Raw genomic sequence first — 144,179 nt, forward strand, 5'->3', positions numbered from 1 at the left:
CCCGGTGGAATGACAGGAAGCACCCATGTTCACCACCCTCTGTGGCCTCAGTGAGCATGGCCTGCAGACATTCTCCGTCCCTCAAAGAAAGCAGGTCTCTAAGATGCTCAGCGGCTGCTGGGTTGCACCCGGGATGTGGCTGTGCTCCCTCAGGGGTTATGTGAGTGCAGTGAGGGACGGCCACGCAGAGCGGGACCTGGCAGGCTAGTTGCCTGACAGCTTTGGCCGCCCCAGGTTCGTTGGCACTTCCAGTCCCGTGTGCAGAGTGACCTGGAAAAGAAGATGTGGTGATCAGGGGCAGAGCGGCCCCGCGAGCCCTCAACGCACACAGCTCAGCAGCTGTGCCCTGCCCTCTGCTCCAGGATCCCCACGGGCAGCGGCCTGGCTTCTCTGTGTTGTGGAATCTGCTATTTATCATGCTTGGCATCACTACCATCAGGCCCAGGAGCTTGCTCCGAGGAGCTCTTCACAGCTCTTTCCTCACAGTGAGAACCGCGTACTGCCTGGTTCCTACGCTGCTCCAGCCTCCATGAGCCTCGAGCCTCGGCAAGCCTGAGGTTCTTTGTTGCAGGAGGAATTTGGCTCAGGATTTATATTTGTTTCTGATTTATTTCCATGGCCGTCTTTCCTTTCCTACATTTATTTTCTTAACCCTGTGTAAGAACAGCTCATACTTTAGGTTGCCTCAGAGCTCTTTTGCAAATGAATGGAGGTACAAATCAATCAAGAGCTTCCCAGGTGGCACTAGTGGTAAAGAACCCATCTGCCAATGCAGGAGACAGAAGAGATGTGGGTTTGATCCCTGGATTGGGAAGATCCCCTGGAGAAGGGCATGGTAAGCCACTCCACTATTCTTGCCTGGAGAATCCCCATGGACAGAGGAGCCTGGCAGACTATATCCCATAGAGTCTCAAAGAGTCAGACAGCTCAGAGACTGAGCACACACATGCACTGATTGATTTGTGCGTGAGTGGATGCTAAGTTCCTTCTGTCGTGTCTAACTCCTTGCAACGCCATGGACTATAGCCAGCCAGGCTCCTCCTCTGACCATGGGGATTCTCCAGGCAAGAATACTGGAGCGGGCTGCTCACTTCTTCTCCAAGGGATCTTCCTGACCCAGGGATTGAACCTACATCTCCTGCATTGGCAGGTGGATTCTCTACCACTGCGCCACCCCACAAATCAATCAATAAAGGATAATACTCAGAGTCAGTGGACACCTTGAAACAGAGCTTTGCCCCAAACCCCATACTTCCCAGGGGAGGAGCCGTGTGTGGGAAACAAAGGCTGGCACACTACCCATGCTTTCCACGCTCCTCTCTGTCCTTCACACCCTCATGGGGCTCCTGAGCAGGTGTCCCCCCAGGACTAGACTCGGCCCTGGGAGGATGCTGGCTTTCTGAGGGAACGAGAGGGGCAGGGATGGGATGGGGGTAAATCCTTAGGCGTGGTCTCTCCCCAGCTATCCCTCCTCTTGGAGGAAAGCCACATGAGGCCCAGCACACACCTGGGCACCAGGGCCCTGCAGGACAGGAGGCACAGACTTTCTGGTCTGGCAGCTTTCCCAGAACATGTTGTCAGGACTTGCCCACCTCCTGCACCCTCGCTGCCCCTCCGTCCCCCTGCTTGTGCACAAACAGCCACGTTAGAGCCTCTGCTGCTTTCAAGGGGCCAAGTAAGGATTCATCACGCCGGAGGAGACTGTCTCCAGGCGAGGCCCGGGTGGGCAGTAGGTAAGCTCCTGGCTGGGCAGCCATCAGCTTCTTTAGAGCCCTCTTTGTCCAGCACACTGTGGAGGCCCGCGGGCAGTGGGGGTTGGGGCCAGCAAGGGGCCCTGGCCCGAAAGGTGTGCGGTACCTGAACGTTCCGGTTGAGGCTGAGGGCTGGCATGAAGACCCGTCCACGTGGCTGAAGGCCGTGGGGCCCTGCTGCTGCCCGTTGATGAAGAAGGTCAGAGTGTGCTTATTCAGGTCCAGCAGCACGCCCACGGTGGCCCCCTTGCACACGCCGCCTTCCGTCCTGGGGAGAGAAGCCGGGGTGGAGGTGAGGACAGGAGGATCAGCTGAAGGCTGCTGGGGACCCGACCCCCTCGCCTGGAAACACAGTGGAGCAGGGAGCCGGTCATCCCCCAGAACCCGCCGTAGAGCAAAGGACTACAATCGGGACCCTCGTGGTGAATGTTGTGACACTGCATCTCATGGTGGTTTGGATTCGCATCCACTGGGTGGGGCGAGTCTCTGGGTGGGCGTCACCCTCACCTGTCTCCTTCCCGGGGGTGGGCGGGCCGAGTCCGTTAGACTCTCTCCTCCCTTAGCTGACGTGGAGGTCCGCCTTGACACAGGCGGCTCTGCTCTGATCAGAAAACCGCTATTGTCCTTTCCTGATGGGGAACGAGCTGGTCAGCTGGAGAGCTGATCAGCGGATGGTGGGCTGAGAGCACGGGAAACGGCGAGGAGTGCTGGGTGGGTGTCGTCAGAGGGCAGAGCAGGACCCGGGGCCGGACACTGCTGGTGGGAGTGGGACTTGCGAGTGGGCCTGTGGTGCTGTTCAGACACCTACCAACAGGTGGCGGTAAGGACCTGCCTGAGGCACAGGAAGGAGGCCCACCCAGCGCCTCCCCCGGGTCTCCTGGCCCAGCCCAGCCCCCTCTCCACCCTTCCCCTAGAACTGGAGCCTGGGTCCTGAGTTAAACCCTGACACCATGCCTAATTAGCCCCAAGACTTGGACATTAACCTTGAGCCCTGATCTCATAATCTGCCAAATGGTGATAACAATCAAACTTTGCTGAGGCCCAAACGAAATCCCATGAGCCAGGTGCTTCCCACAGCACAAAGTAGGCTGTTGATAGATGCTCCTTGTCAGTCTCACCCCAGGGTATCTAGGCCCCCGCTTGGCCTGAGCAAGCAGAGAGGGCGCTGCTGGGCCTGGACCCAGTCCCCAGGTGGCATGGGAGTAGACCGCCGGGCAGGCACAGGGCCAGGCCGCCCAGCCCCCGGGGAGGAGCTGCCTGCTGTCACCCCAGGCCTGTGGAGAGGGGGTCACAGCTGCTGAAAAGGCTGACAGTAGGAGTCCCATCTGCCTTCAGCCCCCGGGGACCCTCCGGCAAGTCCCTGTCCCAGGCCAGGACTCCTGGGGCCATCAGCAGGAGCACTGAGGTGGGCCGGGAGCTCTGAGAGCCCCTGGAGTTGACCCAGCCCAGCACTGCAGTCCAGGGGAGTTGGTTCCTCGGCGCCTCTCGCCTCTCCCAGCAGGGGTGACGGCCCTCAGCAGACTGGGAAGGAGACCCCACAGTGAGGAGGTGGCTAGGAGGGCCACAACCCTCCGGTACTGGGGCCAGGTTCTCCCCCGGGATTCGAGTTTCCCGTGTCTGGCTTGGTGACCCCACTCTCCCAGGCCAGCCTCAGGGCAAGGCAGTGCTGGGGCTGCCCGGGTCAGAGCCGGCCACAGTGAATGCCCCGGGGGCGCTGCACCCCCTCCCTGCCTGTTTCAAGCCCCTGCGGTTGTGTGTGGGGAGCTCCGTGGTGACTCAGGCTGGGCTGAGGGGTGTGGAGGAGAGTGGAGCAGAGCCTGGAGGAGACTGGAGCCCAGGGCTGGTGAGCTTGGCCTCGGGGCTCGCTGAGCGGCCTGCACACCCACCAGCTCCACACTCCATCATATGCTCCCATTTGGGCTGCAGGCCAGCGGTCACGTCTCCCTGGGAACTGGACACCAAAGTGGTCAAGGACACTGCCCCCCACCACGTCCTGATGAATTTGGAAAGGGCAGGAGGACCCGGACCCCAAGCCTCACGTTGGGGGAGAGCAGGGGGCACGCACCTGTTGGTGTGAGAGTTGCAGTGCATGAACCAGCTGCGGTTGTTGTCCACGTACATGGCCCAGGCCTTGTCATCCTTGCCCAGCATCATGTCCTTGACCACGCTGGCCCTGGCCACCCCAAAGGCGGGGTCCGGGTGGTTGTCATACCGGTCCACGTGCAGCTCCCAGTAGTGCGCGCCCTTGGAGAAGGCCGCCGTGCCCAGCACCACCCGGTCGTCGTAGCTGCTGCAGGTGGCCGTCTGATTGTCGTTGGACAAAATGATGTCCCGGTGCCCAGAGTTGGGGTCAAATGTGAACCAGGCCACTGGAAAGGAAGGGGCGGGCGAGAGGGTCAGGGTTGGGGTGAGCTTGCCAGCAGCCTCTGACCTGGGCTCGCAGACGGACTCACTGACATCTCTCAGGAAGCGGGCACACGGCGTTGAGTGTTCTTCCCTGCTCAAGTCACACACGCACGCATGCACATACACATTCATGCTCTCTCCTCTCATCCAAGTGCCCAATCCCATGACCCCAGCTGGGCCAAGTACACAGACACCCAGGCCCCCACCTACATGCTCTCATGGAATCTTGGTTTCTACAGCACTCACGCACATTTTGGGTGCTAATAAGAGTGAGGATATGCATCCAGCCCCATGTCATGGAAGAGAGACTCGAGAGGCAGAGAGGTGAAGTGGGGTCACCAAAGCTCCCTGCGCTCTGTCATCCACCTACAGCCTGCTGGCAGGTGAGGGCTTCTAGGGGCACACAGCTGGGGAGCCCACTCCTGGGACAGCACCATCTGCTCATCCCTGGGGGGCGGTTCAGGCTGTCCTGTGTTCCTCAGGGCAGCCAGAGGATGGGCTGGGATAAGTGAAAGTGCTAGTTGCTCAGTCACATCCAATTCTTCGTGACAGTATGGACTGTAGCCCACCAGCCTCCTCTGTCCATGGGCTTCTCCAGGCAAGACTACTGCAGTGGGCATGCCCTCCCTCCAGGCAATCTTCCTGACCCAGGGATCGAAACTGCATCTCTTGTGTCTCTTGCATTGCAGGTGGATTCTTTACCTGCTGAGCCATCAGGGAAGCCCTGGGACAAACGTTGACAGTAACACAGGGCTGGTACCCTCCAGGGACCCCTGAGGCCTGATAGGTACGTGTTCGATGTAGCAGATCAGACCCTACATCACCCCTCGACGCTTAGGATTCACATGATCAAAATCCAGCAGAGTGTGGATGTGCTCTGATTGCCTGCATCCTGAAAGGACACAGCGAGGTCTGCAGCACTCAGATCTGAGCTCTGGTACGGGGTGCTCGAGGGGCAAGTTCCTCCTGGCAGCCTCCTGCCTTCTTGTCTCTGGGACATCCCACCCACTCTTGGCCCCTTGGAAGTGAGACTACACAGGGAGTGTAATCTCCCTGTGCCTCTCAGCCTCCAGTCTCACTTTCCAGATCCAGCAAGTGGGGTGAAGGAATGTCTCCTTCCTTTGTGATGGGCGGGCGGGGAGCAAGGTGAGCAGATCAGGGGCAGGGCTGGAGGAGATGGATTAACCCAGCTGCCACCTCTTTCCTTTACCCCTGATGCCTCCCTCACCAGCAACTCAGATATTCCCTGCCCATCTGTCACGTGGGCTGGGCCTGAATCTGTTTCCCCTGAGACACCCAGTACTCACCGTCGGATGTCTGCAGGACCACAGTCTTACTGTAGGGCCCAACGCCAGAGGAGTTGAAAGCCTTAACCCTGGCATTGTATGTGCTGTTGAAGTGAAGGCCGTCGATGGTGCACAGGGTCTCCTTGCCAACATACACCTCCTGGAAGAGACACAGACCACTCATCAGGTGCCCCTGTTATGCAGAAAATTTCGCTTAGCCACATGTTGCATCGAAAGTGCTATCATCCCAAGAGTGCTATTTTTAAAATTAATTAATTTTAATTGGAGATAATTACTTTACACTATTGTGGTGGTTTTTGCCATACACTGACATGAATCAGCCACGGGTATACATGTGTCTCCCTGTCCTGAACCCCGCTTCCGCCTCCCTCCCCATCCCATCCTTCTGGGGTGTCCCAGTGCACCAGCACTGAGTGTCTGGTTTCATGCATCAAACTTGGACTGGACATATATTTCACATGTGGTAATATGCATGCTTCAATGCTCTTCTCTCAAATCATCCCACCCTGTCTTCCACAGATTGCAAAAGTCTGTTCTTTATATCTATTTCTCTTTTGCTGTCTTGCATACAGGATTATCATTACTATCTTTCTAAACCCTATATATATGCACTCAGTTCAGTTCAGTCACTCAGTCATGTCTGACTCTTTGAAACCCCATTAACTGCGGCACGCCAGGCCTCCCTGTCCATCACCAACTCCCAGAGTTTACTCAAACTCATGTCCATTAAGTCGCTGATGCCATCCAGCCATCTCATCCTCTGTCGTCCCCTTCTCTTCCCACCTTCAATCTTTCCCAGCATCAGGATCTTTCCAAATGAGTCAGTTCTTCCAATCAGGTGGCCAAAGTATTGGAGTTTCAGCGGCAGCATCAGTCCTTCCAATGAATATTCAGGAGTGATCTTCTTTAGGATGGACTGGTTGGATCTCCTTGCAGTCCAAGGGACTCTCAAGAGTCTTCTCCAACACCACAGTTCAAAACCATCAATTCTTCAGCACTCAGCTTTCTTTATAGTCCAATTCTCACATCCACACATGACTACTAGAAAAACCATAGCCTTGACTAGATGAACCTTTGTTGGCAAAGTAATGCTTCTGTTTTTTAATAAGCTGTCTAGGTTGGTCATAACTTTTCTTCCAAGGAGTAAGCGTCTTTTAATTTCATGGCTGCAGTCACCATCTACATTGATTTTGGAGCCCCCCAAAATAAAGTCTGTCACTGTTTCCACTTTTTCCTCATCTATTTGCTGTGAAGTGATGGGACCAGATGCCATGATCTTAGTTTTCTGAATGTTGAATTTTAAGCCAACTTTTTCACTCTCCTCTCTCACTTTGATCAAGAGGCTCTTTAGTTCTTCACTTTCTGCCATAAGGGTGTATGGTATTCTCTTTCTAACTCATTTCATGCTATATAATAAGCACCGACCAGTAATGTTGAAGAAGCTGGAGCTGAACAGTTCTTTGAAGACCTACAAGACCTTCTAGAACTAACACCCAAAAAAGATGTCCTTTTCATTATAGGGGACTGGAATGCAAATGTAGAAAGTCAAGAAATACCTGGAGTAAAAGGCGAATTTGGCCTTGAAGTACGGAATGAAGCAGGGCAAAGGCTAATAGAGTTTTGCCAAGAGAACACACTGGTCATAGCAAACACCCTCTTCCAACAACAAAAGAGATGACTCTACACATGGACATCACCAGATGGTCAACAGCAAAATCAGATTGATTATATTATTTGCAGCCAAAGATGGAGAAGCTCTATACAGTCAGCAAAAACAAGACTGGGAGCTGACTGTGGCTCAGATCATGAACTTCTTATTGCCAAATTCAGACTGAAATTGAAGAAAGTGGGGAAAACCACTAGACCATTCAAGTATGAACTAAATCAAATTCCTTACAATTATACAGTAGAAGTGACAAATAGATTCAAGGGATTAGGTCTGATAGACAGAGTGCCTGAAGAACTACGGATGGAGGTTCATGACATTATACAGGAGACAGGGATCAAGACCATCCCCATGGAAAATAAATGTAAAAAGACAAAATGGTTGTCTGAGGAGGCCTTACAAATAGCTGTGAAAAGGAGAGAAGTGAAACGCAAAGGAGAAAAGGAAAGATATACCCATTTGAATACAAGTAGAGATAAGAAAGCCTTCCTCAGTGATCAATGCAAAGAAATAGAGGAAAACAATAGAATGGGACTAGAGATATCTCTAAGAAAATTAGAGATACCAAGGGAACATTTCATGCAAAGATGGGCTCAATAAAAGACAGAAATGGTATGAACCTAACAGAAGCAGAAGATATTAAGAAGAGGTAGCAAGAGCACACAGAAGAACTATACTAAAAAGATCTTCATGACACAGATAACCACGATGGTGTGATCACTCACCTAGAACCAGATATCCTGGAATGTGAAGTCAAGTGGGCTTTTAGGAAGCATCACTATGAACAAAGCTAGTGGAGGTGATGGAATTCCAGTTGAGCTATTTCAAATCCTAAAAGATGATACTGTGAGAGTGCTGCACTCACTATGCCAGCAAATTTGGAAAACAGCAGTGGCCATAACACTGGAAAAGATCAGTTTTCATTCCAGTCCTAAAGAAGGGCAATGCCAAAGAATGTTCAAACTACTGTACAATTGCATTCATCTCACACGCTAGCAAAGTAATGCTCAAAATTCTTCAAGCCAGGCTTCAACAGTACATGAACTTCCAGATGTTCAAGCTGGATTTAGAAAAGGCAGAGGAACCAGAGATCAAATTGCCAAATCTGCTGGATCATCTAAAAGGCAAGAGAGTTCCAGGAAAACATCTATTTCTGCTTTATTGACTATGCCAAAGCCTTTGACTGTGTGGATCACAATAAACTGGAAAATTCTTCAAGAGATAGGAATACCAGACCGTCTGATCTGCCTCCTGAGAAATCTGTATGCAGGTCAAGAAGCAACAGTTAGAACTGGACATGGAACAACAGACTGGTTCCAAACTGGGAAAGAGTACATCAAGGCTGTATACTATCACCCTGCTTATTTAACTTATATGCAGACTACATCATGAGAAATGCTGGACTGGCTGAAGCACAAGCTGGAATCAAGATTCCTGGGAGAAATATCAATAACCTCAGATATGCAGATGACACCACCCTTATGACAGAAAGTGAAGAAGAACCAAAGAGTCTCTTGATCAAAGTGAAAGAGGAGAGTGAATAAGTTGGCTTAAAACTCAACATTCAGAAAACTAAGATCATGGCATCTGGTCTCATCACTTCATGGAAAATAAATGGGGAAACAATGGAAACAGTGACAGACTTTATTTTGGGGGGCTCCAAAATCACTGCAGATGGTGACTACAGCCATGAAAATAAAAGACGCTCGCTCCTTGGAAGAAAAGTTATGATCATCCTAGACAGCATGTTAAAAAGCAGAGACATTACTTTGCTGACAAAACTCCGCTAGTCAAAGCAATGGTTTTTCCAGTGGTCATTTATGGATGTGAGAGTTGGACTATAAAGAAAGCTGAGCACCAAATAATTGATGGTTTTGAACTGTGGTGTTGGAGAAGACTCTTGAGAGTCCCTTGGACTGCAAGGAGATCCAACCAGTCCATCCTAAAGGAAATCAGTCCTGAATATTCATTGGAAGGACTGATGCTGAAGCTGAAACTCCAATACTTTGGCCACTTGATGCAAAGAACTGACTCATTTGAAAAGACCCTGATTGAAGATTGAAGGTGGGAGGAGAAGGGGATGACAGAGGATGAGATGGTTGGATGGCATCACTTACTCAGTGGACATGAGTTTGAGTAAGCTCCAGGAGTTGGTGATGGACAGGGAAGCCTGCCATCCTGCAGTCCATGGGCTCACAAAGAGTTGGACGTGACTGAGCAGCTGAACTGAACGGAATAGGCTCCAGTTTCATCCACCTCATTAGAACTGACTCAAATGAGTTCTTTTTAATAGCTGAGTAATATTCCAATATGCTACTGGAGATCAGTGGAGAAATAACTCCAGAAAGAATGAAGGGATGGAGCCAAAGCAAAAAAAATACCCAGCTATGAATGTGACTGGTGAAAGAAGCAAGGGCCGATGCTGTAAAGAGCAATATTGCATAGGAACCTGGAATGTCAGGTCCATGAATCAAGGCAAACTGGAAGTGTTCAAACAAGAGATGGCAAGAGTGAATGTCAACATTCTAGGAATCAGCGAACTGAAATGGACTGGAATGGGTGAATTTAACTCAGATGACCATTATATCTACTACTGCAGGCAGGAATCCCTCAGAAGAAATGGAGTGGCCATCATGGTCAACAAAAGAGTCTGAAATTCAGTACTTGGATGCAATGTCAAAAACAACAGAATGATCTCTGTTCGTTTCCAAGGCAAACCATTCAGTATCACAGTAATCCAAGTCTATGCCCCAACCAGTAACGCTGAAGAAGCTGAAGTTGAACGGTTCTATGAAGACCTACAAGACCTTTTAGAACTAACACCCCAAAAAGATGTCCTTTTCATTATAGGGGACTGGAATGCAACAGTAGGAAGTCAAGAAACACCTGGAGTAACAGGTAAATTTGGCCTTGGAATACAGAATGAAGCAGAGCAAAGACTAATAGAGTTTTGCCAAGAAAATGCACTGGTCATAACAAACACCCTCTTCCAACAACACAAGAGAAGACTCTATACATGGACATCACCAGATGGTCAACACCAAAATCAGACTGATTATATTATTTGCAGCCAAAGATGGAGAAGCTCTATACAGTCAGCAAAAACAAGACCAGGAGCTGACTGTGGCTCAGACAATGAACTCCTTATTGCCAAATTCAGACTTAAATTGAAGAAAGTAGGGAAAACCACTAGACCATTCAGGTATGACCTAAATCAAATCCCTTATGATTATACAGTGGAAGTGAGAAACAGATTTAAGGGCCTAGATCTGATAGATAGAGTGCCTGATGAACTATGGAATGAGGTTCGTGACATTGGACAGGAGACAGGGATCAAGACCATCCCCATGGAAAAGAAATGCAAAAAAGCAAAATGGCTGTCTGGGGAGGCCTTACAAATAGCTGTGAAAAGAAGAGAAGCAAAAAGCAAAGGAGAAAAGGAAAGATATAAACATCTGAATGCAGAGTTCCAAAGAAGAGCAAGAAGAGATAAGAAAGCCTTCTTCAGCGATCAGTGCAAAGAAATAGAGGAAAACAACAGAATGGGTAAGACTAGAGATCTCTTCAAGAAAATCAGAGATACCAAAGGAACATTTCATGCAAAGATGGGCTCAATAAAGGACAGAAATGGTATGGACCTAACAGAAGCAGAAGATATTAAGAAGAGGTGGCAAGAATACATAGAAGAACTGAAAAAAAAAGATCTTCACGACCCAGATAATCACGATGGTGTGATCACTCACCTAGAGCCAGACATCCTGGAATGTGAAGTCAAGTGGGCCTTAGAAAGCATCACTACGAACAAAGCTAGCTCAGGTGATGGAATTCCAGTTGAGCTATTTCAAATCCTGAAAGATGATGCTGTGAAAGTGCTGCACTCAATATGCCAGCAAATTTGGAAAACTCAGCAGTGGCCACAGGACTGGAAAAGGGCAGTTTTCATTCCAATCCCAAAGAAAGGCAATGCCAAAGAATGCTCAAACTACCACACAATTGCACTCATCTCACACGCTAGTAAAGTAATGCTCAAAATTCTCCAAGCCAGGCTTAAGCAATATGTGAACCGTGAACTTCCAGATGTTCAAGCTGGTTTTAGAAAAGGCAGAGGAACCAGAGATCAAATTGCCAACATCTGCTGGATCATCAAAAAAGCAAGAGAGTTCCAGAAAAGCATCTATTTCTGCTTTATTGACTATGCCAAAGCCTTTGACTGTGTGGATCACAATAAACTGGAAAATTCTGAAAGAGATGGGAATACCAGACCACCTGATCTGCCCCTTGAGAAATTTGTATGCAGGTCAGGAAGCAACAGTTAGAACTGGGCATGGAACAACAGACTGGTTCCAAATAGGAAAAGGAGTTCGTCAAGGCTGTATATTGTCACCCTGCTTATTTAACTTATATGCAGAGTACATCATGAGAAATGCTGGACTGGAAGAAACACAAGCTAGAATCAAGATTGCTGGGAGAAATATCAATAACCTCAGATATGCAGATGACACCACCCTTATGGCAGAAAGTGAAGAGGAACTAAAAAGCCTCTTGATGAAAGTGAAAGTGGAGAGTGAAAAAGTTGGCTTAAAGCTCAACATTCAGAAAACGAAGATCATGGCATCCGGTCCAATCACTTCATGGGAATAGTTGGGGAAACAGTGGAAATAGTGTCAGATTTTATTTTTTTGGGCTCCAAAATCACTGCAGATGGTGACTGCAGCCATGAAATGAAAAGACGCTTACTCCTTGGAAGGAAAGTTATGACCAACCTAGATAGCGTATTCAAAAGCAGAGACATTACTTTGCCAACAAAGGTTCGTCTAGTCAAGGCTATGGTTTTTCCAGTGGTCATATATGGATGTGAGAGTTGGACTATGAAGAAGGCTGAGCACCGAAGAATTGATGCTTTTGAACTGTGGTGTTGGAGAAGACTCTTGGGAGTCCCTTGGACTGCAAGGAGATCCAACCAGTCCATTCTGAAGGACATCAGCCCTGGGTTTCTTTGGAAGGAATGATGCTAAAGCTGAAACTCCAGTACTTTGGCCACCTCATGTGAAGAGTTGACTCATTGGAAAAGACTCTGATGCTGGGAGGGATTGGGGGCAAGAGGACAAGGGGATGACAGAGGATGAGATGGCTAGATGGCATCACTGACTCGATGGACGTGAGTCTGAGTGAACTCCGGGAGTTGGTGATGGACAGGGAGGCCTGGCATGCTTCGAATCATGGGGTGGCAAAGAGTCGGACATGACTGAGCGACTGATCTGATCTGATCTGATCTGAATATTCCATTGTGTATATGTACCACAGCTTTCTTATCCATTCATCTGCCAGTGGACATCTAGGTTGCTTCCATATCCTATCTATTGTAAGCAGTTCTGCGATGAACACTGGAGTACACAAGTCTCTTTCAATTCTGGTTTCCTCGGTGTGTATGCCCAGCAGTGGGATTGCTGGGTCGTTTGGCAGTTCTATTTCCAGTTTTTTAAGGAATCTCCACACTGTTCTCCATAGTGGTTGTACTAGTTTGCATTCCCACCAACAGTGTAAGAGACTTCCCTTTTTTCCACACCCTCTCCAGGATTTATTGTTTGTAGGCTTTTGGATAGCAGCCATTCTGACTGGCGTGAGATGGTACCTCATTGTGGTTTTGATTTGCATTTCTCTGATCATGAGTGATGTTGAGCATCTTTTCATGTGTTTGTTAGCCATCTGTATATCTTCTTTGGAGAAATGTCTGTTTAGTTCTTTGACCCATTTTTTGATTGGGTCATTTATTTTTCTGGTATTGAGCTGCATGAGCTGCTTGTATATTTTTGAGATTAATTAATTCTTTGCCAGTTGTTTCATTTGCAATGATTTTCTCCCATTCTGAAGGCTGTCTTTTCACCTTACTTATAGTTTCCTTTGTTGTGCCAAAGCTTTGAACTTCAATTAGGTCCCATTTGTTTATTTTTGCTTTTTATTTCCATTACCCAAGAGTGATATTAATAAGTAGATTTGGGGTGAGTGGTGGCTGGATTTCAGGGCACGTCCAAGTTGAACACAAACCCTTAGTGGTAGCTGATGGGCCCCTCTGCTGTGAAGGTATGGGGTGCAGTAGCTGTGATGCTGCCTGAGAATGTCCTGCCTCTTCAGAGGGTGGTTCTCATGGGTAGGACTCTGGAGCCCAAAGATGGGGGTGCACAAAACGGTTGGAGCAAGAGGAGATCATCAGTTTTCAATGGGAATTTAAGCTGGAAAACATGAACTAAGCATCGAAGTAGACAAAATAAACAATATTTGAAAAGGAAGCATCATCACACATGATGGAAAAAGCAGACGGAGGAAGGGCGTGCTCAAGCACAGGTGGTTCAAGTTGATTTGGCCACTTCTGGAGTGAGAGGGCCACTCCACCTCCTCCCACCTCTCCCACTGCTGAGGCTGGCATCTTCCAACTCCTTGGGCCTCCTGGAGCTGCTTTTCTCCTGGTTTCCCAGAGGGTGGGGCATTTCTGCATCGGACCCCAAAGGTCCTTTTCTAGAGCATTTACTTCAAACTTAATTTGTCCCGTTAACTGCCCCCAAATACATAGTCTTACACCTCACTTTTGTCATTACATAAAATGTCATTCCTGGGCTTCCCTTAGGCTCAGGGATGAAGAATCTGCCTGCCAATGTAGGAAACACGAGTCCGACCACTGGTCTGGGAAGATCCCACACGCCGTGGAACAGCTAAACCCATGTGCTGCAATTACTGAGCCTGTGCTCTCTAGAGCCTATGTGTTGCAACTCCTGAGCCACGTGCCTCAGAGCCTGTGCTCTGCAACAACAGAAGCCACTGCAGTGAGAGCTGGTGTACCACAACTAGAGAGAAGCCTCTGCTCACCACAACTAGAGAATGCCCGTGCCGAAAGGAAGACCCAGCACAGCCTGATTAAATAAAGTTGTAAAACACTATTCCTGCTTGTTTACTTGGGGGTGTTAGTCTTCGTTTGTTTTTTTGAGTTATTGATAATAATAGCTGTGTGCCAGCTATCATTGTATAAGGCATCTTAATCCTTACACAACCCTGGGACATTGCTATTATTTTTTATGTTTTACTCACAAGGACACTCAGAGAGGGCAGGAAACTTGCCCAAGATCACAGTCAATCCATTTAGAAGCCAGGGTTTAAATCCAGGTCTGTCTGCGTTAAGTCCACGATTTTCCCACCATGACACACTGTCCCTCCGAAACTCGAGCCCTTGGCTCCAGCTTCTATTAATGGTCACGTCTCAAAGGGGAGAAGCCACTGAGCTCTGCGGCTTCTTCTTTTTTGGGGGTAAATATTTATTTACTTATTTGGTTTCACTGGGTGTCAATTGTGGCACATGGGATCTTCAGCTGTGGCTCACGGGCTTAGCTACTCCTCAGCACGTGGGATCTAGTTTCCCATGTCCCCTGCAGATTCCTAACCACTGACTACCAGGGAAGTACTGGTGGCTTCTTTTCCTTCATCCCATTTCAAAACCATAAACTGTCTTCCTGGTTTCTGGTTAGTCAAGGAACTCTGTTAGTTCCTCGCTCATTTGCATGACCAGACAGTGTATGACCTGCTCTTCCTGACCAATGTGACATCAGCTTCTCTCTTCCCTAAAGAGCCCATATTCCCAGGGACTCAATTTTCCCTCATGGAGTACTACAACTCTGGCATTCACAAAACAAAAAAATGAAAAGACACAGGCGTAAATCCTGTTGAGGAAAACAAAAGGAACACTGACTCTGGTAAGATTCCTTGAATGGGTACCAGTTCCAGGAGAAGAAGTATGAGAATTGTTATGATTGCTCTGGTTTGATAGAATGAGTCTTTATTTAGTCTCTTGGGGACAGAAAGGTGAAGCTCTAAGAAGAGCCAGAGTTTGTGCTTCCTGGAGTTCATTGTCAACAAAATTACTGGACAGGGGTCTGAACTCCACTGTGATGTCTCGGTAGAGCTCTGTTGGGGGGATGGGGTGGGGAGCTGTCAGGGTTCCCACCACAGGGTGAGACTGGAAGATACATTTCTGACTCACTAAGGGTCTGTACTCTCCCCATGTATTTCATCACTGGGGACCTGAACGTAGATCATCACCCAAACCCTACAACCGTTTTTGATGTGTCTTCCCGTGCAGATCACCTTGCCAGATGAGCTAATTAGTGAACGGGGCAGGGCAGTTGTGTGGGAACACTGAGGGAGTAGGAGGCTGCTTGGGGGGGATGTGTGGGAGGGCATTGACGAGATACTGCTGGGTCAGCTGGGAAACAGGTCTGTGTGGGGGACACCTTTTCTGAGCTCTGCCTTGGCCTCCGACCTGCGTCAGTCTTCACAGAAAAGCCATCCTGAACTTTCTCTGCCTGCCCAGACCTAGCTCTCGGTAGAGAGACCCCCTGCGTGTCCCATGAGCCCAGGCCCACCAGTCCTGCGTTCTTGGGACTGATAACTCTGTTATCAGAGTTAGGGGCAGCCACACGGAGTGGCCCAGAGGCTGGGACAGTGCGAGCCTCGCCCCCCGCCCCCCGCAGCAGGCCTCACCCGGAACTGCCCCCCGTCGCCGTCGTCTAGCTCCAGGATGTAGCCGTCCACGGGGCTGTGGGTGAAGGGCGGTGTCCTCCAGGCCAGCGTGACGCTGTTGTTCCGGGTGCAGCACTTCTCCAGCTGCAACAGGGGCACGGGCGGCACTGTGACGGGACAGGCGGGCTTCAGTGTGCACACCCTGCAGGGCACCCCAGAGGGAAGGCGACCACCTGCGCCACTCCCTGCTGCTTGTATGCACACTCTGTGGGCCTCCTAGCCTGGGAGGGGGGTCCTGGGATTTGAGGCCAGGAGAGACTCAGAGACGTGGCAGTTGCTGCTACCCCTCTGAGTCTGGAGCCCTGAGGACAAGGTGTCCTCTCCCCACTGGCCCACTGAGTATCACTGGTTTTGATTCTGACCCACGAGCGGCTCCCTAGGACTTGCAGCAGAGCCTGACCGCCTGTGCCTCCCAGCACGGCAAGGCCTCTGCATACCCTCTGCATGGAGTCACGTGCAGCTCACACCTGGGGCCCGTGAAGTTGTGGTTGGGGGTGGGCAACAGGCAAAACACAGAGACACATTGAAACCTTTGTCTGGGAGTGTTTTAAAGGCCTAGGGAACTAGATCCTGGAAGGTGAGGCAATCTTAGAGTATGGGACAATCTACCCATGGAATTAGGGATTCAAGTCAAGTGTATCATCAGTTCTATCAAGGTGAGCTCGGGAGTATCTTTTTATTCTCTAGTTGTCTTCAGGCTCAAGAGATTTTAGAAATATAGTCTATGCTGGGGCTTCCCAGGTGACGTTAGTGATAAAGAACTTGCCTGCCAATGCAGGAGACATAAGAGACTTGGGTTCCATCCCTGGGTTGGGAAGTTCCCCTGGAAGGGGGCACGGCAACCCACTTTAGTATTCTTGCCTGGAGAATCCTATGGACAGAGGAGCCTGGTGGGCTATGGTCCATAGGGTTGCAAAGAGGTGGACATAACTGAAGCGATTTAGCATGCATGCATGCATAGTCCCTGCTGACATTTTTCAAAGGGAACACTGCAACATGAGTTTTTGTAAAAACTACAGATTTCCATTTGGGTCCAGATGTTAGGGCACCATCTTCCACATTTTGGTGGACAGTTTAGTGGGGTGTGAGCACTGTCTGTTATGGATGTCATCTCAGGGCTGGCTCCATGCAGACTGGCCCCAGGACCCTGGGTTATCAGTGTGGAAGGAGTCCTCTCTGCATCCCTGGGCACTGCTTCTCGCTTTTCCACTTCCTCTGTGAATTCCACCACCCCACCCTGTCAGGAGCAGCTCCAAGCGGCCTCTTTCAGCAACCCCACCTTCCAGAGCCCCAACTCCTGCCAGGCTTATTCTGTTCCCAGAACCACGCCTCATTCACACCTGGGGCAGATGACATTTCCAAACCTTACCTCAGGTGCAAACTGAGTGTGGGAGTGAGCACAGAGATTGGGTGTCTTCGGTTTAAAAATGGCCACATACTTTGCAAGTGAGCATTTTCCTGAGTTCACAGCTTCTGAACTGTGGTGCTCAGCTCTTTGATATATTGGTTAAAAAAAACAAACCCCCAAAGAGTTTTATTCCCTCCACTGCTGCTGCTTCTGCTAAGTCGCTTCAGTCGTGTCCGACTCTGTGTGACCCCATAGATGGCAGCCCACCAGGCTCCCCCGTCCCAGGGATTCTCCAGGCAAGAACACTGGAGTGGGTTGCCATTTCCTTCAATGCATGAAAGTGAAAAGTGAAAGTGAAGTCACTCAGTCGTGTCCGACCCTCAGCGACCCCATGGACTGCAGCCCACCAGGCTCCTCCATCCATGGGATTTTCCAGGCAAGAGTACTGGAGTGGGGTGCCATCGCCTTCTCCTGAATGTACCCTTAATGTCTCTGGAGAGGCAGGGTGACCTCACATGCTAATTTTGTAACCTGGGGAAAGTTATGCAAACTTTTCTTAACTCATAGCCTGTGTCCCCCCGGCTCTCTGAACTCACCTCTACCACCCATCACCTTCTCACACTGCTGTCACCTCCAGCCTTGCTCTGCTTGGAACACAGCAAACTTATACCTGCCCTCTGCCGCCTGGAACCTTCTTCCTTTATACTGCATCTCTTTCCTTCTCACCTCGAAACACTACCCCCATACTAATGCCTTCTTCTCAAAAAATGGCTTCCCTCGTGGCTCAGATGGTTAAGAATCAGCTTGTAATCCAGGAGACTCAGGTTTGATCCCTAATTGGAAAGATCTCCTGGAGAAGGGAATGGTTACGCACTCCAGTATGCTTGTCTGGAGAATTCCATGGACAGAAGAGCCTGGCAGGCTACAGTCCATGGGGTCAGAAAGGGTCAGACATGACTGAGCAACTAACACTTTCACTTCTCAAAAAGCACCTTGTCGGTCACACCCGCCACCATCAGGGTATATCTGTTGTATCACTGCCTATTTCCTTCTCTAGATGCCAGCTCAGTCTTGTGAGGGAGTCTGTGGACTTGTTCATGGCTGTGTCCCGAACACTGAGGATGGTGATAAACACTCAATAGGTGTCTCTGGACGAACAAACGATCCTCTTTCATACATGCGAAAACTGTGGCTCAGGCTGGGGGCTACCCGCAGAGGTCACCAGCTCGAGAACACTGAACTGGAACCTGAACCCAGGTCTGTGCTGCAGAAGTCCCTCCCTCCCAATCTGGGCCAGGGTCACAAGTCTTCCGATGCATGAGCTGCCCTGCAGAGTGGATGCCTCTTCCAGAAGAAGCAACAACTGAACTGGGCCAACCACGGCTCACCCCTACATTTCATCTGAATGAAGTCCAGCTGGTGGATGGCTTGCAGCAGCGGCTCGCTGTCCAAGGTCAGCTCAAACTCCGCGGACACTTTGGGCTCCAGGGCGCCTTTGACCCACTGCTCTTGAGACACCTGGACACGCTTGATCAGGGCATCTGAGATCTTAAAGGAAGCACAGAGTTTAGGGTGTCCATGTGCAAAGGAAAAATAACACAGCAGGTGGTGAGGAAAGGATAGGGGCTTCATCTCCATGGGCTCAGGGGGTGGCTGTGTTAAGAATGCCCTCTCAAGCCCTGGCAGAGATGTCAGGACCCATGCTGGTATGGGGGTAAATAAAAATGCATTGTATTGTTTAAATCATCTGCATAGGTCAGGCATATTCCTTGTAAAGAAGCACTTGCTGTTTTAGGCTAAACCCTTTTGTAAAGCAAATGATACTTTTTATTTATTTTTTCAAACTTCTTATTTTGTACTGGGGGATGGCCTATTAACAATGTTGTGATAGTTTCAAGTTAACAGCCAAGGAACTTGGCCATATATACACATGTATCCATTCTTCATAAATCCCCCCTCCCATCCAGGCTGCCACATAACACTGAGCAGAGTTCCCTGTGCTCTATAGTAGGTCCTTGTTGGTTATCCATTTTGTATGTAACAGTGTGTCCATGAACTTGCCAAATTCCCTACCTATCCATTCCCCTCAGCAACCACTGGTTCATTTTCTAAGTCTGTGAGTCTCTTTCTGTTTTGTAACTAAGTTTGTTTGGAAGCAAACGGTACTTATAAAATATACAGAAACACTCTGCATATTCTTCTTTTGCTAGATCCCGCACTTTGCAAAGTGAAACTCACTAGTGGTTTGTCCTAGCATGTGAAAGCATCTCCTTCAGCCCAGGACTGGACCACTTCCTCCCTCCCACTGTCTTTCCCCCATGTTGTTCTGCAGCTTCTGCTCCAAACTCTCACTGTATCAAACCCACAGCTCTGTTCTCTGCTGGAGAAAGTCTTGCTCATTCAGAACATTTGCACGTGTCCCTGTAGAGCTATGATGCCCATGCACCCTTCCTGCGGACCAATCAAGGAGATTCATCATTTTCCCCACAGACGGAGGACTGGGCTTTCGTTTGAGTCACAGAAGTGTTCCCGAGAGATGCTCGTGACCCGGATTAGCCTAGCTGCTGGGGGTTGCCCAGCAAGGCAGCCCGGGCTTTCTGGGCTGCAGTATTCTGTCCAGACCTGTGGGACTCTGCCCACTGGGGGTCATGTGGATTCTACTAACTCACTTCTTCCAGTGCAATCTTTCCAGCTTTACTGGCAGACTGTCTTCTTTCATCTGTGGGGAAAATGTTGCACTGGTGTTCTAGGAAGTCGAGCCACGAGAGTGTGGCACTGCAGGCCTAGAGACTGTGATGTTTGATCTCCTCATTTAATGATGACCCAGAGCGAGGTCAGAGCTTGTGAGAACAGCCAAGATGAGATTTCAGGTATTCTGGACTCACTGAGCACAGGAGAATCTGCTCAACTCCAAGCCATGGGGAGGGACTTTCCTAGAACCTTGGCTGGTGTGGGACGTGGCCATGGAGTTGGAAGAAGGACCGCCAGCCCGCTCACCTGCAGGAACCCGGCGGGGTCGTTCTCTTTGATCACCTCCAGGCAGTACTCCATCAGCCCAGTGGACTGGCGCAGCTTCAGTGTGCAGTGATTGATCTGGTCCCAAACCATCTGCCATGAAAAGGACCCCTGGTAACCGTCTCGTGGATGAACAGCTCGGCTGCAGCAGGAGGCAACACTGTTCTCGACTCCCTTGTACCCTCTCCTGCCACTGCTCTGATCCTGAGCTCCACGTGCCCTCGTTACAGGGGAGTAATTGGACACATTGCCCCATGAGAAGGCCTGCCACACCCAACAGAGCACACTTCCTGAACTCTGGATAAAAAGCAGAGAACGTACACAATCTGAACCCTCCCAAGTGACCAGTCCATGCCCCCCACTCTCACTTGCTGGGTGATCATTTGAGGGGCTCAACTGCTTTGCATGTAAACCATGGACCACCCCCAACACGCATTCCTTCTCGCCCTTCAGTAATATTTCTGGTTCAGTTGAGAAATGTCTATGAAATAGATCGAGCCCAGACCCTGAAGTGAGTAGTTTTCATCAAGGCAGGATGTTCACGGGGCAGCTGCCTGGACCGGGGGCCCGGTGCGAGTGAGGGAAGTCTTGCCTTTCCACGGTGGTCACTGGCCACCATGCTGACCACGCGAGCACCAAACACCAGAGAACCTGACGGACGGGCCGAGCCGGGGCCCTGAGCACAGCCCTCGTCATCCAAGGAGGCCATCTCCGCTCTGCAAGATGGGAGCAGGGAGTGTGTCTTCCACAGAAAGCAAGGGCCCAGCAGATGGGAGAGGGGGGCTTCTGACTGAAAGCAGCAGGATTCAGGGGTTTCATCCCCGCTTTGGAGGGAGAGTAGGCATGGCGATTACTACAGGCAAAGCGGCAAGTAGGTCCCAGGGAACCTGCTCAGTGCTTCCTCCCCTCACTCGTTCATTCATTCATACCCTCAGCTAACACTGACCCTGTGTCTACACCGCGTGTTCCCAACCCTGGCCAGGGAGGGGGATGGGACTGGGTGCACTGGCTGCCCGGGCACCCACCTTCAGCTTGTGCTCCCTCTCTTTGGTGACCTTGGTGAGCAGCTTGGCTTTCTGCCGGGTCAGAGCATCGACCAGCGCATCACACTGAGCCACCAGGCAGGCCTCGTAGTCCAGGCCATTCTCCTGTGGGACGCAGAGAGCTTTAGGGAGGAGACACACAGAGACATGGCCGGTGCTAGAGACACAGCCACGTCAGCAAGTGGGCCCCAGAGAGAGTGGTCCTGCTTCCAGATTGGAGACCGTGCACGTGAGTCTCAGCACATCGGAGGACGGAACGAATATTCAACGTCACCTGAGCCGTGCGGGTTTGTGAGGGTTCTCAGTGTCATGGGAAACACTCATGAGAGACTTAACAAGAAAAAAAAGCAGCTACAAGTGTGCAGCATAATTGCACACTGCGTGTGTGTGTGTGTGTGTGTGTGTGTGTGAACGAATGGAAGAGAGTGTCAAAATAGTGGGGTGGCCACTTAAAGGGGTGAGATATTGGTGAACTTCTGGTACTTTTGTCTGCTATTTTCTACTTTTCACAGTTTCTAGAACATATTTTTACTTTTCATAATCAGATAACAGTAAAACGAACAAAACCCAGTGGTCTGGCTGTAGGATCTGTCTTTCTCAGTTGTGAAAAAGAATCCTTCAACACCTCTCAGACCAGCCTGGATTCAGACCTCGTGTCATGGGCTAATGTGTTTTCTCCCACCCCTGTCCCAAGCTCCTATGATGAAGTCCGAACCCGCATGACCTCAGAACAAGACTGTGTTTGGAGAAACGGCCTTGAAAGAAGTAACTTAAATGAGGTCCTTAGGCTGGGCTCTGATTCAACATGACTGTGTCCTTAGAAGAGGTGGTCAGGACACAGACAGGCACAGAGGGAGGGCCCCCTGAGGACGCAGTGGGGTGGTGGCTGTCTGCCAGCCCAGGAGAGAGCCCTCAGGAGGAACCACCCCTGCCCACGCTTCGATCTTGAACTTCTAGCCTCCATAACTGTGAGAAAATAGGTTACTGGGGTTGAAGCCACTCAGTCTGTGGTGCTTTGTTATAGCAACCCCACCAAATAGCTGGTGTTCTGAAACATTAGAAACAGGAAAGGAAATGCCTGGTGGCTGAACTCGTTGCTTTAGCTTATTGGGAAGGGTGGTTTCTATAGGCGGGTTTAGAGTTCAATGCCCTCAGTCCCCCTTTTCCACCCAGACACCAGGAAGTTCGTGATCTGTGTGAAAGTTCCTCCCTGCGTGCATTTATACACTCTCTCCCTGACAGACAGAGCTCCTGGGGGCACAGACTGCACCTTATCGATCAGTGTCGGGCTTGTACATGACACAGCGTGGGTGCTCAGTAAATACATTTATTTAGTAACTGATGCTTTTCTATTATGATGCATTTGGTATGAAAGCACTGTATACAGACACTGGTAGCACTGTATGGCCCTGCATTATTTCTATCTGGCTCTCTTTCTATGATTCTTTCTGAGTTCAAGCGAAATCCCTTTCCTACCGGATGGCTCATGGGTGCCAGTGGGTTGGGTGCAACACCCGAGGCTGTGCAGCGGAGCAGTTGGGCCTCCTGTGTTCAACACTGAGAAGTGCTGTCAGGGGCCTTCCCTTGCCTCATCCGTGTCTCACATCCCTTCTGCAGAGGGGTGGGGTCTGGGCTTACCTGGATCTGCTGCAGAATGTTCTTCAGCTGAACCAGAAACTCCTTTGCTTCTTTTGCCTTATCGGAAACTCCATTTAAGGCCTGAGACAGCTGGGCCTAAAAGATATTACAGGTTGAAAAGGAAAATTAGGTGTTAAAGGCATTTGGTCTGCCCTTCACTCTGAAAGCTGTGTTTATAACAGGGTATAACCAAGAGCTTTCCTCTATGGAGGGAGCCCGGTCATTGCAGCATGGGCTTGTCTTTCCAGCAATGGCTGATAAAGTGTTGGCTGACTTGCTCTCTTCTGTCTGCACTCCAAAGCTGGATAGAAGTAAGGAGCATTCAGCTAATTGGTTGGGGCTGACAGGACCCAGGACAAGAAGCAAGTATAGACTTGACCGGGTCTGGCCCCCGCCCCTCCCACAGCAGCTCTACCCCCATCAGTAGGACTCTCAGACGCCAATGTGTGGACACCCCAGGTGCCAGGCCACACTCTGCCCACCTCATTTGTACACAGTTGCATTTTGGCCTAAGTGGGATGGGTGGGAAAGAGACCTGGAAATGAGCTTGAGCCATGTGGATGGAGGGTCCCAAGTCACCATGTAGAAGGGATGGTGGTGGCCTCCTTGGCAATCGACACCCTAACTCTGCTCGGTTGCTGGGACCCAAAGGCAGAGCTGCAAGCTGGTCTCAAATCTATGGCCTTTAGCCTCAGGCTTCTTTTCAATGAAACATATGCCCACACAATCGAATCTGTCTTCAAAACTTCACTATTGAATAGACTGATGCCCTTTGTTTTTAAATTTTATTTATCTATATTTTGATCATGCCCTGCAGCCTGTGGGATCTTAGTTTCCCAACCAAGGATTGAACCCATATCCCCTACAGTGGAAGTGTGGAGTCTTAGCCACTGGACCGCCAGGGAAATCTCCTGATGCCCTTGATTTTTAACGGTACTCTCATGTTTCAAATTAAAAAGCTGAGGGCAGAGGAAAAAAATGGGGCCAGAAAAGCTGGGTCATACCTGCTCTCCACTGTCTTTAGGTCTCTCTGCTCAAATATGATCTGTCTGAGAGGCCTCTTCCCTTGCCCTGCTTTATGCTTCTTCACAATGTTCATTACCACCCAACACAGGTTTGTTTGCTGTGCGTCTCTCCTCCCAAGAATGTAAGTTCTCTGGTTGCTCACATCCAGAAAGAGCACCAGGCACAAGGCAGCATTAAACAGTGTCGATATTTGTGGAATGAACGGGTCAATTGATGTGGTTCTTTGGACCATATCCACGGTGTTCCAAGTGTGGTTCCTGGACGCTCAACATCAGCATCACCTAGGAATTTGCTAGAAATCCAAATTCTATGGCCTCACCCCAGTCTTACTGCTCAGAACCTAGGGGTGAAGCCCAGGAATCTTTCTTTTAACAAGCTATCCAGGGATGTCTGATGCACTTTGAGATCCATTGGATGGTACAAACATAGCCACGGAGTGGATGAGAAGACGTGGGAACATGAAGGTGACCAGGTCACCAATGTTCAAGGTGAGGTCTGAGCTGTGTCCTGCTCTGGGAGATGGCTGGGAGCCTCGGGTGTGGCTCAGCTGAGAGGTGGCTCCTGGAGAAGCTCTTCCTGCCTCCAATGGCTTCCCAATTCCACTCCCCATCCCACACACACTTCAGCTGGTGTAAGCCCTTCCCTCCATGCTTACCCACTATGGACAATTCTGTTGCAATTATCTATGCAGGAAGACTAGCCAATAGAAATCGCAAGAATAGCAGAGTGTTCTGCATCTGCTCTGTCTCATACAGCTGCCAGCAGTATGGGTGGCTCTGAGCCCTTGAAATTTTACTTCATTTTCAGCCACCATGGGTGGCCAGTGGCTGCTGTCCTGGGCAGCACAGATCTTTGTACTCATCCTTAGCAGCTCAGCCTGTGTTTGATAACTTCACTCAGGAGGAGCTGGAGAGGTCAGCATCACTCAGACTCATCATCTGTGTCCAGAAAAGGGGTGCCTCCCTCCCTACCACACTCAATGCAAGAAGAGGACCCTCGGAGGCTGCACCCCTTTTCTCTTCAAGGGGAGGCCCCTTCCTGGGAACCTATGCACTCCTTCATGGTGGGGACTTTGTCTTTGTCTTTCTAGCCAGGCACAAAATAGGGGCTCAAAAACCGCTCACTGGCTGAATAGAAAGCAAAGCAATTGCTCCACTAGAAGCGGATGCTAACCAAGACAGATCCCTGTAGATCCACAGGCAGCACACTTGTCCACAAGAAGCCACATTAGTGAGTGTCCCCCTCCTTCCACCTGGGAAACTGGAGCCAGCATGGCTCTGCCCCCACCAGCCCCGGCCTCCCCACAGCCCAGCCCTGCTCTCGACCTACATCCCACTTGGCAAATAGATCCTGGAGCTCGGCAATGAGCCCAGAACAAGTGATTTTTGAAAGGTTCCAGTGGCCTTAGGCAGACACCCAGCTGAAAGGGGAATGGACTCACAGCTCACTAGACACTGCTCCAGGCTCATCAGACTTGCCTGTGACCCCGGCCCAGCAGGGTGCAGCAAAGGCCTGACGGAAGAGCCCGGGCTCCCATGTGAGAGCTGGTCTCCCTTGAAGGATGTCCTGACCCAACAAGCACACACTTATATTAATACTTTTCTTGACCCCAGTTCCTTCCCATTGGGTGGGGCCACAAGTCAGCTCTCCTTGCCCAGGTGACAGCACTGTGGAAACTGGTCCTTGTTGTTCTACTGGCAAAGGAGCCAGGGATTGGGTGGCAAAGGTGGAAACCATTTCTCAAGGGACAAATTACTTATTGGCAACATGTTACAGGTTCACAGCATATTGTATTTGGCTGCAGTTTTCTGAGACATGCTCTTCCTCTTTTCCACAAGGACTGTCTAGGGGGGCCAGCAGGGGACACGGAAAACTGTGTTCTTCTGGTCCTAGAGAAGGGCTTCCCTGGTGGCTCAGATGGTGAAGAATCTGTCTGCAATGCAGGAGACCCAGATTTGATCCCTGGGTCAGGAAGATTCCCTGGAGAACAGAAGGGCAATCCGCTCCAGTATCCTGAACTCCATGGTCAGAGGAAGGCCCTGCCCTCTGTGAAATGAGAATGGGTTGTTCAGTCTCTGTGACCATACTATACTCTTGGAAAGAAAGGAAATATCCAGACAGAAGATAAATATTTTTAAATGACTGAACAGATTTTTAACTTGAATCAAACATTGTATTTTATGCCTTCCTATTTCTTAAAGGTTAGAATTACTTTGCTATAGAGTCTCTGAGTTTAGACAGCTTAAAAATGTCAGTATTTCCAACAGGGCCAAACCACCTGCTTCCTGGCCTAGCATCATGTCTTTGCCTGCAGCCTGAAGGAGTAGCTTCTAGATACACGGTGTAGTTTTCTGCCTCCACCCCCGCCTCCTTCTAGATGGTGTTATAGGGCCTCATAATGCATTAAGCTGGTTTCCCTGGTGGCTGGGATGGTAAAGAATCTGCCCAGGAGACCTAGGAGACCTAGGTTCAATCCCTGGGTTGGAAAGATCCCCTGGAGAAGGAAATGTCTACCCACTCCAAGATTCTTGCCTGGAGAATTCCATGATCAGAAAAGCCTGGAGCGCTACAGTCCGTAAGGTCACAAAGAGTCAGACACGACTGAGCGACTACTGCAATGCATTAAGCAAGAGGACTCTGGGGCATATAGCCAAATCTTGGCTCTGTCATCTGTTAGCTGTGAGTCTCAGAAAGATTCTTCATCTCTTTGTTATACAGGGTCCTCTCCTCATATGAGTTTGCACTATTATACTTGGAAATATAACTTGAGCTTTCCCCAAATCCTCTTTTGCTACTTTTTAAATCTGATCACACCAAAACAGGACATTTTAAATGTTCTTCTTTAGTGAATGTTTGGGAGATAATAATGCAATGATACTTATCTAACAGGATGCTTTCAGTTTGATTTCTGGGTTGTGAGAAGTGCTGAACCAATTTAAACAGTCTAATTTTTTGTGCAAATTTTTCTAGTTTTTTAAACTTACATCCGTTCTTTTAAAATAATAACAACTGTTTGTATTGCTTTGAAAGTGCAAATTGTAAAATAATTTAACTATTGTTTTCATGGTAACTTTATTAATAATATCACTGTTTAAAATATTTAACCATCCTAATTAATAACGATAACTATCCTTTTAGATTACTCATGCTATTACTTTCTTAAGCAAAAGAAACCTGTAAATTAGAAAGAATTTATTTATCTATCTATTTTTGGCCGTGCTGGGTCTTCATTGCTGCACAGGCTTTTCTCTAGTTGCGGAAGTGGGGGCTGCTCTCTGGTTGTGGAGCATGGACTCTAGGTGCTCAGGCTTCAGTAGATGGAACACGGTGGGTTCAGTAGTGGTGGCACATGGGTTGAGTTGTTCCACAGCATGTGGGATCTTCCCGGACCAGGGATTGAACCCATGTCCCCTGCATTGGCACATGGATTCTTAACCGCTGGATCACCAAGGAAGTCCCCCAAAGTCCTCTTCATTGTTTGATCCGGGTCTATAATATATGGGTGGTTATGGACTGAATGTTTATGTCTTCCAAAAATCCATATATGGAGGCCTTAACCTCTGGTATGGAGGTATTAGGAGATAGGAACTTTGGAATGTGATTAGGAATTGAGGGTGGAGCCCTCATGATGGGATTAGTGTCCTTAAAAGACAAGATCTTACTCTCTCCTCCCACATGCACTGAGGAAAGGCCATGTAAAGACTCAATAAGGTCCAGGCTTCAGAACTGTGAGAGATAAATCTCTGTTGTTTAAGCCACCTAGTCTGTGGTATGGTTCAGTTCAGTTCAGTTGCTCAGTCGTGTCTGACTGTTTGCAACCCCATGGACTGCAGCACGCCAGGCCTCCCTGTCCATCACCAACTCCTGGAATTTACTCAAACTCATGCCCATTGAGTTGGTGATGCATCCCACCATCTCATCCTCTATCGTCCCCTTCTCCTCCTGTCTTCAATCTTTCCCAGCATCAGGGTCTTTTCAAATGAGTCAGCGCTTTGCATCAGGTGGCCAAACTATTAGAGTTTTAGCTTCAACATCAGTCCTTCCAGTGAACACCCAGGACTGATCTCCTTTAGGATGGACTGGTTGGATCTCCTTGCAGTCCAAGGGACTCTCAAGAGTCTTCCCCAACACCATAGTTCAAAAGCATCAATTCTTTGGCGCTCAGCTTTCTTTATAGTTCAACTCTCACATCCATACATGACCACTGGAAAAACCATAGCCTTGACTAGATGGACCTTTGTTCACAAAGTAATGTCTCTGCTTTTCAATATGCTGTCTAGGTTGGTCATAACTTTCCTTTCAAGGAGTAAGCGTCTTTTAATTTCATGGCTGCAGTCACCATCTGCAGTGATTTTGGACCTCAGAAAAATAAAGTCTGCCATTCTTTCCACTGTTTCCCCATCTATTTCCCATGAAGTGGTGGGACCAGATGCCATGGTTTCAGTTTTCTGAATGTTGAGTTTTAAGCCAACTTTTTCACTCTTCTTTTTCACTTTCATCTAGAGGCTCTTTAGTTCCTCACTTTCTGCTGTAAAGGTGGTGTCATCTGCATATCTGAGGTTATTGATATTTCTCCCGGCAATCTTGGTTCCAGCTTGTGCTTCATCCAGCCCAGGGTTTCTCGTGATGTACTCTGCATATAAGTTAAATAAGCAGGGTGACAATATACAGCCTTGATGGACTCCTTTTCCTATTTGGAACCAGTCTGTTGTTCCATGTCCAGTTCTAACTGTTGTTTCCTGACCTGCATACAGGTTTCTCAAGAGGCAGGTCAGGTGGTCTGGTATTCCCATCTCTTTCAGAATTTTCCACAGTTTATTGTGATCCACACAGTCAAAGGCTTTGGCATAGTCACTAAAGCAGAAATAGATGTTTTTCTGGACTCTTTTGCTTTTTTGATATCCAACAGATGTTGGCAATTTGGTCTCTGGTTCCTCTGCCTTTTCTAAAATCAGCTTGAACATCTGGAAGTTCACGGTTCACGTACTGTTGAAGCCTGGTTTGGAGAATTTTGAGCATTACTTTACTAGCATGTGAGATGAGTGCAATTGTGTGGTAGTTTGAGCATTCTTTGGCATTGCCTTTCTTTGGGATTGAAATGAAAACTGCCCTTTTCCAGTCCTGTGGCCACTGCTGAGTTTTCCAAATTCACTGGCATGTTGAGAACAGTACTTTCACAGCATCATCTTTTAGGATTTGAAATAGCTCAACTGGAATTCCATCACTTCCACTAACTTTGTTCGTAGTGATGCTTTCTAAGGCCCACTTGACTTCACATTCCAGGATGTCTGGCTCTGGGTGAGTGATCACACCATCGTGATTATCTGGATCATGAAGATCTTTTTTGTACAGTTCTTTTGTGTATTCTTGCCACCTCTTCTTAATAGCTTCTGCTTCTGTTAGGTTCATACCATTTCTGTCCTTAATCAAGCCCATCTTTGCATGAAATGTTCCCTTGGTATCTCTGATTTTCTTGAAGAGATCCCTAGTCTTTCCCATTCTGTTGTTTTCCTCTATTTCTTTGCATTGATCACTGAGGAAGGCTTCCTTATCTCTCCTTGCTATTCTTTGGAACTCTGCATTCAAATGGGCATATCTTTCCTTTTCTCCTTTGCTTTTGGCTCTCTTCTTTTCACAGCTATTTGTAAGGCCTCCCCAGACAGCCATTTTGCTTTTTTGCATTTCTTTTTCTTGGGGATGGTCTTGATCCCTGTCTCCTGTACAATGTCACGAACCTCCATCCATAGTTCATCAGGCACTCTGTCTATCAGATCTAGTCCCTTAAATCTATTTCTCACTTCCACTGTATTATCATAAGGGATTTGATTTAGGTCATACCTGAATGGTCTAATGGTTTTCCCTACTTTCTTCAATTTCAGCCTGAATTTGGCAATAAGAAATTCATGATCTGAGCCACAGTCAGCTCCTGGTCTTGCTTTTGCTGACTTCTCCATCTTTGGCTGCAAAGAATGTAATCAATCTGATTTCAGTGTTGACCATCTGGTGATGTCCATGTGTAGAGGCTTCTCTTGCATTGTTGGAAAGAGGGTGTTTGCTATGACCTGTGCATTCTCTTAGCAAAACTCTATTAGCCTTTGCCCTGCTTCATTCTGTACTCCAAGGCCAAATTTGCCTGTTACTCCAGGTGTTCTTGATTTTTACTTTTGCATTCCAGTCCCCTATAATATAATAATCACTTTTTTTGGGGTGTTAGTTCTGGAAGGTCTTATAAGTCTTCATAGAACCATTTAGCTTCAGCTTCTTCAGCATTATTGGTCGGGGCATAGACTTGGATTACTGTGGTATTGAATGGTTTGCCTTGGAAATGAACAGAGATCATTCTGTTGTTTTTGAGATTGCATCCAAGTACTGCATTTCATTGACTGTGATGGCTACCCCATTTCTTTTAAGGGATTCCTGCCCACAGTAGTAGATATAATGGTCATCTGAGTTAAATTCACCCATTTCAGTCCATTTTACTTTGCTGATTCCTAAAACGTCGACATTCACTCTTGCCATCTACTGTTTGACCACTTCCAGTTTGCCTTGATTATATGGTATGGTTATAGAAGCCCAAACAGACTAAGACATGAATTATCTAAATTACCCTGCTAGGACCTATTTACACTTTTAGTTCACACAGCCTCAGGGATAATTCTCATGTTTGCCACAGTCTCTGTGGAGAAGCCCCTAAGTTGCCACCTTTTAAACTAGGTGTTTTTTGTCTGATATCAGGATTACCTGGTAGAAGTGCAGGAAGTTAGACACCAAGGATCCAGACACGGCTCCTAAACGCCCCCTATAGATCATTTGCTTCCCTCCCCAAATGGAATGTGTCCTTGGAACTACTTCCGGGGTGCATCTCACTCTCTGTGAGATGGGAAACCCTTGGGAAATGCATCGGCTCCCCGTGGCATCCCCGGGCCCAGCTCCTGCTGCCCCGCAGGCCTGTCCTTTGCTACTCTGTGTGGGCGGCACAGGGCCACCCACGTAGAAAGTGCTCCACAGAGACCAGTCAGTGAGGAGATTCTGTCCTGGATTCCGTCTGACAAGCTGCCCCCAGCTACTCCTTGTGTCTCAGCCCTCTCCAACTGGGCTTAATTAAAGCAGCCATGTGGCCACTCTGAACTCGCTGTTTCTAGGGCACAAAGCCCCATCTGGTCCTGGGCACTGGCAGTCAAACCCTGCCCTCTTTTTGTGACTTTTCACGTCACCCCTTCCCCACTTCACCCTCAGACTTTCCTTTCTTTTCCTCCCTAAGTGCCTCCATAATGGGTGGGTGGGATGCAGGTGGTCCCGGGAATGGAAGGCTCCTTCTTCACAGGAGTTTCAGATTATGAATATGTGAATCCTGACAATGGGGGAGATGGGTCAGGATAGGATGTAGTGCAACTACACTATGGCTGGTTTGACATTGTCCCCACCCCAACCCGGAGCCAGCCACTGAGGCCTTGGCGGACCAGAGGCAGTGATGGAGGCTCTGCTCCCCAGAAGCTCAGCTCACAGCTCAGCCCTGCACTAACCAGGCTTGAGAGTGGCCTAAGCTCCTGGATCTGCCAGCCATGTAGCTGGAAGCCCTGCTGTATCCACCCAGGGACCCCAGAACTGGACTTTGGGGTCAGGGTCTGAACTCAAACCCTCATTTTATGTGACCAGGTTTCTTTGTGAGCCTTTGGGTCCTCACTTTGGAATGGGGGTAATGATACACTCTCCAAGAGCTAGCTCAAGATTTAAGAGAGAGCCTACATGGACAGCCCTGGGTTCACGGGCTGGCACTCTAGTGACGGTGGTTCTGTGCATAATGGGACTGTTGCAGGCACTGCTGCTTCCTGCCATTGGCCGTCTGCTATCCTTCCTAACGGCAGTTTTATTTTGCTTTGAGAACTTGCCTCTTTCCCTACCAGGTCCCACCCGGTAGGACTGGAATCCTGACCCCAGCACTACTGTCATCACCCGACAAGGGGCAGGCACATGCCCTGTTCTAGTTGGGAATGTGCCAGCTCCTTGGAGTTCAAAATTGAGCAAAAGGCCCAAGAAATGTAGAAATAGAGGAATTTGCTCTGTAGCAGGGGTCCCAACTTCCGGGATCGAATGCCTGATGATCTGAGGTGGCATCACTGACTTGATGAGTTTGAGCAAGCTCCAGGAGTTGGTGATGGACAGGGAAGCCTGGCGTGCTGCAGTCCATGGGGTCACAAAGAGTGGGACACATCTGAGCGACTGAACCAAACTGACTGATCTGAGGTGGAGCTGATGTAATAATAATAGAAATAAAGTGCGCAGGCCCCTGCCTGGATAACAGCCTTGTTGTGGCACAGGGGCTTCTGTAACTCAGTGAAGCTATGAGCCATGCTGTGTAAGCCCCCCCAAGATGGACAAGCCATAGTGAAGAGTTCTGACAAAACACAGTCCACTGGAGGAGGAAATGGCAACCCACTTCAGTATTCTTCCCTCGAGAACCCCATGAATAGTGTGAAAAAGCAAAAAGATATGCCACCAGAAAATGAGCTCCCTCACCAAGTCAGAAGGTGTCCATTATGCTACTGGGGAAGAACAGAGGGCAATTACTAATAACTCTAGAAAGAATGAAGTGGAAAAGCCAAAGAGGAAACTGTGCTCAGTTGTGGATGTGTCTGGTGGTGAATGTAAAGTCCAGTGCTGTAAAGAACAGTATTGCACAGGACCTGGAATGTTAGGTTCGTGAGATTGGAAGTGGTCAAACAGGAGATGGCAAGAGTAAACATTGACATCTTAGGAATCAGTGAAGTAAAATGGACTGGAATGGGTGAATTTAATTCAGATGAATATTATCTACTACTGTGGACAAGAATCTCATAGAAGAAATGGAGTAGGCTTTATAGTCAACTAAAGAGTCTGAAATCCAGTACTTAGGTGCAATCTCAAAAATGACAGAATGATCACAGTTCATTTCCAAGGCAAACCATTCAACTCCACAGTAATCCAAGTCTATGCCCCAACTGAAGTTAACTGGTTTTATGAAGACCTACAAGACCCTCTAGAACTAATACACAAAAAAGGATATCCTTTCATCTCAGGGGATTGGGATACAAAAGTAGGAAGTCAAGAAATACCTGGAACAACAGGTAAATTTGGCCTTGGAGTAAAAAATGAAGCAGGGCAAAGACTAGCTGAGTTTTGTCAAGAGAACACACTGGTCATAGCAAACACCCTCTTCCAACAACACAAGAGACGACTCTACACATGGACATCACCAGATGGTCAATACTGAAATCAGATTGATAATATTCTTTGCACCCAAAGATGGAAAGGCTCTATACAGTCAGCAAAAACAAGACCTGGAGCTGACTGTGGCTCACTCAGATCATGAACTCCTTATCACAAAATTTAGACTTAAATTGAAGAAAGTAGGAAAAACCAGTAGGCCAGTCAGATATGATCCAAATCAAATCCCTTATGATTATACAGCAGAGGTGATGAATAGATTCAAGGGATTAGACCTGGTAGACAGAGTGCCTGAAGAACTATACACAAAGGTTCAAAGACTTATACAAGAGGCAGTGACCAAAACCATCCCCAAGAAAAAGCAATGCAAGAAGGCAAAGTGGTTGTCTGAGGAGGCTTTACAAATACCTGAAGAAAGAAGAGAAGTGAAAGGCAAGGGATAAAGGAAAAGATATACCCAACTGAATGCAGAGCTCCAGAGAATAGCAAGGAGAGATAAGAAAGCCTTCTTAAATGAACAATGCAAAAACAACAACAATGACAACAACAACAACAAAACAAAAACAATATGAATGGGAAAGACTACAGGTCTCTTCAAGAAAATTGGAGATACCAAGGGAACATTTCATGGAAGGAAGAGCACAGTAAAGGATAGGAATGGTATGGACCTAATAGAAGCAGAAGATATTCAGAAGAGGTGACAAGAATACACAGATGAGCTATACAAGAAAAGGTCTTAATGACCCGAATAACCACAATGGTGTGTTCACTCACCTAGAGAGGGACATCTTAGAATGTGAAGTCAAATGGGTCTTAGGACCCATTTGTTCATTACTATGAACAAAGCTAGTGGAGGTGATGGAATTTCTGCTGAGCTATTTAAAACCCTAGATGATGATGATGTTAAAGTGTTGCACTCAGTATGTCGGTAAATTTGGAAAACTCAGCAGTGGCCACAGGACTGGAAAAGGTGTTTTCATTCTAATCCCAAAGAAGGGTGATGCCAAAGAATATTCAAACTACCACACAATTGCACTCATTTCACATTCAGGTCATTAAGATCTTTTCTTGTATAGTTCATCTGTGTATTCTTGTCACCTCTCCTTGATATCTTCTGCTTCTGTTAGGTCCATACCATTTCTATCCTTTATTGTGCCCATCCTCCCATGAAATATGTTCCCTTGATATCTCCAATTTTCTTGAAGAGATCTGTAGTCTTTCCCATTCCTATTGCTTTTCTGTTTTGTTTTTTTTTTTCCCATTGTTCATTTAAGAAGGCTTTCTTATCTCTCCTTGCTATTCTCTGGAACTCTACATTCAGTTGGGTATATCTTTTCCTTTATCCCTTGCCTTTCACTTCTCTTCTTTCTTCAGGTATTTGTAAAGCCTCCTCAGACAACCACTTTGCCTTCTTGCTTTTCTTTTTCTTGGGGATGGTTTTGGTCACTGCCTCCTGAACAAGTTTATGAACCTTTGTGCATAGTTCTTTACGCACTCTGTCTACCAGGTCTAAGCCCTTGAATCTATTCATTACCTCCACTGTATAATCATCTAACAATCAAGCTAACCTTGAGCTAGCAAGGTTACGCTCAAAATCCTTCAAGCTAGGCTTCAGCAGTATGTGAACTATGAACTTCCAGAGGTACAAGCTGTTTTTAGAAAAGTCAGAGGAACCAGAGATCAAATTGCCAGCATTTGTTGGATCATAGAAAAAGCAAGGGAATTCCAGGAAAATGTCTACTTCTGCCTCATTAGGTACACTAAAGCCTTTGGCTGTGTATATCACTACAAACTGTAGAAAATTTCTAAGGAGATGAGAATACCAGACCATCTTGCCTGCCTCCTGAGAAACCTGTATGAGGGTCAAGAAGCAACAATTATAACTTATATAACAATTATAATAGTTGTACATGGACAACTGACTGGTTCAAAATTGGGAAAGGAGTACATCAAGACTGTATATTGTCACCCTGCTTATTTAACTTATATGCAGAGTACATCATGCAAAATGCTGGGCTGGATGAATCACAAGCTGGAATCAAGATTGTCAGGAGAAATATTAACAGCCTCAAATATGCAGATGATACCAGATGGCAGAAAGTGAAGAGACACTAAAGAGCCTCTTGATGAAAGTGATAGAGGAGAGTGAAAAAGCTGGTTTGAAACTCAAGATTAAAAATACTACAATCATGGTATCTGGTCCCAACATGTCATGGTAAATAGAATGGGTAAAAGTGGAAACAGTGACAGATTTTCTTTACTTGAGCTCCAAAATCACTGCAGCTGGTGACTGAAGCCACGGAATTAAAAGATGTTTGCTCCTTGGAAGAAAATCTATGACAAACCTATTAAAAAGCAGAGATACCACTTTGCCACCAAAGGTCCCTATAGTCAGAGGTATGGTTTTTCCAGTAATGTATGGATGTTTTCTTTGCAGCCAAAGATGGAGAAGCTCTATACAGTCAACAAAAACAAGACCAGGAGCTGACTATCACTCAGATCATGAACTCCTTATTGCCAAATTCAGACTGAAATTGAAGAAAGTAGGGAAAACCACTAGACCATTCAGGTATGACCTAAATCAAATCCCTTACAATTATACAGTGGAAGGGAGAAATAGATTTAAGGGACTAGATCTGATAGATAGAGTGCCTGATGAACTATGGACTGAGGTTCGTGACATTGTACAGGAGACAGGGATCAAGACCATCCCCAAGAAAAAGAAATGCAAAAAAGCAAAATGGTTGTCTGGGGAGGTGTTACAAATAGCTGTGAAAAGAAGAGAAGCCAAAAGCAAAGGAGAAAAGGAAAGATATACCCATTTGAATGCAGAGTTCCAAAGAATAGCAAGAAAAAATAAGAAAGCCTTCTTCAGTGATCAATGCAAAGAAATAGAGGAAAATAACAGAATGGGAAAGACTAGAGATCTCTTCAAGAAAATTAGAGATACCAAGAGAACATTTCATGCAAAGATGGGCTCGATAAAGGACAGAAATGGTATGGACCTAACAGAAGCAGAAGATATTAAGAAGAGGTGACAAGAATACACAGAAGAATTGTACAAAAAAGATCTTCATGACCCAGATAATCACGATGGTGTGATCACTGACCTAGAGCCAGATATCCTGGAATGTGAAGTCAAGTGGGCCTTAGAAAGTATCACTACGAACAAAGCTAGTGGAGGTGATGGAATTCCAGTTGAGCTATTTCAAACCCTGAAAGATGATGCTGTGAAAGTGCTGCACTCAATATGCCAGCAAATTTGGAAAACTCAGCAGTGGCCCCAGGACTGGAAAAGGTCAGTTTTCATTTCAATCCCAAAGAAAGGCAATGCCAAAGAATGCTCAAACTACCGCACAATTGCACTCATCTCACACGCTAGCAAAGTAATGCTCAAAATTCTCCAAGCCAGGCTTTAGCAATACGTGAACTGTGAACTTCCAGATGTTCAAGCTGGTTTTAGAAAAGGCAGAGGAACCAGAGACCAAATTGCAAACATCCACTGGATCATGGAAAAAGCAAAAGAGTTCCATAGAAATATCTATTTCTGCTTTAGTGATATGCCAAAGCCTTTGACTGGGTGGATCACAATAAACTGTGGAAAATTCTGAAAGAGATGGGAATACCAGACCACCTGACCTGCCTCTTGAGAAATTTGTATGCAGGTCAGGAAGCAACAGTTAGAACTGGGCATGGAACAACAGACTGGTTCCAAATAGGAAAAGGAGTATGTCAAGGCTGTATATTGTCACCCTGCTTATTTAACTTATGTGCAGAGTACATCATGAGAAACGCTGGGCTGAAAGAAGCACAAGCTGGAATCAAGATTGCCGGGAGAAATATCAATAACCTCAGATATGCAGATGACACCACCCTTATGGCAGAAAGTGAAGAGGAACTAAAAAGCCTCTTGATGGAGGTGAAAGAGGAGAGTGAAAAAGTTGGCTTAAAACTCAACATTCAGAAAACGAAGATCATGGCATCTGGTCCCATCACTTCATGGGAAATAGATGGGGAAACAGTGGAAACAGTGTCAGATTTTATTTTTTTGGGCTCCAAAATCACTGCAGATGGTAACTGCAGCCATGAAATGAAAAGACGCTTACTCCTTGGAAGGAAAGTTATGACCAACCTAGACAGCATATTGAAAAGCAGAGACATTACTTTGCCAACAAAGGTCCATCTAGTCAAGGCTATGGTTTTTCTAGTGGTCATGTATGGATGTGAGAGTTGGACTGTGAAGAAAGCTGAGTGCCGAAGAGTTGATGCTTTTGAATTGTGGTGTTGGAGAAGACTCTTGAGAGTCCCTTGGACTGCAAGGAGATCCAACTAGTCCATTTTGAAGGAGATCAGCCCTGGGATTTCTTTGGAAGGAATGATGGTAAAGCTGAAACTCCAGTACTTTGGCCACCTCATGGGAAGAGTTGACTCATTGGAAAAGACTCATGCTGGGAGGGATTGGGGGCAGGAGGAGAAGGGGACGACAGAGGATGAGATGGCTGGATGGCATCACTGACTCGATGGATGTGAGTGTGAGTAAACTCTGGGAGTTGGTGATGGACAAGGAGGACTGGCATGCTGCAATTCATGGGGTCGCAAAGAGTCGGACACAACTGAGCGACTGAACTGAACTGATGGATGTGAGAGTTAGCCCATAAAGAAGGCTGAGCACAAAAGAATTGGAGCTTTTGAATTGTGGTGCTAGAGAAGACTCGAGAATCCCTTAGACAGCAAGGAGATCAAACCAGTTAATCCTAAAGGAAATCAAGATGCTGCAGCTCCAATACTTTGGCTACCTGATGCAAAGAGCTGACTCATTGAAAAAGATCCTGATGCTGGACAAGACTGAAGGCAAAAGGAGAAGGAGGCAGCAGAGGATGAGATAGTTAGACAGCATCACCAATTCAATGGCCATGAGTTTGTGCAAACTCTGGGAGACAGTGAAGGACAGAGAAGCCTGGCATGCTGCAGTCCATGGGGCCACAAGAAGTTGGGCACAACTTAGAAACTGAACAACAATGAAGTGCATGAAAAAATGTAATGTGCTTGAATCATCCAGAAATTATCCCTCCTGACCCCGATTCATGGGGAAAGTGTCTTCCTCAAAACCAGTCCCCAGTGCTAAAAAGATTGGGAATTGCGTTTCTATTTGCAGAAGTCCCCTGACCAGACTCCTGCAAGTAGACCATTCTTGTAGCTCCTGTGTCTTAGGTTTTGAGGAAGACTTTGGAATCAAAATGCCAGGTATGGATTCCAACTCACAACCTCTGTGTCCTTGGGTGAATTGTTTAATCTCTTCCTGCCCCTGTTTTCCTCCACGGTATAAAGGGGGATAGTGGCAGGAGGAAACTTGTGATGCTGTTGTGGGCTTAAGTGAGTTGCTGCTTGTCAGTGTTGCGAGCACAGGCTGGCACACATGCAGTGCTGTGTGTAGTCCCTGTCATGACTTTGAACCTGGCTCTCAAAGCTCCCTTGGATTGTGAGTGCTTAGGAAAAAGTGTAATTTTTCCAATAAATCTTCAGTTCAACTGAGCCATAGTTGGTTTCTTTTGCTCACAACAAGTAGGTCTAACTGGCTGGGAGGTCAAACAAACACAAAGATATCTATGCTGTAATCAGCGATTCATGCTGTACTTGGGTAAGTTGAGTCCCTCTGGAGATGGGGATGGTGGGAACTATTTCTCCTTCCCAACCACAGCTCAGCTTCAGAGTCCAACTCCCCAAAATGCTGACAGCTTAGGAGTTCTTGATGAGCTCCTGCCCCAGTCGTGCAGGGGGAGCAGTTCAACTTGTCAACAGGTATCTTCAAGCTGCCGACATTGATTTGTCAGAGACACCGGCCAAACTTCCTTGGCTAGGCCTTAATGCTGGTGAGGTCAAAAATAAGAAGAAGCAGGCCTGAGGGGAACTCGCTACATCACTACATGTACCCCTGGGCACACATGGTCACTTCCTATTCTGATAAAAGGGTCAGTTAGTGCCAAGTGACCCTCAAGAGCTCACTTGTGCAGAAACCAGACCCAGATTAATTGGAAATTCTATGTCCCCCTAGGGACATAGGCTTGTCAGTTCATGTAGGAGTTAACAGGCAAGACCAGCAGCCAGACACAGAGAACCTCAGCACACCTGCCAGGCTGCTCCGTCTCGCTCCATCATGCATCCCTGTATGCCTGCCTGATATGGTCTCCCCCTTGTTTTGCCAGTGCCCACCCTCATCATCCAAAACTCAGCTCAGGGCTTCCCTGGTGGTTCAGTGGTTAAGAATCCCCCTGCCAAGACAGGGGTGTGGGTTCGATCCCTGGTCTGGGAAGATCCCACGTGCCTCAGGGCCACTAAACCATTGTGCCACAACTACTGAGCCCATGCACTGCAAGCACTGAAGTTCGAGTGCGTGATCTCCTTTCCTGGCAAGTGTAGAGTTCTAAGATAGTTGTCTCTAAAACAAACTTTCAGGGCTTCCCTGGTGGTCCAGCGGTTAAGAACCCACCTACCAATGCAGGGGACACAGGTTCAATCCCTGATCCGAGAAGATCCCATGTGCTTCAGGGCAATTAAGCCCATGTGCCACAACTTCTGAGCCTGAGCTCTAGAGCCTGTGAGCTGCAGCTACTGAAGCCCTCACTCCCTAGAGCCTGAGCTCCACAATAAAAGAAGCCACTGCAGTGAGGAAGCCTGGCACAGCAATGAAGACCCAGCACAGCCAAGAAATAAATAAAAAATAATAAAAATAAATAAATCTTAAAAAAAAAAAGCTCAGCTCAAACGTCCCTCCCTCATACTGTCTCCTCTCTCCACCACCCCTTCATGGCTGTTGGAAAGGCTACTTTTCTGGGCTCCTGTACGGGCCCACATCTCATTATACTGTAGCCAGCATGCATTTACCTTTTCTTCTGCTCAACTGTGTGGTCTTAGAGGATGGAAACTCTGTCTGCTTCATCTCTGTATGACTTACCAGTGTATAGTCAATAAGTATTTGCTGAACAGATGAATTGAATAGTTTTTTTTTTTTTTTTTTGGACAATATGGCAGAGAAGTTTATAAAATGAACCAAAGATCAGAAGCAAGGACCAGGACTTCCCTGGTGGTCCAGCGGTTAAGAACCTGCCTGTCAATGCAGGGGACATGGGTTCGATCCCTGGTCTGGGAAGATCCCACCTGCTGTGGAGCAACTAAGCCCGGCACCACAACTACTGACCCTGTGTGCCACAGCCCAGGAGCCACAGCTACTGAAGCCCGCAAGCCCTGCAGCCCATGCTCTGCAACAAGAGAAGCCACAGCAAGGAGAAGCTTGCACAGCACAGGACGAGTAGCTCCCACTTGCCACAACTAGAGAAAACCCTAGCCCAGCAATGAAGGCCCAGCACAACCAAAAATAAATAAATACAATTTCAAAATAGTAAAAATTCATACGCAACCTTAAATATCCAGGAGTAATGGTTAAATCAATGTGGCATACATATGTATGTTATTATGTATGTGGTCACTATTAAGGTAATTATATGTGTGTGTGTAACACATATGTAAGAATGTTAAGAGTACACATGAATTTTCACATTTTTCTTTGCATCTTGTCTGTATTGCCTAAATATTTAAAAATGAGTATCATCTTATGCAATTGAAAAAACAGTAGGGTTATTTTCACTAAAAAATTCATGTTAGTAAGGTCTCATTTGAAATTTCTACCCTGAGCAGTTAAGCAATTTTACAACTGAAAACAGTCACGTGCTCTTTCCCTAGATGTCCTCTGATTCAGGACATTTAGACTTCAGAACAGTGTCTTGATGCAACATACCATTGCTTATGATAAACCTGGATGGCTAATATTTTCAATATAATCAATTTGGGCGATCACCACAAGGGCTCAGAGGAAAGCTGAAGGATGACACGGCTCCCCTTGAAAGCCCTTCTCTCCTGCACCCCACTCCTGCCCAGAGTCTACAGGGTCCTCGCTGCCACCCAACACCCACAGCCCCTCTCCCATCTCAAAGCCTTCATTCTCCCTGACCCACCACAAGGATCTGAACTCCCACTTGCCTTAATGTGCCTAGTCTCTGCTAGAAAACCGTTCAAATCCATCCTGGCCAAATATTTTTATAGGGTATGAGGAGACAACTTCCCTGATGGCTCAGATTGTAAAGAATTTGCCTGCAATGCAAAGTTTGATCCCTGGGTCAGGAAGATCCCCTGGAGAAGGGGAAATCTACCCACTCCAGTATTCTCGCCTGGAGAATTCCATGGACAGAGGAGCCTGGTGGGGCTACAGTCCATGGAGTTGCAAAGAGTCGGACACGACTTAGTGGCTAACACTTCTACTTTTTTTCATGAGGAGACAACTGGCTCTCTCTGCCTGGTTAGTAACTTAAAATAGTTTTTCACTGTCCTGATCCTCAGTGCCACCAAATGTGATATAGAGGGTCACTGCAGGTGTACTCAGTTAAGATGAGGTTGTAGAGGGGTAGAGTGGCCCCTTATCCCATAGGACTGAAGTCTTTAGAAAAAGGAAGATTTTCCCTGGTGGTCCAGTGGTTAACAATATGGCTGCCAATGCAGAAGACACAGGTTCAGGCCCTGGTATGGGAAGATTTCACATGTTCCAGGCCACTAAGCCCATGTGCCACAACTACTGATCCCTCGCTCTAGAGCCCATGCTCCCAACAAGAGAAGCACTGCAGTGAGACGGCCGAGCACTGCAACCAAGAGCAGGCCCCTCCACAACTAGAGAAAGCCACGCACAGCAACAAGACCCAGTGCAGTCAAAGTTAACCAATTAATTAAAAAAAGAAAAAGAGGAATCTGGAGACAGACACACACAGCAGGAAGATTGGAGTTACGCAGCCACAAGCCAAGGAGCTGCCTGAAGTCAGGAGAGAGGCCTGAATCAACCTGTCCCAGAGCCTTCAGAGGGAGCCTGGTCCTGTGACACCCTGATCTCTGACTTCCAGTCTTCTGAGCTGTGAGACAAGAAATTTTGCTTGTGTTAAGCCACCCGGTTTGTGATAATTTGTTGTGGTAGCCTTAGCAAACTAGTATACTTTCCCCTATTCTAACATGCGTGCTAAGTAGCTTCAGTCATGTCTGACCTTTTGCAACTCTATGACTATTGGTAGCCCGCCAGGCTCCTCTGTCAGTGGGATCCTCCAGGCAAGAATACTGGAGTGGGCTGCCATTTCTTCCTCAAGGGGATATAAAAAATGTTTTTTCATATATATTCATTGAAAGTGAAAGTGTTAATCGCTCAGCTGTGTCTGACTCTTTGCAACCTCATGGACTGTAGCCCACCAGGCTCCTCTGTCCATGGGATTCTCCAGGCAAGAATACTGGAGTGAGTTGCTATTCCCTTCTCCAGGGGATCTTCCTGACCCAGGGATCAAACTTGGTTCTCCTGAATTGCAGGTGGATTCTTTACCGTCTGAGTCACCAGGGAAGCCCACATAATCGCTGAATGGAATCATACTACACATACTCTTTCTCTAGACCATAACATGGGCTTTAATTTCTTTAGAGAAGAGGGGACATAGCCAAGTTGCTTGTACCTTCAGGAAAGAAGCAGGGGCTACAATGGACTGAGCACCCTGCAGTTACCATTGGTACCTTTCTTTACTTCATCTCACTTCATCCTCACACCTTTCAAGTGTGAAAACTGAGGCTGAGGGGCATTAAGAAACTTATCTCAACACACAGCTCTAAACTGAACCCAGAGCTCTTGATTTCAACCCAAATCCTCCCCATTATATCAGTGAGGACCAGAAGGTTGGTCCAGGTAGTACTAGGATAGATCATCTCTCCAGCACATATTCATGTAGGGTTGTGAAAAGGCCCCACCAAGGAGACAACTGCATCATTAGGGTGATGGCTGCTTCTCAGGCCTCCTGCAATATCTCGGACCCTGAAACAGTTCCCCCTTCTTTCCCACTGTGTTTGGCCTTGACACTCACAATGATCATGATCATGGTGGTGACACTGGCTCTTCTTTTCCTAGCACTTACTGTGAGGTGTGCACTGCTTAAAATGCACGATCTCATTCCCTGAAAAGTGGTAGAGTTTTAGGATAGTTATCGCTAAAACAAAACTTCAGGGCTGCCCTGGTGGTCTAGAGATTAAGAATCTGCCTGCCAACGCAGGGGACTTGTGTTCAATCCCTGCTCTGGGAAGAAACCACATACTTTGGGGCAACTAAGCCCGTGGGCTACAACTACTGAGCCTGAGCTCTAGAGCCTGTGAGCTGCAACTGCTGAAGCCCTCATGCTCTAGAGCGCATGCTCCACAACAAGAAAAGCCACTGCAATGAGAGGCACGTGCACTGCAGCTAGAGAGCCGTCCCCACTCCCTGCAACCAGAGAAAGCCTGCGTGCAGCAGTGAAGACCCAGTGCAGCCAAAAACAAATAAACAAACAAAATTTTAAAAAAATATTAAAAAAACACAACGAACTTTATTTATTCTGTTTCTGCTACTTCTGGAGCACTAAAGAGTTCAGGAATCAGAGTCTAGTAAACAGACTCAGTCTGTTCTCTGGACAAGAGGTAAGAGCTAACATTTGGGAGCTAACATTTGGGAAAAGTCTCAACCACTTTTCTAGTTAGCTTCTGTCATCCCACGAGATCAATGGATTGTTTCCAAAACCACTAGCGAATATAATGGGGGAGGGGTGTGCCATGCTAATGAATGCAAATGCTTCTCTCCATCAGGGGCCAAGAAAAACCGCATAATTCTTCCTGCCCTCATTTCCGCACTGTTCCCTGGACTGCCCCTCCTGCATGAATCACACTGTTCCAAGAGTCACCATGAAGCTAGAAGGGACCCCACTGAAACAGTCATTTACTGTGTTGATATTAGAACGCATTTTGGTGTTGAGTCACCATTCACATATTAAATAGATGTTTCTCTGGCCTCCTGGGTGCCAACTTCTCTCCTGGGCACTGGGGGTACCCTTGCTGCCAAGATGTCCCAAATACAGCATTGTTTATGCATGTGATGTATTGTTGTTGTTTAAAGCAGAGACATTACTTTGCCAACAAAGGTCCATCTAGTCAAGGCTGTGTTTTTTCCAGTAGTCATGTATGGATGTGAGAGTTGCATTATAAAGAAAGCTGAGCGCCAAAGAATTGATGCTTTTGAACTGTGGTGTTGGAGAAGACTCTTGAGAGTCCCTTGGACTGCAAGGAAATCCAACCAGGAAATTTCCTAAAGGAAATCAGTTCTGAATATTCATTGGAAGGACTGATGCTGAAGCTGAAACTCGAATACCTTGGCCACTTGATGCAAAGAACTGACTCATATGAAAAGACGCTGATGCTGGAAAAGACTGAGGGCAGGAGAAGGGGACGACAGAGGATGAGATGCTTGGATGGCATCACCGACTCAATGGACATGAGTTTGAATAAACTTCAGGAGTTGGTGATGGACAGGGAGGCCTGGTGTGCTGCAGTCCATGGGGTCGAAAGAGTGGGACACGACTGAGCGACTGAACTGAACTGAGTCACTAAGTTGTTTCCGACTCTTTGTGACCCCATGGACTGTAGCCCTCCAGGCTCATTGGAATACTGGAATGTGTTGTCATTTCCTTCTCCAGGGGATCTTCCTGACCCAGCAATCAAACCCGCGTCTTCTGCGTCTCCCGCACTGTGGGTGGATTCTTTACCACTGAGCCACCTGGGAAACCCATGCATGTGATGTACAAAGTTGATTAAATAAAGAGAACTGGTAAGTCTCTGTCACCCACAAAACAGCACTGACAGGTGTAAATAAGAAAAGTCTGGTTAGGTGGGATTTTTACATTTAAAGCTGTTTAGCACATGAGACACCCCACTCCAGTACTCTTGCCTGGAAAATCCCATGGATGGAGGAGCCTGGTGGGCTACAGTCCATGGGGTTGCTAAGAGTCGGACACAACTGAACAACTTCCCTTTCACTTTTCACTTTTATGCATTGGAGAAGGAAATGGCAACCCACTCCAGTGTTCTTGCCTGGAGAATCCCAGGGACGGGGGAGCCTGGTGGGCTGCCGTCTATGGGGTCACACAGAGTTGGACATGACTGAAGCAACTTAGCAGCAGCAGCAGCAGCACATGAGAATGAGTGTCATGGAGACTCTGAGAAAACCCAGTTGGTAGAAAAGTAGACCAGGGCACAGCAAGATTCTGCTTGCCTGAAGAAAGGCCAGAGACTAAAGAGATCATGTTCCAGTGGTAGCATATCAGCCTGGGACAGGATGGTGGGTGCACAAACCCCTGGGTCAGAATTCCGACTTTGTCTTTGTACAAAGGCCATTGCACAGCAAAGCCAGGTGATTTTTTTTTTTTTTAATCACCTATGGCCCAAACTACCTCTTTATTGGGATCAGGCCAGCCCCAGTCACTGGCAACCATAACAGAATGGTTTTGGGGACAATCATGTCTGATGAGGACTTATCTTAGAGTTTTCTATTCATGGTTGGGCTTCTGTGGTGGCTCAGACAGTAAAGAATCTGCCTACAAGCAGAAGACCCAGGTTTGATCCCTAGGTTGGGAAGATCCCCTGGAGCAGGGAATAGCAACCCACTCCAGTATTTTTGCCTGGAAAATCCCACAGACAAAGGAGCCTGGCTGGCTACAGTCCATAGGGTCACAAAGAGTTGGACATGACTGAGAGACTTTCATTATCCATGGTCAAATTAAAAAAAAAAAAAGAGAGCACTTTCTTTTCATTTGGATATCTCCTTCCTTTCAGCTCTCCAAATCCTCCCAACACTTTGAAACCCAACTCAGCTCCAATCCCCTCTGTGCAGCCTCCCCTGCCATCTGCTGTTGACCTGACTCTGCTCTGCACCCATTCACACTTAGGGTTTAGTGCCAATTATCTGCACTCTGGGTTCCCAGGTGGCACTAGTGGTAAAGAACCCACCTGCCGGTGCAGGAGACACAAGAAACTCAGGTTTGATCCCTGGGTTGGGAAGATCCCCTGTAGTAGGAAACGGAAACATGCTCTTGTACTCTTGCCTGGAGAATCCCATGGGCAGAGGAGCCTGGTGGGCCACAGTCCACGGGGTCGCAAAGAGTCTGACATGACTAAGTGACTGAGCACAATGACACATCTGTGCTCTGGTGCTGTTCTTTATTTCTTGTGCACAAGTGGAGAGACGGGCCCTTCTGTCCATCTAAAAGACTAATGACCAGTGCAAAATCGACTCCTTTATCAACCTTTTCCCAAGTTCCTTTCGCTGCCGCCTTGCTCCTGCAAGTCTTTTGTCTCATAGTTTCCTCACTTCTTTTTTTGCCCCCTCTCTCCTCTTAACTCAGCAAAGCTAATTGAGATGTTCAAAAGGGTTTTGCTGCCAAGTTTTACTAGCAAACTGGATAAATATAACAACCCAGGGAAAATAATGAAAATTTACAAGAACCTTCAAAAGGATTGTAGCCAGGCTATTTCTACTCTTCACTGAAATTTAAATGAAGCCAACAGCTAATCTTTCTTAGGCTCCCAAAGTAGCTGTCCCCTTAAATGCTACTTCTGGAATCCATGTATCCCATCATTCTCTCACCACTGTCTCGAGATCCAGAATGTTTTCTGAGTCTCAGATGCTGTGTGGGTAATTTAAGTTCCCTGACTTTTATCAGAAGCAGTGTCATAGGTCTCTGTGCCCCTCGTATGTGAATATATGTTCATCCCTGGTGTTTGAAAGTAGAAACTTGACTTTCAATATCTTTGTTAACACCTCACACAATGTTGTATATTCAAGTCTCTCCTTTCGATCCCTGGGTAGGGAAGATCCCCTGGAGGAGGGCATGGTGACCCACTCCAGTATTCTTGCCTGGAGAATTCCAGGGACTGAGGAGCCTGGAGGGCTATAGTCCATGGGGATGCAAAGAATCGGACATGACTAACACTTTCACTATTTCTTTCCCTGCTGAAAAAACTCCTGCTCATCATTCATGACTGCAGCTCAAACACCATTTTCTCTTCAATCTCCTACTTGCTACCCTTCCCCTTCCCAATCTCCAGGCAAAATTAACTGCCTTTCCCCCATCTCTTCTCTCATCAGTTTATTCACTTGACAAATATGGCACTTATTCTACTTTTTAATATCAGTTGTACAAATATTACAGGGGAGTAAAATTATCCTCTGCTCCAGTTGACTGTGAGCTCCCTGTAGCCTGTTTCAAGTGTATCCACAACCCTCAGCACAGCCTGTGGGTTACGTAGGTGCCCAGTGAATGCCTATCCAATGGAATGTTTCAGTTGCAAAATGCGAAGCTGTGAGATGGTGTTTGTCCTTCCCATGCTGGAGGAGACACAAATGCACCCAGGAATGAGTCACCCTAACTACTCATACGTCCTGTGGACCGCACCACAGGCATTCCGCCACCATCACCACCACCATCACTATCACAGCACCCAGAAAACCCTGAAGCCTGTGTACCCCAAGTGAAACAAGATGTTCTGAGAACCAGAGGAGCTTGGAGAAGTTACCCATAATGCACACAAGCAGAAATCACTTGAGGAACTACCTGAATTTTGATTTAATCTTCCTGTTGGAAGGTAATTTTGCTCTCTTGTGTCTCTCTGAGTGTTGTCAGTGAGGCAGTGGTTGCTCTTTGTCCTGGGCGGTCCTTCCAAGGATGTTTGCATAGACAACAACCTCGGAAGCTAGACTTACTGTCTCCCTCTGGAGCAAAGAGCCCTGTGCTTAATTAATGCCTTTTACCAAAGATTCAGCTTCCCTAAGCTCATGTTTCTCTTCTATAAGGCAATTGACTGTGTGTGCCAATGTCATCTGGCTATCTTCACATCACCTTGGGGGAACTGGGCTCACAGAAATGGCACAAACATGCGAATACTATGACTGTGAGTATACCATGCTATATTACTGCTGTGAGTAATAAACTGTCTTCAGTTCTCACCCAGGAGTGTCGCGTCTCCTGTGCACATCTATGAACTGTGGCAAATGCATGTGTAAGCTTGTACACAGGCTAAAATCTCAAATCTCTCATGGTTCCTGACAGCCTCTCAGCGAGGCCTTCTGGCCCTAATGGGCCCTGATTTCCCCTCTGAGCATCTTCCCCTCCAAACAAGCTACAGAAGTGGAACCCTGCTGAGCTATGTGGAAGACAAATATTCATCAGGAAGAAGCTGCAAATACTTGTACAGGAAGCCAACTTGAGAGGTGATACTCACACCCTCTAAACAAGCTGAGATATGTGGTGATATTCACAGGAAAGTTGTAAAACAGGACAAATGATCCTGCAGTCAAGACCAGGCATAGTCATTCTGGAGTTTCTTTATTGTAAGGGACTAAAAGGGAGAAGGGGAAGGCAATGGCAACCCACTCCAGTACTCTTGCCTGGAAAATCCCATGGACGGAGGAGCCTGGTAGGCTGCAGTCCATGGGGTCGCTAGGAGTCAGACACGACTGAGAGACTTCACTTTCACTTTTCACTTTCATGCGCTGGAGAAGGAAATGGCAACCCACTCCAGTATTCTTGCCTGGAGAATCCCAGGGACGGGGGAGCCTGGTGGGCTTCCGTCTATGGGGTCGCACAGAGTCGGACACGACTGAAGCAACTTAGCAGCAAAAGGGAGAAGGGAGCAGTCATGCATCCCAGTGACTGGGAGGGTCCCTATTTCTTGTTCTGAACATTTTCAAACAATATTTTGCTTTTGTAACAGTGACTGGGCACCGTTCAAAAGTAGAGGACTTTCTTAACAAGATTTTCCAGAAGTTTCTGTTTCTTTTTTGCTTTATTCAAGCAAGCCACTTGCTTGATTATTCACTAATCTATTTAGTTCAAAGGGGATTTAAGACAGTTTCAAGGGTTTATAGAATTCAAGATGGCATTACTTAAAGAAAAACAAAGGATGCAGCATAAAATGAAGCTGGAAATGAGGTTCCAAATTTATAACATAAATTTCACACCAAATTGTATCCATTGTGTACACACCAAATATTTGGCTCTAAGCATTTTGGCAACCAAGGAGAAAAGTGAAATCTGACTATTTGCATAATCTAAAGGATCTATTAGATTTTAAAGAGAGACATCTGCACCTCAGAGCTGGCTTGAAGGAGAGATATGACAGTCACCACAGGAAAATACAAAGCCCTACCAGGACCCTTGTTATCTCCCTCCAAATAAAAACCTTAAGCCAGTGGGAACAAAGAGCAAAACCTGTCCCTTTCCCCTACCACCCCAAGCAAAATGAAGACCCCACAGGGCTGGAGACAGGGAAAAGAAAAATACCAATCCTCCTGGAGAAGATGCAGGAGACAGCCATGGGTCCAGATCATTCAAGGCTTCCTACTGCTGGGGAAAGGCAGGACAACTGAGAAGATGCAGAGGAAAGATAAAAAGGGACTAGTCTGTTGACTTGACACAGCCTAGGAAAGAATCAGTGAACTTAAAGACAGATCAATAGAAACTAAGAAACTGTAACACAGAGACAAAAAGAATGATTAAAGGGAAAAGAACAGAGCATTCAAGAACTGTGGAACAATATCAAACAGTGTAACATACATGTAATTGGAATACCAGCAGTAAAAGAGAGAGACAGAGAGCAGAGCAAAAGAATAATCTGAAGATAATAGATGAAAATTTTCCAAAAATAATAAGACATCAAACCATGAATCAAAGAAGCTCAGAGGATACTAAGCAGCATTCAGTTCAGTCGCTCAGTCGTGTCCGACTCTTTGCAACCCCATGGACTGCAGCACGCCAGGTTTCCCTGTCCTTCACCATCTCCCAGAGCTTGCTCAAACTCATGTCCATTGAGTCGACGATGCCATCCAACCATCTCATCCTCTGCCATCCCCTTCTCTTCCTGCCTTCAATCTTTCCCAGCAACAGGGTCTTTTCCAATGAGCTAAGTGGCATATGAATGTATAAACTTCTCTCCATTTCTGGACTTTCCTGGTGGTCCAGTGGTTAAGAATCCACCTGCCAATGCAGGGGACGTGGGTTCGATCCCTGGTCAGGGAAGAGTCCACATGCTGTGGGGCAACTAAGCCCATGCACCACAACTGTAAACCCATTGCACTGCAACTACTGAAGCCCATGTGCCTAGAGCCCGTGCTCCTAGAGCCTGTGCTCCACAACGAGAGAAGCCACCACAACGAGAAGCCTGCACGCCACCACTAGAGAGTAACCCCCACTCGCCACAACTAGAGAAAGCCCATGCACAGCAATGAATATCAAGTACAAACAACAACAGAAAATAACTTCTCCCCATTTCTGCTGCCTTCCTCCTAGTTCAAGTCCATATTTATAGTCCAAGTGACTCCCATGGCCTCTAAGTGGTCTTCCTTCCTCTACTCTTATCCCCTTACCACACATTTTCCAACTGCAGTAAAAAGAATCTTTAAAAAAATAAACATCACTCCTCAGCTTAAAGTCCCCCAGTCATCTCCCTTTGCATTTAACATAAAATCGCATGTGTTCCCTGCACCCTCTGGATCCTGTCTGTGTCTGCTCCAGCCACTTATCCACTTTCTTCATGTACTCTAAAGGTTCTTGGGTCTTGCTTTCCCTGTGAAGTGAACTGTCTTCAGAACTGTGCTGGGCTGGTTACTTCTCAGCCAATCTTCAAATCTTGCTTTTTCCAACTTTCCCCATGAACAGGTCTGCCTAACTGCTTTTTATCACATTTTTTACTTCCATTGTAGTACTTATTATTATCAAAAATTATCCAGTGTATTTACTTGTTTATGCACATGTTGATTTTCTCTCTCCTGTGACTAGATCTCTGCTCTTGGGAGGAAAAAACATGCCCTTCCATAGCCTTGGTGCTTACAATGGTCCCTGGCATGATACTGGCATTGAAGATTTCAGGGTTGATTGAATAAGCAATTAGGTCATTTGAAGAATAAATAGGCATTAGTGGCTTAGGTTCAGAGGAAGGAATTACAGGTCAAGAGGTATCATCAACTTTTAAGTTATCCTCAGTGAGTGCTAGAGATGAATTTTAGTCATGTGGGTACACAGCTCAGCTAAGAGGTAGCCAGACATTTGATAACACATGATTATGGCAGAAAGTGAAGAGGAACTAAAAAGCCTCTTGATGAAAGTGAAAGAGGAGAGTGAAAAATTGACTTAAAGCTCAACATTCAGAAAATGAAGATCATGGCATCTAGTCCCATCACTTCATGGGAAATAGATGGGGAAACAGTGGAAACAGTGTCAGACTTTATTTTTGGGGGCTCCAAAATCACTGCAGATGGTGACTGCAGCCACGAAATGAAAAGACGCTTACTCCTTAGAAGGAAAGTTATGACCAACCTGGATAGCATATTAAAAAGCAGAGACATTACTTTGCCAACAAAGGTCCAGCTAGTCAAGGCTATGGTTTTTCCAGTAGTCATGTATGGATGTGAGAGTTGGACTGTGAAGAAAGCTGAGCGCCAAGGATTGATGTTTTTGAACTGTGGTGTTGGAGAAGACTCTTGGGAGTCCCTTGGACTGCAAGGAGATCCAACCAGTCCATTCTGAAGGAGATCAGCCCTGGGATTTCTTTGGAAGGAATGATGCTAAAGCTGAAACTCCAGTACTTTGGCCACCTCATGGGAAGAGTTGACTCATTGGAAAAGACTCTGATGCTGGGAGGGATTTGGGGGAGGAGGAGAAGGGTATGATAGAGGATGAGATGACTGGATGGCATCACCGACTCGATGGACGTGAGTCTGCGTGAACTCCGGGAGTTGGTGATGGACAGGGAGGCCTGGTGTGCTGCGATTCATGGGGTCGCAAAGAGTCGGACACGACTGAGCGACTGAACTGAACTGATTTATGGAGTGATGTTAGCCACAATTCTCTGCCTCAAAAAGGACTGTCATTTCTGATTATTCATATTTTATTGGTTTTCTGGTTTTATAGATATCACCCAGAATATATAGATAAATTATAAGGAAGAATTTGGAGACTGGACAAGTACAAATACTTGCCTAAATTTCCTAACACAACCTTGACCTATTTTTTAAAACGATGCACTGTCTGGACACGTTTTTCAGATGCCATGTGACTAAGGCCCAAATCCTCCTGCTGGATGAGTGCTGGAGGGGTCGATTCCAGTTTCTTACACCTGTCATTTAGACTCCCGCACCTCACTGGTTCCTGTCTCTTGTGGATCCTCCCCTATTCTCTATTTTCTGCAAACCTCTTCTTCCTTCCGTAGCCACATGAGAAATGAGGAGACAGAGCTATTTGATCTTCTAGATTTCCTCCAGCCCTCAAATTCTTTTATCCTATTTGTTCTAAAGAGGACGCACTGTCTCCTTCTCACCCTTTCATCTCCCTTTTCTGTAGCCCATTGCAGTCAAATGAGGGAGGGATTGTGCCCCACATGCTGCTCCACTTTCTAGACTAGGTGTCCGCCAATCCTTTATTTTTTCCCATTCCTAATGACTCTTTGGGGGTGCCGTATGCCACCTGTTTTCGTTCAGATACACAGAGTATTCTGTTACATTTTTGTAGTCAATAGAAAGGTACAAAGGAGGAAACTTGATCATCATTTTACAAATTGCTGTGCAACTGTGACAATCCCCGCAACCTCACTGTTCCTCATCTGCAAAGGAGGAGGCTGGAGTTATGATCTCTGCTAGGAAACAGCCTACCCTAGAAAATGGAAATTCTAAGCAGGGAGGCGTGAATTCATGAGAGCCCCACAATATGTGCCTGGATTTTCTCCTGCTCCTTTGGGTTTCATGATTCTGAGAGTTCCAACCACCCTCATTCTCTGGGCAGGCCCTTCAAAACTGCCTAAAGAGTGGATAAAGCACCCTCTTTGCTTCTTTATAGAAGGACTAAGACACAAACCCAAAGGAAACCCAGATACACAAACAGCAGTGAACATGTTTCTGTTCAGACCAGGGAAGCAGCGAAGAGCATCTGTCTGAAGTTCCCTTTGCAGGAGACACCTATGCTCTGGCCCAGGAGGGCTCAGACAGCACCAACGCCCCTCTGAGCTTCCTGCCTATCTCTGGGTCAGGGGGTTTTTGAGCACCATACTGCCTCCCTCCTAGCACCCAGAATCTGGTGAGCTTGAAGATTCCCAGAGTAATTAAGACTCTGGTTCAAACCTCTCAGCTTCCCCTAGAGTCCCCTTCACACTGCTTCTCAGATGATGTGCCAGAGTGTTGGGCCCAGTGCCCTTGAGCCCCCAAAGTATTCCCATCAGGGCTTCTCAAACGTTAACATCTGTCTGGACCAACTAGGGATGTTGCTGAATTCAAATCATGAGTCAGTGGCTGTGGCGGGTCTCAAGATTCCATGTTTTCAAAAAGCTCCCAGTGCTGCTGCTGCTCTGCAGACCACTCTTCGAGTCACGAGATACTAGTCTAGAAGTTGGCACATTTTCCCCCCATAAAGAGCCAGACAGTATATATTTTTGGCTTTGCAGGCTATAGATCTCTGGTCACAACTACCTAAATCTACCAAAAACAACCATCACCCAAAGAAGCCATGGGCAGAATGTAGGCAAATGAGGATGGCTGTGTCCCAGGAAAACTTTATTTACAGAAACAGACAGTATGCCAGCATGTCAGCCCCTCTAATCCATCTCAGAGATTAGGAGATCTCTCCTTTCTAAAACAATCTATCTCACTGGCATCTACAAGCAAGGTCCCATCTCCACCAGTGTAGACCCAGATACAGGACATCCCACTGCAGGCTAAAAATAGAACACCTTAGCCATGGAGTGACCACCAGTACTATACTAGGAAACACATTCTTCTGCAGTAATCTGGGGTTTTCCTTTCACAGTCTCTAAGGTCCTTCTCAATTCTCCTGAACCCCTATCCTCCGTAAATAGTCTTCAAAGAGAAGAGAAAGCAATTCAAGTTTATGGATTCTTGCTTTCTCTCAAACACACTTTTTGTTTTTCAGATGTATGGAATGATGAGGAAAGAAGGTACTTCAAAGCTTGTAACACAGGGGTTCTTTCTAATAGTTGTTCCTGAATTACTGACCTGCCTGGAATTAAATCCAAGCATGAGGCAGGCTACAGCCCTGATGGCTTTAAAGACAGTGGTGATGTTAACACAGAGGGCGGTTTCAGAAGACGGTGCAGCTTCTGCTTATCAGAGTTAGCTCGTGTTCCCAGGTGTCTAAGCAGTTTTGCCACTGGTTCTTAGCCAGTCTGGGACCGATGGAACAGAAGCCAGCCTATGCAATTCACTTCCCAGAGCTCCAGAGTTGGTGAAAGATTCAACATTTCAAACAATCCATGTTTCCACTCAGATTGTGTATATTTCCATGCTACATGTTCTGACAGCTCTGAGAGATTTCTGTTAAGTAACTCTCAGCTTGCAGTAATTAGCCAGAAAGCTGGAAACTTCAGACCTCCCAGAAGATTTTTGCCAAACACTTCTCTTTACCTAAATCTCTTTTCCCCTTTCAATCCTACTCAAAAATGCCTTAGATGGGCCCTGAAACGTTGGTCTTTTCATGGGCCTTAATTCAAGAGGGGATAGGTGGTGCTATTGGTAAAGAACCCGCCTGCTGATGCAGGAGACCTAAGAGGCTTGGGTTCGATCCCTAGGTTGGGAAGATCCCCTGGAGGAAGGCATGGCAATCCACTCCAGTATTCTTGCCTGGAAAACTCCATGGACAGAGGAGCCTGGTGGGCTATGGTCCATAGGGTTACAAAGAGTTGGACACTACTGAAGTGACTTAGCATACACGCACATATTTAAGCAATAGTTATACATATTAAACCAGTTTTTGAGGCCAGACAGATCACAGGCAGGTAGTTATAAAAATCTAGATACTGTGATCCTCTTTAAACATAGTTCTAATAATAATGTAATGAAAATAGCAAGCAATGGTTACTAGAAATAAGACAATCCATCTATTTGTTTTCCTCCATGGTCCTTGTCAACTTGGACTCTGTGGGAGAGGGAGAGGGTGGGATGATTTGGGAGAATGGCATTGAAACATATAAAATATCATATATGAAATGAGTCTCCAGTCCAGGTTCGATGCACGATACTGGATGCTTGGGGCTAGTGCACTGGGATGACCCAGAGGGATGGTACAGGGAGGGAGGAGGGAGGAGGGTTCAGGATGGGGAACACATGTATACCTGTGGCGGATGCATGTTGATATATGGCAAAACCAATACAATATTGTAAACTTAAAAATTAAATTAAATTAAATTTAAAAAATAAAAATTTTAATATAGTTTTGCTATAGGGAGAATAGATAGGTATGAACTTTATGGAAAGCAATTTGGCAACATTAATCAGATGTCTGAAAGCCAGATCTCCTTTGATATAGCAACTCCATATTTAGAAATTTAACTTAAGGTGATTATTAAGGATATAGGCATAAATTTAACTTGAAAAATGTTCCTATTGGCAAAAGACTGAAAACACCTAGATAAAGTCCAGCATCAAGATGTGGATAAATCCTTACAATGGAATAACATGCAGCCATCCAAAATGATGTACATTAACTGACAGGAAAGATATTCATATTGTACTGTTAAAGAAAAAAAAAGACAATTATAAAATAAATATATAATAGAATTCTAGAAGGAAAAAACTCCAAAATGTTAGAATTTGTTTTTCTCAGCAAATTGAAATTTGAGGATGATATTTAATTTCTACATCTCTACACCTGTAATTCTAATGCTTAACAAAGAGCATTTATTCCCTGTGTTATAATGTACCACAAATATTCTAATAAATATATTTATGATCATATACAATTATGATTACATGTTCTGCTTTTGTCATTTATGTGTTATCTTTTAATGGAGAAAGTCTTTCCTCTGAGACTTTAAAGATTAAATCCCATTCTTCATCTCTTCTGTAAAAATAAGGTAGGACCAGGCTGCTGAGAAGCCTGACAGATCCTTGGGACATGGCAGTAACCTGAAGTCCCGTCTTTCCTGTGATTTTTAGACCTTACTGTCTCCTTTGCTCTTGTGAAATGCTGACTCATTGGGAACAGTATTCCTGGGGTACAATGAGATTTTGTTTTGATTCTCTTCTATTGTTCATGGTTCTCAAAAGATTTCTGAAGAAGGGCTTATCCAGCAGTCCCTACCTCAGTTCAAGAATCAACTTCTAACCATTTTAATTCAGAGTCCTGCACTCAGAGGAATTTCAGTGGTTGCTGACGTTCTGCGACATCACATACTAGGAAGAGGTCCATCCCACAGTGACCCTCTCCTTCTAGTTTCAGGAAAGTTAGAATTCCACCCAATAGCAAAAAGACAGAAGCTCTCATGGAAAGCCTCCCTTCTTTGTCCTATCTTTTGGACTGTATTGCTTCTTCACATCAAATTCTTTGAAATGATTAAGGCTCTTCCAGGAGAATCATTCAAAAATGTGTTTGGCCAAGACCTGAAGTGTTTTCACTGTTTTTGAGAGGTGATAATCAACCTTGTTTCAAAATAGATTTCAGTGTCACTTACATGTCTCTTTGCCTAAGAATCACTAATTAGATGGCAAGCTCCAGTCGCACTAGAGAGGAATTAAAGCTTTGATTAAGGCTTCTCCAGTCATGGGGATATGAGAGAAATATTTCTGCCCTGATTCTAGTTCTGGTAGTATATCAAGATTGTCATGGCACCTGGGATTTTCAGACTATGACAGTGATGATGATGACAACAAAATCCAGAGACTTTAGTAAGTTTTACAAAAGAACTCAAACAGCCACGGTGGGAGTGTGAAATTGAGTTTATCTTTCAAAAGTAGTCATCTAGGGACTTCCCTGGCAGTCCAGTGGTTAAGACTTTACCTTCCAGAGCATGGGGTTCTATCCCTGGTCAGGGATCCCACATGCCTCAGGGCCAAAAAACCAAAACATAAACAGAAGCAATATCATAACAAATAATAACTTTAAAAATGCTCCATATAAGAAAATAATCTTAAAAACAAACAAACAAAAGTAGCCACCTTCACAGCTCAAAATGGTGGTCTAGATGCCTGCTCACAAAGCAAGATCAAACTTTCTATCAGGGCTCCCTCTGTTATCTTTTCTTTAGATTTCCAACCCCTAGTTGAGATGATAAGGAGCGCTTAATGATTTCCTGTTCTGTAGAAAAACAGCAGCTGGTGAAAGAGAATAGCAGAACTTCTTCTCATTCTTGAAAAGAACTTTTCACAAAAGTATCTCATAGAATTCCTTCTTTACTTAGGAGTATGTCTTAGTTCCCTGAAGACATGATATTAAATTGAGACACTTAGGTTCTGCATAGCTATGTTTTCTTCAGATAACTGTCCCACTCTATTGAGCAAATATTATGTATTCTTTTCATATTTCCTCAGATAGAAATGTTGTAAAACTGCTGTTGACACCAAATCAAGATGACCAGTGTTTTCCCTGCATGATCTTGGTTATTGAAACCATTGATCATTATCCAACTCACTTTTCCAGGTAAGAGACTTAATCTTTTAAAATTGCAGATTCACCTCAACTCATTTTGGTTTCTACTCTACACTAAGCCTAAAAATTTGGGTGGCAATGTCTGAAATTAGTTCTAGCTATCTAAGCTGTGAAAATTTACCAGTTTGTAAATCTGAATGTGAACCTTGTCTTGATAATTGATCACAACTTCTTTGCAGAAGATTTCTTTATTTGTAAAATAATGTCTCTTCACTTGAAAGATAAAATAAACAAGGCAGCTACAGAAAGTGATATGCAACAAAATGTCATATGAACGACAGCTCACTGGAGCGGATATTCTCATTTAGCTTAAAGCTATTTTAGGACTCAACATGCTACCAGTTCATGTTTTCTCTAGATTACCAAGTGACTGCGGTCAAATAAGAACTCTTTGCTGTTGCCCTATAGCTTTCTGCAAGTTTAGTGCTTTTAAGGATTAAGATTATAATTCGCTCAGCCGTGTCTGACTCTTTGCAACCCTATGGATTGTAGCCTGCCAGACTCCTCCATGGAATTCTCCAGACAAGAATACTGGAGTGGGTAGCCTTTCCCTTCTCCAGGGGATCTTCACAAGCCAGGGTTCAAACCTGGATCTCCTGCATTGCAACCAGATTCTTTACCATGTGAGCCACCAGGGAAGGCAATAATAATAATAAATATATATTGGTTACTGTGAGTCAGATACTGTGCTAGAGGGTAAACATACACTATTATACTTACCCTAACAACAACTATCTGAGTTAGACATTATTCAGTGGGTTTAAAACTGTGCCTAAATGTTTATAGAAAGTGAATTACAAACCCTGAGAGTTGGATCTAGGTCTGTGTAACTTACAACATGGTTTCTCTCAAAGACATGAGAAATAGAATATTTCAGCATACAAAGATGTCACGGTCACCAGCAACTGCAGCCACCATAGATGGTGAGCTGGTCAACTCCGAGGGAACTCAGGAAGGAAAGAATACCAGCCATCTAGTAGCCATCACTGCCGCCACTCCCTATGGTGAGCCCTGAGGAAACTAAGGATGTGAAGAAAACACAGGATATTGGCCCCAATAGCTGAGGTGCATATCAAAGAAATGATTTCAGTGAGCCCAGACTCTTGAATCTTCCCATATACAGAAAAGCCCTAAATTCCTCAACTTGGGTTATCTGTCCTTTAATTAATGATAATCTTCTGATGTTCAGACTTGCCCTTATTTGCAAAATTTCTGTATAACCTTGTTCCTCCCGTCACCTCCTCGGAGCAGTTCTCTCAAGATTTCTTGAGCTGCTGCCTCCCGGGCATGAAGTTCTAAAAATTTCCACTAAATAAAACAAAACTCTCAACTTTTAGGTTGTGAATATTTTCAAGTCCGCAGACAGTGTTGATATTTTGGGGGTTATTGTTTTGATGGAGGTTGTCTGTGCACTATAGGCTATTTCACAGCTTCTTGGCCTCTAACCCAGATGCCAGGGGCAACTTCCTAAGTGTGACAACCAAAACTGTCTCCAGACATTAGCAGTGTCCTATAAGGAGAGTGAAATTGTTCCCAAATGAGAATCACTGCTCTAGAATTAGAGATTTGACTCCAGATTTCTCTTTTCTGGCCTATGATGCAGATTTCTCTCTCCAAGGTGGATTTCTGAAGTGTTCGTAATTTTTTTTTCTTTGAAAATGTTGAGTTACAGAAATAACTGGCACACTGTAGCAGAAATTGTATAGCAACTGCATGTAATAAATCTATAGTATAAATGATTGGCCCCTTCTTCTCTCCCCCCTGTGCTCTCCTTTTTGTCCATTTCCCGTTGGATGATATGAAGAGAGAAGCATGGCAAGTTGCCTTATTTTCCTGTGTCTTTCCTCCTCAATCAGAATACATACTTCCTGTTGGGCACTTTGGAGACCTCCTGCTTCTCTGTGGGGCAAGAGTTTACTGGAAAGAGGACGTTGAATGATAAACATACAAATTTGCAGTTGGACTCTTTGAACAAGGAACCTGGATCACTGACCTTAGCAGTGAGTCCAGTTGCTCAGCCTGGCCTTTGATTAGGAAATTAAGGTGAATGTTTGTTAGAAAAACTGACCTCACTCATGCCTTGGGGTCTGATCAAGGGCCTCACCTGATTTTGCAGGCTTTTCTCCTTCTGTGTCAGATATGAAGATACACTGGCAGCCACAAGTGTATGCAAGTTACCTATTAGAGGCTGTTCCTTCCCACTAGGGAGGTGGCATCCCCAGGCAAGTCCCTGGGAAGATGGCTTAAAGCAGCCTGAAGATGAGTGTGGCTTTCTGTCTTCCTAAGAGCTTACTCTGCAACCCTGCCACACTTTCATCACCCAGAGTCCCAGTAAGAGAAAGTCTCTCTATAAATCCAGGTGCCATAAATCCAGAGGGGTCATCAATGTAACTTATTAGTCAACTTTGGGAGTGAAAGAGTCCTGCGACCTGCTTCTGCATTCTGGATGACTTTTGGGTAGAATCAAAACAGCCTCAAGGGGGAGGGGACCTAGTATGTCAACTTTCCATTCCCTTCCCATTTCCAACACCAACTCAGAGTACTTGTTCATTTAACCAACGGGGGCGGGGAGGCGCCCTTTTCTTTGCACCCGTGTCCCCGTGCCCCGCCAAGCGGGCGCTCACCTTGTGCTGTTTCCACATGGCCCCCAGCGGCTTCACCTCGTGCTTGCCGTGCCGGCCTTCCTCCAGGCACAGATAGCACACCGGGGTTCGGCAGCTTAAGCAGTACATGCTGTAGTTCTCCATTTCGTGTTCGGGGCACGTAGGGTACTTGCGGGCGGTGTTGCCCCCCGCCGCTCCGGCCCCGGTGGCTCCCGGGCTCTTGCAGCCGCCACTTCCGCTGGGGGCACCCTGGACAGCGCCCGGGGACCCGGAGGCGACCTCGGAGGGCGCGGGCGGCGGCGGCGGCTGCACCAGGCGATGCTTAGCGAAGGGTCCCCGGGATGGATGGCACTTGAGCTGGCAGGCAGCGCAGTAGAGCACGTCACACTGCTCGCAGAGCGTAGCGGCCGGCTCCGGCGGGGTGCGGTCGCACAACTGGCAGATGGCCACCGCAGTCGCTGCGGACGTCCCCGGCGCCGCCCCGCGGCCCTGCTGATACCGCTGCACGATGGCCTCAAGCAGTCGGTTGCGCTGGAAGCCGCGCAGGCCGCGGTGGTCCAGGGAAGCGCTGCGGTGGCACTGCGGGCACGTGATGGAGCTTGAGGACGAGGACAGCGAGGAGCAGGCGGCGCCCCGGGCAGCAGCGGCGGAGGAGCCGGGAGGCGCGGGCACCATGGGCAGCACTCGAACCCCGTTTGGGGACTTGAGGCTCGGGGTGTAAGAGCCATAACCGCTGTCTGTTTCACTGTACAAGCTCAGCTTGTCCGCGTGGTCGCTGCCGCCTCCCGCACCGCCGCCCAGGCCGCCAGCTGCGCTTCCGCCCGCGCCGCTGCAAGCCGGGCCAGCCGCCGCCTCCTGGTCTAGAGGGGGCGCGGCGGCGGCGCCTGAGGACAGCGCTGAGCCTCGAGAGTGCAGAAGCGGCGGGGGCAGGTGTTGCTCACCGTCCGGGGTCTGCACCGCGATGGTACGAGCACAAGGCAGGCAGACATTGTGGGAACACGGCAAGATGATGGGCTCCCGAAACAGGGAGCCGCACACTGGGCACTTCAGCTCCTCCTCCATCGCTGAGCCGGTGGAGAACTGCTCAGGGTGGAAGGTGGAATGGCCCAAGCTCCGCAGACGGGCAGAGAAGAATAAGTGAGGTTAGCACCAGTGAGATGGGAGGAGGGAGCATCACACGGGCATGACTACTTTGCAACCCATGGGCACGCCCCTCTCTCTGTCCTGGGGCCACCGCCCATAGACGATTAGGTGAGGGGGAAGAGGTAAAAGAGGGTCCTCACCTCCTGCCCGCGAGGCTCCTGCACCAGAGGCTTCAACCTGCGGCCAGAGTCCGGGGCCGGTCGGCTGCCCCCGCGGTGGCCTGCGAGATGCTTTAGGTGATGAATCAGCACTAGCGCCGCCGCCGGCAGTAGCGGGCGTCTCCTCTCCACATCAGGACCAGCTGCTGGGTTGCGGATCGCTAGCTCTCCCGTTTCAGCCCTTCGGTTCCAGATTCCAGTGGGCAGCTGTCCGGGGGCCCCCTTTGCCCTCGCCCCGCCCCTAGTCCGGGTGATCTTTGAGAAGGAGGGCGAGCAGGCCGCTTGGCCTTGGGGTTGGGTTCAGCACCACGAGGCGACGGACAGCGCCCGGGAACCGAAGGTGCAGCTCGAGCTTCTCTCGCGCGGATCCGAGGGCCGCCACCTGCCGGGTCTCCGCGCCAGCGACTACCTCCGGCGGCCGTGCCGGCCCGGAGACCTTCTCTCACCTCTCTCTCCGGCCGCTGCTGTCGCGGGCCGAGCGCGCCCTGGGGCTTTCTCCCCGAGGGCAGGATTGACCCTCCGCTTCGGTTCGCAGCCTCTTCTGCGGCGCCTCTGACCTTGGCCGCGCGACGCTGCAGCCAGCGGGCGGAGGGCGAGCGCCCGGCTGGCTCGGGAATCCCCTCTTGTCTCCCTCCCCGCGCAGCCTCCTCCCGACGCCGCGCGCCCAGGAGTTGTAATTTCCAGAGCCGGGAGTAGTGATGGGGAGGAGGGGAGGAGGGGAGGAGGAGGGAGGCGGAGTCTGCTCGGCGAATGAGAGCTCGCCTCTTGCTGCTAGGGGAGGCAAGGGGCAATTTTAAGGGTTCGCAGAGAGGATCATTGTTAATAACAATCTATTATTTGGATGGAAATTGCATCCTGAATTAGTACGACGACCCGTCCCGTCCCTGCCATCATCTCCCCTGCCCATTCCCCCTTACTCCCACCCGCCACCATAAAAGGGTAAAAACAGGATCCTAGAAAGCCAGTTGTTTACAAATGCAGCGATAGCACGGTTGACAGTCGCTTCCTAAATCTGATAGACCGAAAAATGCAGCAGCAAGATGTCGGACAACCTGGAGTCAAAGGGTGAGGTTTTATTTATGGATCAAAACCACAAGCCATCTTGTCTCTTCAATCGAGAGGGCTCCTGCACGATCGATGTCAGTCGTCTAATAGAGAGAGGACCCCGCACGGGATTTATGAAATGGGACTTCCTGGAGAAACGCGAAGACGAGCCACCTATGCCCGTTGGCCCTCGTAACCCATTCCCTGGACCCAGGCCTACCCTGCCGCCGAGCGGGCGGCGAGGGGCAGGCGGGAACGCAGCGACCATGGCTGCTAGTTTTATGAATGAAAAAATCTCCACATTGTGCCTCGCCAGCAGCGAGGAGAGCCTCCCACCCGCGGCCAGGCTGCTTTTCTGCGTAGCTGTTGTCTCTCCGCCGCCGGGAAGGATGGGTGGGGAGGCCCCCCGGGAACGCGGGGGCTGGGGGCTGGCAGGAGCAAGTGCTCGCGGCGCAGCCGGCTCTGCCTACCGACGCTTCACGCTGGCCTGAAACAGACACAGATTAGGAGATCGTTTGTTTAAAAACGACAAGAATATTGAAGTCAGGCCTCCTCCTGTTCTCTGGTTCTCCCGCGCTCCAAACAAAGGCATGAGAGGCGCCGCAGCGCCGGGCGGGGAGCCTCGGTGTCTGCCAGTCACCGGGCGAGGAGCGCGCCCACCGGGGCTGGGGCGGCCGCGGGAGAAAGCCGCCACCCTGGGGAGACCGGTGTCTGGAGTTAGGGGTTGGGGGCGGCGCAGGTAGACCCCCGACGGAGAGGCGTGCTGAGGTTTTCCTGACCGAACTCTGCGAGTCAGGATCCTAGGTGGGAATCTCGACTCCTTCGCTGATCAGTCGCTTCCACCCTGAGCGGTCTACTCATGCTTTCCTAGTCTCTGAGCCTGCATAGAATGGCAATAATACTTGTGTGTGAGAACTAAACGAAGTTGTCCTAAATACAGATTGCATATCTTACTTCCTGCTCTAAAATCTTGTGACTTTTCAGTTCGGCTTTGGCTACTGTTGAACAGCCAGCTTCCAGTTTGTCTTAAAGTTGAAGAGCAGGCCCACAGCGTGGAGTACACAGAGCAGCACAGAGTTAAAAGGCCTGACCGGAATTCTCAGCAGCAGGGAGCTTAGAAGGAGGATTCAACCAGGCCCAGTATTCCCAGATGGGGCCCGGTGACCACCCTGTTTTAATCTCCCTTCTATAATAAAGTCACCATGTGCTGCATCTTGCCTGCAATGCTTTGATAAGCCTTCAAGAAAGTTTCTATAGTGTTACTACTGATGTGGGGTGGGGTGGGGTGAGGGGATTCGGGTGCGGGTGTACAGGTGTAGGTACGTCATGTGATCGAATCATTCAAAGATGCATTTGCTGTGATGCTAGCAGTATCATCACTCACCCCAGCCCATTCCAGCCACCTGGTGACTGCAGAGGAAATAATAATCTCTTATGATTCTACTGTGAACAGGCCTGCTTGCCAACCGCCCCCCTCCATCCTCAACCAGTGCATATGTCTGAAAGACACACTCTACTTCGTCATTTTCAGACCAAGGTAAACTGCTGGGAGGGCAGGCTGAGCATTGGGAGCTCTTGAGGGGGAATGGAAATATGCCTGATCAGGACTAAATTCCAATGATTCTGTCACTCAAACTGAGCATGATTTTGTTTTCCATGGGAAGGAAGCTCAGAATTTTCCACCTGTGCCTTTCCCACCAGCCCCCTTCCATTCCCTCAATCCCATGATCTAAATCAGCTTAACCTTGTACAGCTGTTGCCAAGGCATTGCTCACTGTGGGGATTGGCATCCTTCAGCTGCTATGTAGGAGCTGGGGTTACACAGTGGTTCCAATAGCTTACTGTACATAACCATAATCACTAATAGTTGTCAACATTACTCTAAAAAGCCTTCTTTCTGTTCCGAGTCATGTACCATACATATATAGGAAAATAATCCTACTTCTCTGATCCTCAGTTTTTTTCTATTATAAAATTTCAGGATAGAATTCATTGGTTCTAAAAGTGTCTGTATATTATTGATAATTGTTAAGAATGGAATCCCAGAGTCAGACACAACTTAGCCACCAAACAACAACAACAAGAATGATAGAGCTTACCTGGTGGTTCAGTGGTTAAGAATCTGCCTGCCAAAGCAGGGGCCATGGGATCAATCCCTGGTCCAGGAAGGGCCCACATGCCTCGGGGCAAGAGACCACATGTGCCACACCTACTGAGCCAGCAAGCGCCACTACTGCAGCCCACTCGCCTAGAGCCTGTGCTCTGCAATGTGAAAAGCCACCACAGTGAGAAGCCTGCATAGCTCCCACTCACCTCAACTAGAGAATGCCCATGCTTAGCACTGAAAGCTCAGTGTAGCCAGAATACACTGAGTGGTGCTCAGTCATGTCCGACTCTTTGCCACCCTGTGGGATTTCTTTCAGGAAGAATACTGGAGTGGGTTGCCATTTCCTCCTCCAGGGGTCTTCTTGACCCAGGGGTTGAACCTGTGTCTCCTGCACTGGCAGATGGATTCTTTACTACTAGCGTCACCTGAGAAGCCCCAGTAAGTAAATAAGTAAATAAAAATTAAAAAAAAGAATGATATATCTTCCTTAATAAAAATGACTCTCATGAAGACATTTGATCCCAAGATTGAATGGCATATCCATTTTTTCAAGTCAAAATCTGGGCCTTATTTAGATAGTGAGGAAAATAATAATTTTCCATTGTAGCACTTGACAGTGTGTCCTTGACTATTAAGTCTTCTATAAAAAAAAAGTCATAGACTGAGTGGTTTAAACAACTAAATTTACCGCTCACAGTTCCAGAGGCTGAGAAGTCAATGATCAAAGCACTGGCAGATCTGATGTCTGGTGAAGATATCCCACCTCGATGCCAGACCTGCCTTCTTTATGGATCTTTACATAGAGAAAGGGAGAGCCCAGCAAGCTCTCATATCTCTTCTTTGCTGCTGCTGCTGCTAAGTCGCTTCAGTTGTGTCCGACTCTGTGTGACCCCATGGACGGCAGCCTACCAGCCTCCCCCGTCCCTGGGATTCTCCAGGCAAGAACACTGGAGTGGGTTGCCATTTCCTTTTCCATTGCTTTAGAGTGAAAAGTGAAAATGAAGTCGATCAGTTGTGTCCGACTCTTAGGGACCCCATGGACTGCAGCCTACCAGGTTCCTCCGTCCATGGGATTTTCCAGGCAAGAATGCTGGAGTGGGGTGCCATCACCTTCTTACAAACATACTATTTCCACTCACAAGGGAGCCACCGTCATGACCTAATTACCTCCGAAAGGCCCCTCTTCCAAATATATTATGATGATAGTTAGGATTTCAACATATGAATTTTGAGTGATGTACACATTTAGTTCACAGTACAGTGTGAAATTATATAATTAAATTTTTTAATTTTGTTTTTTAATTTATTTTTGGCTGTGCTGGGTGGATCGCAGCTTTGCCTAACTCAATGAAACTATAAATCATGCCATGTAGGGCCACTGAAGATGGACGGGTCATGGTGAGAGTTCTGACAGAATGTGCTCCACTGGAGGACCGAATGGCAAACTGCTTCTGCAGTCTTGCCTTGAGAACCCCATGAACAGTATGAAAAGGCTAAAAAATATGACACTGAAAGTTGAACTCCCCAGGTTGGTAGGTGCTCAATATGCTACTGGAGAAGAGCGGAGGAAAAGCTCCAGAAGGAATGAAGAGGCTGAGCCAAAGCGGGAACAGCTCTCAGTTGTGGATGCATCAGGCAGTGAAAGTAAAGTCCGATGCTGTAAAGAACAATATTGCATAGGAACCTGGAATGTTAGGTCCATGAATCGAGGCAGATTGGAAGTGGTCAAACAGGAGATGGCAAGAGTGAACATCGACATTTTAGGAATCAGTGAACTAAAATGGACTAGAATGGGAGAATTTAATTCAGATGACCATAATATCTCCTACTGTGGGCAAAAATTCCTTAGAAGAAATGGAGTAGCCCTCACAGTCAACAGGAGTCTGAAATGCTGTACTTGGGTGCAATCTAAAAAATGGCAGAATGATCTCGGTTTGCTTCCAAGGCAAACCATTCAATATCACAGTAATCCAAGTCTGTCCCAACCACTGGGCTTCCCAGGTGGCACTGGTGGTAAAGAACCTGCCTGTCAATGCAGAAGATATAAGAGATGTGGGTTTCATCCCTGGGTCAGAAAGATCCCCTGGAGGAGGGCAGGGCACGCTAATATTCTTGCCTGGAGAATCCCATGGATAGGGGAACCTGGCAGGTCCATGGGGTCTCAGAGTCGGATAGGACTGAAGCGACTTAGAGCACGCGGGCACGGGCGGGCGCTCGCGCGCGCGCGCACACACACACACACACACACACACACACACTGCTGCTGCTGCTAAGTCGCTTCAGTCATGTCCAACTCTGTGCGACCCCATAGACGGCAGCCCACCAGGCTCCCCTGTCCCTGGGATTCTCCAGGCAAAACACTGGAGTGGATTGCCATTTCCTTCTCCAATGCATGAAAGTGAAAAGTGAAAGTGAAGTCGCTCAGTCCTGTCCGACTCCTAGTGACCCCATGGACTGCAGCCTACCAGGCTCCTCCATCCATGGGATTTTCCAGGCAAGAGTACTGGAGTGGGTGCCATTTCCTTCTCCAATGCATGAAAGTGAAAAGTGAAAGTGAAGTCGCTCAGTCCTGTCCGACTCCTAGTGACCCCATGGACTGCAGCCTACCAGACTCCTCGATCAGAACTAACATCAAAAAAAGATGTCCTTTTCATCATAGGGGACTGGAATGCAAAAGTAGGAAGAGCTACCTGGAGTAACAGGAAAATTTGACCTTGGAGTACAAAATGAAACAGGGCGAAGGCTAACAGAGTTTTGCCAAGAAAAGAAACTGGTCACCCCTTTCTAAAAACACAAGAGATGACTCTACACGTGAACATCACCAAATGGTCAATACCAAAATCAGATTGATTATATTCTTTGCAGCTGAAGATGGAGAAGCTTTATACACTCAGCAAAACCAAGACCTGGCGTTGACTGTGGCTCGGATCATGATCATTTGAATATTGCAAAATTCAGACTTAAATTGGAGAAAGTAGGAAAACCACTAGGCCATTCAGGTATGACCTAAATCAAATCCCTTACAATTATACAGTGGAAGTGGCAAATAGATTCAAGGGATTAGATCTTATAGACAGAGCGCCTGAAGAACTATAGATGGAGGTTTGAAATTTTGTACAGGAGACAGTGATCAAAACCATTCCCAAGAAAATAAATGCAAAAATGCAAAATGGTTGTCTGAGGAGGCCTTACAAATAGCTGTGAAAAGAAGAGAAGTGAAAAGCAAAGGAGAACAGAAAAGATAAACCCATCTGAATGAAGAGTTCCAAAGAATAGCAAGGAGAGATGAGGAAGCCTTCCTAAGTGAACAATGCAAAGAAATGGAGGAAAACACAATAGAATGGGAAAGACTAGAGATCTCTTCAAGAAAATTAGAGATACCAAGGGAACATTTCATGCAAAGATGGGCACAATAAAAGAAATGGTATGGACCTAACAGAAGCAGATGATATTAAGAAGAGGTTGCAAGAATACACAAAAGATATACAAAAAAAATCTTAATGACTGTGATAATCACAATGGTGTGATCACTCACCTAGAGCCAGACATCCTGGAGTATTAAGTAGAGTGGGTCTTAGGAAACATAAGTACAAACAAAGCTAGTGGAGGTGATGGAATTCTAGCTGAACTACTTCAAATCGTAAAACATGAAGTTGTTAAAGTGCTGTACTCAATATGCCAGCAAATTTGGAAAGCTCAGCAGTGGCCACACGACTGGAAAAGGTCAGTTTTCATTCCAGTCCCAAAGAAGGGCAATGCCAAAGAATGTTCAAACTACTGCACATTTGCACTGATCTCACACGCTAGCAAGGTAATGCTCAAAAATCCTTCAAGGCTTCAACAGTATGTGAAATGAGAACTTCCAGATGTCCAAGTTGGATTAGAAAAAGGCAGAGGAACCAGAGATCAAACTGCTAACATCTGCTGGATCATAGAAAAGGCAAGAGAATTCTAGAAAACCTCTACTTCTGTTTCACTGACTATGCCAAAGCCTTTGACTTTTGCTGTGTGGATCACAGCAAACTGTGGAAAATTCTTTAAAAGATGGGAATACCAGACCACCTGACCTGCCTCCTGTGAAACCTGTATGCAGGTCAAGAAGCAACAGTTAGAACCAGACATGGAACAATGGACTGGTTTCAAATTGGGAAAGAAGTAGGTCAAGGTGGTATATTGTCACCCTGCTTATTTAACATATATGCAAAATACATCATGAGAAATGCCAGGCTCGATGAAGCACAAGCTGGAATCAAGATTGCTGGGAGAAATACCAATAACCTCAAATATGCAGATGGCACTACCCTTATGTTAGAAAGTGAAGAACTAGAGAGCCTCTTGATGAAAGTGAAAGAGGAGAGTCAAAAAGCTGGTTTAAAACTCAGCATTCAAAAAATTAAGATTATGGCATCCAGTCTCATCACTTTATGGCAAATAGATGTGGGAACAATGGAAACAGTGACATACTTTATTTTCTTGAGCTCCAAAATCACTGCGGATGGTGACTATAGCCATGAAATTAAAAGAAGATTGATGCTTGGAAGAAAAGCTATGACAAACCTAGATAGCATATTAAAAAGCAGAGACATCACTTTGCCCACAAAGGTCCATATAGCCAAAGCTATAGTTTTTCCAGTAGTCATGTACGGATGTGAGAGTTGGACCATAAAGAAGGCTGAGCGCCAAAGAATTGATGCTTTTGAACTGTGGTGTTGGAGAACACTCTTGAGAATCCCTTGGACTGCAAGGAGATCCAACCAGGAAATTTCCTAAAGGAAATCAGTTCTGAATATTCATTGGGAGGACTGATGCTGAAGCTGAAGCTCCAATACTTTGGCCACTTGATGTGAAGAACTGCGTCATTAGAAAAGACCTTGATGCTGGGATAGATTGAAGGCAGGAGGAGAAGGGTACGACAGAGGAGGAGATGATTGGATGGTATCACCGACTTGATGGACATGAGTTTGATCAAGCTCCAGGAGTTGGTGAGGAACAGGGAAGCCTGGCATTCTGCAGTCCGTGGGGTTGCAAAGAGTCGGACATGACTGAGTGACAGAACTGAACTGGACTTTGTTGCTTTGCATGAGCTTCCTTTAGTTGCAGTGCTTGGGCTTCTCATTGTGGTGGCTTCTCTTGTTGCAGCTTGTGGGCTCCAGAAAATAGCCTCAGCAGAGGTGGAACACAAGTTTAGTTGACCTGCTGTATGTGGAATCTTCCCGGACCAGGGATTCAATCTGTGTCCTTTGCATTGGCAGGCAGATTCTTTATCACTGGGCCACCAGGGATGTCTGGAAATTATATTCTTGTATATAATCTCATTTAATCCTCACAACAAGTCTGGAAAATCAACACATTGTCTTAATTTTAGGATGAATATATCTTTACATTTTAATGTTGCTGAAATCAGTAAGCATATTACAACTGACACTTCTCTCTCCATGCTTATCTTGAAAATTTCTTATTAAATTGATAGTGCATCTTCCAATCACTTAGAATCATGGAAATATTTTATTATTTCCATTTTACAGGCAAGGAAACTGAGATGAGGACACTCAAGGTCTTACTATGGCTTTTAATGGTGGATCTAAAACTGGTCGGACTTCAAGTTCAAAGCATTTTCCTTTCAACCAGAGTTGCCAGTGAAGACTTGTGTCACAGTTACTGATGGACAGTCAAGGGGAGGTCAGGAATACTGGCGTCCATGCTCCCTTTCCTCACTTGGTCCATTGAACATGCAGCTCTCTGCCTTCCCAGGCTCCCCCACCCTCCAGGTCAAGTGTTAGTCGCTCAGTTGTGTCTGACTCTTTGTGACCCCATGGATGGTAGCCCACCAGGCTCCTCTGTCCATGGAATTCTCCAGGCAAGAATACTCAAGTGGGTAGCCATTCCCTTCTCCAGGGGATCTTCCCAACCCAGGGATTGAACCCGGTCTCCTGCATTGCAGGCAAATTCATTACCATCTGAGCCACTAGGGAAGCCCCCTCCAGGTTAGGTGCATCTCTAACAAGCTCCTAGAAGTATTCTGTCTTATTCTTTGTATCTCTATCTTTGCCTGTCGTTTTTGTTTGTATATCTCTCTCCTCGAGACAAGAAGCTTCTCAAGGATGGTATCCGTATCTATATTGTTTCCCAAGTGTGTTTCCTCTGCTATTTTCTGGCTCTGACTAAGCTTTCCATTTTTGTAGACCAACTGACTGGCTGTCAGTTTGAGAATATCCATTCCCTTAACCTTCCCTGAAAACCTTTGGCGGAAATAATTTTTTTCCCTGTGGAAAATATCAACAGATCCACAAGGAAATTTTCTCTGTTTAATTCTGAAGTTCAAATCGGTTACTGAGTTTTTCCTTTGGGGTGTGTGTGTGCATATATGCTCTCCTGTACATATGCATCTTTTCTTAAAATTCTTTATTTATCCTAATCTTCTTAGTGTTTAACCTGATTATTCCTACTTGGTTCTTTCCTCCTTGACCATCTTCTCCTCGGTTCTAAATTACTTACCCTGGTGGGCCAGTGGTAAGAGTCTGTCTGCCAATGCAGAGGACACTGGCTTTGATTCCTGGTCTGGGAAGATTGCACATGCCTTGGCGCAACTAAGCCAGTGCAGCATGGCCGCTGAGCCTGGGCGCCGAGAACCTGTGCTCTGCGAGAGGCCACAGCCGAGAGAGGCCGGTTCAACACAACTGGAGAGTAGCCTCAGGCTGCCAAAAGTCTGAGAGCAGCAATGAAGACCCAGCTCAGACAAAAATAAATAAATAAAATTTAAAAAGATAATTATCCCTCTAAAAAATTACTGAACTACTTACTGGTCTCAGAAAGGTGGCCCTATATTTAATTTCTAGTGTCATTGCAGTTGCTCCATTTTTCATGGCCCTTTTTATTTTAAAAGGGAAGCATTTGGACACATCTGAACAGCACATTAATAATTAAAATTCCGTGATGCACTGTCTTCAAGGCAGAGAAAAAGCACTCTGCTGAGTTACTTTATGTTCCAGCATGACTTTTATGCTTAAAATCCCAGAAACACTCAAGACAAGACAGAGGGTATTACTTCTCCTCAAAAAGCACAAATCAGTTACATAATTTACTCTGGGTAACACAGCAAGTTACAGGTAAAACAGTCAATCTGCTTTGCCCTTTGAATTTTAAGTATAAAATAGAATGGAATTTAAGGCTGTATCAGATAAAAATAGATGCTATAATCTCAAGTATAACAATCCCTGAAATATATCCTTAATGAAAACTTATGATATATTTTACTTTAAAAGGTAACTTTTAAGTTACCTTTTGTTTGTTTGTTTTTGACAGTGTAAGAGAAGTCAGGAAATTTAATAAAAATCTACAGCTCAAGAACCATCTGGTCTACAATAATTAGCATTTAATGAGAAGAAAGCAGCTACATCCACCTCTATGCCCCACACACCAAAGCTTCTTTATGGCAAAGTTAATGAGGAGCAATTATCTCTAGCAACACAAAGCATCCTCTCCAGGGTTTACAACTGGCTTCTTTTCCTGAAGGTAGACTCTATAGAGGAAACTTAAAACCCACCCACTTTCCCCTTCAAACATCCTTGACTGGTGCTTAACAGCTTCCTGTGTTACCTTTTCGGATGCCAAATATTGACTGTCTCTCCGCCTACCCCCCCAATCCTGAGCATCTTCTTCTCTATAGATCAGAAGACCCATTCTTGGAAAGTCTTCCCTTCTCTCATGGCATCCTTTGCAAGCAAAGTGTTTAGAATAAAGTCTCAGATGAAGCAAATTCACTCCAATTTACAAGACTCTATATATCCAGGGTATCTTTATAATGCGTGGAAACTAATATTACCACAAAAGCAATTTGAGCTTCAAATACTTACAGCTACACATTTCAGCCATGAAAACTGGAGTGCTTTTCATTTTCATGGGACCTTTTCATATATTTTCTCTAATCTGATCCTTACAGCAACACAGACTGGCCTAAGAGACGGTAAGACTGAGGGAGGGGCCCCCAACCCCCTGGTAGGTTCTCACCAGCCATGCTACTACAACTTGACCCAAACTTGGGCACAGGTGTTTAGTCCAAGGGTGGTTCCAGGCCAGACTAGGCTGATCAGAATCTTTTTGTCCTAAAATTGAAATCCAGAGAAAGAGTCTAGATGGGCCTCTAACACCCAAGTTAAGGAGCTGTCCTAGAAAAAGCCTAGAAACAGAGAGTGAAGAATAAAGCAGAAATACAGAGACAGCAAAGAGAGAGGGGGCCTCTGAGGGTCCCACAGTCTGGCATGTTTCTGAGACCCATCTATATTCCTGTCCTTGGGTTCCATAAAACATCCCTCTAATCTAATGATATTATGACACTCTATTTTCCTTTCAGAAAGGATAGGGGCTCAAACATGTACCAGCTCTCGCGCACACGGGCTTCAGTAATTGTGGGGCAAAGGCTCAGTTGCCCTGTGGCATGTGGGATCTTAGTTCCCAAACTAGGGGTTGAACCTGGGTCCCCTGCATTGGCAGGTGGAGTCTTAACACTGGACCACCAAGGAATTCCTTTATTTTTCTTCATTCGATATTTTAGTTGCCTCTTTTGGGGTGCTGGAATTGTTCTGCTCTCATTCTACTGGATTCTGGCTTTGACTATTCATTGATTTGGGCTTTCCTGGTGGCTAAGACAGTAAACAATCTGCTGTAGTGCAAGAGTAAAAGTGAAAATGAAAGTCGCTCAGTCGTGTCCGATTCTTTGCGACCCCATGGACTATACAGTCCATGGGATTTTCCAGGCCAGAATACTGGACTGGGTAGCCTTTCCCTTTTCCAGGGGAATCTTCCCACCCCAGGGTTGGAACCCAGGTCTCCCACATTGCAGGCAAATTCTTTACCAGCTGAGTCACAAGGGAAGCCCATGCAGAAAGCAATGCAGGAGACCTGGGTTCAATCTCTGGGTCGGGAAGATCCCCTGGAAAAGGGAATGGCTACCCACTCCAGTATTCTTACCTGAAGAAGTCCATGGTTTTGCTCATTTCATCCCTGGATGCTATTTTCTTCCAAAGGCTTGACCTTTCTAGTCTGCTAAGCTTCAGCTCCCTCTTTTCTCTCAGTCTGACCACAACTGTATTGGGTGTTGCCTTCCCTTTGGGGAGCTCCCTGCTTCCTCTTCCTGACCACAGTCAGAGTCATGGCTCCATGGTGGTGTTATTCTCTCCAGTTGATATTTTCTTAGACAGGGAATCAATGGGGTGTTAGAATGTACTTGTGGTCACTGTAAATCCAAAAGCCTCCCATATTAAGACAGAGAACAAACCCCTAAGGTTTGTAAACTGTTCAGTGTCTATATGAAATAGTAAGTTGGTTACTTGGTAGGAATAAGATCAGAAGAAGCTATGGAATGCTGTGCGTAAGTGATTTCAAGTCCTGACAGTTTTATTTACCCAATGCCCCTGCAAGGACACACCACCAAGGACAAGAAACTCATAGCCCCCAGGCAGGGCAGCTTCCATGTGGAGAGAGCTGAAGACAACCAAAACAATATCATGGTCCAGTTCACTCACCAAAAGCATTACTTTTATCAGGGAAGTCACTAGACAACTTAAGTAGCTTTGTAACATCAGTGGTGTTTGACTTAGTTCTATGAAAGAATCCCCCAAATTTTGGTAGAAATTTGACAAAACTTCTGGGGTCTGGAGTGGTATGGAGGTGAGGAATGTGGGCTTTGGAGCTGAACTGGATGGGCTTGGAACCATGGCTCTAGCCAGGGGAACTCTGGCAAGATGCCTAACTTCTCAGAGACTCATATTCCTCAGCTGTAAAATGGAGATAATAACTGTGAGCATGCTCAATTGCTAAGTCATGTCTGACTCTTTGTGACCCCATGGACTGTAGCCCACCAGTCTCCTCTGTCCACAGGATTTCCCAGGCAAGAATACTTGAGTGGGCTGCCATTTCTACCTCCAGGGGATCTTTCTCACCTAGAGATCGAACCTGTGTCTCCTGCATTGGTAGGAGGATTCTTTACCACTGAGCCACCTGGGCAGTCCACAGAGAGCTGGGACAACTTAGTGAAATCACACATACAAAGCATCAGGAAAAGTGGGCAATACAGAGTGCTCAACAAACAGGATGTATTATTACGTTACTACTTTTCTGCCCTCCAACAAGGTCATATGGTTGAGTCCCAATAGATATTTGTGAATGAATGAACTACAAGTAGACTATTTTGGCTAGAGTATAGGGCTATACTTGGGGATAGTGAGAAAAATGAGCGCATATCTTGCAGGAGCTACAGGAGGAGATGGGAGAGCTGTCAGATCTAATCTATCAGGAAATGAGTATAGTTCCTGGGAAAATACAGTCTGTGCTCCTGAGGAGCTTAATGTCTAAGGCAGATGTCACAGCAAGTCAGAGCAAACACAGAACTAATAAACTTGCTAAAAATAAACAACAAGGTTTTTAAAGTACAAAAGAAACAAGGGGAGATTTTAAATATTTATACTATTCATAGGTTAAGGGCTGAGCATTGACTTTAAAACTTTTAGTGAGGGACTTCCCTGGTAGTTAGTCCAATGGCTAAGACCCCAAAGTAGGTGTCCTGGGGTCGATCCCTGGTAAAGGAATGAGATCCCCCATGCCACAACCAAGAGTTCATGTGCCGTAACTAAAACATCGAAGATCCTGCCTGTCACAACTAAGACCCGGCATAGCCAAACAAATCAACAAATAAAAATGAATATTAAAAAATCTTTTAGTGAAACAATGCTAAATATAGAAATTATAACCAGCTTTTATACTTGCCCATCTTTTGGATACATGTAACTGAATAGTCGGAGAAGGCAATGGCACCCCACTCCAGTACTCTTGCCTGGAAAATCCCATGGACGGAGGAGCCTGGTAGGCTGCAGTCCATGGGGTCTCGAAGGGTCGGACACGACTGAGCGACTTCACTTTCACTTTTCACTTTCATACATTGGAAAAGGAAATGGCAACCCACTCCAGTGTTCTTGCCTGGAGAATCCCAGGGATGGGGGAGCCTGATGGGCTGCCGTCTATGGGGTCGCACAGAGTCGGACATGACTGAAGTGACTTAGCAGCAGCAGCAGCAGCAGCAACTGGATAGTATTTCAACATAGTAATCAAAACAATCAATAATTTTTTATTCACTCATTTCTCTTTATCTCAAGATCCTCTTACTGGAACTCTACACCCACTGCAAAGTAATGATTGTCATAGTAGAATCAGAGAGTAAGAAAAGAGATAGTTCTTAGCATGTGATTCTCAAATAAGGTTTTTGAACTCAGGGCAAATACAATGTTTTAAGAGAAAAAAATTAACTTTCAGATATTGAATATAAAAATAATTCTGAGTTCTAAATAGCTCGGGACACATACTCTATGTAATAAATAATGGTTTTAGAAACTGTAAGATTGGTTAGAATCAGTTTTTCCTGCATCAGGAGAAAATAAAAACCAACCAAAAAAGCACCCCTTAAGAGAAGAAGGGACATGTTAGAAGGAGAGCTGAGATGCTGGTTTGTCACCAGGAAGATGTCACAGTCCCAGTTCTTATACTGGCCATGGGGGAAGGGATAAGGGGTCACAGATGCTTCGTGCAGGTCAGGGGGCCTGAGAGCAGAGAGTGCGCTGACTCCTGGGAGTGGAGAGAACGCTGCCAGCGTCACACAGAGGGCTGGTGGGTGAAAAGGCAGTGGAGCTGAAATGTGTCCAGACAGACAGGCTAAGGCAGCCCAGCTGGGTCCTGTACTCCCTGCAAGCGCCCCAGAAGCATAAAATGTTTTTTGTACAGCTTATTACGACTCATGTTCACCCTGGAACACTGGCAAAGCTAAAGCCACCTTGTAGCCAGAATCTACAAGAACCATATGACCAGAAGCGAAGCTGGAAATCTGCTTGACATCCCAACTGATGTCAATGTGTGTGAGAATGACAGTTATGTGAGACTAGATGCTTATGCCCTTGTGCAGGCATACGCTATCACAATGGAAAGTGCTCCAGAACTCAAGCACACCCCAGGGATGGGAGGAGGTGGGGAAGGGTGTTTGCCTAGAAATAACTGCCAGAGCATCTAATAGACAGAAAACAAATTTCCATCATCAGAAGAATCGTAGCTGAAATAAAAACTGAATTCACTCAGAGAGACAATAAAACATTACATTTCTTGTTCCCCTAAGTTTTTTGGCATGAGACTCATGGTTGTGGTGGTTTAGTCGCTAAGTCGTGTTCGACTCTTGTGATCCCATAGACTGTGCCCGCCAGGCTCCTCTGTCCATGGGATTCTCCAGGCAGAAATACTGGAGTGGGTTGTCATTTCCTTCTCCAGGGGATCTTCCCAACCCAGGAATTGAACCTGGGTCTCCTGCATTGCAGGCAGATGATTTACCAACTAAGCCATGAAGGAAGCCCATGAGATTCATACCTGATTCCTATATTCCCCAGTTTAACCATCACAGCAACATTGTGAAGTGGGATTATGACCAATTTCTAGATGAGAATGTAAAGAGTGGAAAACATTAAGTATCAATAACTGCTGCAGAGTGGTGGGACTGAAATTTAACCCACACTGTCTGATTGCATCATTTCTTTGAAAATGTTTGCATACTTGCTGTATATCGAGCACACCTGATGAAGACGTTATTCCTGTTTTCATAATACATCTATGAAAATATGGCCACAGCACACACATAGGCCATGTAGAAGAGATGGTAAATTAAAATGTGTAACAGATATAATCTGGGGCATTCTTGTTCCTTGAAATCTAGATATTTTGATCCAAATTGGTGATTCCACACCTCTTCATAGAGCTTTTAAGAACTTGCAGGGTGCCAACAATCTCAATGTCATCTCTGCCTGTGACCATCTGCTATAACACAAGGCATTCTTATTCTTTACCATGTCAAATTGGAGAGGATACCCAGCTCTTTTTGAGTTTCCTAAATGCTCACCCTCTTCTGTCTCCAACTCTGTCCTAAGAGTTTGATCCAAGACTTGAATTGTTTGGATCTGAGCTTTGCAGTCTGGCTAAACATCTACTCTGAGCTTCTGACCTGCCCTCAATGGTCAAATGCTGGTGTTACCATGGCTGGACTGATCCTTTCATCTGTGTTCACTCTATGTAAACAAGCTTGCCAAAGAGTCTGAAAGTAGGTGATGTGGCTCTAAGAACTATGGGGTAAAGTCAAGTGATCTAACATACAGGTATTTAGAGTTGTAGGAGGAGGAGTGTGTGTTTGTGAGAGAGAATAGGACAGAGGGTGATAACTTGGTAGCTCAGCTGGTAAAGAGTCCGCCTTTGATGCAAGAGACCCTGGTTCAATTCCTGGGTTGGGAAGATCCCCTGGAGAAGGGACAGGCTACCCACTCTAGTTTTCTTGAACTTTCCTTGTGGCTCAGCTGGTAAAGCATCTGCCTGCAATGGGGGAGACCTGGGTTCAATCCCTGGGTTGGGAAGATCCCCTGGTGAAAGGAAAGGCTGCCCACTCCAGTGTTTTGGCCTGGAGAATTCCATGGACTATCCATTGGGTTGCAAAGAGTAGGACACGACTGAGCGACTTTCACTTCACTTCAGCTAGGGCAATCATTAAAAGTGGAATAGATAAGTCACTAGTGGAGGTGAATGGAATTATTTTTTAAATTCTCAATTCAAAAGAAGACAATACTAGACCAAAAAAAAGGATTAAAGAGCAGATTTGATAAATTGAAAACATACGAAGATTGTAGATCTAACTCCAATCATATTAACAATTACATTAAATGTCAATAATCTAATCACTTCAGTTAAAAAGCAAAGATTGAATTTTAAAAAGCAAGAAATCTACTTTAAATGTAAAGACACAAATAGGTGAAAATGTAAAATTATGTAAAAAGTTACTCTGTGTTAATATTTATAAAAGAAAGCTAGAGGGACTATACATCCAAAGTACATTAAAAATGAGACATGTTGGCAGAAATAAAGAGGACTATTATATAACTATGAAGGGGCAAATTTTTGGAGGGGGCAGTACTTTGCTACATGTGGGATCTTAGTTCCCCAGAGACTGAACCCCTGTGCCTTGTATTGAGAGCACAGAGTCTTAGTCATGGACTGCCAGGGAAGTCCCAGAAAGAGGTAAACTTAAGAACACAGCAATCCTAAATTTGTTTGCTGTGTGTATTAATAATAGCTTCAAAATATATAAAGAAAAAACTGGAAAGAAATGAAAATAGTCAAGTCTAATTATAGTTGGAAGCTTCATTACTTCCCTCCAACGACAAATAGGCAAAAAAAAAAAAAATTAGACACTATATAAGACATGAACAATACCATTAACCAACTTGATCTAATTGACATTTACAGAACATTCCATCCAACAACAGCATAATACACAGTTTTTTCAATTGCACATAAAACATTTAGTAAAGTAATCCATACTCTGGGCTACAGAAAATAAAACACAAATTAAAAAACACCTTTAATAAATTTAAAAGTATTCTCATCATAAAAACTATGTCTTTGACAATAATTAAAGAGCAAAACAAAACCAAAGTAGCATAAGAAAGGAAATAATGATGACCAGAGCAGAAATCAGTGAAATAGAATACAAAAAAATAACAGAGGAAATTAATAAATCAAAAAGTTGGTTATTTACAGCTCAATAAAGTTAATAAAGTCCTAGTGAGACTAATCAACAAAAAAGAGAAAAAATGAATTACCAATATCAAGAATTAAAAGGGATCTTCATTATAGAGCCCTAGTCACTAAAAAAAAAGAAAGAAAGAAAGAAAGAAAAAGAAATAAGAACAATTTTATGACAATAAATTGTATAACTTTAGATGAAATGGATAAATTCTTTAAAAGACTCAAGCTACTCAAGAGGAAACAGATAAGCTGATTAGTCCTAAATAAAATTGAAAAAATGAAAAAAAAAATGAACTCTTAGTTAAAAACCTTCTCACAAAGGCTACTCCAAACCCCTGTGGCTTCACTGGTAAATTCTACCAAAAATTTAAGAAATTTTACCAAAAATTGAAAAAATAATAGCAATTTTGGGTAATTCCCTTGTGATCCAGTGAATAGGACTCTACACTTTCATTGCTACTGCTAAGTCACTTCAGTCGTGTCCGACTCTGTGCGACCCCATAGACGGCAGCCCACCAGGCTCCCCCGTCCCTGGGATTCTCCAGGCAAGAACACTGGAGTGGGTTGCCATTTCCTTCTCCAATGCATGAAAGTGAAAAGTGAAAGTGAAGTCACTCAGTCGTGTCCGACTCCTACCGACCCCATGGACTGCAGCCTACAAGGCTCCTCCATCCATGGGATTTTCCAGGCAAGAGTACTGAAGTGGGGTGCCATCGCCTTCTCTGACACTTTCATTACCACGTCCCAAGTTCAATTTCTGGTCAGGGAACTAAGATCCCACAAGCCACATGGTACAACCAAACAGGGTACAATCAATACAATAGAAAGAGTTCAAATAAGGATACTGACTTTTAAAAATAGCAATTTTATATAAGCTTTTTACCCTGATGTAAAAACAAGGCAAGGATCTTACAGAAAAAGAAATATACAGACCAATACCCCTTATAAACACAATAGCTAAAAATCTCTTAACAAAATTTTAACTTGAATCTTTCCATATATAAAAAGGACACTACTTCATGACCAATTGGTGTGCATGCATGCTTAGTCGCTCAGTTGTGTCCAACTCTTTGTGACCCCATGGACTGTAGCCCCCTCACTCCCCAGGCTCTTCTGGCCATGGAATTCTCCAGGTAATAATACTGGGCATTGTTAAGGCATCATTTCTTCCCAAATTAGTCTATAGGTTCAGTGCAAACTCAAACTCCAGCTTGTCATAGAAATTGACAAGCTGAGTGGTGCAACTGTCTGGAGAGTGATCTGACAGTACTTAGTAAAGTTAAGAATGCACACTCCCAATATTGCCCTAGTGGGCCAGGAGTTAAGATGGCTGTGCTTCTGCTGCAGGGGGAGTGGGTCCAATCCCTGGTTGGGGAACTAAGAGCCCACATGTTGCATGGCATGGTCAAAAAAAAAAAAGGATGAAAGAAAAAAGGAATACACACTTCTGGGGGAAGGGATAGTTAGGGAGTTTGGGATTGACATGGTACATTTCAATATGCATGCTGTTTTTAAAATGGATGACCAACAAGGACCTACTGTATAGCGCAGGGAACTCTGCTCAATATTATGTAACAACCTAAATGGGAAAAGAATTTGAAAGAGAATAGACATATATATGTACAACTGAATCACTTTGTTGTACACTAGAAACTATCATGGCAGTGTTACTCAACTATACTCCAATATAAAATAAAAAGGTTTAAAAAAAAAAAAAAGAAATTGACAAGCTGACTCTAAAGTTCACATAGAAATGCAAAGGATCTAGAACAGCCAAAAGGATTTTAGGGGAAAAACAAAAACACTTGAAAGACTCAAACTACATTATTTCAAGACTGACTATAACACTATAGTAACCAAGATAATAGGTGTGGCTTTAAAGGTATGTATGTAGGCAAACAGAATAGAATAGATTCATATATACACGGTCAGTTGATTTTTTATAAAGCTACAAAAGCAATTCAGTGCAGAAAGGACACTTACTAGGTGTGGTTCTGAAACAATTGGCTATTCATATGCAAAAACCAAGCTATTACCTTGTATCATATATAATACATTAATTTCAAAGTGATCATATAAGAGTTACTGTGATAAAACTATAAGAAGAAAAGTTTTGTGACCTTTATTTAGGCAAAAAAATTTTTTAGATATGACAAAGAACAAACCATTCAAAAAGTTAATAAATTGGGCTTCTTTGAAATTAAAAATTTCTGCCCTTCAAATGACACTGTTAAGGAAATGAAAAGACAAACCACAGACTGGGAAAAAATATTTGCAAAATGCATAGCTGATAGAAGATTGATATCTAGAACATCCACCCCCCCTCAAAAAAAAATATGGGCAAATGATTTGCACAGACCCTTTACCAATGAAGATACACAGATGGCAAATAAGCACATAAAAAAGAAGCTTCATATTGGTCATTAGGAAAATACAAATTAAAATCTCATGAGATACTACTGCATACTCACACAAATGGTTAAAATTTAAAAGTCTGACAATATGAAACACTGATGAGGATGTGAGCCAACTGAAACCTGTATCTGTTTCTGATGAGAATGAAATGGAACAGGCACTTAGGAATAGATTTCTGCCGTTTCTCGTAAGTTAAACACAAATATAGCACACAGTCCATTCTTAGATATTTATTAAGAGAAATAAAAATCTATTGTCTAGGACTTCCCTGGTGGTACAGTAGATAAGAATCTGCCTACCAATTCAGGGGACACAAGTTTGATCCCTGGCCCAGGAAGATTCTACATGTGGCAGAGCAACTAAGCCCGTGTGTCCAAGCTCTAGAGCCCATGCTCTGCAACAAGAGAAGACACAGCAGTGAGAAGCTGATGTTCTGCAACCAAGCGTAGCCCCTACCTGCCACAACTAGAGAAAACTGTGCATAGCAGCAAAGACCTAGAACAGCCAAATAAATAAATACTACATTGTTTACACAGAGACATATTTCAAGGAAGTATTCAGAGAATTTTTATTTACAATGACCAACAACTGAAAACAATCCAAACCTACATTAACAGGTGAAGAGATAAATAATGATATATACCTACAATGGAGTATTACTCAGCAATAAAAGAATGACTTAATGCAACAACACCACATTGCATTGAGTGAAATAAATACAAAAGCTATCTACTTTACCATTCCATTTGCATGGCATTCCACAAAAGGCAAAAAAAAAAAAAAAAAAAGATCAGGAACTGGGGACCGAGGAGAATTGAATGCAGAGGAAGCTTTGGGAAAAGCTCTATATGGAAATGTTCTATATGTTGATTATGGTGGTAGTTGCATGACTTAAAATTTATCAAAACTCACTGAGCTGACCACTTAAAAATTAATTTATTTATGCAGGTTATATCTGTTAGTTTTATATTGCTGACCAATCAGCAGAAACTCACCCTCTGAACTCAACAGTTATGTGTTTTGATCTAGGGTGCGCTGTGGCTGGTTTCCCAGCTCAGAGTGTCACAAGGCTGAAACCAAGGAGGCAGCCACTGAGTTCCTGTCTGGATGCTCTGGAAAAAAATCTGTTTCCAAGCTCGTTCTTGGCATTGACAGAATTTAATTCCTTGAAGCTGTAGGAATGAGGTCCTTATTTCCTTGCTGGCAGTCAGGCGGGTCATCTCTTGGGTCCGAGAGGTCACCTGTTCTCTTTGCAGCACGATGTCTTCATCTTCAAGCCAGCAGGGGCATGCCAACCCTCTGAATTCTTCTGCCACCAGCCAGAGAAAATTCTCCCCTTCAAAAAGCTTATGTGCAAAGGGCAAGTCCACTTGCATAATGTTCCTATTTTAAGATCCCTATTTTAAGGAATTCCTGGGGGCCATCATGGAATTTTGCCTGCCATCATACCTAAATAAATCTTTCTTTAAAAAATTAAATTTCATGTAATTATACATTCAATGTTACCTTTTTGAAAATAATTAAATGATAAGTTTGGGACTGTCCCAAAAAATATGGTATATGTTGCTGCCATATGATTAAGTTATTTTCCTGCCACATATGTTAGGATAGCACAAAAAGGGACTAAGTAAGCTATCATATCCTGAAGCCTACCAAGTGCCAGACACATGCTAGGCATTTTATATAAATAAAGCAACAGGAGGACAAGATGGCAGAGGAGTAGGTGGATGTAGAGTACATCTCTCCATGGATACATCAGGAATAAACCTTCAGACACAGACGTGCATGCAGAACACCGAGAGCGGACAGGAGTACCTGACCAGAGGAAAGAATATATAGAACCACACAAAACTCAGTAGGACGAAGGAACAAGGGGAAAAAACAGGAGTGTTGATAGGACTGGACCTGCCCTCAGCCAGTGACAGGACTGAAGCAGGGGTCTGATTTCTGCAGCGGTGCAATTGTCTGAGTCAGAGGAGAAACATTTAAGGCTGAGAGTGAAACAGCTGATCTGAGGCAGCCTAAATGGAACAAGAATCAGAGAGTCCTTGCCACAGCCATACATACCCTGGACAGTGATGCAGGTCCCCTGGAAGGCATAGGAGCTGGAAGCTGGAGTTTAGGGATTATGGAGAAATCCCAGGGCAAGGGCTGCTGTTGATGGCAGAGAGACAGATCAAGGGGATGTGAAGGAGGAGACTGTGGTGGGAAATGCCTGTGGAGGAAAGCCAGGCAGCCATGGAAGCAAGACAATACTGCTGAGTCACTCATAGAGGGTGGGGCCATCACCATAGCCTCTCTAGCCCCACTACCAGCATCAGCAGCTGAACAATAGGGAGGCTGGCCTAGCAAATGCCTGAGGCACTGAACTACAGAGTAGGACCCAACCCAGGGTGCTCCTTTAAGTGCCTGACACACTGATCTACAGAATAAGACCCCAGCCAAGGGGGCCCCTCTATATGCCTGACGTGCAGAACAACAGAGAAGGACCTCAGGCAAGGGAGCCCTCTAAATGCCTGAATGGGTGGAGCTACGGAGAAAGACTGGCCAAAGAGGCCTTCTGATCGCCAGCTACAAGAGGCTCGAAAAAAGACTCTGATAGGGCCATAACTCCTGTGGCAGAGGTAGTCCATGTCCCTGCACACTAGATACCGCCAGGGTCCTGCAAGCCAAGCAGCTGCACCACCTTCGCGCTCATGTCTCACTGGGGCAGAGCTGCCACAGGCCAAAAAAGCCATACATCTATGCAAGCAGGATTGCTTCAGGAGTGTCCAACTCTTTGCGACCCTGTAGACTGTGGTCTGCTAGGCTTCTCTGTCAGGGAAGGGGGTTCTCCACACAAGAATACTGGAGCATATTGGTCAATACTGGTTGCCATACCCTTCTAGAGTGATATGTTTCCTGCTTCCCTAGCTGCCAACCCCTCAGAGTACCTGGTGCTGCCCAAGCAACCCAAGCAGCTGCACCTCCTCCACACCTGGCCCTCACAGGGGCAAACCCAAGTCCTCCAGGGCAACCTCAGGAGCAAACCCCAGTGGACAACCCACATGCAGAGCTAGAAATAAAACCACAGTTGAAACCCGGGGGCAGTGTGGCTAAGGAAGAAGACCCAAGAGATTCCCACCAGCTGTACAAGCTGCAGATTAAATCCACACAATCAACTAGGCACACTCTGTGTCTATGGAATATATAAAAGGCCATTGAGAGCTCCCACAAAAGAAAACACACTGGTTCTGATAACTGTGGACACTGGAGGCAAGAACGCACAGGAGTAGGACCAGATTAGAATCAGAGCTGCCGCCACAGCAGGTCCAGAGATGTGGGATGGCATCCTAGGGAGGTGAGGTGGACTGTGACTCCCAGTGAGGGGAAGGACTGTGACGGCAGTGACTCAAGAAAAACATTTACTATTCTTATGTTTTGACTTGTTCATAGATTCTCTTGGATTCCCCCCCTCCCCATTGTAGTTGTTGATTTTCTTGGCATTATTAAATCTAATTAAGCTTTTGAGCTGCCTCCCACCCCCCAGTCACACTTTTTATTGTTGTTATAAACCTCTGCCTCTACATTGGGCTTTTGCAGTTCTGTGAAGTTGTTTTTTTTTTTTTCTCTTTTTTATAATTTTAATTTTTAGGCCTATTATATTTTTTCTACATTTATTCCTTTGTGTGCCTTTCCTACTATTCTTTTCCCCTTGCAGTAAATCTTTAATGTATATAAATCTTCTTTATCTACCTCTATTTAACTTTGCATATCTATTCTTTCTTTCCTTTCCTCTCAACATATTTGTTAGTTTTGTTTTCATTGCTTTATTCCCCACTTGGCACCTTGCTTTAGTTTTGTTTTCCAGTTTGTGCTTTAGTTCTGTTCTTAACTGATAAATATAACTTTTGATTTCCTTTGTTCACCAGGTCAATCTACTGTATTTTATTTTTGTTGGAGTGTTTTGACTTTGCTCATGGGTGTATATGTATAAATGTATATTCTATTATTTTCATTATTATTTGCCTGATTTTGTAACTGCCATTTGTCTGGGGTTCATCTTTGGTTTCTCATTAGATATTTGTTTTAATCTCACTAATGCCATAACAAGACACTTGTGGAATCTTCGTTCCTGACCAGAGATCAAGCCCTGAGCCTTTGGAGTGGGAGCACTGACTCCAGAACCCTAGACTACCAGAGAACTAACCCTAGGAAGTGTCAGATAGTGAGAAGTCAGACAAAGAAACCACTAGAATACAAGACTCAGCATCACCCAACCACCAGTAGCACTCTGTGCAGGACGCCTCATCTAAACAACAAACAAAACAAAAATACAGACCCAGTCATCAGCAGACAGGATTACCACTTCTCTCAGCCTTGCCCATCAGAGGAAAAACGAACAAAAACTCAGCACAAATCTCACCCCATAGGAAGCTTACATAAACCACTGGACCAACCTTAGGAGGGCAAAAACCAAAAGGAAGGAAGAATTTAACCTTGAAGCCTGGGAAAAGGAGACCTCAAAGACAATAAGTTAAAAAAAAAAAATGGAAAGGCAGAGAAATACTACACAAATGAAGGAACAAACTAGAAACACAGAAGTCCAAATAAATAAAGTGGAAACAGACAAACTACCTGAAAAAGAATTCAGAATAATGATAGTAAAGATGACTAGAAACCTTGAAAACAAAATGGAGAAAATGCAAGAATCAATTAACAAAGACCTAGAAGAGTTAAAGAATAAACATATAGAGACAAACAACACAATTACTGAAATTAAAAATACTCTAGAAGGAATCAACAGCACAATATCTGAAGCAGAAGAATGAATCAGTGAGCTGGAAGATAAAATGGTGGAAATAACTTCTGAAGAGCAGAATAAAGTAAAAAGAATCACAAGAACTGAGGATACTCTCAGGGACCTCTAGAACAATATCAAATTCACCAACATTTGAATTATAGGGGTCCCAGAAGAAGAATAGAAAAAGAAAGGATATGAGAAAATTTTTGAAGAGATTATAGTTGAAAATTCCCCCAACTTGAAAAAGGAAATAGTCAATCAAGTCGAAGAGGCACAGAGTCCCATACAGGATAAACCCAAGGAGAAACATGCCAAGACACATACTAATCAAACTAACAAAGACAAAGAAAGAATATTAAAAGCAGCAAGGGAGAAGCAACAAGTAACATACAAGGGAAACCCAATATGCTTAAGAGCTGATCTTTCAGCAGAAACTCTGCAGCCCAGAAGGTAATGGCAGGATATATTTAAACTACTGGAAGGGGAAAAATCTACAACCAAGATTACTATACCTGGCAAGGATCTCATTCAAAATTGATGAAGAAATAAAAAGTTTTCAGACAAGCGAAAGTTAAGAGAATTCAGTACCACCAAAGCAGCTTTACAACAAAAGTTAAAGGGACTAATATAGTCAATAAATACGAGAAGAAAAAAGATCTACAAAATCAACCCCAAATAATTAAGAAAATGGCAATAGGAACATATATATCAATAATTACCTTAAATGTAAATGGATTAAATGCTCCAACCAAAAGACAGACTGGCTAAATGGATACAAAAACAAGACCTACATATATGCTGTAGGTAGAAACCCACTTCAGACCTAAAGACACATATAGACTGAAAGTGAGAGGATGGAAAAATGTAATCCATGCAAATGGGAAGCAAAAGAAAGCTGGAGTAGCAATCCTCATATCAGACAAAATAGACCTTAAAATAAAGATTACAAGAGATAAGGAAGACATAACAATTGTAAATATCTATGCACCCCACATAGGAGCGCATCAATACATAAGTCAAACACAGACATAAAAGGAGAAACTGACAGTAACACAATAATAGTGAGAGAGTCATTTCCTAGGCAGGTTGATAAGAAGTCTAGGGGTCCCCAAGGAGAGAGGGATCTGGAATTCTCAAGGAGGAAGAAAGGACAAACTTTTTTCCGTCTACCTTCCTTGAAAGTGGAAAGTGAAAGTGAAGTTCCTCAGTTGTGTCCGACTCTTAGCGACCCCACGGACTGCAGCCTACCAGGCTCCTCCGTCCATGGGATTTTCCAGGCAAGAGTACTGGAATGGGGTGCCATTGCCTTCTCCAAAGTATACTGGAGTGGGTTGCCATTCCCTTCTCCAGGAGATCTTCCCGACCCAGGGATTGGACGCAGGTCTCCTGCATTGTAGGCAGACGCTTTACCATCTGAGCCACCAGGGAAGTTCTACTCTCCTTAGGATTATATAACAATAATGTATCCTGCCTGAGGACAGTCTCTGGATTAAACCTTCTGGCTAATCCTGTTATCTTAAAATGTAAATTATGGGAGTAGGTCTGGTGAGGGCTTTACAACCTCCAGACATTCTTTTGATTCATTGGAGAGTATGTAGCTCCACTGCTAACACTAGCAAGGGGGTACTCTTTCTACCCCCTTTTGATGTCTATGTCAGAAGCTTTCTCTATCTCCTTTATACTTTTATAAAACTTTATTGCACAAAGCTCTGAGTGATCAAGCCTCGTCTCTGGCCTTGGATTGAATTCTTCTCCTCCGGAGGCCAAGAATCCCAGCATCTTTTCTGTGGTTCAGCAACAACCTTTCAATAGTAGGAGACTTGAACACCCCTACAGATAATCAAAACAGAAAATTGATAAGGAAACACAAGTCTTACATGATACATTAGATGAGATGGATCTCATTGATATTTTCAGTACATTCCATCCAAATGCAGAAGAATACACCTTCTTCTCAAATGTACATGGAACGTTCTTCAGGACAGACCACATCTTGGGTCATAAATAAAGCCTCAGTAAGTTTAAGAAAATTGAAATCATATCAATTACAAGAAAAAACTGTAAGAAATACAGACACATGGAGATTAAACAACACGTTTCTAAATAACTAACAGGTTACTGAAGAAATCAAAACGGAAATAAAAAAATTTCTAGAAACAAGTGACAATCAAAACATGACAACTTAAAACCTATGGGATGCAGTAAAAGCAGTTCTAAGAGGGAAGTTTATAGCAATACAATCCTACCTCAAGAAACAAGGAAAACATCGAATAGACAACCTAACTTTACACCTAAAGCAAGGAAAAAGAAGAACCACCCCCCTCCCCCCATAATAAGTAGAAGGAAAGAAATCATAAAAAACCAGCGCAGAAATAAATGAAAAAGAAATGAAAGAAACAATAGCAAAGATTAATAAAACTAAAAGCTGGTTCTTTGAGAAGATAAAATTGACAAACCTTTATCCAGACTCATCAAGAAAAAAAGAGACAAGAATCAAATGAACAAAATTAGAAATGAAAAAGGAGAGATTACAATGGACAATGCCAAAATACAAAGGAGTATAAGAGACTGTTATGAACAACTATATGGCAATAAAATGGATAACCTGGAAGAAATGGATAGATTCTTAGAAAAGTTCAATCTTCCAATACTGAACCAGGAAGAAATAGAAATTATGAACAACCCAGTTACAAGCACTGAAATTGAAGCTGTGATCAAAAGTCTCCCAAAAAACAAAAGATCAGGACCAGAATGCTTCACAGGAGAATTGTATCAAATATTTAGAGAAGAGCTAATGCCTATCCTTCTAAAACTCTTTCAAAAAATTGCAGAGGAAGGAGTACTTCCAATCTCATTCTATGAGGCCACCATCACCCTGATACCAAAACCAGACAAAGACAACACAAAAAAAGAAAACGACAGGCCAATATCACTGATGAACATAGATGCAAAAATCCTCAACAAAATTTTAGCACACAGAATTCAGCAACACATCAAAAATCTCATACACCATGATCAAGTTGGGTTTATTCCAGGTATGCAAGGATTCTTCAGTATACGCAAATCAATCAATGTGATACACCATATTAACAAACTGAAAGAAAAAAGCCATATGATCATCTCAATAGATGCAGAAAAGGCGTTTGACAAAATTCAGCACCCATTTATAATTAAAGCTCTTCAAAAAATGGGCATAGAAGGAACCTACCTCAACATAATAAAGGCCATATATGACAAGCCTACAGCAAACATTATTCTCAATTGTGAAAAACAATGCATTTCCCCTAAGATCAGGAGCAAGACAAGGGTGTTCACTTTCACCACTATTATTCAACATCGTTCTGGAAATTCTAGCTACAGCAATCAGAAAAGGAAAAGAAATGAAATGAATCCAGATCAGAAAAGAAGCTCTCACTGTTTTCAGATGACATAATTCTGTACATAGAAAACTCTAAAGATGGTATCAAAAAATTACTAGCGCTAATCAGTGAATTTAGCAAAGTTGCAGGATACAAAATCAGTACACAGAAATCACTTGCATTTGTATATGCTAACAATGAAAAATCAGAAAGAGAAATAAAGGAATCAATTCCATTCACCATTGCAACAAGAAGAATTAAATGTCTAGGAATAAACTGACCTAAGGAGACAAACTCTCACCCTGCTTATTTAACTTATATGCAGAGTACATCATGAGAAACGCTGGGCTGGAAGAAGCACAAGCTGGAATCAAGATTTCCAGAAGAAATATCAATAACCTCAGATATGCAGATGATACCACCCTTATGGCAGAAAGTGAAAGAAAGAAAGTGAAGTCGCTCAGTCGTGTCTGACTCTTTGCGACCCCATGGACTGTAGCCTACCAGGCTTCTCAGTCCATGGGATTTTCCAGGCAATAGTAATGGAGTGGATTGCCATTTCCTTCTCCAGGGGATCTTCCCAACCCAGGGCTCGTACCCAGGTCTGCCACATTGTAGACAGATGCTTAACCATCTGAACCACCAGGGAAGAGGAGCTAAAAAGCCTCTTGATGAAAGAGGAGAGTGAAAAGGTTGGCTTAAAGATTAACATTCAGAAAACGAAGATCATGGCATCTGGTCCCATCACTTCATGGGAAATAGACAGGGAAACAGTGGAAACAGTGTCAGACTTTATTTTGGGAGGCTCCAAAATCACTGCAGATGGTGATTGCAGCCATGAAATTAAAACATGCTTATGCCTTGGAAGGAAAGTTATGAACAACCTGGATAGCATATTAAAAAGCAGAGACATTACTTTGCCAACAAAGGTCTGTCTAGTCAGGGCTATGGTTTTTCCAGTAGTCGTGCGTAGATGTGAGAGTTGGACTGTGAAGAAAGCTGAGCGCCGAAGGATTGATGCTTTTGAACTGTGGTGTTGGAGAAGACTCTTGAGAGTCCCTTGGACTGCAAGGAGATGCAACCAGTCCATTCTGAAGGAGATCAGCCCTGGGATTTCTTTGGAAGGAATGATGCTAAAGCTGAAACTCCAGTACTTTGGCCACCTCATGCGAAGAGTTGATTCATTGGAAAAGACTCTGATGCTGGGAGGGATTGGGGGCAGGAGGAGAAGGGGACGACAGAGGATGAGATGGCTGGATGGCATCACTGACTCGATGGACGTGTTTGAGTGAACTCCAGGAGCTGGTGATGGACAGGGAGGCCTGGTGTGCATGGGGTTGCAAAGAGTCAGACATGACTGAGCAACTGAACTGAACTGAAGGAGACAAAAGAACTGTACACAGAAAATTGTAAGACACTGATGAAAGAAATCAAAGGCAACATAAATGGGTGGCAACATAAACATTCCATGTTCCTGGGTAGGAAGAATCAATATTGAGAAAATGACATTACTGCCAAATGCAATCTACAGATTCAGTGCAATCCCTATCAAATTACCAATGGCATTTTTCACAGAACTAGAACAAAAATTTTCACAGTTCATAGCGAAACACAAAAGGCTTCTGAATAGCCAAAGCAGTCTTTAGAAAGATGAATGGAGCTGGAGAAATCAACCTTCCTGACTTCAGATTATACTACAAAGCTACAGTCATCAAGACAGTATGGTACCGGCACAAAAACAAAACTATAGACCAATGGAACAAGATAGAATGCCCAGAAATAAACCCATGCACTTATGGGTACCTTATTTTTAACAAAGGAGGAAAGAATATACAATGGGGCAAAGACAGCCTCTTCAATAAATGGTGGTGGGAAAACTTGACTGGTACATGTAAAAGGATGAAATTAGAATGCTTCCTAACATCAAACACAAAGATAAACTCAAAATGGATTAAAGACCTAAAATGTAAGACCAGAAACTATAAAACTCTTAGAGGAAAACATAGGCAGAACACTAGATGACATAAATCAAAGCAAGATCCTCATCACTCATTATTAGAGAAATGCAAATCAAAACCACAATGAGGTGCCATTTCATGCCAGTCAGAATGGCTGCGATCCAAAAGTCTACAAGCAATAAATGCTGGAGAGGGTGTGGAGAAAAGGGAACCCTCTTACACTGTTGGTGGGAATGCAAACTAGGTCAGCCACTATGGAGAACAGTGTGGAGATTCCTTAAAAAACTGGAAATAGAACTGCCTTATGACCCAGCAATCCCACTGCTGGGCATACACACCAAGGAAACCAGAATTGAAAGAGACACGTGTACCCCAATGTTCATCGAAGCACTGTTTATAATAGCCAGGACATGGAAGCAACCTAGATGTCCATCAGCAGATGAATGGATAAGAAAGCAGTGGTACATATACACAATGGAGTATTACGCAGCCATTAAAAAGAATACATTTGAATCAGTTCTAATGAGGTGGATGAAACTGGAGCCTATTATACAGAGTGAGGTAAGCCAGAAACAAAAACACCAATACAGTATACTAACGCATATATATGGAATTTAGAAAGATGGTAACGATAACCCTGTATGTGAGACAGCAAAAGAGACACTGATGTATAGAACAGTCTTTTGGACTCTGTGGGAGAGGGAAAAGGTGGGATGATTTGGGAGAATGGCATTGAAATATGTATAATATCATGTATGAAACGAGTCGCCAGTCCAGGTTCGATGCACGATACTGGATGCTTGGGGCTGGTGCACTGGGACAACTCAGAGGGATGGTATGGGGAGGGAGGAGGGAGGAGGGTTCAGGATGGGGAACACATGTATACCTGTGGCAGATTCATTTTGACATATGGCAAAACCAATACAATATAGTAAAGTTAAATAAAATAAAATTAAAAAACAAAAGACACATATATCCCATTGTTCATTGCAGCACTATTTACAATAGCTGGAACATGGAAACAACCTAGATGTCCATCTACAGATGAATGGATAAAGAAGTTGTGGTACATATGCACAATGGAATATTACTCAGCCATAAAAATGAATGCATTTGAGTCAGTTCTGATGAGGTGGATGAACCTGGAACCTATTATACAGAATGAAGTGAGTCAGAAAGAAAAAGATAAATATCGTATTCTAACACATGTATACAGAATCTAGAAGAATAGTACTGAAGAACTTCATTACAGGGCAGCAATGGAGAAACAGATATAGAGAATAGATTTATGGACAGGGAAGAGGGGAGGAGAAGGTGAGATGTATGGAGAGAGTAACATGGAAACTTACATTACCATATGCAAAATAGATAGCCAATGGGAATTTGTTGTATGGCTCAGGAAACTCAAACAGGGGCTCTGTATCAACCTAGAGGGGTGGGATGGAGAGGGAGACAGAAGGGAGGTTCAAAAGGGAGGGGATATATGTATACCTATGGCTGATTCATGTTGAGGTTTGACAGAAAACAACAAAACTCTGTAAAGCAAGTATCCTTCAATAAAAAAATAAATTAAAAAGAAAAAAATACTATGTCATTGAGGTTTACCAAACATCTAAAGAAAAAAAAAAAAACTAAAATCAGTGTACACAAGTTTTTCTATACAGTACAAAATTAGAAAACTTTGCCATCATTTTATTAGGCTTGAATAAGCTAGATTCCAAAACCTGCCAAAAATATACTAATAAGTAAAATTCTGTAAAAAAAACAACAACATAATTTTAATAAGATAAATTATTAAAAGAATAGATGATCACTTCAAACTATTCTATAGATGTATAATACAGCAGAGTTAACTTCTTTAATTCCAAGAATAAAAGTTATTTGACTTTTATACCAAGTTATCAAATAAGTGATCAAAATTGATTTTAAAATGAAGGCAAATTGGTACACCACTATTAGGAACAGCATGGAGGTTCTTTAAAAACTAAAAGTAGAGCTACCATATAATCCAGCAATCCCACTTCCGGGCATATATCCAGGGAAAACCATAATTTGCAAGGATACTTGCACCCCAATGTTCACCGCAGCACTATTTACAATCACGAAGACACGGAAGCAACCTAGCGATCCATCAGTGTATGAAGGGATAAAGATGTGGTAAATACGTAAATGGAATACTACTCAGCCATAAAAAGAATGAACGAGTTGTCATCTGAGTGAAGAGAGTCAGACAGAGAAAAAGATAAATATCATATAATATTGCTTATATGTGAAAATTTTAAAAAGTGATACAAATGAATGTATTTATAAGACAGAAATAAAGCCACAGATGTTGAAAAAAAAACTTATGCTTTTTTTTCAATGGGAAAAGGGGGGAAAGATAAATTGGGAGAGATAACTACTAAGAACCTACTATGTAGCACAGGGAACTCTACTCAATGTTCTGTAACCACTTATATGGGAAAAAATGTAAAAAAGAGTAGATGTATGTATATGTATAACTGACTCACTGTGATGTTTGAAAGTTTGAAAACAGTATGGAGCTTCTCAAAAAACTAAAAATAGAACTACTGTATGACACAGCAATTCCACTCCTTGGTACACATTTGAAAAACAAAACAAGAACACTAATTTGAAAAGATCCACACATCCCAGTGTTCACAGTAACCTTATTTACAACTGCCATGATATCGGGAAGAAAACCAGCCCAACTGTCCATCAGCGGATGAGTGGATAAGGCAGATGTGGTCCTCTGCTCAGCCAAAAAAGAAGCGTCTATTGCCATTTGCAGGAATATAGACAGACTTGGAAGGCGTTACACTAAGTGAAATGTCAGATAGAGAAAGGTAAATACTGTATTGTATCACTTATGTGTGAAATCCAAAACAACAGCAACAACAAACTGGAAAGTATATCAAAAAACGAAGCAGAATCACAGATAAAGAGAAAAAACTAGTGGTTATTACTCGTTTTATGAAGGGGCAACATAGGGGTGTGGTAGTTGAAAGATACAAACTGTTGCGTATAAGATAGGCTACAAAGATATACTGTAAGACCCAAGGAACATACCAATACTTTGTAATAACAGTAAATGGAGTATAGACCTTAAGAGTATATAAAAAATAAAATTAAAATGTCATATGATCATCTCAAAATAAAAAGAGTGACAAAGGGCCTCTGAATCAAAGAGAATAGTGTGTGTGGGTGTGTGTGTAGGGGGAGGCGGGAGGGTGAGATTGGACATGGTTTCCAATCAGAGAGCTGTGAGAGTGAAAATGTCAGAATGGAAGGCCAGGTCATTCTGGGATTCTGTCCTCAATAAGGCTGAGAAGAAGGGAACACAGGTGAAGGTGTGGTAGACAAGCAGCGCTCATCTAGGTGTCTTGAGGGTCAGAGTTTCCCAGTGGAGGGTCTCTCTCTATCTTTTTTTTCAATTTTGGCTGCACAGGCTCTCTTTTTATGGTGAGCAGCCTTAGTTGCTCTGTGCATGTGGTATCTTTCCAGGATCAAACCCTTGTCCTCTGCATTGGAAGGTGAATTCTTAAACCGAACCACCAGAGAAGTCTCCCAGTGGAGAGTCTTGAATGGGTTATACGTGTCAGGAGCTGGGGAAACCAGAACAGCCTTCTCAGTTTACCTGCTAGATATACCAATTTCACCATTTTTAAAAACAAAAACAAAACACAGCTTGAGAAGCACTGGTCTCTTGAAGATGAGATTTCTAAAGAAGACGAGATTCCTAAAGAGAAGGAACACAGAGGACTTAGGCAGAACAGAATCAAGGACGCGTTCTGGGGTGGGATCAATCCTTCAAACCCTCAGACGTGCTGGCACAGCAGAGGTGTTGGAGGACCAAATGTTATTGATGCTCCCCCATTGCAGACCACAGAGGAAGGAACAGGACAGGCACTGCGGGCCGCCTGGGGTGCAGGTTCAATAGTCAGCTGCCTGCTACTGCTGCTACCCAGTCACTGTCCCTAAGGGCCCCAAAGTATGGCCTCAGCATATACCATGAGTCTGGCCCAGTCCTGAGCTAAGCCGACCCAGGTGAGGGGCTGTGGTGGACAGGCCAAGGATTCTAAAGGGAGACTCATGTCTCTTCCTGATTCCACCTCTTCCCAGCTTGGAGCCCCAACAAAGTCTACCACTGCTCTAAGGCTGTGTCCACATCTACACACAGAAAGAGGCTCACGGGTTGATGAGCATGGGGCCAAGCTGCGGTGTACCTCAACACCTGGCAAGTGGTAGGCACGCTGAGAACAGGAGCTCGGTTCTGCCTGATGGAGAGGCCTGGCATTATTGTGGCCTGGGGGTGTGGCACATTTTGCAGATGGGAGAGACCACATACCTGTCCTCTGTTGGGTTGGCCTAATCTGTTTGTCCGGACTTTCTTCCCTGTCCAACTCTTGCTTGCCTCTTTTCCTCTCCCTGTGGGAGTCGGACCCCATCTCTCGTCCTTGTGACTGCTCATCAGTGTTCTTCCAATAGGACCATTGTTCAGATCCAAAAGGGTGCTGCACCTTGACTTTACTCCATCACTGGTTTATACCTGCAGTTCTAAGACTAGGCTCTGCCATACCTCTTGGGGCTCACGGACTCTGCTGGTGGCTGCACATTTGGGGGTCTTTCCTATGGAGCAGCTGTGCTGTGCTTAGTTGTTCATTCCTGTCTGACTCTTTGTGATCCCCTGGACTATAGCCTGCCAGGCTCCTCTGTCTGTGGGATTCTCCAGGCAAGAACACTGGAGTGGGTTGCATGTGCTTCTCCAGTGGATCTTCCCAACCCAGTGATCGAACCCATGTCTCCCGTATTGCAGGCAGATTCTTTACCGACTGAGCCCCCAGGGAAGCTCAAGAATACTGGAGTGGGTAGCCTATCCCTTCTCCAGGGGATCTTCCCAACCCAGGAATCAACCTGGGGTCTCCTGCATTGCAGGCGGATTCTTTACCAGCTGAGCTACCAGGGAAGCCCCCTACAGAGTGGAAGGGGACTCCCAAATTTGGAATCCCCCAGATTTTTGGCACCAGGAATCGGTTTAGAGGAAGATAATTTTTCCACCAAATGGGGGAGGGCAGAGGCGAGGGGATGGTTCAGGCGGTAAGGTGAGTGATAGGGAGTGGCAGATGAAACTTTGCTCACTGCCTGCTGCTCATCTCCTGCCTTGCAGCCAAAGTCCATATCTGTACCAGCCCATGGCCTGGGAGTTCTGGACCCCTGCTACACAGGATTAGCTCCCCTGGCCCCAGTTTCTTCCCCCTTTTCTCCAACCTGCACTGCCAGATCTCAGAATGGTTTAGTCTGTCTGTGTGCTAACAGCTGAGGGTCAGGAAGCAAGTGAAGTGACACTAATGTGCTTGGCTACCAATAGGTTCCCTCCTCACCCTGGACAGAGAGCGGGCTGAGAAGCAGCACTGGGCAGTGAAGAGGGAGGGAAGAGGTTTTCCTGGGCTGGAGCTCCTCAGGCAAGTGCCTGGGAGAATGGGAAGCTTTGGGTTGGAGTGAGTAGAGATACCCACCCCAGAGAACCACTGCTGACTTTTATCTTTTCTCCCCAAAGCTGTCCTGTCCCCAGTTTCTGCTTTGCTGAAATATATTCCTAACTCTATCCCCCACCCCCGCCAAGGTTTTCCACATCAGAAGAAAGCTTTGTGCACCCAGCTGCCTAAGGAAAAGGGCTTCCCAGGTAGCACTAGTGGTAAAGAACCCGCCTGCCAATGCAGGAGACATAAGAGATTGGGGTTTGATCTCTGAGTCAGGAAGATCCCCTGGAAGAGGGCGTGGCAACCCACTCCAGTATTCTTGCCTGGAGAATCCCATGGACATTGGAGCCTAGTGGGCTATAGTCCAGGATTACAAAGAGTCCTACATGACCAGAAGCAACTGAGCATGCACACACACCTAAGAAAAAAACCCAGCATTCACCTGGGATTCTCACCTTTATCTCACATCTCAATTCACCACCAAGTCCTGTTCGTTCTACTTGTAAAACTGATCCACAAACAGCCCTCTATCCCTCATTTCCACCCTCACTTCTATAGTCTCTAGGTGTGTTAAGTTGCTTCAGTCGTGTCTGACTCTTTGTGACCCTATGGACTGTAGCCTTCCAGGCTCCACTGTTCACATGATTCTCCAGACAAGAATACTAGAGTGGGTTGCCATGCCCTTTTCCAGGGAATCTTTCCATCTCAGGGATGGAACCAGCGTCTCTTATGTCTCCTTCATTGGCAGGCGGGTTCTTTACCACTAGCGCCACCTGAAGCCACCATCAACTTTCCCCTGGACTAGTCTAGTACCTTCTTAGCTGCTGTTTAGTTTAGTCTTGCTCCTTAATCCAATTCAGTAGCTACAGTGATTTAAAGCACACACACTCACATACTGTGTCACTCTTCTCACTGCTTGAAATCCTTCTATTGCTTCCTCTGCTGTTGTGATAAATTCCAACTTCTTATCAGGGTCACAGCCTGGTGAGGACACAGCCCTGCTGACTCACTTTGTATTTCCAGTCCTTTTCCCCTTTGCTCACCAGCTCCTGCCCCACTGGCCTCCTTGGGGCTCCCAGGACACTGCAAGCCCTTCCTGCCTCCTGCCTAGCATGGAGGGGGCCCCTTCTAGGAAATCCCTACCCCAACCTGGCTTTTGAGGAGCCTTCTCTGACCAGTCCCTCTTTTAAACTATTTATCTTGTTTTGTGTGTGTGTGTGTGTGTGTGTGTATTTTGTTTGTCTTGAAAAGCAAGTGAAAGTGTTAATCCCTCAGTCGTGTTTGACTGTCTACCATCCAATGACTGTAGCCCACCAGGCTCCTCTGTCCATTAAATTTTCCAGGCAAGAATGCTGGAGTTTTTTGCCATTCCAGGGGATCGTACCCACCCAGGCACCTAACCCAAGTCTCCTGCATTGCAGGCAGATTCTTTACCTCTAACCCTGATCCTGACCCTAACCTTTTGGTTTTGTTTTATTGTTTATTTTCTGTGTCAGTGTGGGTGTGTGGTGGTGGTGGTGGTGGGCGGCGGGTTGTTTGTTTTTCTTTTCATTTAAAGAGGTTTTCACAATCTGCAGTTATCTGCTTTCTATTTATTGACTTTTCTGTGGTTTGTCCCTGACTGAAATTCTGGTCTGGAGGGCAGGGTCCTATTTACTGTTCTCTGTGCTGAGTCTAGCACAGCGTTTGGCTCACAGTGGGTCCTAAATGGCATTTGCTATTGAAGGAGCAGTGAATTAGGACAGATGAGTAAGTGGGAAGAAGTGCTGGGCCTGCGGTCTTGCTCAAGCTACGTGTCATCTACATTCTTGAACACAAGCTGGAGGCTGGGGCATGGTCTAGGAGGAAGGGAAGCCCACTCAGGTTTGGGAGGGTGCCCGGCAAGCATCAGGGCTGTGCGTGCCCAACCGTCATGGGGGCACAGTGCTCCCTCACCTCACTCCCACAAAGCGGTCCCCTCCCCCATGCCACACTTCCCGGCTGTGGAGACGCTGTGGAGGTTGAGGGAGCCAGCAGCCTGCAGACCCACACATGGCGGGGATTAGAACTGAGCCCTTCGGGGCCTACTAAGCAGCTTAACCCCCAAATCTGCCTCTGTTGTTTGCCAGACATTCCAGAACATTCCTCTCACCCTTCTCTTCAGCCTCCAGCAGAGGCAAACTCATAAAGGCCTCTTTCACCACACACATATGCATTGTGTGTGCCAGCTTCAGGCTATTTAAGCAAGACCTAGAACTGGCTGTAGTTCAAAGATGAAGGGATTCTGGTATTTATAGCTTTAGTGAGGCCTTTGGGCCTTTAGGGGTGGGAAGCATAAGTAAACTTCAGCTCTCGGGAGTTGAGTTTTCTATGAGGTTACTGCATAAAAAGCTCAGTTTAACAGCAGTTCTGACTGCAGTCCTTGTAGAAAATGTTGTAACTTGCTCCCTGGGGTCAGCACACAGCTCCCTCTCCAAGACACACTGTAAGGGCATTCTCAAGATTCATGCTTTATGCTCTTTATTTCCAAGAAAAGGGGAAAATTCCTGCTAAGTGGAAGAATGTGTAGCCCAAAACCAAGAGTAGAATTTGTGGATTTCCTGCTGTCTTCTTCCTTTTTCCTGTAGGGCATTTGGAAAAATTTCATCACCACTACAAATCCTAAGTTACTCTGTCAACATGCTGGGTCCAAAAATGACCTGCCTGGAGCTATTGTGAAAAATGGGAGAAAACACTCCAAAAAATGCTAAGTATCTCCACCAGCAATGCTTTGGTCACATCCAAAAAAAGAAGAAAATGAAGAAAAAGAATTCAGGACATGAGTTGAGGCCACTGAAGAAGAGCTAAAAGACAAGGATACTTGAAATGTCGGTGTCCCAAGGTATTTAGAAGCTAGCTGCAGAAAGGAACAGATGAGTCGCAAGGGGAATGAAAATTCCTTATGGGCCAGAAATGTAAAGTCATACTACAACTCACTGATGGTTTTAATGCTTCTAGAATATTTATAGTAAAGAAACGAAATTGGTAATCGGGTCAACGGCTGCATGTGAAGCCTCTGTCTAAGGTTGAGGAGCAAGCTGTTTTTAAGACAGAAGACTAAACTAGGGGGCAGAAGGCCATCCATGCTACCATTAATAAAAAGCTCAGGCTGCCCTGGGAGTGTTACATCTGTTATCTTCATCTAAACATTGAAAATATGCCTGGAAAGTGGACATCATCATTCACATATTACAGATGTACAAATTGAGGTTTAGTAATGACTAAATCTCTTTTGTGTATAAAGTTACAGAGCTCATGTTAGGTAGCCCACATTTTCCCTTCTTGACCTTGCTATTGTCATGCGAGTGTATTTTCCTCGGTTCTTTGTCTCGTCACAACAAAGATTTGGAGCAACCGACATTAAAGCCCTCGGCGCATCACATCTCTCGGGTCTTGGAAAAACCATGTTACAGCTCTTAAGCAAATCAGTGTTACAGCTCTATTTTATTTAGAAGATAGCAGGAGAGAGAGAGAGAGAAAGAGAGAGAGAGAAAAGAGCGCACGCACGCGGGAGAGAGTCCGAGAGAAAGCGCTTTGGCTCTTCCTTTTATATGTTTTTTTCCTCCATCTGGGCCTTCCCTATGCAAATTGGGCTTAGCCAGGAGTGCTGTTTGTTCTGCCTGAAGTTTTCACTCTGGTCCTCGGACTTTCCTTTGACCTTCCTTGTCTTTTAGCCACCGCCATTTTGGACTCCTTTTCCGTATTCTACCTACCTAACACTATGGAATAAGAAGAGGCAGTCTGGCATAGTGAATATGTCATGGATTCTGGAATCAAATAGGCTGAGGTTTAAACCCCAACTCTAAACACCTACTAAATGAGTAGCTATGGAGAAACTGTCTCACCTCTTCAGAGTTCAATTTCTTTCTCTGTAAAAGTTGGGGAAGTTTCAACACTAGCTATCAGAGTTCAACAACACATTGAAAAGATTATACCCTAAAACGAATTGGAATTTCTTTCCGGAATGTAGGAACTGTTCAACATACAAAAGTCAATCAACATACCACAGTAATAGAATGAAGGCGGGGGCGGGGGGGGGGGGGGACATGATTATCTCACTGGATGAGGAAAAAGCGTTAGACAAAATTCAAATACCCTTTTGTGTATTGAAAACGCTCAGCAAACTAGGAATATAAAGAAACTATGTCAACGTAATAATGGTCATATGTGAAAAGCCCATGGCTAACTTCGTACTCAATAGTGAAAGACTGAAAGATTTTCCTTTAAGATCCAGACAATAATGCCCACGTCTGAGTCTCAAGGGAGAACTCCATGTTGAGGAATGGCAGGATGTGCAGATGACAGCTGAGGCCACCCGGACTCTGCTCGCAGCATGTGGGTGTTGAGTGGCACCCACTGGACTAGAGATGCTGCCACTGATATGAAAGCCAAGTTGGCAGTAGCCAAGCCTGGTGCTTCTCAGCCAAGGTTGTGCTGGCAGGCCAAAAATATTCAGGTGAAGCAGAGGTGAGGTAATTAGGAGAGGCAGAATTGCCTAGATCAAAGTCCAGGGATCTAGTTGTTTATCTTTCTGCTGGAGGAGGGCTTTGGTGTTGTGGTGCCTGAGCCTGAAGTCTCGGCCAGCACTAGAGGTAATCTCCCTACAAGAGGAATAGAGGTCATCAAGAGAGGCCAAGAGAAATCTTTTCTCATGAGATTATCTTGGGTGTGTTTTCCAGGAGTACTGGACAAAGGAATGTTCTTTTTGGTCATATTGCTTTTATTAGTAGATGAGGCTGCCATGACAAAGTACTGTAGACTGAGGGGCTTCACCAACAGACATTTGTCTCTCACGGTTCTAGAGCCAAGAAGTCCAAGATCAACGTGGGTTCATTTTGAGGCTTCTTCTCTTGGTTTGGAGGTGGCTGCTATTTCACCATGAGCTCACATGACCTATTCTTTGTGCACGTGCTGAGAAAGTGAGGGAGCAAGACAGTGGTGTTCTTCTTCAGTTCAGTTCAGTCGTTCAGTCGTGTCCGACTCTTTGCGACCCCATGAATTGCCAGGCCTCCCTGTCCATCACCAACTCCTGGAGTTCACTCAGACTCACGTCCATCGAGTCAGTGATGCCATCCAGCCATCTTATCCTCTGTCGTCTGCCGGGGTCCAGCCCCGGTGGATCCAGGGAATTCGAAGCGGGGACGGTGTCGGCGAGGATCAGGAAACAACTGCTTAATTAAATGTTAATTAAGGATATAAAGAGTAATAGAATAAGGATAGCTCAGTGAGGAAATTCAGTGGAGAAAAGAGGCTGAATAATTCAGCCAGAAGGTAAGAGAAAGAACAACATGGGGAGACCAAGTTTCGGTGAACAAGGCCCACACTTTATTTTCCAAAGTAGTTTTTATACCTTAAATTATGCATAGAGGATAATGGGGGAAGGGGTAGAGTCATGCAGTAAGCCAGGCTTTCTTCCTGCAGACTTATCATATGCAAAAGTTTAAGTGATTTGCATCATCTTCTGGCCTGGAGGCCTGTTAATATTTTAAGACCCTTTCTTCAGAAAACTTACTTTTCTCTAAAGGTGATTGGTCAGGAGCCACCCTCCAAAAGCATTAGATAAAGTTGCATTCCTACAGAGCAAATGTGTGGTGGGCTGTAACAAGAAAATGAATTAACTCAAGGGTCCCAGGTTACAAACATTAAAGCTACTACTTACACCAATTATATTAATCAATACACTGCCAGGGACACAGCAGGTAAGGGATATGGAAACTTAGCAGCAAACATTGGCCCAACAAGTGAAAATCCCTTCACCAATACAATTTCTAATCAATCTTTTAACTGCTCAAAGGAATCTGTATTTAGACAGTTTAGAACATCTCATGCCTCTCACAGTTGGGAGGCTCTGAGCAATCACATGTGGCCGGAAAAACCTATTCAGGCAGGCTAGAGGACTTCCAAAGGAGTTTGTAGGTTGAAACACTGTCACACCCAGGAATTATTAACTGGAGCTGTAAGCTAATTCTTTTTTCAGAGAGAGGTAGTGGGGGACAGCCCCCCATAAAGTCAGAGGTGTAGGTGAAAGCACAAAGCAGAAAGTAGGCAGACTCTGGTTTGGGGGGTAGATGCTCGAGAATTTCCAGGGGAACTCCTGAGGCTCGATCCCACCTTTGCGTATGCCAAGCCTCCTTCCTCATGACCTTTGCCACGGGCGGAGCTCGCTCCCAGCAGTCGTCCCCTTCTCCTCCTACCCCCAATCCCTCCCAGCATCAGAGTCTTTTCCAATGAGTCAACTCTTCGCGTGAGGTGGCCAAAGTACTGGAGTTTCAGCTTTAGCATCATTCCTTCCAAAGAAATCCCAGGGCTGATCTCCTTCAGAATGGACTGGTTGCATCTCCTTGCAGTCCAAGGGACTCCCAAGAGTCTTCTCCAACACCACAGTTCAAAAGCATCAGTTCTTCAGTGCTCAGTTTTCTTCACAGTTCAACTCTCACATCCATACATGACCACAGGAAAAACCATAGCCTTGACTAGATGGACCTTTGTTGGCAAAGTAATGTCTCTGCTTTTGAATATGCTGTCTAGGTTGGTCATAACTTTCCTTCCAAGGAGTAAGCATCTTTTCATTTCTTGGCTGCAGTCACCATCTGCAGTGATTTTGGAGCTCAAAAAAATAAAGTCTGACACTGTTTCCCCATCTATTTGCCATGAAGTAATGGGAATGCCATGATCTTCATTTTCTGAATGTTGAGCTTTAAGCCAACTTTTTCACTCTCCACTTTCACTTTCATCAAGAGGCTTTTTAGTTCCTCTTCACTTTCTACCATAATTAATTGATGCTGAGAGAAGCAGCAGAAAAAGCTTGGAATTCAGAGTCAGATTTTAATCACTTTTAAGTATATAATCACTTGTATTTTAATCACTTGTAAGTATATAATTTAGAGGCGTTAAGTACATCCATCCATATTGTTCTGAAACCATCACCACTGTTTTTCCTAGAACTTTCTCATCATTGCAAACTGAAACTGTATCCTTTAAACACTAATTCCCCATTTCCTCTTCCTCCCAAATTCTGGCAGCAACCATTCTACATTTTGTCTCTATACAAATGACTACTCTAGATATTTCATGTATTTGTATTTGTCTTTTCATGACTGGCTTATATCACATAGTGTAACATCTTCAGGGTAGCATGTGTCAGAATTCCTTTCCATTTTATGGCTGAATAATATTCCATTATAAGGATGTATCAACACCACATTTTGTTTATCTATTCACCTGTCAATGGGCACGAGAGTAGTTCTTACCTTTTGACTATTGTGAATAATGCTGTCATGAACAAAGGTATACACATATCTGTTTGAGTTCTTGCTTACAACTTTTTGGGGTATGTATTTAAGAATGGAATTACTAGCTCATAAGGTAGTTCTATGCTTAATATTTTGAAGAATCATCATACTGTTTTCCAAAGAAACTACAATATTTTACATTCCTACCAACATGCAAGGGTTCCAGTTTCTCCACATCATCTTCCACACTACTTTTTTCCAGTTTTTTTTTGTTTTGTTTTTGGTCAAAGCCATCCTAAAGGGTGTGAGATGATATCTCATTGTGGTTTTGATTTGCATTTCCCTGATATCTAATATGTTGAGCATCTTTTTATGTGTTTACTGAAACACATGTATTTCTTTTTGGAGAAATGCCTTTTCAAGTCCTTTGCCCATTTTTAAATTGGGTTGCTTGTTACTGTTGTTGATTTTAGGCATTTTGAAATTCAACGAATGCTTACCACGCAAGAACCTACTTAAGTCAGTGGGGAATACAAGGATGAATGAGACAGTGGCTCCCGTGCAGCCTACCACTGTGGTCCACTTTGTGTGAGGAAATGCAGGTGAATAGCTCATTCAAGACAGAGAGTGCTGAATAATATGGTACTCCCAAGGCAGGGGAGCAGGCAGGTTCCAATTAAAAGAAGATGGCATTGGACCTGGTGGTGAAAGTAACTGGGATTTCAGCAGACAGAGAAGGAGCAGGGGAACAGAGCCCAGATTTCATGAGATTCACAATGGTTTTGGGATGAGTTCTTAAAAATCACTGCTTGGTTGTGCAGGATGAGATTACAGCTGCTGCTGCTGCTGCTAAGTCACTTCAGTCATGTCCGACTCTGCGCAACCCCATAGACGGGAGCCCACCAGGCTCCGCCATCCCTGGGATTTTCCAGGCAAGCGTACTGGAGTGGGGTGCCATACAGCAGTTGTTTGTCTAACTGGTCATCCTCCATTCTCTCCAGTGACTCGGTGATCCTCCAAGTCCCTGTAATCAACCCTTCATTCCTGCATACATGGAAGGTTCTGTTTCCTTGACCCAGCCTCAGCTTTTTCCCATCATGTGTGATGATGCTTCCTTTTCAAATATTGTTTATTTTGGGGATGACCTCTCCCTAATGGACCAAGGGCACCAATCCTAGCCAGAGGAGAACCCATCTTCTCTTTCCTTGGAATTTGCAATTGGATCACAAAGATTCCTAGTAGTTGGTAGAACAGAAATGAGAGAACATTGAGAGGACTGAATGAACTTTGTTCTTCTGGTAGGAAAGAAATGGAGTTTGTGGAGAGAAAAATCAGGTAGATGCTTAGAGAGAAGTAGAGATGAGGGGCTAAAAACTTCCAAAAAGAAACATAAAGGAATTTTTTCTGGCTCTCCAAATGCTGGTTCCAGTCCTATGTAAAGTCCAGCATCTTGCACTTGGTTCTGTGAATATTCTTGCATCTTTTCACTCAATTCCCTTCTTTTCATTTAAGCTAATTTGAGTGAATTTCCATGACTGGCAATCAAAATAGCTTTGACTAAAACTATAGGAGGTGCAGGGCTATTCTTTTGGATCATGAGTTGACACAGTCCCTGGCATATGAGTGCCTTTAAAAATATCAATTGATTATTTAATTAAAGGCCAACCACATTCCTGGACAAAGCACAATAACTGAAATAGTTATCTTTGGGAAGTAGCCTGTGAGGTAAACGCCTATTGCCAAAAAATTTTTTAAAGAGAACTCACTGTCATGAATAGAACTTCCTTCAAAGGCATAATACATCACACAATGGCACAGTTGTGGGAATAGAAGCAAGAGGGTTACAATTAACTTGGATTGGAACCTTTGCAGTTAGAGTGAATAATGTTCATGAATAGCACAGGCTAATAAAACTGTCGTAATTGGGGTGGCAGCTTGTCATCTGTGTGCTCCCAAGGCCTCAGGATGGGTTCCATCTCTGGGTTGGGAAGATCCCCTAGAGGAGGGCATGGCAACCCATTCCAGTATTCTTGCCTGGAGAATCCCCATGGACAGAGGAGCTTGTTGGGCTACAGTCCACGGGATCACAAAAAGTCCTATATGACTAAGTAACTGAGCATGAACATGAACTGGTGCAGCTGTCCAAGCTGAACAAGGACCTCTTCTCTCAGAGTTCCAAATGGGACCCTGGGCATATCCCCTCTGCTTTCTGCTGGAGCCTACTTCCCCACTCTGGGACTTTGCCCAGGAAAGGAAGCTGAGACACACATGTCTCCACACACTGCTGCGGGCTCCACACTCTTCCTTCTCCCCCAGTCCGTGGAGCAAAACCAATGCTACCTCATCTTTCCTTTCTGTTGTGTCAGGACAGCCCCTGCGTTATAGTCTCCTTTCTGAAATGCTAGCTACCCTCCCACTTTCACCGGAGACAGAGTAGAGGGCAGAGTGCCTAGACAGAAAAACTGCTCACTGATAAGAACACTTCAAAGAGTGGAACATGAGTTAGCAACTAAAACAACAACAAAATGCACACACAGGATTCCATGTAAACTGGTGAAATCTAAGTGCTAATGAATTGGGTACGTATCAGTTTCCTGGTTGTGATGTTGTGCAAGGTGTTATCATTGGGGGAAACTAGGTGAAGGGTAAAGGAATATCTCTATATTATTTCTTTTTTTCTTAATTGGAGAATAATTGCTTTACAATGTTGTGTTTGTTTCTGCCGTACAACAACATGATTCAACCATGAATATACACATATCCCCTTGCTCTTGAACCTCCCTCCCACCCCCTTCTGTATTATTTCTTACAACTGCATGTGAATCAAAATTAAAAGTTTATTTTTTTTTAAAAAAGAAAGATGATTAAGTGGTTAGCCTTGTGGAGAATACTCCAGGCAAAGTGAGTCACTTGGCTGGAGGTAAGGAAAGGGCTTGAAAAGTTAAGGGAGCTAAATGAGATAGTGGTCGGAGCTCAGGCAGCAAGCAGGCATGTGGTCAGTGATGAGACACATGGGGAGGAAGACAGGGCTCAGCACTTGGGCTTTAGAGTGCTGTCAGCTATTTTGAATTTTAAGTGCAACAGAAGTATTTGAAGCAGGACAGTGATGTGATCAGATCTATCCTTTAGAGACACCTCTGACTTCATGACGAATGGCTGGGAAGTAGATGAGAGTGGAAGAGGGGAGACTTCTGCAGAGGTCCAGGTCAACTAGGATGCTGTAATAGTTGGGGGTGATTTGGGGAGATATGGGCAACTTTCTGATGTAGAATTTGCAAGTAGAAGATTGGCACAGTATATAGTTATGAAATGTATGGTGAGGGATAAAGAGTAGGAACATGTCAAAGAAAATCTTTATGCTTCTGAAATGAGCAACAGAGTAAATAGACGTGCTTTACCAAGAGGAGGAAGGATGAAGAAGTGTGTTCAAAGGGACACTAAAGTGGATTGATTCTCACACCAATACTGCACAGTTCTAAATACAGAACTTCTAAATATGTTTGGTATCTGTGGGACAAGTTTCCACAACTTCACTTTTGTTTTTATAGACTTTCCCTGGCTTTCATTAACTTTTTGTTATTCTATGTGATTAGAATCAGTTTATCTAGTTAAAAAAAAATCATGTTGGCATTTTTATGGGGATCACAGTAAATATGTAAATTAACTTAGAGGTAATTGGTTTCTTCTTGGGCTCCAAAATCACTGTGGACAGTGACTGTAGCCATGAGATTAAAAGACTCTTGCTCCTTGGAAGAAAAGCTATTACAAACCTAGAGAGCACATTAAAAAGCAGAAACATCACTTTGCCCACAAAGGTCTGAATAGTCAAAGTTACGGGTTTTTTTTTTTTTGTACGGTTGTGGGAGTTGGACCATAAAGAAGGTTGAGTGCCAAAGAATTGATGTTTTCCAACTATGGTGCTGGATAAGACTCTTGAGAATCCCTTGGACCGCAAGGAGATCAGACCAGTCAATTCTAAAGGAAATCAGTCCTGAATATTCATTGGAAGGACTGATGCTGAAGCTGAAGCTCCAATACTTTGGCCAGCTCCTGCGAAGAACTGACTCATTGGAAAAGACTGTGATGCTGGGAAGATTGAAGGCAGGAGGAGAAGGAGGTGACAGAGGATGAGATGGTTAGATGGCATCACTGACTCAATGGACATGAGTTTGAGCAAGCTCTGGGAGATAGTGAGGGACAGGGAAGCCCAATGTGCTGCACTTTATGAGGTCACAAAAAGTAGGACAAGACTGAGGGACTGAACAACAACAATTGGTACCTTTATGAGGTTAACTTCCTCTTCAGAGACATAATACACCTTGCTGCTGCTGCTGCTAAGTCACTTCAGTCGTGTCCAACTCTATGTGACCCCATAGACGGCAGCCCACCAGGCTCCCCCGTCCCTGGGATTCTCCAGGCAAGAACACTGGAGTGGGTTGCCATTTCCTTCTCCAATAATACACCTTGCCATGTCTAAGTCTTCTTTGGAGGGATAATATTTTCAAGTTTTCTGTAGTTCTGGTACATTTTGTATTTGGCTTATTTAATTCATCTTTTTTGTCATTGTAATCAAGGTCTTTTCTTTCATTATATCTTCTAACTGGATATTATTTGTACCTTTGAAGACTGTTACTTTATTTTTACGGTTTTCTATCTACCTTACTGATTTCTCTGATTGATCTAGTTTTTAGATTATTCTTTGAGGTTTCCTGGGAGATGGCAATGGCACCCCATTCCAGTACTCTTGCCTGGAAAATCCCATGGACGGAGGAGCCTGGTAGGCTGCAGTCCATGGGGTCGAGAAGAGTTGGACACGACTGAACGACTTCACTTTCACTTTTCCCTTTCATGCATTGGAGAAGGAAATGGCAACCCACTCCAGTGTTCTTGCCTGGAGAATCCCAGGGATGGGGGAGCCTGGTGGGCCACCGTCTATGGGGTCGCATAGAGTTGGACACGACTGAAGCGACTTAGCAGCAGCAGCAGCAGGTATAAAGTACCTCTTGAAAATAATTTTATTTTCTCTTTCCTCATTTTTATACCTCTTATTTCTTCTGCTAATATCTTGGCCTCAGCTCATATCTCTAAATATTGTTAAATAGCAGAAAACATGATGGACCTTTCTGGCTTGCTCCTGATTTTAATAGAACATTTTTAGGTTTTTTCCTCCATAAACTTGATAATTTGGGTGAGACAGATACTTTTTAAAAATCATGGTAAAAAATTAATCTGTAATTTTTAATCTATTCAAAATCTGTATTAAGAATGGATGTTTATAAATGGATGAATCATAATCATATTACTTTTCTTTTGGGGGTATTGCTTTAATATTGAATATCTTTATTGAACTATCCTTGCATTCCCCAAATAAATTCCAGTTGGTTAAAAGATTACTCTTTCAACATTTGCAGAGTTTTGTTTTTAATATTTTATTCACAATTTTTATATCAGTGTTTATTTAAATAAATTTAAATTTAGTCTGTAGTTTTCTTTTTGTGCTACAGTTGTCAGGCTTGAGTTTGCTACCTTTACACAAAGAATTTAAAAGGTTTTCTTCTTGTCTATGCACTGAAACATTAGAAATTGTATTGGAGTCATCTGCTCCTTAGAGGTTTGGTAGAATTGCCTGTAAAATCGTTGAGCCTGGTTCTTTGGGGGTTATGAGTGTTAGAAACAAAACAATAGGCCCAGAATGGGGTTGCTTATGCCAAGTCCCATGCCACCAAACCAAGACTTAGTTACAACTTTTTTTCCAGAAATGGACTCTTAAACTAATCAGAAATCACCTGACCAGTACTAGGAGGTCATCTGCCCAATAGACCCCTGCCCTCTCCTAAAGGAAAGCAATCTTGCAATAACTAATTGCATTTTTTGCCTAGAATAGTTTCCTTGTTCCTGCTCCCTTCTGCCTGTAAAAGTCTTTATACAGGAGCTTGGAGCTTCTTTCTATCTGCTTGGAGTTTCTCTCTATCTGCTTGGTTGAATGTTGTCCAACTCACAAATTGTTGAATAAAGTCAATAAGATATTTAAAATTTATTCACTTGAATTTTATTTTTTAACAGGGGGGAGAGATGATAGTTAGCAAGAAGCTCCTGGACAAATTCCTATTCCTTCTGTGATGATTGATCTGCTTATATTTACTTTCTCTCCTAAGATCAATTTCATCTTCCTGGGGAACAGTCCACTTTATCTAGAAATTCAGATTTATTTGCATATAATTAAGAAAAGTAATTTTTTATTCTTTTAATTTCCTCTGTAACTGTGACTATTTCTCCTTTTTCATTTCTTATTTTGTGAATTTGTATTTTCTCTTCTTTTCACAATTAGTGTATCTATTTCTCTATTTTGTTGATTTTTAAAAAACTATTATTTATGTATTGTTTTCCTTTTTCTGTTTTAATTCCTACATTATCAACTTCCTTTGGCTTTATTTTATTGTTCTTTATCTAACTTACTGAGCAGATACTTTATTAATTAGTTTTTATGTATTTCAGGCTATGAATTTTATGCTAAAATGTGATATTTTCACAGTCATTGTTTCACTTAGTTTCAGCTCTAATTTCCTCTTTGATCTAAGACTTATCTGAAACATAATTTTAAAATTTCTAAGTGGAAGAGTATTTTGCTTGCTTTGCTTACTTTTGTCATATACTTTATTTTGCATTATGATTAGAGATTTTATTAGTTATATATTTTAGAATTTATTGAGATTTTCCTTGTGGTTTAATATATAGTTAGTTTGTGTGAATACTCCATGGGCATTTGAAAAATAAGATGAATGTCTCTTCTCAGGTGGACTTGTATATCTTCACTTTTTTAAAATATATATTTATTAACTTATTTATTTTGACTATGCTGGGTCTTAGTTTTTGCATGCAGGCTTTCTCTAGTTGCAGTGAGTGGGGGCTGCTCTCTAGTCGCACTGCACAGGCTTGTCATGTGGTGGCTTCTCTTGCTGCAGAGCACCAGCCCCCGGTGCACGCCAGCTTCAGCAGCTGTGGTTAACAGGTTTAGTTACCATATGGAACCTTCCCAGACCAGGGATCGAACCTGTGTCTCCTGCATTGGCAGGTGGATTCTTAATCACTAGACCACCAGGGAAGTGCATATCATCACTTATTTTTAATCCATTTGATCTGTTAGAATCTAAAAGAGATGAGGTAAGTTTTCCAACTTCTAATGTGTTTCTATTTCTCTTTGTAGTTCCTGAAGTTCTTCCTTTATGAATATTGACAAAAGTATTTGGTATATAGATATTTTAAATTATTACATTTTCACTGTAGATTGCATCATCTATCATTAATAATAGGTCTTTATTTTCTCCTTTCTTTTTTTTTTGCCCTAACTTCAATCTTTTGTTATATTTGAGGTTATGAGTTCTTTCTTTTGATTGGCCTGATATTCTTTTATCTATGTCTGATTTTGAAAATCATTTAAAAAAATTCTGAGTGCTTTGTTTTGGGTTTATCTTTTTGATACAGAAAATGTTATGTTTTGCCTTGTGATACAACATTACTGTCCACTTTAATAGGTGAGTTTCATCCCTTTACATTGATTGATGTTACAGATGTGGTTGGCCTAACCTTGGCATCTCTATTAATCCTGGGTTTTCTGTCTTCATTGCCTTTAAAATATCTTCTACTACATGATTTGTCTTTGCTTATTGTAGGTAGGAGTTTTATCTGATAATTTGGAAATGTTAAATGTTTGTCCTGGTGAGTTTCTTTATAACTTTATAGAATATATTTAGCCCTCTAGGTCCTAAGACAATATATACTAACTCACAGCTGTGAGTAAAGCAAGTATATTCTATATGTCCCACTTTTTCTTCTTCTTCTCTATCAGCCAATATATTTTTTTAAATTACATTTTAATGTGTTTTACTTTTGTGTTTTTACATTTATTTATACTTCTGTTATCTTTCATTTGTTTTTGGCCATGCCACCCAGTTTCTGGGATCTTAGTTCCTCAACCAGGAATTGAACCTGGGACCTCAGCAGTGAAAGCACCCAGTCCTAACCAAGGGACTGCCAGGGAATTCTCACTTTTGTTATTTATTTATTTTTTTTAAGCCTTATTTTTTTTTTTATTTTTTTCACTTTATATTTTTATTTTATTTTTAAACTTTACAATATTGTATTAGTTTTGCCAAACATCGAAATGAATCCGCCACAGGTATACCCGCACTCCCCATCCTGAACCTCCTCCTCCTCCCCCCCCCTCCCTCTGGGTCGTCCCAGTGTACCAGCCCCAAGCATCCAGTACCGTGCATCGAACCTGGACTGGCGACTCGTTTCATACATGATATTATACAGGTTTCAATGCTATTCTCCCAAATCTCCCCACCCTCTCCCTCTCCCACAGAGTCCATAAGACTGATCTATACATCAGTGTCTCTTTTGCTGTCTCGTACACAGGGTTATTGTTACCATCTTTCTAAATTCCATATATATGCGTTAGTATACTGTATTGGTGTTTTTCTTTCTGGCTTACTTCACTCTGTATAATAGGCTCCAGTTTCATCCACATCATTAGAACTGATTCAAAGGTATTCTTTTTAATGGCTGAGTAATACTCCATTGTGTATATGTACCACTGCTTTCTTATCCATTCATCTGCTGATGGGCATCTAGGTTGCTTCCATGTCCTGGCTATTATAAACAGTGCTGCGATGAACATTGGGGTACACGTGTCTCTTTCCCTTCTGGTTTCCTCAGTGTGTATGCCCAGCAGTGGGATTGCTGGATCAAAAGGCAGTTCTATTTCCAGTTTTTTAAGGAATCTCCACACTGTTCTCCATAGTGGCTGTACTAGTTTGCATTCCCACCAACAGTGTAAGAGGGTTCCCTTTTCTCCACACCCTCTCCAGCATTTATTGCTTGTAGACTTATGGATTGCAGCCATTCTGACTGGCGTGAAATGGTACCTCATTGTGGTTTTGATTTGCATTTCTCTGATAATGAGTGATGTTGAGCATCTTTTCATGTGTTTGTTAGCCATCTCTATGTCTTCTTTGGAGAAATGTCTATTTAGTTCTTTGGCCCATTTTTTTGATTGGGTCATTTATTTTTCTGGAGTTGAGCTGTAGGAGTTGCTTGTATATTTTTGAGATTAGTTGTTTGTCCATTGCTTCATTTGCTATTATTTTCTCCCATTCTGAAGGCTGCCTTTTCACCTTGCTAATAGTTTCCTTTGATGTGAAGAAGCTTTTAAGTTTAATTAGGTCCCATTTGTTTATTTTTGCTTTTATTTCCAATATTCTGGGAGGTGGGTCATAGAGGGTCCTGCTGTGATGTATGTCGGAGAGTGTTTTGCCTATGTTCTCCTCTAGGAGTTTTATAGTTTCTGGTCTTACATTGAGATCTTTAATCCATTTTGAGTTTATTTTTGTGTATGGTGTTAGAAAGTGTTCTAGTTTCATTCTTTTTACAAGTGGTTGACCAGTTTTCCCAGCACCACTTGTTAAAGAGATTGTCTTTAATCCATTGTATGTTCTTGCCTCCTTTGTCAAAGATAAGGTGTCCATATGTGCGTGGATTTATCTCTGGGCTTTCTATTTTGTTCCATTGATCAATATTTCTGTCTTTGTGCCAGTACCATACTGTCTTGATAACTGTGGCTTTGTAGTAGAGCCTGAAGTCAGGTAGGTTGATTCCTCCAGTTCCGTTCTTCTTTCTCAAGATAGCTCTGGCTATTCGAGGTTTTTTGTATTTCCATACAAATTGTGAAATTATTTGTTCTAGCTCTGTGAAGAATACCATTGGTAGCTTGATAGGGATTGCATTGAATCTATAAATTGCTTTTGGTAGTATACTCATTTTCACTATATTGATTCTTCCAATCCATGAACATGGTATATTTCTCCATCTATTAGTGTCCTCTTTGATTTCTTTCACCAGTGTTTTATAGTTTTCTATATATAAGTCTTTAGTTTATTTAGGTAGATCTATTCCTAAGTATTTTATTCTTTCTGTTGCCATGGTGAATGGAATTGTTTCCTTAATTTCTCTTTCAGTTTTCTCATTATTAGTGTATAGGAATGCAAGGGATTTCTGTGTGTTGATTTTATATCCTGCAACTTTACTATAATCATTGATTAGTTCTAGTAACTTTCTGGTGGAGTCTTTAGGGTTTTCTATGTAAAGGATCATGTCATCTGCAAACAGTGAGAGTTTTACTTCTTCTTTTCCAGTTTGGATTCCTTTTATTTCTTTTTCTGCTCTGATTGCTGTGGCCAAAACTTCCAAAACTATGTTGAATAGTAATGGTGAAAGTGGGCACCCTTGTCTTGTTCCTGACTTTAGAGGAAATGCTTTCAATTTTTCACCATTGAGGATAATGTTTGCTGTGGGTTTGTCATATATAGCTTTTATTATGTTGAGGTATGTTCCTTCTATTCCTGCTTTCTGGAGAGTTTTTATCATAAATGGATGTTGAATTTTGTCAAAGGCTTTCTCTGCATCTATTGAGATAATCATATGGTTTTTATTTTTCAATTTGTTAATGTGGTGTATTACATTGATTTGCGGATACTGAAGAATCCTTGCATCCCTGGGATAAAGCCCACTTGGTCATGGTGTAGCATTTTTGTTATTTAATGTGTCAGCTTTACATGGTTCTTTTGACTTTCTGCTAAGAAACTGTCTAACTTACATGATCTCTATATGCAGATAGAAATATCTTTCTTTGTTGATAATAATACTCTTGATCTTGAAATCATTCTTGTCTGATATTAATATGGCCACTCCAGTTTTCTTTTGATTAGAACTCTCATGAAATATCTTTTCCCATTATTTTAACTTTACTCTGTGTCTCTGAATTTTAAGTGTGACATGCATAGCATTATAGTTGGCTCTTGGTTTTTGTTGTTTTCAATTTTTTAACACAATCTGACTATTTCTACCTTTTGATTAATGTGCTTAGTCCATTTATATTTAGCATGATGCTTGATAAAGTTGGATTTGATTTGCCACTTTGTTTTTTGTTTTCTATTTATCTTATCTGATTTTTTTTTTATTTTAGTTCTTCCTTTTGTGCCTTCTTTTTTTAATCAGATATTTCTTAGTCCAAATTTTAATTTTCCCATTGGCTTATTAAGGTATATAATTTTGCGTTATTTTTTTTAGGTGTTTCTCTAGGGGCTATCCTTATGCTGAACATATACCAGTACGTTGTTTTTCAGTCGCTGAGTCATGTCTGACTTTGCAAGCCCATGAACTGCAGCACTCCAGGCTTCCTTATCCTTCACTCTCTCCCTGATTTTGTTCAAACTCATGTCCATTGAGTCAGTGATGCCATCCAACCATCTCATCCTCTGTCGTCCCCTTCTCCTCCTGCCCTCAATCTTTCCCAGCATCAACGTCTTCTCCAGTGAGTCGGCTCTTTGCATCAGGTGGCCAAAGTACTGGAGTTTTACTTCAGCACAAGTCCTTCCAATGAATATTCAGAGTTGGTTTCCTTTAGGATTGACTGGTTTGATCTCCCTGCTGTCCAAGGGACTCTCAAGAGTGTTCTCCAGCACCACAGTTTGAAAGCATCAGTTCTTTGGTGGTCAACCTTGTTTATGGTTCAGCTTTCACATCCATACGTGACAACTGGAAAAACCATAGCTTTGACTATATGGACCTTTGTGGGCAAAGTGATGTCTCTGCTTTTTAATATGCTGTCTAGGTTTGTCATAGCTATTCTTCCAAGGAGCAAGCATCTTTTAATTTCATGGCTGCAGTCATAGTCCACAGTGATTTTGGAGCCCAGGAAAATGAAGTCTGACATCGTTTCCACATTTTCCCTGTCTATTTGCCATGAAGTGATAGGACCAGATGCCATGATCTTAGTTTTTTGAATGCTGTTTTAAGCCAGCTTTTTCATTTTCCTCTTTCACTTTCATCAAGAGGCTCTTTCCTCCATGAGAGTGGAGGAAAGTGATTCTAGCTTGTGTTTCATCCAGCCCAGCATTTTGCATGACGTACTCTGCATGTAAAGTGAAAGACTTATTATAAAGTGAAAGACTTTATATAAAGTGAAAGATTTTGCATAAAGTGAAAGACTTTTATGCAGAGTACATCATGTGAAATGCTGGGCTAGATGAGTCAAAAGCTGGAATCAAGATTGCCAGAAAAAATAACAACAACCTCAGATATGCAGATGATACCACTCTAATCACAGAAAGTGAAGAGGAACAACAGTATACTTAATGTCAAATTACTTAACACCAAAATGGGGGTGTTTTAAACACAAAAATAAAAAAGTGTGAATAATGATCCTCTATAAGCTGTATACAGTCAGCAAAAACAAGACCAGGAGCTGACTGTGGCTCAGACCATGAACTCCTTATTGCCAAATTCAGACTTAAATTGAAGAAAGTAGGGAAAACCACTAGACCATTCAGGTATGACCTAAATCAAATCCCTTATGATTATACAGTGGAAGTGAGAAATAGATTTAAGGGCCTAGATCTGATAGATAGAGTGCCTGATGAACTACAGAATGAGGTTCATGACATTGTACAGGAGACAGGGATCAAGACCATTCCCATAGAAAAGAAATGCAAAAAAGCAAAATGGCTGCCTGGGGAGGCCTTACAAATAGCTGTGAAAAGAAGAGAAGTGAAAAGCAAAGGAGAAAAGGAAAGATATAAACATCTGAATGCAGAGTTCCAAAGAATAGCAAGAAGAGATAAGAAAGCCTTCCTCAGTGATCAATGCAAAGATAGAGGAAAACAACAGAATGGGAAAGACTAGGTATCTCTTCAAGAAAATTAGAGATACCAAAGGAACATTTCATGCAAAGATGGGCTCGATAAAGGACAGAAATGGTATGGACCTAACAGAAGCAGAAGACATTAAGAAGAGGTGGCAAGAATACACAGAAGAACTGTACAAAAAAGATCTTCACGACCCAGATAATCACGATGGTGTGATCACTGACCTAGAGCCAGACATCCTGGAATGTGAAGTCAAGTGGGCCTTAGAAAGCATCACTACGAACAAAGCTAGTGGAGGTGATGGAATTCCAGTTGAGCTATTCCAAATCCTGAAAGATGATGCTGTGAAAGTGCTGCACTCAATATGCCAGCAAATTTGGAAAACTCAGCAGTGGCCACAGGACTGGAAAAGGTCAGTTTTCATTCCAATCCCAAAGAAAGGCAATGCCAAAGAATGCTCAAACTACCACACAATTGCACTCATCTCACACGCTAGTAAAGTAATGCTCAAAATTCTCCAATCCAGGCTTCAGCAATACATGAACCGTGAACTTCCAGATGTTCAAGCTGGTTTTAGAAAAGGCAGAGGAACCAGAGATCAAATTGCCAACATCTGCTGGATCATCAAAAAAGCAAGAGAGTTCCAGAAAAACATCTATTTCTGCTTTATTGACTATGCCAAAGCCTTTGACTGTGTGGATCACAATAAACTGTGGGAAATTCTGAAAGAGATGGGAATACCAGACCACCTGATCTGCCTCTTGAGAAATTTGTATGCAGGTCAGGAAGCAACAGTTAGAACTGGACATGGAACAACAGACTGGTTCCAAATAGGAAAAGGAGTTCGTCAAGGCTGTATATTGTCACCCTGCTTATTTAACTTATATGCAGAGTACATCATGAGAAATGCTGGACTGGAAGAAACACAAGCTGGAATCAAGATTGCTGGGAGAAATCTCAGTAACCTCAGATATGCAGATGACACCACCTTTATTGCAGAAAGTGAAGAGGAACTCAAAAGCCTCTTGATGAAAGTGAAAGTGGAGAGTGAAAAAGTTGGCTTAAAGCTTAACATTCAGAAAACGAAAATCATGGCATCCGGTCCCACCACTTCATGGGAAATAGATGGGGAAATAGTGGAAACAGTGTCAGACTTTATTTTTCTGGGCTCCAAAATCACTACAGATGGTGACTGCAGCCATGAAATTAAAAGACGCTTACTCCTTGGAAGGAAAGTTATGACCAACCTAGATAGCATATTCAAAAGCAGAGACATTAATTTGCCAACAAAGGTTCGTCTAGTCAAGGCTATGGTTTTTCCTTTGGTCACGTATGGATGTGAGAGTTGGACTGTGAAGAAGGCTGAGCGCCGAAGAATTGATGCTTTTGAACTGTTGTGTTGGAGAAGACTCTTGAGAGTCCCTTGGACTGCAAGGAGATCCAACCAGTCCATTGTGAAGGAGATCAGCCCTGGGATTTCTTTGGAGGGAATGATGCTAAAGCTGAAACTCCAGTACTTTGGCCACCTCATGCGAAGAGTTGGCTCATTGGAAAAGACTCTGATGCTGGGAGGGATTGGGGGCAGGAGGAGAAGGGGACGACATGAGATGCATGAGAGCATGAGATGGGTGGATGGCATCCCTGACTCGATGGACGTGAGTCTGAGTGAACTCCGGGAGTTGGTGATGGACAGGGAGGCCTGGTGTGCTGCGGTTCATGGGGTCGCAAAGAGTCGGACACGACTGAGCAACTGATCTGATCTGATAAAAGTGTAGGAGTATTACAGATGATTCTTGTGAATATCTTAACATAGGCCTTGAAGCCTTTGGAAACTTTCATACAATAAATTTTTCTTAAGAGGAAAACAATCTGAATCTGATGTTGATGCTTGTTTTGTCTCTTCATACTCACTTTGTGTGGTGCTAATTTTTTTTTTTTAATTTTTTGCGTGCCTTGGTTGGAAGCTGGACGTAGTAAGAATTGAGGCAGAGAAGCATTTAATGTGAGGCTTATATTAATCTAACTAGAAGGTGGGCTGTGTTTGATGTTTGCTGTAGCTGCAGGAGCCAGAGACTTGAAATTTTTCTAGTGTTCTTGTTTACGTCTCCTCTTTTGACTTCAAGTTTCATAACTGTGCTGCCTTGAGAGAGTTTGCATCTTTCAGCTATAATGCACTCTTATTGTACTGGTCCCCACTGATGTGTGATAATGTGTAGAGGAGGGAAAACATTTTATACTCTTATGATTAAATCTTAGTCCTTTGTGGGTCTGTGCTTTTAGGCTGTGAGTTTCACAAGTATTTCTTAGTTCTCTCTTCCTCCACCCTTGAATGAGGTAAGAAGTCTAAGGGGCTGGAGTGGAAGAAATGCTCTTTCTTTATACCAGGTGGGATAGGCTCTGGTAAAGCCTTTTCCCCTGGAGAATGGGCTTTGTTATGGAAAATACTCTGTGCATATTTCACAATGTTCACGCCATCCCTACCCCTGCCAGAGCCATATAGGGACTTTTCTTGGCTCTTCACCATGAGAACTCTGGAGTTTCCAGAGAAATAATGAAAGGGTAGGGCCCTCTCCCAAGACTGTGGCCCCCACACTCAGCCTCCAGCAATTTGTCAAAATTATTGTTTAAGTTTATGACTTCATTGGCTTCAGCTCCAGGAAGCAGATTTCTGTACTCTCTGGATTCCCCTATCTCTATGGATTTGCGGGAGCCAGTTTTCTCTGCAAACTCATTTCTCTGATGAGTCCAAGAAAGATCATTAAGTTTTAGTTGGTTTAACTTTTTCTTGTTGTAAAGATGGAAGTGATGACTTCCAAGCACTTCACACGTCAGAGTGAACCTGAACGTCATTTACCCTTATTTTTCTTTTTTTCTCTTGCTGCTTTCAATTTTTTCTATTTATCATTGATTTTCTGCAGTGTGAATGTCTGTGCCAGAGCATGGTATTCTTTGTGTTTGTTCAACTTGGAGACTGTGGAGCTTTACCGGATATTTCCTTTTGCTTTTAAACTTTGGCTGTACTGGGTTTTCATTGCTGCGTATGGGTTCACTTGCTCTGCAGCATGTGGGATCTTAGTTTCCTAACCAGGGATTGAACCCACATTTCCTGCATTGGAAGGCAGATTCTTAACCATTGGACCGCCAGGAAAGGCCCTTTACCAGATTTTTTTTTTTACAAGCTATTACTCATATTTTGCCAGATATGAGCAATTAGTAATTTTTCTCTTGTATTTTCTCTCTCTGTCTCTCTTCTTACTTTGAGATTGAAATTTAGTATTATGTTGGACTGCTTGATACTGTTCTATAGGCCTCTGGGGATCTGTCTTTTTCTCACTTGCTTTTCTTTCTGCTCTTTAGGTTGGATAATTTCTGTTTATCTTCCATCAACTTTATTGATTTCTTATTCTGTCATCTCTAATCTTCTGTTGAGCCTATTCAACAATTTTTTGTTTAAGTTATTGTACTTTTAGCTTTGTAATTTTATTTGGTTTTCTTTAATAATTTTAATGTCTCTGTTGACATCCCCATTCTGTTCACTCACTGAACTCATGCTGCTTTTAATTCTTTAACCATGATTGTAACAGCTGCTTTAAAATCTTAATGTACTAAATATAACATCTAAATCAATTTCAGCAAGGGCTCATAAACTGTCTTTTGTCCTAAATGTGGGCTATGCTTTCCTGTGTCTTTACATATTTGATAATTTGGGGATGAAAATTGAACATTATGAATGATACGTTATGGAGACTGCATTCTGTTACATTCATCTGATGATTGTTGGATTTTGTTCTGTTAACTCCTTGACTTGCCTGAATCCTAGCTGTGGACTTTATCTCCCTTGTAGAGGGCAGCAGCTGAAATCTCTGCTCAGACTTATCAGCTGGCTGCCTTGCTCCTGGGGGTGTTCTCTACCCATGTTGCTGCTTCTGCTAAGTATCTTCAGTCGTGTCCGACTCTGTGCGACCCCATAGACGGCAGCTCACCAGGCTCCCCCGTCCCTGGGATTCTCCAGGCAAGAACACTGGAGTGGGTTGCCATTTCCTTCTCCAATGCAGGAAAGTGAAAAGTGAAAGCAAAGTCGTTCAGTCGTGTCTGACTCTTAGCGACCCCATGGACTGTCGCCCACCAGGCTCCTCCGTCCATGGGATTTTCCAGGCAAGAGTACTGGAGTGGGGCGCCATTGCCTTAATGTAGTTAAGCCAAAAGTTCAGAAAGAGTTTACACTCAGATTTAGGGTCTCATTCTCTCTGAGCTTTCCTTGCTTCCAGCTGATCTGCCAGGCCCAGCTCTGGCAGATACCACAGGCCATTATGGCTTCAGCTTTATGCCACATGAGCTCTTCATGAGTTGGAAACACTTACAGTCAAGAGTAACAAATGTCCTAGTTCTGCCTGTCCTTTGTTTTGTCCAGGAGAAAGCCTGCTTGTCAAGGCTTACCTCCCCAGGCTCCACAAAACAAACCCAGCCAGATTCTCCTGGACCAGAGACTACCCACCCATGGTCGATGGGGTTCCCACCTGCTGTCCCCTGACCCAGTCACACATACCACCCAGGCTGCCCTGCATGGGGCTCCAGCATCTCCTCTGTGTTGCGTGCTATGCACATGAGTGCTGAGTCCCTTCAGTCGTGTCCAACTCTTTGTGACCCTATGGACTGTAGCCAGTCAGGCCCCTCTGTCTATGGGATTCTCCAGGCAAGAATACTGGGGTGGGTTCCCATGCCCTCCTCCAGGGGATCTTTCTGATCCAGGGATCTAACCCGCGTCTCTTTAAGTCTCCACATAGGCAGGAAGGCTCTTTAGCACTAGCACCACCTGGGTAATAAACGCTTTTTAAAAAAAGAACATTAAAACACATACTGTGCCTGATGCAGTTCTGGCTTTTGAGAACATATTCCTCTCTCACATCTGCCTTCTTTTTCTTTGAGGCCCTTGGGGTCTCTCTCAAACATGCATAGGTTAGCAGTCAGCCAAGGATGTGGAAAGAATTTATACTCATATTTGGTTACCTACCCTCTCTGTGGTTATTTCACTTCCAGCGTTTCCCACTACATTTCCAGGTACTCTGCAATCCTCAGTCCCATCCCCTGACTCTTTAGACCAGGAAGCCTTCAACTTTTTGCTGTTTAAGCTGAAAACAAGTTGGAGGATTCACAGAGTCAAAAGAACAGTGAATAACAAATCTTACCTGGTTCAGTTTTATCTTTCAAATGTAGATTCCTCTCTTGATTCTGCCTGTCATTTTCCTAGACAACTGCCCGACCCCAACCCCTATTACCGCCATACACACACAGTTTATTAACCAGGGGTTTGGGCAAAGTTTATATTCATATTTTGAGTTCATTCCTTCTGAAACTCTCTTAATTTAAGATATCCTAAACCCCGTATTCTGCCACTTTCAGCCAGTTGAAGCTGTAATTTTCTGGAGTAAGATTTTGGACTTGGAATAGAAAATGCTCCCAGGCACAGTAAGCCACAAACTTGTAAATTTTACTCTTACAGTCATCTTTTAAGAGTAAATTCCCCTGCAGTTTCTACCTGTTTCAGCCACTTTCCAATGCCTTCAGATGGTTAAAAAAAAATTTTTTTTTAACAGTTTTTGTAATAACTTCCCTGGGAAGGCTTGCTGGAGGTAGCTCAGATGGTAAAGAATCTGCCTGTGATGCACCCCAGGTTCAATTGCTGGGTTGGGAAGATGCCCTGAAAAAGGGAATGGCTACCCACCCCAGTCGGAGAAGGCAATGGCACCTCACTCCAGTACTCTTGCCTGGAAAATCCCAGGGACAGAGGAGCCTGGTAGGCTGCAGTCTATGGGGTCGTGAAGAGTCAGATACGACTGAGCGACTTCACTTTCACTTTTCACTTTCATCCATCGGAGAAGGACATGGCACCCCGCTCCAGTACTCTTGCCTGGAATATCCCATGGACGGAGGAGTCTGGTAGTCTGCAGTCCATGGGGTCGCGAAGAGTCCGACACGACTGAGCGACTTCACTTCACTTTCACTTCACCCACCCCAGTATTCTTGCCTGGAGAATTCCATGGACAGAGGAGCCTGGCGGGTTATGGTCCATGACTGAGCAGCTAACACTTTCACATTCTTCACTTGCGGAAACTCCTCACGCCACAGTCGTTAGTGAAAGTCCCAAAGGGTTTTTTTAAAAAACGTGTTTATTTTTATTTGGCTGCCCTGGGTCTTCGTTCTTGCGCTTGGTCTTCCTCTAGCTTCACCCAGTGGGGCCACTCTCTAGTTATAGCACGTGGGCTCCGTAGTTGTGGCGAACGGCTTAGTTGCTCTGCAGCATGTGGAAACTTCCCCGGACCGGGAATCTAACCCATGTCCCCTGCATTGAAATGCAGGTGGATTCTTAGCCACTGTATCACCAGGGAAGTTCCTAAAGAGGTTTTTTTTTGGTCTGGTTTTGTTTGCTATTGTTTTTATATAACTTCCTGTTTTGTTTTGGTAATGTCTTTTTTGGGGGGGGAGCTTTAAAAATTATTTATTTATTTATTTTATTATTGTTATTTTTTTACTTCCCTGGTGGCTCAGACGGTTAAGCGTCTGTCAACAGTGTGGGAAACCCGGGCTCGGTCCCTGTGTTGGGAAGATCCCCTGGAGAAGGAAATGGCAATCCACTCCAGTACAGTATTGTATTGGTTTTGCCATACATTGACATGAATCCGCCACGGCTGTACGTGTGTTCCCCATCCTGAACCCCAACCCCCACCTCCCTCCCCATCCCATCCCTCTGGGTCATGCCAGTACACCAGCTCCGAGCACCCTGTATCATTCATCAACCCTGGACTGGTGATCCATTTCACATATGATAATATACATGTTTCAATGCCATTCTCCCAAACCATCCCACCCTCGCCCTCTCCCACAGAGTCCAAAAGACTGTTCTATACATCTGTGTCTCTTTTGCCGTCTCGTATACAGGGTTATTGTTACCATCTTTCTAAATTCCATATATATGCATTAGCATACTGTATTAGTGTTTTTCTTTCTGGCTTACTTCACTCTGTATAATAGGCTCCAGTTTCATCCACCTCATTAGAACTGATTCAAAGGTATTCTTTTTAATGGCTGAGTAATACTCCATTGTGTATATGTACCACAGCTTTCTTATCCATTCGTCTGCTGATGGACATCTAGGTTGCTTCCATGTCCTGGCTATTGTAAACAGTGCTGTAATGAACAATGGGGTACACGTGTCTCTTTCAATTCGGTTTCCTTGGTGTGTATGCCCAGTAGTGGGATTGCTGGCTCATATGGCCGTTCTATTTACAGTTTTTAAAGGAATCTCCATAGTGTTCTCCGTAGTGGCTATACTAGTTTGCATTCCCACCAACAGTGTAAGAGGGTTCCCTTTTCTCCACACCCTCTCCAGCATTTATTGCTTGTAGACTTTTGGATAGAAGCCATTCTTACTGGCGTGAAGTGGTACCTCATTGTGGTTTTGATTTGCATTTCTCTAATAAAGAGTGATGATGAGCATCTTTTCATGTGTTTGTTAGCCATCTCTATGTCTTCTTTGGAGAAATGTCTGTTTAGTTCTTTGGCCCATTTTTTGATTGGATCATTTATTTTTCTGGTATTGAGCTGCAGGAGTTGCTTGTATATTTTTGAGATTAATTCTTTGTCAGTTGCTTCATTTGCTATTATTTTCTCCCATTCTGAATGCTGTCTTTTCACCTTGCTTATAGTTTCCTTTGTTGTGCAGAAGCTTTTAATTTTAATTAGGTCCCATTTGTTTATTTTTGCTTTTATTTCCAATATTCTGGAGGTGGGTCATAGAGGATCCTGCTGTGATGTATGTCGGAGAGTGTTTTGCCTATGTTCTCCTCTAGGAGTTTTATAGTTTCTGACTTTATGTTTAGATCTTTAATCCATTTTGAGTTTATTTTTGTGTATGGTGTTAGAAAGTGTTAGAAACTAGAAAGTTAGAAACTAGAAAGTGTTCTAGTTTCATTTTTTTACAAGTCGTTGACCAGTTTTCCCAGCACCACTTGTTAAAGAGATTGTCTTTTTCTCCATTGTATATTCTTGCCTAGTTTGTTGAAGATAAGGTGACCATAGATGCGTGGATTTATCTCTGGGCTTTCTATTTTGTTCCGGTGATCTATATTTCTGTCTTTGTGCCAGTACCATACTGTCTTGATGACTGTGGCTTTGTAGTAGAGCCTGAAGTCAGGCAGGTTGATTCCTCCAGTTCCATTCTTCTTTCTCAAGATTGCTTTGGATATTTGAGTTTTTTTTTTTATTTCCATAAAAATTGTGAAATTATTTGATCTAGTTCTGTGAAAAATACCAACGGTAGCTTGATAAGGATTGCACTGAAACTATAGATTGCTTTGGGTAGTATACTCATTTTCACTATATTAATTCTTCTGATCCATGAACACGGTATATTTCTCCATCTATTTGTGTCCTCTTTGACTTCTTTCACCAGTGTTTTATAGTTTTCTATATATAGGTCTTTTGTTTCTTTAGATATATTCCTAAGTATTTTATTCTTTTTGTTGCAATGGTGAATGGAATTGTTTCCTTAATTTCTCTTTCTATTTTCTCATTATTAGTGTATAGGAATGCAAGGGATTTCTGTGTGTTGATTTTATATCCTGCAACTTTACTATATTCATTAATTAGCTCTAGTAATTTTCTGGTGGAGTCTTTAGGGTTTTCTATGTAGAGGATCATGTCATCTGCAAACAGTGAGAGTTTTACTTCTTCTTTTCCAATATGGATTCCTTTTATTTCTTTTTCTGCTCTGATTGGTGTCTTGATTGGCTTCCCTGGTGGCTCAGCAGTAAAGAATCTGCCTGACAATGCAGGAGATGCTGGTTCAATCCCTGGGTCAAGAAGATGTCTGGGAGAAGGAAATGGCAATCCACTCCAGTATTCTTTCCTGGAAAATCTCATGGACAGAGGAGCCTGGTGGGCTATACAGTTTGTGAGGTTGTAGAGTCAGACACAACTGAGCGTGCACACACAGGCACTATTATAACTTTTGCTTCTGCTATCAAACATAATATAGAAAACTCAAGAGAAGAAAGAATTATATTGCATTTACTCATATTTTTGCTTTTATTCTGTCCTCCTTCCTAATGTCTGAAGATTCCTTCTTATATAATTTCCTTTCTCTTTAGAGAAACTTCTTTAGCCATTCTTTAAGGGTAGATCTGCTGGTGTCAGATTCTCTTAGTCTTCCTTCATCTCAAAATGTCTTGATTTTTCCTTCTTTCTTGAAATATATTTTCACTGGAGATAGGATTCTAGGTTGAATTCTTTTATTTCAGTACTTTAAAATACTGTGTCAATCCTTTACCCATGGTTTCTGATGAGGAATCCTATGAGTTTGTTTTTCACTTAAGGTAAAGTCTCATGCTGTTTTTAAGACTTCTCTTTGTCTTTAGTTTTCAGAAGTTTGACCACGATGTGTCTCTGCATGGATTACTTTGGGTTTATCCTGTTTGGTTTTAGCTTAGCTTCTTGAATCTGCAGATTTATACCTTTTACCAAATTTGGGTCAACTCTGTTGTTCTCCTCTCCTGAGATTATGGTGATATATACATTAGACTTTTTGTTATTAGTCTCACATGTACCTTTGGCTCTATTCCTTCCCACTCCCTACCTCCAATTTTTCAGGTTGGATAATTTCTGTTATTCTACCTTCCAGTTCACTGATTCTTTCCTTTGTCCCATGCGTGCTTCTGGTGAGCCCATCCACTGAGTTTTTCTATATTAGTCATTGTATTTTTAACTTCTAAAATTTCCATTTGGTTCTTCTCTGTATCTTGTATTCTTTGCTAAAAATTTCCATTTTTTCCATTTCAAACTTGTTTGTAATTGCTTGTAATTTTTATGATAACTGCTGTCAAAAGTCTTTGTCAAGTAATTCTAATATCTCTGTTAGATGTTATCATGCCAGATGTGCTGGCATCTATGGATAATTTACTTTCATTGAATTTGGGATCTTCTTGGGACTTGGTATGCTGAGTGATTTCCTATTGAAAACCAAACATTTAAAAATGCATTATGACTCTAAACCTTATTTAAATCTGTTTATCTGGCTTCGTCTGACATTATTATGACAGGGATAAGGGAGAATGTCAGGTTGCCCAGTTAGCTTCTGTTGAAATCTGAACGTTTATTCTGGGCTGTGCTGGGAGTCCCAGCTCCCCACTGAACCTCTACTGCTACCTGTGTGGGTGAGAGGGTTGTTGCTTCTCTCCATGTGGCCTCCAGTGACACCATGAGGAGGGGAAGCTTTCTAAGGCCCTTCAGGGATGCCAGGAATGAAATCCTGCTTCCTTCTCAGCCTTCGTTTATACAACCCCAGTGTGGAAACTGGGTGCTTCATTATAGGCGGGTGAAGGTCGAGGTCTAAGCTCCCCATTTGGCCTTTGTTGGCATGGGTATATGTGTGGCCATAGTTTTTTTCAATGGAGATTGGCTGAAGTAGAGCTGTGATTGTCTAAAAATTTTCTGTCTTGTTAGTCTGTCCCCTTCCTTGTCTTGTGCCTGGAGAGAGCAGGCTTCTGCTAGGTGTTTTGTCTTTTTAATCTGCATTCATTCGTGTTTTCAGGTTGCCGACTTTCCCCAAGTCTAGAATATATGAGGCAAAAAGAAAACTCAAGGAACTCAGCAGTGTGTAATTCCTTGGTACATTAGTTTGTCGGGGCTGCAATGAGAAGCACCACAGACTGAGTGACATACACAGTAAAATTAATTTGCTTGCAATTTTGGAAGCTAGAAGTCCAAGACCAAGGTGTCTAAAGGGTTAGTTTCTTCTATGTTCTCCTTCCTTGGCCTGTAGATAACCACCTTTTAGTTGTGTCTTTATGTGTGCACACGTCCCCCTGGGGTGTGTGGGTCCAAATTTTCTCTTCTTATAGAGACGCTAGTCATATTGGATTACAGCCTGTCCTGATCACCTCATTTGACCTGAATTGCATCTCTGAAGATCCTGTCTCCAAATATAGTCACATTTGGAGGAAGTGGGGGTTAAGATTTCAACATTTGAGTTTTGGGGATTCAGCCAGTGACATGTGGATCCCAAGGTTCCTGGCCTATCTTCCTTCTCTGTACCTTTCTAAGTCCTTTATGTTTGTTTTATATATAATATCCAGGGTTTTTAGCTATCCTTAGTGGGAGGAATAGGGAATAGTCAGTCCCCCATTTAGTTGTCAGACCATTAAAACATAGTTGGTGACTGAGGTAGGGTCTGGACTAAGGCCATGGAGCAGAGCGCCTATCATTGGAGCGCTTAGTGCTCAGGCAGTGGAGCCCCTGGGAGAGTACCTGGTAGAAAGGGAGAGACAGACAGAAAAACAAAAATCAGAACTAAGATCCAAGAGCCCAGGGAGCATTTTAGTAACAGTGTTGTAAAAAGTGAGGTACCAGATGGCTTAGGAGATAAAACAGAAGGTTTTCAACTAGCTAGAGAATGAAGAAAGTCTTAGTTCTAAGTGTAGTACTAGAACTTCTTCAAGACACCCATCCCAACGTTGTGGGCTCACCTTGGGAAATGGCTCTAGAGTGAATCTGAATAATCATAACTTTTGCTGAGGATGGGCACCCCAATATAGAGTGTGACACAGAGAGGAAACCACCTCCCATCTGATTGCATGGTTGTTGCCTTGGCAAGCTGACCAGCAGGGTTCATGCAGCAACACCTATGACGATGGCAGATGTCCTGCTGCATTGGCCAAAGGGACTGCAGGTGTCTACCACAGTAGACGCAGCCCTGGTGCTCATGAAGCTGAGATCGGCAGACATGAGACGCTGCACTGGAGTGAAGTTCCAGGCCGCCCCCACCCCACACCCTCGCTTCACTCCTCACCAGGCAGCCAGCCGCAGACTCCTCTGAGTATGCCTGGGATTTCTCACACATCTCTGAGAGAATATCCCCTGGAAAAAGCTGCTTTTCTTACTGGTCATGTAAGTGGCTACAGAAGCATCAAGATTTGTGATTTGATGTAGGAATGACCTGACTTGTAGTTAGCGGGTACATTAAGGGAAGCACATTAGTCATTATTATAGCTCTTGTCTGAGTCTCTGGGCTGCAGCCAAGAGGGGAAATGTGGGTTTTAAAAATGAAAACATCATTTTTATGCAGGAAGTACTCCAACACCTCGTGTTTCCTCACAGTCCTTCAGCTTGTCTGGTTTCTGCCTTGTCATCCCATTTGAGTTAGGATCATGCAGCAGGCTAGAGAAAAGGGAAAGCCTGTCTGGAGCTGAAAGAGCATCACTGGGGTTGGCAACACATAGCATGATTCCTACCTTCATTTTCTGGGAGCAAAAGGAGAGCGGGGTCTTCAAATGCTCTGCAGACATTCTGGTCACTGACTCTGCAGCATGCATGTCTCATATCCATGAACATCAGCCCTATAGTCCCTGATTTCTACTTAGCACTTAATAGAGGTCAGGAGGAGAATTCCTTCTTCCTTTATTGCTTCAAAAAGGCCCTCATCAGGGAATTACACTTTATGGATCCAAGACCTCTAACAAGATGAAAAGAAGCAACACAATCACTTCCCACTATCTTGGACAGATTCCTTAGGAAGAGGAAAGTGTGCCATTTTGGCGGGAGTAGACAGGAGCCATATGTCATTATAAAGTAACATCTTTGATTTTATATAGAACTCAGGTTCATTTTTAAATCTTATTTTCTCTCCAAAGAGCTTTCTCTTTCGGTTACTGCCTACAGCTTGAAGCTAGGACTCCATGGAGGAGACCTACAATCCTGCACTCCATTTTGCAATAATTATGTTATGTTCAAGCAATGATGTCTTTAGTTTTAAAGTGATCTTTCTTCAGTGCAAATCTGATCTTGTCAGTCAGAGTTGGATGCCTGATCTCGGTGTCCTTGTGATGTCTGTACCTTTATTAGCACTCATCACACTGTATTAAAATCCTGATGTACTTATCTGTCTTTCTTACTTGGCTGTGAACTTAACAAGTAGGGGAACTGCCTATTGCTCATCTTACAATCCTGGAATGTGGCCAAAACCCTGAAACATAGGTGGCCTTAGATAAATACCTGTTAGTTAAGCGAAGGGCTGACAAAATGAAAGAGTGAATGACTAATCCATTTCTTTTTATTCTGAAGGACAGGTCAACTTGGCATCACTTGCTTACTTCCTAAGTGTTCAGTGTTCAGTTGCTAAGTCTTATCCGATATTTGCAAGTCCATGGACTGTAGCACACCAGGCTTCCCTGTCCTTCACTATCTCCCGGAGTTTGCTCAAATTCATCACCTTTGAGAGTGTAATGCCACCTAACCATCACATTGTCTGCCACCCTCTCCTCTGTTTGCCTTCAATCTTTCCCAGCATCAGGGTCTTTTCCAATGAGTCAGCTCATTGGGCCACTATGGGTGGTCAAAGTATTGGAGCTTCAGTTTCAGCATCCGTCCTTTCAATGAATAATCAAGGTTGATTTCCTTTAGGATTGACTGGCTTGATCTCCTTGCTGTCCAAGGGACTTTCAAGAGTCTTCTCCAGCACCACAATTCAGGCATACATGTTCAGTAAACTCAGTAAACATTTATAGGCCACTCACCTATGTGCCAGCCCAGCACTGGAGGTACAAAGACTCCAGTCTAGAAGCTACGTAAGACTTCTGCAGAAGTCTATGTAGCTTCTAGTCTGGAAAGTAGTACTGCCACTGGTCCTACAGTAGATAAATACCACAGGCTAAAATAGCCTTACAACAGGCCAGGTCCATTCTTCCTCCAGTAAGATTCAGGTCTGGTTATCCTGCCAAATAAATGAGTTATGAAAACAGCAGCCAGCCTTTTCCGGTCATGCTCCCAGATCAGGAAACAGGTCTGCATTTAATAACGCAGCTGTGTGTCCTGCCACAGAGGTGCAATGACCCTGGGACAAATTGTTGCAGGAAGGTGGACCCCTTCTAGGGCCTGAGAGTGGACTCTCATCTAACACTTGGAAATGAATTGTCCGATGAGACACACATGCTGATAAAGCAAGAGACTTTATTGGGAAGGTGTGCCTGGGTGGAGAGCAGCAGGAGAACCCCTCTATCTCGTGGCTTGCAGTCTCAGGTTTTATGGTGATGGGGTGAGTTTCTGGGTTGTCTCTGGCCAGTCATCTTGCCCGGCCCATCTTTGGTGACTCAGAGTCTTTCCTGCTGGTGCACATGTCTCTCAGCCAAGATGGATTCAAGTGTGAGGGTTTCTGGGAGGTTGGCAAGACTCCTCCCTCCTCCTTTTGGCCCCTCTTGAACTCTCCCACTTAGATTTCGGTGGCAGCACCTCATTCTTTGTAGTGATCTCCTGTGTGAGACAACTCAGGCAAGTGGTTGTCCTCAAGCCTGGCCAAAGTGGGCGGGTTTTGTCGATGGTTCCCTAACAATCTGACTGGAAGGGATGGGGGAGGGCTGGTGGAAAGGATAGGATTTGTGAAGCTGCTTTTCCCTCCAAGCTCTAACTTAGTGTGGATATTAAAAAGGACTTTTGGTGAATCTTTTAGAAGGGTATTGACAGACTCGTGGGAATGCCAAAACCTCCAAAGTCACCAACAGTGCCACCACTGAATGAAGCTTTTGTCCTTTACTGGGTCTTCCCTGGAGGTTCAGATGATAAAGAACCTGCCTGCAATGCAGAAGACCCAGGTTTGATCCCTGAGTCGGGAAGATCCCCTAGAGAGGGACATGGCAACCCATTCCAGTATTCTTGCCTGGAAAGTCCCACGGACAGAGGAGCCAGGTGGTCTACAGACCATGGGGTCACAAAGAGTCAGACACAACTGAGCAAGTAATGCTCACAAAGTATCACCCTGTGCCCGTCACAGAGGTGGACAGGGAGGATTTGGAGACATAGACCCTTCCTGGCATCTTGAAAACCACAAGTGAAAGGATACTGACTATAAGCGTCTTTTTCATTTTTGTCATTCCTTTAGAAGCTAGTAAAAGCTATTACAGGATTAGGCTTAATAAGGAAGATGGGAAAGCTATTAGCTCACTCAGTCACTTTCAATGCTTTAGTGTTATAAGGCAGCCCTATTCATCTGTCACTGCTTCTCAATTCCTCATCAACAGTTACAAAGTTCAGGAAAGATGGTCATATCCTTATTTTGAAGAGCCAGACATAAGCCCAGCTCTGGTTGGGACATTTAGTCCTAGATGGGAAAGTGGCAGGGGGAGACCAAATGTCTGGCCTGAACATGGCAGAAGCTCCTCACTGTCTTCCCTTTGCAAGAGGTTTTGGCAGAGCAAGTGCACATATGATGAAAGAGAGGGAGAGGCAGTGGAGGAGGGGTGAGCGCAAGGGAGTTCTTGGGAAGCCTGGTATGATTCTGTCATGTTTCATCACCATCTCGGAGAGACCAAATCCGAAGTAAAAAAATGGCAAAGACCCAAAGAAAATAAGTCATGCAGACTGGGTAATGACCTAATTAAAAAGCTACTCTATCTGCTGCCATGTTCTATTTATAGCTGAAATATGAACATTTCTGACAGGAAATAGAAAGCATAGCAAACCTAAGATTTTAAGGTGGTAGATTCAGGTTTGCTTAACAAATCATTCCTGTGTTCATGAGGTTGGATATTTTTATTCATATGCTTTTTCTATTTGAATGAAATTGTTAGTTCATTCTCTTTTCTGTATGAGATGACATTCATGGGATTTACTTGCTATTCAGGGATGGTGGAGAGAGCAGGAAAAGGATCTTTTTGTTTAAAGTGCTTTGCTAAATGCACAAGAACTTCATGCACACACCATTACCCTCAATATACCCTAATGCCTATTCTCAGTGCTGGTTTTTTAGGTTATATTGCAGCAGCTGTTTTTCCCCCCAGAAATGACCATAAATAATTGTATTATGTTTTACTGAAATCATTACAAAAATAAAACCAATAAGAAAAACAAAATCTTTTATCAAGAAGTAGCTAGACCTTTATACTAAATGTTAAGAGAAAAAAGTAGAACACATGCTGTGTAAGTAATCAGGCCCACATTTCTGAAGCCCTGGTATCCAGGACCTATGGACGTGCCAGCAAATCCCTCACTGGCAGAATTAATCTTTCATGAAAGAGTGTTTTTCAGTTTTGGGGAAAAAAAAAATCTTTACTAGGCCTTTCAATTCTACAAACAGTGTTATTAAATCTGAGGGTAATTCAGAATTTTTTGAAAGAAAAAAATGTACATACCCTTCCCCACTCCCCAGAGCTGATGTAAAGTATTTTTTTTTCAGTACTATAAAAGGATATATTTAAAACAAGTTTTAAAATCTTGATCTTTGTGGCTGTTGTATAAGTGCAAAGCCAAAACAAGTTGTGATGTTTAATTTCATTTGTCAACTTGGTGAGGCTACAATGTCTACATATTTAGTCAAATTCCAGGCTTCATGTCCTGTGAAAGAATTTTTAGATGAGATTAGTACTTAGATCAGTAAGCTGAATACAGTAGATTACACTCCATAATCTGGGTGGGCCTCATCTAATCAGTTGAAGGCCTTAGAAGACTGAGGTGCCCTAAGGAAAAGGGAATTCTGCCTGCAGATAATCTCTGGGCTCAAACTGCAGCATCAGCTCTTCCCTGAGTCTCCAGCATTCCAGCCCATCCTGCAGATTTTGGATGCCAGCTCCTATAACCTCATGAATTTATTACAATTTTCTCTCTGTTTCTATCTGTATTCTCCTCTCTCTCTCTCTTACTCTCTACACACACACACATACACATGTCCTGTTGGTTCTGTTTCTCTGGAGAACTTTAATACACAGATCCACAAATTAAGTAACTATAAAGCATTAAACCAATAAAAGTTGAAATTAACAACTCTAATATACTGTGACAGATATTGTCAGTTTACTAGTGTCTAATGTTGAATTTCATGGTGGAAATACGGTTTCTTGGAATTATTTCAATTTTTTCATCTGTTTCTATTTTGACTTTAAAAATATTAATGCCAAGAAACATTGTTTAAATAAATGCATTGTAGAAAATAACATAAATAACTTTGCTCAGTAGCTTCAGTCATGTCTGACTCTCTGCAACCCTATGAATCTTAGCCCATTTTAGCCTGCCAGGCTCCTCTGTCCATGGAACTTTCTCGGAAACAATACTGGAATGGGTTGCCTTCCTCCAGGGGGTCTTCCCAACCCAGGGAACAAACCTGCATCTCCTGCATTGCAGGCGGATTCTTTACCCCTGAACCACCAGGTTTTAAGATTTTATTTTTGCAAGTCCTGGAAAATTAGACCTTACATTTAATTAAAATTTTAACAATAAGCAATCTACAACTAATTCTATAAAGTTGCTTAATTCACTGGCATGCATGCATGCTCAGTCACTTCCAACTCTTTGCAATCCATGGACTGTAGCCCATCAGACTCCTCTGTCCATGAAATTTTCCAGGCAAGAATACTGGAGCAAGTTGCCATTTCCTACTCTAAGGTATCTTCCCAACCCAGGGATCAAACTTGTGTCTCTTGAATCTCTTGAATTGGCAGGTGAATTCTGTCCCACTGTACCCCTGAAAGCCCTTAATTCATTGGAGGGTAACATAAAAACCCTCCTGAAAGTGGGCGTAGAGGGCACATAATAAAGGCCATATATGACAAACCCACAGATAACATCATACTCAACAATGCAAAGCTGAAAGCATTTCCTCTGAGATCAGGAACCACAAGGATGTCCTCTCTTACCACTTTTATTCAACACAGCTTTGGAAGTCCTAGCCACAACAATCAAAGAAGAAGAAGAAATAAAAGGAATCTGAATTAGAAAATAACAAGTAAAACTGTGATGGTCTGCAGATGACAAGATATTACACATAGAAAACCCTTAAGATACTACCAGATGTCTACTAAATCTTCAAATAAATAAATAAAAATAAAAAGCCAAATAAATAAAAATTTTAAAAATTGCCAAGAGGAATATCAACAACCTCAAATATACAGATGGTACTACTCTAATGGTAGAAAGTGAAGAGGAACTAAAGAGCCTCTTGATGAGGGTAGAAGACGGGAGTGAAAAAGCTGACTTGAAACTCAACATTAAAAAATTAAATAAAAAACTAAGATCATGGGATGGGAGCATCTGGTCCCATCACTTCGGCAAATAGAAGGGAAAAAAGTCGACGCCGTGACAGATTTTACTTTCTTGGGTTCTAAAATCACTGTGGACAGTGAGTGCAGCCATGCAACTAAAGGACTCTTGTGTCTTGGAAGGAAAGCTATGACAAACCTAGAGAGAATATTAAAAAATAGAGACATAACTGACAAAGGTATGATTTTTCCAATAGTCATGTATGGATGTGAGAGTTGGACCATAAAGAAGGCTGAATGCCGAAGAAGTGATGCTTTTGAACCATGGTGTTGGAGAAGACTCTTGAGAGTCCCTCGGACAGCAAGGAGATCAAACCAGTCAATCCTAAAGGAAATCAACCCAGAATATTCATCGGAAGAACTTTGCTAAAACTCCAATACTTTGACCACCTGATGCAAAAAGCCAACTCATTGGAAAAGACCCTGATGCTGGGAAAGATCAAAGGCAAAAAGATAAGGGGTCAGCAGAGGATGAAATGATTAGATAGTATCACCAACTCAATGAACTTGAATTTGAGCAACTCCGGGAGATAGTGAAGGACAGAAGAGCCTGACGTGCTGCAGTCCATGGGGTTGCAAACAGGCAGATAGGACTGAATAACAACTATAAAAATTTCTTAAGTCTACAGTATTATCTAACTCAATGATTGATGGAACTGGGAAGAAAAAAAATTCTTCTTTGTAAATAAACTGCTTCTGTTGATGCATATAAATACTGGGCACCCAATGCAACTGCTTTTAAATATGAATGTGGAAGCAGGATCTTTGTAAGCAGCATGCTCGCATCATCATATGCACAAGCTGATTCTATTCTTCTAGCAATCTCTTCAAGCTGTTACAAAAATCCTTCATGGTACAGTGTGCCATGATAGCATGTGGGCTTCAGCTCACAAACTTCTCAAGTGCAAATGCAAGCACTAAACATTCTTGCCAGTCCTCATTTACAATCTAGTTCACCAGATAATCCAGAATATACTTTTATTATTTAGGTTATCATTGAGAGAAAGGTAAAATGTGTCTAAAATAATCATATCTCTTTATATGAAGAGCTCTGAAATATTAGCGAAGAAAGGTAAGTAATCTTATTGACAAATAGAGGAAGCATATGAATAACAGCAATGAAATTAAAATGGCATGTAACGAATGGAAAGACTTCTGCTTAAGCATGGCAAATTAAACATACGTATTTCCCCTTGCTTCCTTCTATACTCTGTTAAAATTGCAAAAAGTAATGAAAAAGCACAACTCACAGGGAAAGGCATGAAAGCAGATGAGTTACATGGATGTCATTTTGAAAACTGGGAAGCGAATGGACGAGCAACACTTACTTAGCAGCCAGAATGGAACCTGAGACCACAAGAGTGGGGAGTAAGGACAGCACAGGAGCAAGAAGAAGGAAGTCAGTGTACACTGCAATCCTCTGAGGGCACAGGGATTGCTTATTAAAGCTTGGTTATAATGTTGTAGTTTTTAAGCCATACATGTGTGTGTTATTGGTCCTTGCCCCTTGGTTTCATGGCCTTGTGTAGTCTCCCACACTAAATGAGGTGGAGAAGTAATAGGACATTGTGGAAAGGACAAAGTGTGACCTCAGAGGCTAGGTCACAAAGCTTCTGTCGTTCTGCTCTCCTTTCTGTCATGGAGAGCTGCTCTCGAATAACTCACGTTATCAGGACATGGGAGTGGCCCTATGGAGAGGTCTGTGCGTGCTGACAGTCAGCCTTGCTAACCGTGAGAGCAAACGAGCCGTTTGGAAGCAGCTCCTCCAGCACAGGTCAAGCCTTCAGATGACTGCAGCCCCTGCCAACACCCTGGCTTCAATCTCACGAGAGACACTAAGCCAGAAACACCCACATAAGCTGCTCCAGAATGCCTGAAGCATAGAAATTGAAATGGTAAAATTTTTCTAGCCACTAAGTTTTGGTGAAATTTTGTTACACAGAACAGACAGCTACGGTAAGCAACCACAGACTAGAAACGCTGAAGAAGAAGGGGCAGGAGGTGACTGGAGAGCCTGGAGTCGCCGTAGGTCAGACTGAATGCGACTGGCCACCAGGACAGAAGACCCCAGGATGGGCATGTGAGACATAGACATCTCTTGGAAACTCCCAGAATTTTATGGAGTAAAGGCACCGTGAGAATAGTAGTGGGAAGGCTGTTTACTCCGTTACTCAGTCGTGTCTGATTATTTGTGATCCCATGGACTCTAGCCCACCTAGCTTCTCTGTCCATGGGATTCTCCAGGTAAGAATACTGGAGTGGGTTGCTGTGTCCTCTTCCAGGGAATCTTCCCGACCCAGGGATAAAATCTGTGTCTCTTGCATCTCCTGCATTGGCAGGTGGGTTCTTTACCACTGGGAAGCCCCATGGGAAGCCCAGTCTCCTGTTAATGGGGAATGGGAAGTTCAGGTTGTTCAGCAGTCTGGTAGCACTGTCCCAGGGCACGGTTGACTCTCTAAGCCAGCAGTGATGTACATATGTTGTTATGCAGTTACTAAGTCGTGTCCAACTTCTTGTGACCCCATGGACCGCAGCACACCAGGCTTCCCTGTCCTTCACTATCTCTCAGAGTTGGTTCAGATTCTTGTTCATTGAACAGATGATACTATCTAACCATCTCATCCTCTGCCAGGTTATGTATAAAATAGCTGGAAGGAAATTTCAATAATGAAGGTATCTGGATGGTGAGACTGTAAGTAAACATTTACCTGTTTCCTTAGTCTGTTTTAAACCTTCCACATTTTCTGCAGTGAGCATGTGTTGGGTTAAAATTTGTTTTAATTGTGGTAAAATACACATAACATAAATTTTATAATTTAAGTGTACAGTTCAGTAGTATCAACTCCATTCACATTGTTGTACAACCATCACTGCTATCCATCTCCAGAATTTCTTTTCATCTTGCAAAACTGAAACTCTGAACCCATGAAACAACTCTCCATTCCTGCCTCCCCAAACCCCTGTTAACCATGACTCTACTTTCTATCTCTATGGAGTTGACTATCCTGGGGATCTGTGTAACTATTGCATGGGATTCATGCAATAGTCCTTTAATGTCTGGTTTATTTCACTTAGCATAATGCCCTCAAGTTTCAACCATATTATATACCATATTATAGCATATGTCAAATTTTCCTCCTTTTTAGAGGCTGAATAATATTCCATTGCATGTACATACCACATTTCATTTATCCATTTATCTGTTGATGGGTGCTTGGGCTGTGCATTAGTCTGCTCAGGCAGCTAGAACAAAATACTCAGACTGGGTGGCTAAAACAACAAAAATTTGTTTCCTCACAGTTCTTCAGGCTGAAAGTCCTACATCACAGTTTGGACTGATTCAGTTTCTGGTGAGGGCTCTCTTCCCAACTTGCAGGTGACTGCTTCCTTCCTGGGTCCTCATATGACCTCTCCTGTGTGTGTACACACGGGAGAGAGGGTGCTTTCTCTACTAGCTCTTCTTTTTTGTTGTTGTTTAGCCACTCAGTTGTGTCTGACTCTTTGCAACCCCATGGATGGCAGCATGCCAGGCTTCCCTGTCCTTCAGTATCTCTCAGAGTTTGCTCATCTCATTGAGGCGATGATAATATCCAACTATCTCGTCCTCTGTTGGACCATAAATAAGGCTGAGCGCCAAAGAATTGATGCTTTTGAACTGTGGTGCTGGAGAAGACTTGAGAGTCCCTTAGACTGCAAGGAGATCAAACCGGTCCATCCTAAAGGAAATCAGTCCTGAATATTTGTTGGAAGGACTGATGCTGAAGCTCCAGTACTCTGGCTACCTGATGCAAAGAGCTGACTCAGTGGAAAATATTCTGATGCTGGGAAAGATTGAGGGCAGGAGCAGAAGAGGGCAACAGAGGATCTCTTCTTATAAGGGAACTAATCCTATTGGTTCCCTGGTGGCTCAGACGGTAAAGCGTCTGTCTACAATGCAAGAGACCCAGGTTCGATCCCTGAGTTGGGAAGATCTCCTGGAGAAGGAAATGGCAATCCACTCCAGGACTATTGCCTGGAAAATCCCATGGACAGAGGAGCCTGGTAGGCTACAGCCCATGGGGGTCACAAAGAGTCAGACACGACTGAGCGACTTCACTTTCACCTCTGGAATTAGGATGCCCTCCCCTGCAGGAGATCAGAAAACCTGCACTCTGACATTTTTCCTCCCCAGTTTCTCAGAGTCCGTGTGAAGATCACTTCTTGTGTTAACAGGTCTTGTGGTCAAATATGGGAAAAACAGAGATGTTAAGGGTACAGGTTAGAAGTCACTCCAGTCCTGAGGACGTGAGCTGCTCACCCTCTTGGTGGGGTGCATTTCAGTAATGCTGAAAACTTCTTCCAGAGTTTTGCATTAATGGGTTAGTTATCCACTCATTTCTCTCTCAAAAGAAACTTCGTCTAAGCCCCAAGAGTTGCTCCTTATGAGGTCAGCACCTGTGAGATCTGGTGCTAGGTAGGGCTGTGCAGAGCATGGCATCCTCAGTGGAGGAGGCAAAGCATGGACATTAATAACATGGAACTCACAGCAGCCAGAAAGGTGTATGGGCTGGGAAAAGCCTGCCGCATGTCCTCACATCTTTCTTTTTTTAAATCTTTGTTTTATTTATGCTTTATTTATTTGGCTGTGCCAGGCCTCACCTGAGGCATGCATGATCTTTTAGTTGCATCATGTGGGATCTAGTTCCCTGACCAGGGATCGAACCCAGACCCCCTGTATTGGGAACCCAGAGTCCCAGCCACCGCATCACCAGGGAAGTCCCCCTCACGTCTTTCTTATTCCAAAAGAAACGCCAAAGTCCGATGTGAAAGGATATGATTAGACTACTCAGAACCATGTGCCTTTATAAGATAGACTTTCCTGAAGCAAACACTTGAACTGGCTGAGCTGATTACCAGCGGGTTTGTGTCTAATGGCTGGGTCACTGGATCATACAGGTGCAACATTCCCAGAGAGTCCTGGCCTCACGGCTGTTGTTTAGACTGTGGAATTCTAGAATCACTGAGCCTTACCTTCTGGCATAGCCAGGCACAGGTGCGGAGTTACATTTTTTTGTCTGATGTCCCATAGGGTATTTTTTAACACTCGCCTGGAGGTGAGTGAGCTTCTGAAGTTGGAAACACTCTGCGGCATCATAAAATTTTGCTAAACGTGCTTATTTTGAAACAGTATTTGATTCCATGTAAAATTAAGAGTACCTTTAGCAAGTACTTTTGCCTAGAAAATCCCATGGATGGAGGAGCCTGGTAGGCTGCAGTCCATGGGGTTGCTAGAGTCAGATACGACTGAGCAACTTCACTTTCACTTTTCACTTTCATGCACTGGAGAAAGAAATGGCAACCCACTCCAGTGTTCTTGCCTGGAGAATCCCAGGGACAGGGAAGCCGTCTATGGGGTCGCACAGAGTCGGACACGACTGAAGCGACTTAGCAGCAGCAGCAAGCTTTAGGATGGAAAGACCTGGATCACCCCTCCATTAAAAGTCCAGAGAGGTGGAGTTTTCTTCTTTTCCTTTTAAGATTCCCAAAATGAATTCAGACTCAGTTCAGTTCAGTTCAGTCGCTCAGTCGTGTCCAACTCTTTGCAACCCCATGAATCGCAGCACGCCAGGCCTCCCTGTCCATCACCAACTCCCGGAGTTCACTCAGACTCACGTCCATCGAGTCAGTGATGCCATCCAGCCATCTCATCCTCTGTCGTCCCCTTCTCCTCCTGCGAATTCAATTAGATTCAATGGATATTGTACTTGGAGACTAATTTTTTTTAAAGAAACAGTACGATACTAGTGATGATACACGTATATACATACACATATGCACATACATGAGAAAAAGAATCTGGATAGATACACAGAATCAAACTCAATTCTTTTTTTAAAAAATAATTTTATTTTTGGCTGCACTGGATCTTCATCGCTGGGAAGATCTCTAGTTGGGGTGAGCAGGAGCTACTGTTGAGTTGAGGCATGTGGGCTTCTCATTGCAGTGGCCTCTCTTGTCGTGGAGCACAGGCTTAGCTGCCCCACAGCATGTGGGATCTTCCCGGACCAGGGATCGAACCCGTGTTCCCTGCACTGGCAGGTGGATTCCTAACCACTAGAACACCAAGGAAGTTACCCACGTGAACACATACACACAGCCAATGTGATTTTCCAAACTGCATTTCCAAAGGAAATCGAGTTTTAAAGGCTCTCATTCAGACTCACATTAATCAAAATGCCACAGAGCAACTGGGCCAGTTCAGCTGAGCACAATACTTCCCATGAGGTCCTATGTTCCGCTGGAGTCTATTGGGCATTTCTGCCTGAATGGGAGCCTGGGACAGGCAGCGTGAGGTCACCAGTCGCCCGGAGCAGCCCAGGAATACATGGAGCAGGCTCCATCTTCAGGAAGCCAGCAGACTCCTGGCAAAACAAGGGGGCAGGAGAGAAGGGTGGGGGTTTGTAAAACCAGGAGGCCCAGGAGAATTCCTTGGGTTTTTTTCCTTCTAGAATGAAGTGCATTCCCTGTGTCTTCTTTATGACAGACCTAGAAGGCTGGTGGTGAAATCTGCTGCTCCACGGTGAAACGCCCACCAGCATTGCTTTGCTGGGTGCCTTTTCCCTTGCTCTGGGGGTGAGAGCACCCACTTAGGAGCTTTTCCGGGGAGAGAGGGAAAGGAGATCATGTTTTATTTCTGCAGCACTTGCCCCCAGGACGAGGGAACAGAGCTGAGAGACTGATCCCCTAGGGCCGTGGGAGCAGAGCGCCTGCATGAATGGCAGTGTCCAGAACTTAATCTGTCAGGGGGTGCTTAGCTGCCTTTGTGTTGGAGGTGACCAGTTAACTGGGCACTTCAGCTTCCTTCCTTTGGTAATATTCAGCTATTAATTCACACACTGTGACCAAATCAGCCTTTTTCGTTTTCTTTTCTTCTTGAGGAAACATGGGTAAGAGACAAAATGAGACTTCCCTAGTGGCACGGTGGATAAGAATCTGCCTGCCAATACAGGGGACATGGGTTCGATCCCCGGTCCAGGAAGATTCCACATGCCTCAGGGCAATTAAGCGCATGTGCCACACCTAGTGAGCCCCCATGCCTACAGCCCGTGCGAGAGAAGTCACTGCAGCGAGACGCCCGCACACCGCAATGAAGAGGAGTCCCCAGGCTCCGCAGCTAGAACGCCCGAGTGCAGGAGTGAAGACCCAGCGCAGCCAAAAAGAAAGAAATAAACTTTTTAAAAGATTGAATAAACCCACACTGAAAAGGAAGGAAAGACAAAATGATTTCTGCCAAGCATCTTCTTTCCTTCATTTTGGCAGCTAAACTGGTTTTTAAACAATACGTACCTATGTTTCTGTCTCTAAAACTGTATTTTGATGTTACAACTGTTCTGATAGTGATAACTATCGCTAATGGAGAGACTGCTGACCAACTGTGGCTGCATCCTCTCATGTAATTTCCACACCACAAATGACGCATTACTAGTTCCATTTTATATATGGTGATTTTATAGATGGCATTTTATAGAAAAGCAAGGTAATGAATGGGGAAATTCATTAATGAATGAAAGAATTATGAATTAATGAATGGAACAATTAACCAAGGAGCAATTAAATAACTTCCAGTTTATATAGCTAGTAACTCAGGAAGCCAGAGTTTGACCTCAGCAAATCCTCCTCCACCCACCATGCACCTTCCTTTTGGCCCACCATCTCCACAAAATCTGCAAGATTTATTTTCTGTATAACTGACTTCACTCATACCTGCACTCTGTTGCGTTTTAAATAAGATCCCTTCAAGATCCCAAATAGTCTGGGAAATATGTCCGTTGTAGGTTCAGCTCTCCAGCGAGTCCAAAGCAGTGTGGTACCTGTCGTTGAGGAAGGGGTATTTGTGCAAAATTTGGTTTTGTGACCATAAGCTGGCTGTAGGGCTGACACGCCATCTTTTCAGGCCCCATGAAACCGCAGCAGAGGACGCTGACAAGCTTCTCCCTGTGGTTTGAGTCAGGATTTCACAGACAACGAACACAAAGACCTGTCACCCCTGCAGAAGGAAGAGCAATGCTCTCCTTCATTCTGGTTCATGACAGCCAGGCCCCAGGCAGGCCCAGAGTGGGCCCTGTAGGGTGGTGGGCTGCCCAGTGCCTGGACCACCCTCCTGGGCCCTTTGGGTCACATGGAGGCTGACGCTCAGACGACGCTCTTCTGAGTCAGATCTTCCTCACGGAGTGGAATTTAAGCATGTTTTCCAATATTTCGAACCCCTGCCTCCCCCACACTGCCTGCCTCATGGAGCTGACATGGCAGCTGCAGCAACTAATGGGGTGTTGCTGCTGCTGCTGCTAAGTGGCTTCAGTCGTGTCCGACTCTGTGCGACCCCATAGACGGCAGCCCACCAGGCTCCCCCGTCCCTGGGATTCTCCAGGCAAGAACACTGGAGTGGGTGGAAATCAGTAAGTACCTCACACCAAGAAACTGTTGTCATTGTTGTTTAGTTGCTAGATCGTGTCCAATTCTTTGTGATCCCATGGACTATAACCCACTAGGCTCCTCTGTCCATGGGAGTTCCCAGGTAAGAATATTGGAGTGGGTTGCCATTTCCTTCTCCAGGGGATCTTCTTGACTCAGGGATTAAACCTGAGTCTTCTGCATTGGCAGGTGATTTCTTTACCACTGAGCCACCAGGGAAGCCCAGACCAGCGAATAGTATTTTCAAAAATAAACATACAAAATCCTAAAGTGAAAAAGAAATGGATGATAAGCACAGGCTCACTGTATGTGCGGGTGATATTGGGTGAAATGTGGCTTAGAAAACAGTCCTCATCCCCAACCCCTCTTTCCAAGCTCCACATCACTGTCCCAGCAATCCATGACCAATTCCAGGGTAACTGTGCCCATCTGAAGATGGCCTGAGAAGAGGCCTTTCTAACCTTCTAAATGATGTCACCTGTGTGTGAGATATAAATCATATACACACAAATCCCTTTGTTTCACAGGGGAGTGTTAAACACACTGCCCATACATAATAATGTCTGTCATTATTCAAGAAGCAGTTGTTGAGGATCTACTATTAATATGTGCCAGGCATTGGAAGAGACCAATATCTCAAAAAATGTAAGTGCTGTTTCTCACGGGGTATTGAAATTAGAAAATAATAGTGGATTATATACAAAGTAATACAGGATCCCATAAAGGAAGCAGG

At 44.3% G+C, this 144,179-nt stretch overlaps 1 protein-coding gene across 1 annotated transcript; it reads right to left on the bottom strand.

The window, feature by feature from the left end:
* Positions 1-204: 204 nt before the first annotated feature.
* Positions 205-60,987, bottom strand: TRIM67 (tripartite motif containing 67). The gene is given in 11 exon segments (XM_070364579.1): positions 205-270; positions 1,858-1,895; positions 1,898-2,019; positions 3,817-4,120; positions 5,465-5,603; positions 15,657-15,802; positions 18,432-18,591; positions 20,041-20,151; positions 21,084-21,206; positions 22,740-22,835; positions 59,947-60,987. Coding segments are annotated over 11 exon segments (2,346 nt in total).
* Positions 60,988-144,179: the final 83,192 nt, after the last annotated feature.

Source organism: Bos mutus, chromosome 28 (genome assembly GCF_027580195.1).
Source record: "Bos mutus isolate GX-2022 chromosome 28, NWIPB_WYAK_1.1, whole genome shotgun sequence".
Taxonomy (NCBI): domain Eukaryota; kingdom Metazoa; phylum Chordata; class Mammalia; order Artiodactyla; family Bovidae; genus Bos; species Bos mutus.